At 48.9% G+C, this 121,896-nt stretch overlaps 3 protein-coding genes across 5 annotated transcripts; 1 reads left to right on the top strand and 2 right to left on the bottom strand.

The window, feature by feature from the left end:
- The first annotated feature begins 670 nt into the window (after positions 1–670).
- On the top strand, positions 671–77,959 carry LOC115640012 (hematopoietic lineage cell-specific protein-like). 3 transcript variants are annotated; one of them, XM_030542976.1, is made up of 16 exons: positions 671–774; positions 12,649–12,732; positions 15,459–15,532; positions 48,863–48,992; positions 52,902–53,012; positions 54,606–54,660; positions 56,209–56,319; positions 57,443–57,553; positions 58,835–58,890; positions 68,366–68,435; positions 68,756–68,913; positions 71,906–72,019; positions 72,176–72,241; positions 72,988–73,306; positions 75,415–75,483; positions 77,090–77,959. In XM_030542976.1, exons 2-16 carry the CDS (start codon positions 12,649–12,651, stop codon positions 77,224–77,226), a joined length of 1,665 nt encoding a protein of 554 aa, XP_030398836.1. In that variant the 5' UTR covers positions 671–774; the 3' UTR covers positions 77,227–77,959. The 3 variants fall into 3 exon arrangements, with proteins under 3 accessions (XP_030398836.1, XP_030398784.1, XP_030398873.1); XM_030542924.1 differs by having other exon boundaries at positions 75,412–75,483; XM_030543013.1 differs by lacking the exon at positions 72,176–72,241 and having other exon boundaries at positions 75,412–75,483.
- A 3,805-nt stretch (positions 77,960–81,764) lies between these two features.
- Positions 81,765–82,721, bottom strand: LOC115645412 (olfactory receptor 5V1-like). Its single transcript, XM_030550022.1, has one exon. The coding sequence runs from the start codon at positions 82,719–82,721 to the stop codon at positions 81,765–81,767; it is 957 nt and encodes a 318-aa protein (XP_030405882.1).
- A 35,289-nt stretch (positions 82,722–118,010) lies between these two features.
- Positions 118,011–118,985, bottom strand: LOC115647799 (olfactory receptor 5V1-like). Its single transcript, XM_030554612.1, has one exon. It carries the CDS (start codon positions 118,983–118,985, stop codon positions 118,029–118,031), a length of 957 nt encoding a protein of 318 aa, XP_030410472.1. The 3' UTR covers positions 118,011–118,028.
- Positions 118,986–121,896: the final 2,911 nt, after the last annotated feature.

Here is a 121,896-nt window from a genome sequence, read left to right as displayed (position 1 = left end):
GCTGTTATGTTCTTATTTTCTTAAGATGCTTGGGGCAGGGACTGTCTTTTTGTTCTGTATTTGTACAGCACTGAGAACAATGGGATCCTGGTCCATGACTAGCACACCTAGGGGCTACAATAATACAAATTATTATTTATTATTATTGTATTTATTATTAAGGATCAAAGTTCCTGGAGATCAACAGGTGGTTCCTTTCTATCCTCCTTGACCAACCTGTTCCACTATTGCACTCTGACTTGGCAAGAACTTTTTGGAAATGTCCCTTAAGGCACCTAAACTCCCAATTCTCCAACAGCTCCTGTAAGCAGAGGTCTGATATCTCAGCTGCTCACTTGACAGAGCCAGTTCTAGGGGCTTGAGTCATGTAACATTTCTAAATCGCCACAGAAGTATGTGGCACTTTCTGGAGCAAAATCAGATGTGGTCCCTGTCCTGAGGAGTTCACAGGCTATTACTGACTAACTTAAATGTGCCCCATCAACTCCTGTTGACTTAGGCAGAGTACCATCCCAGTCCCTGACAGTTCCTGAGAGAATAGATAGGGCTGATTCTGTGTCTCCTTGATACTTTTAGTACCATGTTTTCTTCCTGGGCTTTGTCTGCGTGACGCTGACTTATTCCACTCAGAAGCTGCACAGAGGGCTGAGCTGCAGGAAGTGCAGTTAGCTGAAGTTAAAACAGGAACTGTCACAGTGCACTGCAGTCTCATAGAAGCAGCCAGCGAACAGGTAGTTGGGCAGAAAGGAGCACGCGTGACGCACCTCTGCCAAGGTAAGTACCAGTGTAGAAGTGGCATTTGTCGAAGGACAGTTACCAAAAAATGTTGAGGCTCCATGGCCTTCAGGGATGGGAATGGGAAATTCTTCCCTGATCGGGCCAAATGCTACTCTGCACCTCTTGGCAGTTACTTCTCAAATGCAGGCTTTGCTCTCCGGGAGCTGTTGTAACTTTTCAGGGTCCAAATGACAGATGCCTCATCTAAATCAGGCTAACCAAGTCTCAAAACTGCATGCAAGCCCATGTTTATGCTTGTGGTTGGTCTGGGCTGTAGATACATTAGAGCTAATTAAAAATGGGACAAATTAAACTCACTGTGGCGTTGCCCAGTCTCAGTGTAGGGGCTATCCTAATCCTGTGTGGTAGTACAGGCCATGGTTTGTAAAGAGACCCACCCTAGAATGGTGTGTCTGGGCAGGTCAGTATAAAGGTGGTCCAGCTGTTATAACTGGTTAAAAAGATGGCTTGCTAAGCCAGTGACTCTCAACCTTTCCAGATGACTGTGCCCCTTTCAGGAGTCTGATTTGTCTTGCATATCCCTGGTTGAGAGCCACTGTGCTAAGCTGAGGCCTTGGCTAGGCCACAAAAACAGTCATGCCAAGGAACTCTGTGTTAGCCTAATCATTAGTGCTTTAGTGTCCAAATGCGAGCAGTCTTATGCAGGCCATACAGAGATGTTGTCACTGCATTGTCAGTCTCTGATCTTTCGCGCCTCAGACTTCTGTCTCTGATTGTCCCAAGAGCCTCATGTGACAGCTACAAGCTCAGAGTAACACACCAGGATGGACTGTGCTTTATTCATCTGTACATTCACCCTCCCACTCCTATTTTTAATTTAAATTATTTGCCTGGCAGAGGTTGCCAGTTGCCGGTTAGTGGCCTCTGCCTGACTTTTCAGACACCTGGTTCCACACTTGGAGGTGAGGAAGAGGAGCCAGAAGGCATGACCTTAGTAAAGAGATGGCTCAGAGCAGCAGCATGAGCTCCTAGTCCTTGGACCTCAGTCCTGGTGAGCAGTCCGCTCTGGCTGAAGGGGAAAAAAGATTGTGCAGGCTCAGGAAATAAGGAGGGGGAGGGGGAGACATATGCTTGGGATGATCAATCTATGTCAGAGAGTGGCACAAGATGTGGACAAGGTGAGTGAGCTGGCACCGCCACCAACAGTCCTACTGGAGCCACAGGAAATCAGCCTTTCATTCACTATTGCTTGGTTTATATAAATGCTGATTCTTTTTTCAAGCAGCAGCAAGAAACGCAGGGAAGGAGTTCTGAGGTGAGACGCTAGCTGTTAGTGGCTGATCGTAGGCATACGGGACCATGTTGTGGGGAGGTTTTGTGGTCTGAACAATTTTGTCTCTAAATAAAGAATGTGTCTCCTTTAAATATAAGTGCAGAATTTTTTAAGTTTTACACTGAAATAGCATTCAACTTCCTCTTCCCCATTTCCTGCACCCAGCACGTCCTCCAACTGGGCTTCCTGTCTTGGCAGCACATATAAACTGTACAGCCTCAGATTTCCCCATGCACAGGTTATAAAGCCTGTCTCAGGGTTGGGGTGCGTAGCCCCTGACTGCAATCACTAGTTACATCTTTCTTTTGGAAACTCAAACACAAATAAAACATATTTTGGTAAAAACGGAAACAATAGCCACCAATGGATACAAGCAATTGGCAAAAGGCACAAATAGAGAAGCCATGTTAGATGACCTGATCTCCCTGACAGATGAGACAATTATTCTACCTTTTACTGGAACTGTGTTGGCAAAGACCAACTTCAAACCTTAATGGCTTCTGATCACTTGGCCATTGCTTATTCTCAGAACAGTGCCTTCTGCTGTGGTCTGCTCAGCTGCTCGGGTGTAGCTGTCTCTTGAAGCCTGCCTTTGCTGCTACTCCTCTTAATTGTCCATGACTCAGTGGGCATGTGCTACTTCTGTCAGTGTGGGAGCACTGTATATAGCAGAGGTGTCAAACTCATTCTGTGGTGATGGCTAAATTACCCTTTCACTTAGGGTCCATGGGAAAGTGTGGAGCCTCTTTAGCTAATACAGTTAACTGAGTATGCGCAGAAGCTTTACCACAGGGGTATCCAACCTGTAGCCCTGGAGCCAAATGCTGCTCTTCAAAAGTTAATATGTGGCTCCTTGTAAAGGCACTGACTCCGGGGGGCTGGAGCTACAGGCGCCAACTTTCCAATGTGCCGGGGGTGCTCACTGCTCAACCCCTGGCTCTGCCACAGGCCCTTCCCCCACTCCATCCCTTTCTGCCCCCTCCCCTGAGCCGGCCATGCCCGCACTCCTCCCCCCTCACTCCCCGAGCTTCCTGCACGCCACGAAACAGCTGATCAGGAGGGGGAGGTGTTTATTGGCAGGGCTGCCAGTGGGCAGGAGGCACTGGGAGTGGGGAGCGGGGAGGAAGATGCTGACATATTACTGGGTGGCCATTTGGCAGTGTACATTAATAAATTCTGGCTCCTTCTCAGGCTCAGGTTGGCCACCCCTGCTCTACCATGAGGGTGAGCTGGGGGTGGGGGGGAAGACTGGGCATTGTTTCCTCATCCTGTCACATGACGAAGGGGAGTGTCACGGGGGCAAGACCCACCAGCCAGACAACTGGGAAAGAATTCTCTTTATTAACTCAGAGTGTCCCATCTCTGGCTGGCTGAAGATATTTGCTAATAGCAGTCGCAGCTGGGCCATATGCCATGGAGACAACCCTATCACACCATCCCCTCCATAAATTTATCTAAGTTCAGTCTTGAAACAAATTAGATTTTTAGCCCCCACTACTCCCCTTTGAAGGCTGTTCCAGAACTTAGTCCTCTGATGGTTAGAAACCTTTATCTATTCTCAAACTTAAACTTGTTGACAATTTATATCAATTTGTTCTGCTGCCAACAGTGGCTCTTAACTTAAAGTAACTTTGCTACAGAAACGCCAACAATAGAGACAACAGAGACTTTTACCCTGGAAAAAGAAGGGTCTTCAATTCAAAGATGCATGACGCTGGGTGGTAAAAGCCGTGAGGAAGCCACTAAGCCGATTACCCATCTTGCAACCAGGAGGATTACCATAGACACATGGAACGTGAGGACCATGTACGAGTCAGGAAAGACGGCGCAGGTTGCAGCAGAGATGAGGAGCAACAACCTGACCCTATTAGGCATTAGCGAGACAAGATGGATGTAAGTGGGACAGAGACGACTGTTGACAGGAGAGCTGTTGCTGTATTCAGGACATGAAGAGAGCGCCGCACACCACACACAGGGAGTAGGTTCATGTTGTCCAAGCAGGCACAGAGAGCACTGATTGGTTGGGAGGCACATGGTCCCAGGATCACCACAGCATCCTTCAGAACTAAAATGAAGAGGATTAAGATGAATGTTGTTCAGTGCTATGCTCCAATTAATGACAGCGAAGAGGAGGACAAAGATTATTTTTACAACAGACTCCAGAAAATATTAGAGATTCTCCCAGACAAAGACATCATCATCCTTATGGGAGACTTTAATGCCAAAATTGGACTGACAACACAGGATACGAACAAGTCATGGGGACCCACGCTCTGGGAGAGATGAGTGAGAATGGAGAGAGATTTGTGGATTTGTGTACACTTAACAACCTGGTCATAGGAGGTAGCATCTTTCCTCACAAGCGGATTCACAAGAGTACCTGGGTATCACCAGCAGGCACGACAGAAAATCAGATCGACCATGTCTGCATTAGCAAGAAGTTTAGAAGATCCTTGCAGGACATTAGAGTTAGAAGAGGAGCAGACGCGGCGTCCTACCATCACTTAGTGGTGGCCAGATTGAAGCTGAAGCTGAAAAAGAACTGGATAGACACGTCAGACAGAAGAGTGAAGTGCAACGTCAGCCTTCTGAAGGACCATAAGACCAAGGAAGATTTTGGATTGAGGCTGAAGAATAAGTTTTCAGTATTACAGGATCAGTCTGAGGAAGAGGAAGACAGTGTACTAAACAGATGGCAGAAAGTGAAAGACACACTTAGGTCAGTATGCCAGGAAGTGCTTGGAATTAAGAAACACCAGCAGAAAGAGTGGATCAGAGCAGAGACCTTAATCAAGATAGAAAACAGAAAGAAGAAGAAGGCAGCAGTCAACAACAGCAGGACTAGAGCAGCAAAGGCCAAAGCTCAAAAAGAGTATGCTGAAGCCCACAGAGCAGTGAAGAGGAATATCAGGAAGGACAAGAGAGAGTATGTGGATGAATTGGCAGCAGAAGCAGAGCAGGCAGCATACAGCGGTAATATGAAACAGCTGTATGATACTACCAAGCGACTGTCTGGAAAGTTCAGCAAGCCAGAACGTCCCATTAAAGACAAGCAGGGAAAGTCTATAACAGGAATAGAACAACAGATGAACAGATGGGCGGAGCACTTTGAGGAACTCCTGAACAGACCAGCACCACCAAATCCACCAGATATCAACCCAGCTAACGAGGACCTCCCAATTAATTGTGATAAACCAACCAGAGACGAGATTAGAAAAGCCATCACCATGATGAAGAATAGGAAGGCTGCTGGACCTGATGACATCCCAGCAGAGGCCCTGAAAGCAGACCTGGATGCTTCAGTGGAAATGCTGTAACCCCTCTTTGAGAAGATATGGGAAGAAGAAGTGATTCCGGTAGACTGGAAAGAGGGATATCTCATCAAAATCCCCAAGAAAGGAGACCTTAGCAATTGTGCCTATTATAGAGGAATCACACTCCTGTCGGTGCCAGGGACGGTCTTCAACCGAGTCCTCTTAGAGAGAATGAAGGATGCCGTCGATCCACAGCTATGAGATGAACAGGAAGGTTTCTGGCAGAATAGATCATGCACGGACCAGATAGCAATGCTTCGCATCATAGTCGAGCAGTCTATGGAGTGGAACTCCTCCTTGTACATCAATTTTGTTGACTATGAGAAAGCGTTCGATAGCGTGGATCGAGAGACCCTCTGGAAGCTCCTTCGGCACTACGGCATCCCAGCAAAGGTGGTCAACCTGATCAAGAACTCATATGACAGTATACACTGTAGAGTGATCCATGGAGGGCAGCTTACTAACAGCTTCCAGGTGCAAACTGGAGTTAGGCAAGGATGCTTGTTGTCACCACTTCTCTTTCTTCTCGTCATCGATTGGATTATGAAGACATCCACCTACGAGCGTAAGAACAGAATCCAGTGGACGTTGTGGACCCAGTTTGATGACCTGGACTTTGCTGACGACCTTGCACTCCTTTCACACAGTAAACAGCAGATGCAAGAGAAGATCAACGTAGTGGCAGCCACGTCATCACAGATTGGCCTTAACATTCACAAGGACAAGACCAAGATCCTTAGGATTAACTCCACTAGCAATGACCCAGTCACACTGAATGGAAGCCCCCTGGAAGAAGTGCAGTCCTTCACCTACCTAGGTAGCATCATCGACCAGCAGGGTGGCACAGACGCAGACATCAAAGTAAGGATTGGTAAGGCAAGAGCAGCCTTCTTACAGCTCAAGAACATCTGGAGCTCTAGAGAGCTGTCTTTGGCAATAAATATTCGACTGTTCAACTCCAATGTGAAATTAGTCCTACTGTATGGAGCTGAAACCTGGAGGACAACCAAAACAACCATCAGAAAGATCCAGACCTTCATAAATAGCTGCCTTAGAAGGATTCTCCAGATCCGCTGGCCAGACACCATCAGTAACATCCACTCTTGGAGAGGACCTGTCAACTTCCAGCAGAGGAAGAAATCAGAAGGAGAAGGTGGGGTTGGATAGGACATACACTACGCAAGCAGCCAACTAACATCACCAGACAGGCACTGCGGTGGAACCCCCAAGGCAAGCGGAAAAGAGGCCGTCCAAGAAACACCTGGCGACGTGACCTTCAGGCTGATAGCAAAAAAATGGGCTATACCTGGAAACAGTTAGAACGAATGGCCAGGATAGAGGACTCTGGAGATCTGTTGTTGGCGGCCCATACCCCGATTGGGGTGACGGGCATGAGTGAGTGAGTGTTAAATTAACTCCTCTCCCTCGCTGGTGTTTATCTCTCTGATGTATTTATAGAGAGCAATCATATTTCCCCTCACCCTTTGTTTTGTTAGGCTAAACAAGCCAAACTCCTTAAGTTTCCTTTCATAAAGTAGGTTCTCCATTCCTCTAATTGTCCTAGCAGCAATTCTGTGCACCTGTTCCAATTTTATTCATGTTTGTTTATTAATGTTCATCTTTCTTAAACATGGGTTGGTCCTGCTTTGAGCAGGGGGTTGGACTAGATGACCTCATGAGGTCTCTTCCAACCCTAATCTTCTATGATTCTATGGGAGACCAGAACTGCACACAGTATTCCCGATGATGTCTCACCACTGTCTTGTAAATGGTAATAACACTTCCCTAGCTCTACTGGAAATACCTCATCCAATGCACCCTAGGATTGAATTAACCTTTCTCATAACTGCATCACATTGGTGACACATAGCCATTCTGTGGCTGACCAATACACCGAGGTCTTTCTCCTTCTCTGTCATTTCCAGTTGATAAGGCCTGAGCTTATAGCAAAAATTCTTGGTTGTCTCTCAGCACATGACTTTCAACTATGAAATTTCACCTCATTTTTACTACTCCAGATTTCAAGGTTGTTCAGATCTTTTTGTATGATATTTCATTGGTCCTCCATATGGGCAATACCTCCTAATTTTGTGTCATCTGCAAATTTTATTAGCACACATTTTATTAGTGTTTATTAGATACCATCCCTGCCCATCCTGGCTAATAGCCACTGATGGTCCCATCCCCCATGAATGTATCTATTCTTTTTTTAACCCTGTTATCGTCTTGGCCTTCACAATATCCTCCGGCAAAGAATTCCACAGGTTAACTGTGCATTGGGTGAAGAAATACTTTGTTTTGTTTGTTTTAAACCTGCTGCCTATTAATTTCATTTGGTTACCCCTAATTCTTGTGTTACATGAAGGAGTAAATAACACTTCCGTATTTACTTTCTCCACACCAGTCATGATTGTATAGACCTCAATCATATGCCTTCCAGTCGTCTCTTTTCCAAGCTGAACAGTCCCAGTCTTATTAATCTCTTTTCATATGGAAGCCATTTCATACCCCTAATCATTTTTGTTACCCTTTGCTGATTCTTTACCAATTCCAATATATCCTTTTAGAGATGGGGTGACCACATCTGCACGCAGTATTCAAGATGTGGGCGTACCATGGATTTATATAGAGGCAATATGATCTTTTCTGTCTTATTATTTATCTCTTTCTTAATGATTCCCAACATTCTGTTTGCTTTTTTGACTGCCACTGCACACTGAGTGGATATTTTCAGAGAACTATCCACGATGACTCCAAGATCTGTTCTTGAGTAGTAACAGCTAATTTATACCCAATCATTTTATATGTATAGTTGTGATTATGTTTTCCAATATGCATTACTTTGCATTTATCAACATTAAATTTCAGCTGCCATTTTGTTGCCCAGTCACTCAGTTTTGTGAGGTTTCTATCCATATCAAATTAGATCTTGGGGGGGTGTAGCAGACCCCAAACACGATCTCAGTTTCTTCCCCAAAGTGATTTTGACCTAAACAAATTCCCTGGTATCCATTCCATCACTTCTAATTTCTTTATAGCCTGTCTCATCATTAATATACAAAGCTACTTCACCACTTTTGCGTTTGTTTCCAGCTTTCCTGAACAGCACATTACCTTCAATAGCTGTGCTCCCGTGATGATGATGGTTCCACCACGTTCCTGTTATCCCTATATATCTGGTTTCATTTCCTGCACCAGTAGTTCTAGTTTCTCCCTTTTGTTACCCAGGCTTCTTGCACTGGGGTACAGGCATCTTAGTTGTTTCTGCTTGTCCTTACCTAGATTCCTCATCAGATTAGGTACAGCCATTTTACTGCCAGTATGACTTACTTGACTGTTACTGTCAGTGGCATTGCCTCTGTCTTTCCTCTGGTTGTCCATTCTCTTCCCCTTTGTTCCTTTCTCTGTTGCTGTATCCTCCTTACTTTATTTTCCTCCTGCTCAGTGTTAGAATCAGGCATGGAGATTATATGAGCATCTCTCCCAGTTCCTAGTTTAAAGATCATGTAATCAGATGTGCCAGCGTCCACCCCAGAAGTCTATTATCCTCCCTACTCAGGTGGTGTCCATCCCATGAGAACAGTCCTCTATCCTTGAATGCCTCCCAGTGGTCAAACATTCATAGATTCAAGGCCTGGAAGAGACCTCGAGAGGTCATCGAGTCCAGTCCCCTGCCCTCATGGCAGGACCAAATACTGTTTAGACCATCCCTGATAGACATTTATCTAACCTACTCTTAAATATCTCCAGAGATGGAGATTCCACAACCTCCCTAGGCAATTTATTCCAGTGTTTAACTACCCTGACAGTTAGGAACTTTTTCCTAATGTCCAACCTAAATCTCCATTGCTGCAGTTTAAGCCCATTGCTTCTTGCTCTATCCTTAGAGGCTAAGGTGAACAAGTTTTCTCCCTCCTCCTTATGACACCCTTTTAGATACCTTCCAAACACTTCCTTAGAGCACCATTGCTTGAGCCTGCTATTGATCTTCATAATCTTGTCTTACCTTTGCACTCCTCCTGTAGGGACAGTTAGAATCCCACTGAAGGTTACTTGAGCTTCCATTTCTTTTAAGTGTCTTCCCCGCTTGGCATAATCTCCTTTGATGTGTCTCTGTGAGAATTTGGGAGTATTATTTATTCCCATGCGAAGGACAATCAGCGGATTCTTTCCCACTCCCATTAGGACCCTCTTCAGCCTCAAATCTGCATCCTATAGCTTACCACCTGTCAAACAGCACACCCTTCTGTTTTCTGAATCAGCTTTGGTGACAGGCCTGTCATTCTTTTTAGTAGGGAATCCCCAGTCACATAGACCTGCCTCTTTCTGATGTTGGTGTGATTCTATGGCCTTCCTCTTCTGTTCTTTCTAGTTGCAAGTCGCCTTGTCTTCTGTTCCCATTGCAGTATCCTGAAAGTCATCTTCTAACCTCTTGGGGCTCCAAACGCTGGCTATCTCCATTGTCTCTTCTTCTCTTCTTCTTTGCTCTTCCATCTTCTGTTACTGCCTGCCTCCAGGGGCGGCTCCAGACACCAGCACGCTAAGCACATGCCTGGGGCGGCAAGCCATGGGGGGCGCTCTGCCAGTCACCATGAGGGCGGCAGGCAGGTTGCCTTCGGCGGCTTGCCTGCAGAGGGTCCTCTGGTCCCACGGCTTCCGCAGACCTCCCACAGGCTGCCGCCAAATTCGCGGGACCGGGGACCTCCTGCAGGCAAGCCGCCGAAGGCAGCCTGACTGCCGTGCTTGGGGCGGCAAAATGCCTAGAGCGGCCCCTGCCTGCCTCTCCCCTTCATTTTCCAACTCAGTGAAACTGTTCCTCAGCTCTGTTTCTTCTTCACTAGTTGGTCTGTTCCTCTACCTTGTTCTCATAGTCACAGTCTTCCATGGGACACTTTCTTCATCCAGATGTCTGTCCTCAGAGCACTCTTGTCAAGCATGTATCTGTAAGTCTTTAGTTTTCTTTCTCCCTCTTCTCAACCTTCCCTCCATCATCTTCTTAAATCCCCTTCTAAACTGAACCATAGTTTCTAGCTGCATCTCCAAACCTCAGACATTCTCTTCCATCACAGAATATCAGGGTTGGAAGAGACCTCAGGAGGTATCTAGTCCAATCTCCTGCTCAAAGCAGGACCAATCCCCAACTAAATTATCCCAGCTAGGGCTTTGTCAAGCTGGGCCTTAAAAACCTCTAAGGATGGAGGTGCCACCACTTCCCTAGGCAACCCATTCCAGTGCTTCACCACCCTCCTAGTGAAAAAGGGTTTTCCTAATATCCAACCTAGACCTCCCCCACTGCAACTGGAGACCATTGCTCCTTGTTCCGTCATCTGCCACCACTGAAAATAGCCTAGCTCCATCCTCTTTGGAACCCCTCTTCAGGTAATTGAGGGCTGCTATCAAATCCCCCCCCTCACTCTTCTCTTCTGCAGACTAAACAAGCCCAGTTCCCTCCACCTCTCCTCTTAAGTCGTGTGTCCCAGCCCCTTGATAATTTTTGTTGCCCTTCGCTAGACTCCAATTTGTCCACATCCTTTCTGTAGTGGGGGCCCAACACTGGATGCAGTACTACAGATGAGGGCTCACCAGTGCCAGCTAGAAGGGAACAATCACTTCCCTAGATCTGCTGGCAATGCTCCTACTAATGCAGCCCAATATGCCATTAGCCTTCTTGGCAACAATGGCACACGGCTGACTCATATCCAGCTTCTCATCCTCTGTAATCCCCAGGTCCTTTTCTGTAGAACTGCTGCTTAGCCAGTTGGTCCCCAGCATGTAATTCTTCCTTCCTAAGTTAAGGACTCTGCACTTGTCCTTGTTGAACCTCATCAGATTTCTTTTGGCCCAATCCTCCAATTTGTCTAGGTCACTCAGGACCTCATCCCTCCCCTCCAGCTTATCTACCTTTCCCCTCAGTTTAATGTCATCTGCGAACTTGCTGAGGGTGCAATCCATCCCATCATACAGATCATTAATAAAGATGTTGAACAAAACCGGCCCCAGGACCAACCCCTGGGGCACGCTGCTTGATACCGGCTGCCAACTAAACATTGCACTGTTGATCACCACCCGTTGAGCCCAACAATCTCACCAGCTTTCTATCCACCTTATAGTCCATTCATCCAATCAGTGCTTTTTTAACTTGCTGGCAAGAATACTGTAGGAGACCATATCAAAAGCTTTGCTAAAGTCAAGATATATCACATCCACTGCTTTCCTCATATCCACAGAGCCAGTTATCTCATAATAGAAGGCAATTAGATCCAGCAGGTTGCACTTCATGCAAGTGAAGCACCTTCCAGGTACCTCTGCAGAATAATGTACATCCTGCTGCTTCCACATTCAGTCTTCTTCAGTTGCCTCTTCCATTCTTCGGATCCCTGTAGCTGCCATAGCCTTCCCTCCTAAACACTTGTCAAGACCCCTCCTCCTTGAAAAAAATCCCAAACACACACACACACCCCCCTCCCGCAACTTTCTCTTACAAACTTCTATGCAAACTCTCTTGTTTTCAGCTGTTTGCTGGCTTCTATGCTGCTGACTGGCCAGTGGGCTGGCTTTGTAGGCTGGCTGCCTAAGGAAGCCCCACCACCAATCAAGGTTCAGCTGTGAGCAAAATCTCTGCTTCTCTTCCAACATACTGCCCCCCTCAGACTCTGAAACTGAAAACAAACCAGGAAGCAAGCAAACACTCTTTCCAGGATTTACTCACCAGCCCTAAGGAACAGGTGCTTGAGTCCCTTATCCTCCAACAGATCTCCACTCAGCCCCCTACTGTTATCCGCTCTGTGTGCTGGCTTTCATGCTGCTGTGCTGCCTAGGGAAGTTGTCCCCCCGACCCCAGTCGGGGATTCAGCTGTAATTAATAGAGCGCTCTTCCAGCCAGCGTACAAAGGTGTAACACGATCCAATGGCTGGCAGCTGAAATTAGACAAATTCAAACTGGGAATAAGGCATGAATTTGTAACAGTGAGAGTGATCAACCATTGGAACAACTTACCAGGCTCATGGTGGAGTCTCTACCACTGGAAATTTGTAAATCAAAATTGGATGTTTTTCTAAAAGATCTGCTGTAGGAATTATGTTGGGGAAATATGAGCATAAATAAATGGTCAGGCTAAATGAACACAGTGGTCCCTTCTGACCTTAGACTCTCTGAACCTATGAGCCTTGTCATTGTGCACTTTACACTGTAGACGGGAGGAGGCTATAGGCTCGTCCCAACCCCACCTCTTGTCTCTAACACTGTGCTCTCACCCTGTGCAGATGTGGAAGGCAGCTGTAGGGCACAATGTGGCTGTGAAGGAGGAGTCCCAAGGAGATGACTGGGACACCGATCCTGATTTTGTGGTGAGTTTCACTCATGTTGCTGGACTGTGTCAGTCATGGGGACTCAGAGCTGAGAGTTGGGACTTGAGCCCTGAATAGGTCCCATGAGAGAGATGGGGATAGAGAGCTCATTCTGCTCCTTGGGGATGTTTGTTGCTGGATCTATCAGTCTGATCTAGTGGCTGGGGCACCTGGCTGAGAACTGGGTGACCTTGGGTGTTCTTCCCAGTTCTGCCATGACTTGCTGTGCATCCTTGGGTGAGTCACTTCCTCTCAGTGCCTCTGATTCCCTTCCTAGCATTTTTGTTTCATGTCTCTTTAGACTGTAAGCTTTTGGGTGCAGACTGTAAGCAGATCAGGGCCCCACAGCAGGGCCCCAATCTCAGCTAGGACCTCTAGGAGCTACCCTAATACATATAATAACAATTGGCAGTCTCTGCTCAGCAGAGGTGTAAGACTGACATAGCAGGGGTCTGCAGAACTGTTCTGAGGGCAGGACTGGAATAACAGAGTGCTGTGGGTTGGGGTTAAGGGGCATCAGCAGAGCTGTGGGGGAGACCAGAGTTTGACTAGGAGATGCTGTGGATGGTCAGGCTTGTGTAGCATTTAAGGTATTTCTAGGCAGTAGAGTGGTGCAGTGCTGGGGGTTAATATGTTTTCTAGTCGAAAAGAGCAGCCATATTCTTAGTCTGGGTGACTTTATTTTCGATTAAGGGAAACAACGAAAAACTCAACTCAAGTAACTTGAGAGAGTGGTGCGTCTCCTCTATAATATTCTGTGTCCCCAAATAGCAACTGCCCCTGCAGAGAGTGGGTTTCTGTACATGCAGAGGTGCATTCACACTCTCACTGGTCTCCATCAATGTGTTGTTTGAGTCTCTACAAAAAACAAAATCAGAGTGATCCATCTAACCTAGGACATTGGCATGCAGGAATCCTTGCATTAATTTCTTTGTATTTGTACATTAGCATGTGTCTGTCACTGGTGCAAAACATACTGGAAGAGTAAAAATGACAAGCAGCTGATTTTTCAATTGTGGCTGCAAGTAAACAGCAGTGTGGGGAGGGTGTTCCACTTTGCGAACTGCAGGTACCAGTCCTCTCCCCTCTTCCACTGTGGCACAAGAAGAGACGCTGCATCACCCTCAGCTTTCTGCTGCAGTTGCTCACAGTACATCCAGATGTAAGTAGGCTGCATATGGGTTGGTATCACAAATAACCGCGGTCAAGTAACATTGCTGGGCATCCTGTGACCCTGTTGGTTGCTCACCCTGTGGCACAGTGACTCTGATGGTGCAGGACCCCATTGCCGTTGCCTCTGCAAAGTTCTGGTTCAGTGGATGAAACCTGCCTGGCATCTCTGCCAAGGATCCCACCAACTTCATGGGCAGGCGTCATAGTACAGATTCTGGCCCAAACCACCTCTCTGGTGACAGATCCCTGGAGCTGGAGGCCATATGTGCTGCAGGCCTGGGCTAGGGCAGCATCAGAGCTAGAACTGGTCAGGAACCAGAATTTTCAGCTCATGAGAATATCAATGTTAAAAGAAAATGGTTGCCAATAAGAATGGAAAGCCAAAATTGTGAAATTTCCTGAGAAATGAAATTTTAGGGAAAAAGGAATTTGGTTTAGGGGGCTCAGTCAAAATATTTTGTTTCTATTTAGACATTATTATATTTTTATTTTATAGTAAAACAAAACAATCACACATTATATTTAATATGTATATTGTATATGATAATTTATAATATAAAATTCCTAAACAGAAAATTAAAATATTCCATTCCAATAAGGTCTAAATGGAACATTTTGACTTTATTGAAACATTTTGTTTTGATTTTTATGCAAAATGAAATTTAATTAGAATAGACACAGTCCAGCAGAATATATCAATTCAACTAATCAGTATTTCCTCATGGGAAAAAGTTCAGCAGGAAACTTTTCATCACATATAGTCCATGCACTCATCTGCCTGGGGAAGCCACGTGTCTCCTCAGGGGGGAATTTCTAAGGGGGGTTTCTGAATGCAGACAGGCCTGCAGTCATACTGAAATCTTCTGAAAAGCACAAGGTGCCACTGAGCTGAAAGAAATTTTCTTGGAGAGACAGCTGCTTCCTTTAGCTGGAGCCTGCCCAGCTGTGGGTAATCTCATGCCAGGATCTCAGTCCATTGACATGTATGGGTGTGGTAAGGTGATCCCATGTGCCAGGCTCAAAGCTTGTCAATAGGTGCGCATGCAGTAATGGTAACCCTATGCCGCGGGCAGGTCTTGCTCCATCCATGGGTGCATGCTCAGTAATGGTGACCCTGTGCCAGGGGCAAGGCTTGGTCCATCCATGGATGCATGCGCCATAATGGTGACTGTGCCACGGGCAGGTCTTGGTCCATCCACAGGTGCGTGCGCAGTAATGGTGACCCTGTGCCACGGGTGGGTCTTGGTCCATTCACAGGTGCGTGCATTGTAATGATGACTCCTGTGCCTGAGGGGTCTTGGTCCACTGATGTGTGTGTGAGGTAATGGGGATCTCTGTGCTGGGTTTTTTGGCCAGTTCTAGGGGCAGGCGAGCAGCGCAGTGGCCCAGGGCACCAGCTTCTGGGGCCACCGAAGTGCTGTGTCCTCCGCTGTTTTCAATCTTGGCTAGTAAAACAGCTGGTCCTATTCCAGTCTGCAGGCAGCAGAGGAGTGGTTCCCTGCACCCAGCACTGTTGTCCCCAGCAGCCCACAGGGCTTGGTTTTATTTTGCAGAATGACATCTCAGAGAAGGACCAGAGATGGGGAGCCAAAACCATTGAGGGCTCTGGACGGGCCGAGCACATCAAGTAAGTCTCCCCCTTTTAGCTGTTATCCAGGCTGTCTGCTAGCACCTAGATCAGCTCAGTCCAGGGACCCATTTGGTCCAGTCTCCAGAGCCAGGTGTGTCAAATGGGAGATTCCCAGGGCTGAGGAGCGGGATCCCAGGTCACAGCCACATGCCTGTGCACAAACACCGACCTTCAAACCCTCCCAGGTGGTCCATAGCTAATTCTGAGTTCTTGTTTTGGAGTGGCACTCATTCTTCCACCAGTCAGGCAGAGTAGGGAGAGAAAGGAAGGGGCAACGGGAAGGGGCTCTCTACCCGGTTTCTCTGAGTGCTTCTGATAGAACTTGCAGTATGGTTGGGGTGTGGATGTTCTCTAACAGGTCCAAAGACCATTTGTCCACTGTAGCCCTCCCAGTCCACCTGGTTTTGAAGCCTTTCCCTAACTCACTGAAAGGTGAGGATTTGGTGAACCAAGCATGCCGCCTGTCTGCAGACTGCTATGGGTGGTGGTGGCAGGTTTGAGGGGCTTGGGTGTAGGTTCCCACTGTAGAGTGGTAGTCTAGTTTAGTAGATAGGTGGCTGAATTTTAAGGTTCTGGGCAGAGCGCCACACCTTGTCTCCCATGGACAGATTAGGGGTAGCCTGACGATCTTGGTCCATGTGGTGTTTGTAGGTTGCTTTGAAGGACTGAAAGGATTCCTTGAGCTCCTGGTAAAATAGGTGGGAGGCTAAACCCACAGTGGCTGGTACTGGGGAACTCACAGGTAAGTCTGGGCAGAAGTGGAGGTGAGAGGCATAGTTCCCAAAGAATGGGCTATGTTGGATCGAGGCGTGGATTGCATTGTTATAGGAGAATTTGGTGTAGCACAACAGGCAGAGGCAGTCATACTGGTGGTAATTCAGAAAACAGTGAAGATACTGCTCCAAGATTTGACTGACTCTCTGCTTGCCCATTACACTGTGTGTGACGGGCGGATGAGGTAAGGGAGTCGATGCTAAGGAGTCTGCGGAAATTTCTGAGAGAAACAGGAGATGAACTCATAGACTCATAGACTCGTAGGTCAGAAGTGACCAATATGATCACCTAGTCTGACCTCCTGCACAAGGCAGGCCACAGAACCCTACCCGTCCACTTTTATAACAACCCCTAACCCAGGACTGAGTTATTGAAATCCTCAAAATTGGTTTGAAGACCTCAAGCTGCAGAGAATCCACCAGCAAGCGACCCATGCCCCACGCTGCAGGGGAAGGCGAAAAACCTCCAGGGCTCCTGCCAATCCGCCCTGGAGGAAAATTCCTTCCCGACCACAAATATGGCGATCAGCTAAACCCTGAGCATGTGGGCAAGACTCACCAGCCAGCACCCAAGAAGGAATTCTCCGCAGTAACTCAGTTCCCATCACATCCAACATCTCCCCACAGACCATTGAGCAGACATCTGGTGATAATCCAAGATCGATTGCCCAAATTAAACTATCCTATCATAACATCCCCTCCATATACTTATCAAGCTTAGTCTTAAAGCCAGATAAGTCTTTTGCCCCCACTACTTCCCTCGGAAGGCTGTTCCAGAACTTCACTCCCCTAATGGTTAGAAACCTTTGTCTAATTTCAAGTCTAAACTTCCTAATATCCAGTTTGTACCCATTCGTCCTCGTGCCTACATTAGTACTAAACTTAAATAATTCCTCTCCCTCCCTAACGTTAACCCCCCTGATATATTTATATAGAGCAAGCATATCCCCCCCGCAGCCTTCTTTTGGCCAGGCTAAACAAGCCAAGCTCTTTGAGTCTCCTTTCATAAGGCAGGTTTTCCATTCCAGGCCAGATGGGATTCCTCACTTTATCCCTACATGTTCTGACCTCACCAGGTAGCTTCCCTTGCTAATCCTGCCTTTCTTCAACTCCCTGTAAGCTTTCTGCTTTTTCTTTAATCCCCTCTCTGAGTTGCTTGCTCATCCATCTTGGCCTACAACTCCTACCCATGGTTTTTTTCCCCTTTCTTGGGATGCAGGCTTCCGACAATTTCCGCAGCTGCGACTTAAAGTAATTCCAGGCCTCCTCCGCATTTAAATCCACAAGTTCCCCCGTCCAATCCACTTCCCTAACTAATTTCCTTAACTCTTTAAAATTAGCCCTCGAGAAGTCGAAAACCCTAATCCCAGATCTACATTTGTTTATCCTTCCATCTAGTTTGAACTGAATCAGCTCATGATCACTCGAACCAAGGTTGTCCCCTACCACCATTTCTTCTACAAGGTCCTCACTGCTCACCAAAACCAAATCTAAAATGGCATCCCCTCTCGTAGGTACTTCAACTACTTGATGAAGAAATCCATCCGCTATCACATCCAGAAAAATCTGACCCCTATTATTCTTGCAAGCACTCGTCCTCCAGTCTATATCCGGGAAGTTGAAGTCTCCCATAATCACACATTTCCCCTTTGTGTTTACTCATTAAAGACATTAAAGAGGTCTCTATCCATATCCAAATCAGATCCCGGTGGTCTATAGCGTACCCCAAGCACTATCTCAGGGGAAGCTCTAGTTGCTTTTTTACCCAGTGTGATTTTTGCCCAGACAGACTCTGTCTTATCCATTCCATCGCTTCTTATTTCATTACAGTTAATCTCCTCATTGATGTACAAGGCTACTCCACCACCTTTGCCTTTCTTCCTGTCTTTTCTAAACAGCACATAGCCTTCAATACCTGTACTCCAGTCATGAGTACTATTCCACCAGGTTTCTGTTATCCCTATAATATCCGGTTTCACTTCCTGCACCAGTAGCTCTAGTTCCTCCATCTTGTTACCTAGGCTCCTCGCATTAGTGTACAGACATTTTAATTTTTGGCGTTTGGCGTCAGTGACATTCTTTCTCCTGTCGTGCACAGACCTTCTACCACCGTTAATCTGGTTTCTACTCCACTATTCCTCCTTGGATCAATTCTTTGGTCTGCAAGGGTATCCCCTCTCACTTTGTTGACTTCCCTCTCCAGGTTATATTCCGGCGTGGAGATCTCCTGAACATCTCCCAACCATCTCCCCCAACTTCCATAGTCTGATACAATGCCTGTTGGTAAACCATGGTAATGAAAGACATTTTCCAGGAAGCTGTCTCCCATGCGGTAGAACAGTAAGCATGGGATGAAGTGTGCCATCTCTGTGAGGAGACTGACATCACCCAAGATTACTGCGTGTCATGGGAGCATGGCAGCTCTACAATGCGGTGCATTGATATAGTGGACCAAGGCTGTGGGGGCATGCGTAGAGGCTGGAGGAAACCTAAAGGTTTTGATCATGGGTTCTTAGTATGGGTGCAGAGGTTGCAGGACCTTATATAATCTTTGATGTAGGCCTGGCCACTAGAAGCTCCTTGAGACCAGATTCCAGGTCTTGAATTAGCCAAAATGGCCTATAAGCAGGGGATCATGGCATAGCTTCATGAAGCCTAGGTTTTCCCTCTGGAACATAAACATAATTCTTGCAATAGAGGAGGCCATTTTGTAAATGGAACTCAGAGTTGGGTTGGGTAGTCGCATCATTCAGGGTCTGGTGGATCTGGGTTGCAAACGGGTCATTGAGAAGCAGAGAGCAGATGGAAGACAGCAGATTGCTGTCAATGATCTCATTGGCAAAGCTGGACACCTTGAACACAGTGACAACAGATTCTTTGCCAAACCAAGATATTCATCTTGCCTTCCTGTTTCTCATCCCTGGGCAATAGGTTACTACAAAATTGAAGTGAGCAAAGAAGAGGAACCAGTGGATCTGGCATTAGTTAAAGTGTCTAGCAGTCCATAGATATTCCAGTTGTGGTCCATCAGGACTTGGAGTGGGAATCAGCCCCTTCCAGGAGGCCGAGTCACTCCTTAAAAGCTGCATTGATAGCCAGTAACTCGTTGTGCCAAATATAGTATTTTTTTTCTACAAGTGTTAGTGTCTGAGAATAAAAAGCACAGGGGTGCAGTTGGTTGTGGGCCTGCATGTTGAGATAAACTTACACCTTTGGCAAAATGGTTTAGTGAGTGTTACATTCAAAGGTGCAATCTAGACCAGTGGGGTGTTGTCCCCCCTGCCGTATACCTTTGGGTGCCTCTCAGTGACTTGCTGCTGTAGCTCCCCTCAGACCACTCACAAACAGCCTTCCAGCATGCAGGTCACACCATGAGTGTCTGTGTATTACCACAGCCCTAGTCCAGCAATTCTGACCCCAGCAGCAACTCTGGCTTCCAGAAGACTTGTTTACTACTTGTAGGGTGAGCCCAACATAGTCCCAGTCCCAGATTTTCTCCTCCCAAAACATGTGTCCTATACTCTCCATCCCTCTCCTGGACAGTGCGGATAGATTAGGTCTGTTGCCCTTTTAAGGGGATTAATATACAACAGTCTGCTACCCCAAATGGAGTTACCCACACAGTTCACAACACTGGATTAATTTTGATTAAAGAATAAAACAAGTTTATTTAACTAAGAAATAGATTTTAAGTGAGTAAAAGTATAAGGCATTGAAGTCAGAAATGGTCACAAGAAAAATAAAGGTAAAATGCTTCCTGGTACTTAGACTTAACAAACTAAACTTGTTTCAAGATTAAATTCTTACCACAAGCTCCCAGCAACAGGACTGACCAAGTTTCAGGTGAGGATCTGCTCCTAAAGTCCAATGGCTGTTTCTGTGGTTTTCTTCAGTGAAAAAGTGAGAGAGATGGATAAGGAGAGAAATCTTTTATAGTTAAGTCATCTTTAGAAAATTTTCCTGAGGGTTACACCTAGATAAAATTTATCAAAGGCTGACTGAGCCTGCAAGGAGCAGGCCAACCAATTCCCCTTTTACGGGAATGCCATTATCAGTGCAACCAGACTAAAGAATCCTTTAATTAATTGCATGTAGAAATTGGCAAACCCCAGGAATCACTGCACCCAGTATATATGCCTGGGTGCAGCCCAGTTGGATACTGCTACTACCTTACATGGGTCCATGGTGAATTCCTTAGGTGAGATCATGTATTCCAAGAATTCCACTGTGTCCTTATTGAACTCCTATTGCTTGAACTTTGTGAGGAAGTGGTTATGGTAGACTCTCTCTAAGATAGTGCATATGGGATGATTGTGGAGGTCCTGAATTTTGGAGAAAATGTGTATGTCAGCCAGGAAAATGATGACAAATTGGTCCAGCATGTCCCTAAAGATGTCATTTATGAAATGTTGCACAAGGTGTTGCACAATCCAAATGACATGACCAACTACTTGAAGTAGCCATATCTGGTCCAGAAGGTGGTCTTCCATTCATTTCCTTCCTAGATATCCTCCAGGTTATAAGCTTCATGGAGGTCCAATTTTGTGAAGACCTTAGAAGATCAGAGTCTTTGGAACAGCTTATGAATAAACAATAAGAGGTACCTATTTTGAATTGTACTCTTATTCAGAGCTTGGTATTCCATACAAGGCCAAAAGGGATCCCTCTTTCTTTGCCATGAAGAAGATTGGGGCCCCTGTGGGGGATGTGGAGGGGCCAATGAACTCTTTCTACAGGTTCTTCTTGAGATACCTCCAGAATGCCTGTAGTTCTCGTTTGGAGAGGGAGTAAATGTGCCCAAAGGAAGCTTCTGTGCCCAACTGGAGGTCCAAAGGGCATTCACAGCTGTGATGGAGTGGAAGAGTGTTAGCTTTCTTTTTGTTGGCACAGTGTTGTTATTTAACAGGAATTCCTGGAGCTATTGGGGTGGGGTAATGTGGGGGTTTCTAGGATTACCTTTCAATCTTCTCTTCACATCTCTGAATTATTTGGAAGACCAAGTAAGTTGCGAAGATTTGCTGGTCCTGGGTCAGCTCTTGGGAAACAGGACTGTCAGCAAAATGAGGATTCAAAATGTACCATGCCTGACCACCAGAGGATGTTCTGGTCATGGGTAATGAGCTGGGAATGCCAAGAACAACTGATGAATTAGCCCAAACTGAATAATTTCTTGGTGGCCTTGAAGGGTAGTTACCTCTAAGGTAATTGTCTAGTAGATTTCTGGTCCTGATGAAAGGAGTAACCAGTTAATGGACTCCACTAAATCAAGGGGCTTCTTGTGCTGGGGGTGGGGGAACATGGTGTGGGTGGGTGAACTCTAGATCCATGAAATTGCCTGAGGGTTAGTATTAGGGTTAGGGTCAGTGCCTCTAGGTTGGTGTCAGGCATTGCAGGGTGCTGAGCTGGACAGGGAGTTGGAGATGTATTGGATGGTGATTGGCCATCACCAGGGTACAAGTGGACAAGCATTGGTGTAGATGTCTGGGAATGGCATCAACCCAACCAGGAGAACGGGTGTTTTTTTTCCCTTGGTGTCATTTTGTCAGGCAGACATTGATCTTTATGGACAGGTTGACAAAGATATCCAGGCCAGATGGGATTCCACCCATACCAGTTAATTTCTAATATCATTGTTTAGGCTGACCCCAGAAATTATATTACTGGTGTTAGGCTCTGATGGAGTCCTCTCTATGGGATAGGGGAGCAGGCAGATACTGGACACAGTGTTGGTATATAATATTCTAAATACTTTTACTGATTACAATATAAACCCCAGTCACTCCATATTCACACCCCTTTCATACCACATCAGAGTCCGAAGATTAGAACAAAGTCCCGATGGCCAGTCAAGGTCTGCTCCAATCATAAGGTGTTGGGAGCCCCACAATGCACACCTCATCTTTATCAGGGCTCTGGATCAATGTCTGACTCCAAATTTCAGATATGTCAGGCAACTATTTATAGACCAGTCCATTGCATCCTTAGCTCTTTGTCTCTTTGCTAAACCTTTCACCCATAACTTCAGGAAAACAGTTCCTGGGGAGGCCTTCATAATCCAAGACATTCCATTTCCTCCAATGAACATGACGAAGTTGTTTTGCACAGACAATCCTTGACCTCTCATAACCTTAAATAACTTATGTATTCATGTCAAACACATAGCATTTATGCTAGGCCCAAATGGCCGATGGTGTATGACAACATATACTACTATATATCCCAATACTGGGTGTCCTTGTTCCGCTCAGCATCTACTGCCAAGCATTGGAACTCCGCTGCATATTTAACAACTAGCCAGCAGCCCTGCAACACCAGACACGCAGCTTCGGCAGTACACTTGCAACTCGGGTAATCAAAGATCATCACCATAGCTTGAATGAATTCCTCAAATTGACCGAGGAGTGGGTTTGATTTTTCCAGGAGCAGAGAGGCCCAAGCCAGGGCCTCCCCAGGAAGCAGGTTCAGAATCAATCCCACCCAGACGTGGTTAGTGGGATACGACTGTGAGTGTAGCAGAAAGAGGAGCCAACACTGATTTAGGGACACATGAAATTTAGTCACAATTGCCATTGGACTTGTCAGGCAGGGGGAGCTTGGGCTCATGGGAGCAGGGGGTCAGAGCTGAAGGCAATGTGGCTTGAGCTTGTAGGGCTGCATTCTGCAGAGTGGCAAATTGGGCCTGCAAGGTCTGTGGGGTCCCACTATCTTCATCAGAGAGATATAGGCCTTTTTAGGATCCATGCTTGCTGTATGGGCTCTAGTTCCCTGACGGTTTGTGGTTTTAGGGCTGCCCAACCTGTCAGAATGTGAATGGCCATGCCTAGTGGTTGGAGCAGAAGTCGGCGACCAGATGCCAAAGCCAAGGGTCAGAGCCAAAGACAGAAGTCAGGAAATGGAGCAGAGGGTCAGAACTGGGATACCTGTAGCAAAGCAAGACAGGAGGAGGGCTGGAAACTGGCAGGTGCAGGACTTAATGCAATCGTGGGTGACTGCATTGAGCAGCTGCTAAACTAGTGCTACTGCTGGGTGGAAGAGCTAGTCTGCTGACTCTTCCTACCCATCAGGAGATGTAGCCCAACAGGCAGCCTACTACAGGTGCCTGCATTCATTAGGTTGCTCAGAGACTTGCTCTGCTGCAGGCCCTGATTCTGGACAGTCTCAGGCTTGGCCCATGTTAGTGGCTACTGTCCAACCTCAGGCTCATGGACTCATTCTGTGGCCCCGGACCCTGGTTCATGTCTATTGGCAGCTGGCCATGTCTGCTGAATGTCAGCAAGTAGGAGTTATGCTTTGTGGAGGTGTTCGCCATGCTGTTATACACACAGGTCAGCTCTGGCAGGTAGGAAGGTCAGTCTCTCTGCTGTGTCTCTGACTGGGTCCTCATCCCCATTAGTGGCATCTGCTTGGCTCAATCACAGAGGCCATTGCCTTGTGGGTAGTGGGCTGTCATCTTTATGCTTTATCAGGTCAGCCCAGGGGTCAATTTCCCCCAGTCTCCAGTGGCAAGTGGAACCCCAGTTATCTGAGCTGGAATCCCAGTGTATAAGGCAACACTGCTGAGCCCACTGCTTTGCAGGCTCCACTGGAGGCATAGGCTGCACTTGTTTGCAGTGGTTGCAGCGTCACTATCATAACGAAATAATTGATTGGCAGGTCACAATGACATAGTGAGTTGTATGTGTGCTGTGCAAACCCAGTCAGCTGGTCTATGGGGATGAGGCTGTGGCGAGTCTGAACTGGGATGCTAGCTAGTGGCCAGGGTTGAGGTCACTGGTACACAAGTCTTAGACAGGAAAAACAGATTCTTTGTGTTACAATGTCAGGGTTACTGCAGCTTTGAGCCCTGCTGTAGTCTGCTCTAGGAATGCCCATCAGATCTCAGGCCTCAGCTGTCACGTCTCTGGTCAGAGACCCGCATCCCTCTCCTTTCTGTCCGGGGCTTTAGACTACAGCCCCCTGCTCTTTACTTCCATTGTCCCCTGGTCTGACAAACATCCAGCCCCTGCTCTATGGCTTCTGTCCAAGGACAATGACAGGGCTTTTGTAAATGAGCAGACAGCTCTTCCTAAGCAAGCACGTTTATTAAAGGACAAAAGCATGCAGAAAAAGACAATATGGGCATATACACACACATGAAACATACCAGAAGTCACCCAGCCACCCTATTGGGCCCTGGAAGGCCAAAGTCCTTCCAACACAGCAGCAAGGGTTTGGGACCCTCTTGGACAAAAAGTCCTGTCCATTTTCTAGCCCAGAAAGAAGGCACTGAGTCTGGTTAAGCTCAGCCTCTATATCCCAGAAATCTTTTCCTCCCAGCATCTTGGAAACTGGTAAAACCCATACATTCCCCTGGCCCCAGGTGGCCAAGCTTCCAAAGCAGGGTATTGGCATGCCCAGCCTGGGGATTCTGTATTTATCAGCCCCTAGTGATTTCAGATTCCTCAGGAACACTTCACTCCCATGAGCCAGCAACACATAAATACACATCATCTATATTCAAGTATCAGAGGGTAGCCGTGTTAGTCTGGATCTGTAAAAGCAGCAAAGAATCCTGTGGCACCTTATAGACTAACAGACGTTTTGGAGCATGAGCTTTCGTGGGTGAATACCCACTTCCTCAGATGCATGTAATGGAAATATCCAGGGGCAGGTATATATATGTGTGCTAGCAAGCAAGCTAGAGGTAACAAGGTCAGTTCAATCAGGGAGGATGAGGCCCTGTTCTAGCAGTTGAGGTGTGAAAACCAAGAAAGGAGAAACTGGTTCTGTAATTGGCAAGCCATTCACAGTCTTTGTTCAATCCTGAGCTGATGGTGTCAAATTTGCAGATGAACTGAAGCTCAGCAGTTTCTCTTTGAAGTCTGGTCCTGAAGTTTTTTTGCTGCAGGATGGCCACCTTAAGGTCTGCTATAGTGTGGCCAGGGAGGTTGAAGTGCTCTCCTACAGGTTTTTGTATATTGCCATTCCTAATGTCTGATTTGTGTCCATTTATCCTTTTCCTTAGAGACTGTCCAGTTTGGCCGATGTACATAGCAGAGGGGCATTGCTGGCATATGATGGCGTATATTACATTGGTGGATGTGCAGGTGAATGAACCAGTGATGGTGTGGCTGATCTGGTTAGGTCCTGTGATGGTGTCGCTGGTGTAGATATGTGGGCAGAGTTGGCATCGAGGTTTGTTGCATGGATTGGTTCCTGAGCTAGAGTTATTATGGTGTGGTGTGCAGTTACTGGTGAGAATATGTTTCAGGTTGGCAGGTTGTCTGTGGGCAAGGATTGGCCTGCCACCCAAGGCCTGTGAAAGTGTGGGATCATTGTCCAGGATGGGTTGTAGATCCTTGATGATGCGTTGGAGGGGTTTTAGCTGGGGGCTGTATGTGATGGCCAGTGGAGTCCTGTTGGTTTCTCTCTTGGGTTTGTCTTGCAGTAGGAGGCTTCTGGGTACACGTCTGGCTCTGTTGATCTGTTTCCTTATTTCCTCATGCGGGTATTGTAGTTTTGAGAATGCTTGGTGGAGATTTTGTAGGTGTTGGTCTCTGTCTGAGGGGTTAGAGCAGATGCGGTTGCAACAAACCTCGATGCCAACTCTGCCCACATATCTACACCAGCGACACCATCACAGGACCTAACCAGATCAGCCACACCATCACTGGTTCATTCACCTGCACATCCACCAATGTAATATACGCCATCATATGCCAGCAATGCCCCTCTGCTATGTACATCGGCCAAACTGGACAGTCTCTAAGGAAAAGGATAAATGGACACAAATCAGACATTAGGAATGGCAATATACAAAAACCTGTAGGAGAGCACTTCAACCTCCCTGGCCACACTATAGCAGACCTTAAGGTGGCCATCCTGCAGCAAAAAAACTTCAGGACCAGACTTCAAAGAGAAACTGCTGAGCTTCAGTTCATCTGCAAATTTGACACCATCAGCTCAGGATTGAACAAAGACTGTGAATGGCTTGCCAATTACAGAACCAGTTTCTCCTCTCTTGGTTTTCACACCTCAACTGCTAGAACAGGGCCTCATCCTCCCTGATTGAACTGACCTCGTTACCTCTAGCTTGCTTGCTAGCACACATATATATACCTGCCCCTGGATATTTCCATTACATGCATCTGAGGAAGTGGGTATTCACCCACGAAAGCTCATGCTCCAAAACGTCTGTTAGTCTATAAGGTGCCACAGGATTCTTTGCTGCTTTTATCATCTATATTGGTTCAAAGGACTATGAATAGTCTATGGCTCAAACCATCTGGCCCACCTCAATAGAAAGTCTTTCTTTTTTGAATTTTTCATGCTTTCAACATAAGATATGCTCTGGTCCCCATGTCAGCCAATATCTGTCACACTTTATAAGCAGCATTATAGAAAGAAGTGATGGATGGGCAGACAAACACCAACCCTGGCAGCTTTGCGTGCCGATTCAAAGAAAGCCTGTTGCGGGGGCTCTAAGCAAGGCAATTGGTGCAGGGGAGAGAAGGTCACACAGAGAGGTGGTATTTCGCTACAGCTCTGTATAAGGGAATGGCGATACATGATCCCCACCCCCAGCTCCAGTGTCAGAGCGAGCTCAGGCACCAGACCGCCTCTAGTTGTTTCATTACCTCTAGGACAGGCTAGTGAGGGAGCTGGGAAGTGTCCTCCAGCCTATGGGACTGGGCACGACAAGCAGGGACTCCTCAGCCACTGTGAGCCCAGGAGATCAGCACCATTAGTTGTGAGTGACATCTCCCTGCATGGATGGAGTTTGTGCCATCACTCCCACTCCTAGGAGGTAGTCCAGCTGCAGCACTCTGTTTGGGAGGGGCAAGGGGGAACTACCCAAGACGCCTTGGCCTTATGAATAAAAGCAGCTTTAGGACTTCAGATGTGCAGAGTTCCTGGGGACAAGGCAGGTGTGACTCTGTAGTCCCTGGAGCTGCAGCTGCTCCCATCGCTGGCCTTTGGCATCTACCTAGAGTGAACAGAGATGTGGCAGGTTAAATGGCTGAAAAATTGAATAGGGGCTTATGCGTTAATGTCCTGATCCCGCAGACCAGGGCTCAGTCTCCTGCCCCACACAGCCTCCCAAGGTTCCTTGTACAGGGCTATGGGAGACCAGGGGAAGGTCACATATGCCTCAGCACCCACTGCCAACAAGCCTGTTAGGTTCCCACAGACCTCGCATTTCATCTACTCTCAGCCCTCTTCCATCTCCACCCACATGAGAGTCTGAGCCAGATGGGATAGCCCCTAAGGGAAGGGGAGGGAGCCCTTGAAACCTAGAGGTGGGGAACCCTTTAGAGGTGAAGGAGGTGGTGTGTCTTGGGGGTCGCAGCACATTTGGGAATGATTCTGGCCTTGGGAGCTTTGCACAAGGGGTACACTCCTGGCTGGGGATAGTGTGTGTGTGTGTGTTTGGGCGGGGGACAGGGAAATGGTGCATGGTTTGTGTGTGTGAGAGGGAGAGAGAGATTCTGGGGTACAAAAGGGGACTGATCCTGGCCTGAGGGTCACTACTAAGGCAAAACCATTTCCCTCAGACTGAGCTAACAGACACCAGTGCCTGCAGCTCTGATGGGATTTTTGGTTTCTGAGGAACAGTGAGGGGTAAGTAGGCTGTTGCCATGGTGATGTCTACTTACAGGAAGAGGAAGTGGTGACTGCATTCAGTGAACTGAAATCAGCCAAATAAGGGCTTCTGCAAATCAGCCGCAGTGAAACTGGGGGGGGGGGTTGGGGGCATGTTCTTTCATGCTCATTCCTGTCGCTTACTCTGCTTGGGCCTTGCCATGAAGGATTCTGGTGTTTCCTTTGGGCATGGCTCATGCTGTGACCTCTCGCTCCATGCTTAAGGAGCTGGGATTTGTGCACTGGCCCCAAGGCACCGTAGCTCTGTCCCAAATCCAGCAGCTCCTGAAATGCACTCTCTCATGGACCAGGAAAAACCTACTCAGTATCCACCTTTCTGCAATCCAGGGTTGGACTCTGATTCCCCAGTTGGTGGAAGCCCTAATCCTGTGGCCTGTGAGGCTGTGACTAGGCATGGAAATGGCATGCCAGCAGGGCCGGCTCCAGGCAGGTGCTTGGGGTGGCCAACGATGAGGGGTGGCACATCTGGGTCTTCGGTCTTTGGCAGTGGTTCCCTCACTCCCTCTTGGAGCGAAGGACTTGCCGCTGAATTGCCACCAAAGACTGAAGCAGCAGCGGTAGTGCTGCAGATCGTGATCACGTTTTTTTTTCTTTTTTCTTTTTCCCTGCTTGGAGCAGCAAAAACCCTGGAGCCGGCCCTGCATGCCAGCCAATTACGTGCCAGCTGCCATTTCCTGCCCAAAGCAGACCCATGGTCCTGCACAGGTGCCTGCAGGGAATGCACTGGCAGTGTCATGTTTTCTGTGATGTTTTAGTGGTGGAGATGGCACTGCAAAGAGTGAAGTCTGCAGCCAGCCTGAAACAGTAGCTCTATAAGGTGAGAACTGTCATGTTCCTGTATGAGATGTGGACTGGCAACAGAGCTTGCTTATACATCCCAGATGTCTTCATCATAGAATCATAGAACTGGAAAGGACCTTGAAAGGTCATCTAATCCAGTCCCCTGCACTCATGGCAGGAGTAATTATCTAGACCAGGGGGGGCCAACCTGAGCCTGAGAATGAGCCAAAATTTATCAATGTACATTGCCAAAGAGCCACAGTAATACGTCAGCAGCCCCACATCAGCTTTCCCCGCCCCACTCCCACCACCTCCTACCCACCAGCAGCCCCACTGATCAGGGCCTCCCCCCTTAGAGTGACCAGATGAGAGGAACAAAATATCAGGACACATGAGAGGAGGGTGCCAGCAGAGCAAAAAAAAAAGGGTGTCCACTGTCACAGAGTGTGGGGGAGTCCAGCCCTGCACCCCTCTTCCTGGGACCCACAGTGACTTTCGGCCAGCCAGTAAAACAGAAGGTTTATTGGACAACAGGAACACAGGTTACAGCAGAGTTTGCAGGCGCAGTCAGGACCCCTCCACCGAGTCCTTCTGGGCTTTCAGGGTGCTTGGATCCTAGCTAGGATACCCTGAATTCCGCCCATCCAGCCCCAAGCCCAAACTCAAACTGCTTCCCTCTTGCCACTCCCTTCCTTTGTCCCCTTCCCGGGCAAAGGTGTTGACCTTTCCCCTCCCTTACCTAGCTCAGGTTACAGGCCCTGGCATCGTCCATCCCCTAAAGTCCTCCCCTGCTCTCCCACTCCCCACACAGACAGTCCCTACTGCATCACATCTCTCCCCCCTTCGAGACTGAACTGAGCAGGGTCACTCTGCCCAGTGACCTGGGGAAGTTCAGGGTCCCCTCTCGGGGACAACGCATCCGCTGTCAGGTTGGCACTTCCCTTCACATGGACCACGTCCATGTCATAGTCCTGCAGGAGCAGGCTCCACCTCAGGAGCTTGGCGTTGGCTCCTTTCATCTGGTGCAGCCAGGTCAGGGGAGAGTGGTCGGTGTACACGGTGAAGTGTCGCCCAAAGAGATATGGCTCTAGCTTCTTAAGGGCCCACACCATGGCCAGGCATTCCTTCTCGATGGCCGCGTAGCTTTGTTCCCGGGGTAGCAGCTTCTTACTCAGGTACACGATGGGGTGTCTCTCCCCCTTTTCATCCTCCTGCATTAACACTGCCCCCAGACCCGTGTCTGAGGCATCGGTGAACACCATAAAGGGTTTGTCAAAATCTGGGTTTGCCAGAACTGGGCCACTAACCAGAGCCTCCTTCAGCGCCCGGAAAGCCTCCTGGTACTGCTCAGTCCAGATCACCTTGTCTGGCTTCCCCTTTTTGCACAGCTCAGTGATGGGGCCGGCTATGGCACTAAAGTGAGGCACGAACCTTCGATAGTACCCCGCCATCCCAATAGGGGCCTGGACCTGCTTTTTGGTTTGGGGAGCAGGCCAGTCTCTGATCACCTCCACCTTGGCTGGTTCCGGCTTCAGGCAGCCGCTCCCCACCCGATGGCCCAGGTAAGATACTTCAGCCATCCCCATCTTGCACTTCTCAGCCTTTACTGTTAACCCAGCCTTTCGGAGTCGGTCCAGGACTTGTTTAACCTGGGACATGTGGTCCTCCCAGGTCTGGCTGAAGACGCAGATGTCGTCAATATACGCCACGGCAAAACTCTCCATCCCCCTCAGTAGCTGATCCACCAGGCGCTGGAAGGTGGCTGGCGCTCCCTTGAGGCCGAAGGGCAGGGTCAGAAACTCATAGAGCCCCAGAGGGGTGATAAAGGCCGATTTCAGTCTGGCATCTGCGTCCAGCGGCACTTGCCAGTAGCCTTTGGTAAGATCCATAGTGGTGAGGTACCGAGCACCTCTCAGCTTGTCTAGGAGCTCGTCAGGCCTGGGCATAGGGTAGGCATCAGATACGGTGATGGCATTGAGCTTTCGATAGTCCACACAGAACCGGATTGACCCATCCTTCTTGGGGACCAGCACCACTGGCGAGGCCCAAGGGCTGGAAGACGGCTGGATCACCCCCAAAGCCAGCATGTCCCTGACCTCTCTTTCAAGATCCTGGGCAGTTTTACCAGTGACCCGAAAAGGGGAGCATCTTATAGGGGTATGTGACCCGGTCTCCACCCGGTGGACAGTCAAATTAGTGCGTCCAGGCTGGTTGGAAAACAGCTGTTGGTATAGACGCAGCACCCCTCTGATCTCAGCGTGCTGGCCCGGGGTCTCATAGACTCTAGGACTGGAAGGGACCTCGAGAGGTCATCGAGTCCAGTCCCCTGCCCTCATGGCAGGACCAAATACTGTCTAGACCATCCCTGATAGACATTTATCTAACCTACTCTTAAATATCTCCAGCGATGGAGATTCCACAACTTCCCTAGGCAATCTATTCCAGTGTTTAACTACCCTGACAGTTAGGAACTTTTTCCTAATGTCCAACCTAAATCTCCCTTGCTGCAGTTTAAGCCCATTGTTTCTTGTTCTATCATTAGAGGCTAAGGTGAACAAGTTTTCTCCCTCCTCCTGATGACACCCTTTTAGATACCTGAAAACTGCTATCAGGTCCCCTCTCAGTCTTCTCTTTTCCAAACTAAACAAACCCAATTCCTTCAGCCTTCCTTCATAGGTCATGTTCTCAAGACCTTTAATCATTCTTGTTGCTCTTCTCTGGACCCTCTCCAATTTCTCCACATCTTTCTTGAAATGCGGTGCCCAGAACTGGACACAATACTCCAGTTGAGGCCTAACCAGCGCAGAGTAAAGCGGAAGAATGACTTCTCGTGTCTTGTTTACAACACACCTGTTTATGCATCCCAGAATCACGTTTGCTTTTTTTGCAACAGTAATCACACTGTTGACTCATATTAAGCTTGTGGTCCACTATGACCCCTAGATCTCTTTCTGCCATACTTCTTCCTAGACAGTCTCTTCCCATTCTGTATGTGTGAAACTGATTGTTCCTTCCTAAGTGGAGCACTTTGCATTTATCTTTATTGAACTTCATCCTGTTTACCTCAGACCATTTCTCCAACTTGTCCAGATCATTTTGAATTTTGACCCTGTCCTCCAAAGCAGTTGCAATCCCTCCCAGTTTGGTATCATCCGCAAACTTAATAAGCGTACTTTCTATGCCAACATCTAAATCGTTGATGAAGATATTGAACAGAACCGGCCCCAAAACAGACCCCTGCGGAACCCCACTTGTTATACCTTTCCAGCAGGATTGGGAGCCATTAACAACTACTCTCTGAGTACGGTTATCCAGCCAGTTATGCACCCACCTTATAGTAGCCCCATCTAAGTTGTACTTTCCTAGCTTATCTATAAGAATATCATGCGAGACCGTATCAAATGCCTTACTAAAGTCTAGGTATATCACATCCACCGCTTCTCCCTTATCCACAAGGCTCGTTATCCTATCAAAGAATGCTATCAGATTGGTTTGACACGATTTGTTCTTTACAAATCCATGCTGGCTATTCCCTATTACCTTACCACCTTCCAAGTGTTTGCAGATGATGCCTTTGATTACCTGCTCCATTATCTTCCCTGGCACAGAAGTTACACTAACAGGTCTGTAATTTCCTGGGTTGTTTTTATTTCCCTTTTTATAGATGGGCACTATATTTGCCCCCTTCCAGTCTTCTGGAATCTCCCCCGTCTCCCATGATTTCCCAAAGATAATAGCTAGAGGCTCAGATACCTCTTCTATTAACTCCTTGAGTATTCTAGGATGCATTTCATCAGGCCCTGGTGACTTGCAGGCATCTAACTTTTCTAAGTGATTTTTTACTTGCTCTTTCGTTATTTTCTCTTCTAAACCTACCCTCTTCTCGTAAGCATTCACTATACTAGACATTCCTTCAGACTTCTCAGTGAAGACCGAAACAAAGAAGTCATTAAGCATCTCTGCCATTTCCAAGTCTCCCGTTACTGTTCCCCCCTCCTCATTGAGCAGTGGGCCTACCCTGTCCTTAGTCTTCCTCTTGCTTCTAATGTATTGATAAAAAGTCTTCTTGTTTCCCTTTATTCCCATAGCTAGTTTGAGCTCATTTTGTGCCTTTGCTTGTCTAATCTTGCCTCTGCATTCCTGTGTTATTTGCCTATATTCATCCTTCGTGATCTGACCTAGTTTCCATTTTTTATATGACGCCTTTTTATTTTGTAGGTCACGCAAGATCTCAAGGGTAAGCCAAGGTGGTCTTTTGCCACATTTTCTATCTTTCCTAACCATCGGAATAACTTGCTTTTGGGCCCTTAATAGCGTCCCTTTGAAAAACTGCCAACTTTCCTCAGTTGTTTTTCCCCTCAGTCTTAATTCCCATGGGACCTTGCCTATCAGCTCTCTGAGCTTACCAAAATCCGCCTTCCTGAAATCCATTGTCTCTATTCTGCTGTACTCCCTTCTACCTTTCCTTAGAATTGCAAATTCTATGAGTTCATGATCACTTTCACCCAAGCTTCCTTCTACTTTCAAATTCTCAACAAGTTCCTCCCTATTAGTTAAGATCAAGTCTAGAACAGCTTCCCCCCTAGTAGCTTTTTCAACTTTCTGAAATAAAAAGTTGTCTGCAATGCAGTCCAGGAACTTATTGGATAGTCTGTGCCCCGCGGTGTTATTTTCCCAACATATATCTGGGTAGTTGAAGTCCCCCATCACCACCAAATCTTGGGCTTTGGATGATTTTGTTAATTGTTTGAAAAAAGCCTCATCCACCTCTTCCGCCTGATTAGGTGGCCTGTAGTAGACTCCCAGCACGACATCACCTGTGTTTTTTACCCCTTTTAGCCTAACCCAGAGACTCTCCACCCTTCTGTCTCCTATGTCCATCTCCACCTCAGACCAAGTGTGTACATTTTTAATGTATAAGGCAACACCTCCTCCCTTTTTCCCCTGTCTATCCTTCCTGAGCAAACTATACCCATCCACACCAACATTCCAGTTGTGTGTATTATCCCAGCAAGTTTCAGTAATGCCAATAATTTATTTATTAGCACTTCCAGTTCTTCCTGCTTATTACCCATACTTCTTGCATTTGTATAAAGGCATCTAAGATACTGGTTTGATCTTGCCTCCCAGCTTTGCCCTGTCCCTCCTTCCTCTCTTCCATTATAGCCCGTGCTCCCTCCTGTTTCCAACCCATCTCCCAGGTCTTGTTCCCCACTTACCTGTGGGCTTTGCTCACCTGTCCCCGTCGAACCTAGTTTAAAGCCCTCCTTACTAGGTTAGCCAGTCTGTGCGCAAATAAGGCCTTTCCCCGCTTCGAAAGGTGAACGCCATCTGTTCCTAGCAGTCCTTCCTCAAATAGCATCCCGTGGTCGAGGAAGCCAAAGCCCTCCTGGCGACACCATCTTCGCAGCCAGGCATTCACCTCCACGATGCATCTGTTTCTGCCCGGACCCCTACCTTCAACAGGAAGAATCGAAGAGAATACCACCTGCGCTCCAAACTCCTTAACCCGTACTCCCAGAGCCCTGTAGTCACTCTTGATCTGCTCAGCATCGCACCTCGCAGTATCATTTGTGCCTACATGGATGAGTAGCATGGGATAGTAGTCAGATGATCAGAGAGGGGAATCGCCTCCGGGGGGAACCAGCTTTTGTCCCAGGGAATAGATCCACTAAGGGGTCATCTCTCTGCTCCTCCCAATGTCCACACACGGCCAACACTACATTCCCCCTGTCATAGTATGGTTTCATCATGTTCACATGGTACACCCGATGGTGATGTGCCCGGTTTGACTGCTCCACCACATAGTTTACCTCATTCAGTTGCTTGATAACCTTGAAGGGGCCTTCCCAAGCGGCCTGGAGTTTGTTTCTCCTCACGGGGATGAGAACCATCACCTGATCCCCGGTGGCGAAGGCACCGGCCCGTGCCGTGCGGTCATACCAGACCTTCTGCCTCCTCTGGGCTCGGGCCAGATTCTCCCTGGCCAGGCCCATGAGCTCAGCCAGTCTTTCCCGGAAGGTCAGGACGTACTCCACCACTGACTCTCCCTCGAGAGCGGCCTTCCCCTCCCATTCGTCCCTCATCAGGTCTAGGGGCCCCCTTACCCGCCTTCCATACAACAGTTCGAAAGGTGAAAACCCGGTAGATTCCTGGGGTACCTCCCTGTACGCGAACAGCAGGTGAGGTAAGTACTTGTCCCAATCCTGCGGGTGCTGGTTCATAAATGTTTTTAGCATCCTCTTCAGCGTCCCGTTGAACCTTTCTACCAGCCCGTTGGACTGGGGGTGATACGCTGAGGCCCAGTTGTGCTGGACCCCACATTTCTGCCATAAGGACCGGAGCAGGGCCGACATGAAGTTGGACCCCTGGTCCGTTAAGACCTCCTTGGGGAACCCCACCCGGCTGAAAATTGTCAGCAGCGCATCTGCCACTGTGTCTACTTCGATAGAGGACAAGGCCACCGCCTCGGGGTAGCGAGTGGCAAAATCCACCACCACCAGGATGTATTTCTTCCCTGACCGGGTCGTCTTGCTGAGGGGTCCCACTATGTCCATGGCCACCTTCTGGAAAGGTTCTTCTATGATGGGTAAAGGCCTCAAAGCCGCTTTCTCCTTGGCCCGGGCCTTCCCCACCCTCTGGCAGGGGTCACAGGATTGGCAGTACTGTCGGATATGGGTAAAGACCCCAGGCCAGTAAAAGTTCTGTAGCAGCCTCTGCCTGGTGCGTCGGATTCCCTGGTGCCCTGCGAGAGGGATGTCATGGGCCAGGTACAGCAGCTTGTGAGAAACTTCTGGGGAACCACCAGCTGCTTCCTGATCCCCCATGACTCTACTTCCCCTGGGGGAGCCCATTCTCAGTACAGGAACCCCTTCTCCCACAGGAACCTCTCCTTGCAACCTCTCCTCATGGACTGTACTGCACTAAGGTCAGCCCGGTCCCTGTGCTTCCGCAAGGAGGGATCTTTCTGCAACTCGGCCTGGAACTCAGCAGCTGGGACAGGGATGGGGACCGGCTCTCTCTTGCTGGCTGGGTCTGAGGCCGCAGCCTCTCTGAACCATGCCCCTGGGCGTTCCCCACTCCCTGGGTTAGGGTCCTGCACCTCGGGTCGAGTACCTTCCCCGTTGTCGGGGTGCAGTGCCCTTTGCTGACTCTGACTACGAGTCACGACCAGGTCACTCTAGGTGTTACTAGGCCATTAACACGTCAGTGGGCAAATATCGGTGTACCCCCACATCCTTGGGGCCCTCCTTGGCCCCCCATTTCAGGTGTACCCTTGCCACAGGCACCTTGAATTGGGTCCCGCCCATGCCCATCAGGGTCAGGTAGGTGTCGGGCACCATCCGATCTGAGGCCACCACCTCGGGCCGGGCCAGCGTCACCTCTGCGCCCGTGTCCCAGTACCCAATGACCTTCTTCCCATCTACCTCCAGGGAAACAATGCACTCTTTCCGGAGGGGCAGCCCCGCGCCCACCCAGTAAACCAAAAACCCGGAGCCTGGAGCATCCACAAGTGGTATGTTGCCAGCCCCCCTTTCCTGGGAATGTAGCCCCTCCTCCGATTGGGTTTTTACCCAATCTACCCTCTGTGGGTTGGGTCTGTTTGGTCTGTCCCTGAGCTTGGGGCACTGGGCCCGTATGTGACCTCGTTGGCCACAGCGATAGCAGCCCATGTCTCGTGGGTCCCCTTGAGTGGGTCGGAGGGACCTGCCGCTGGATGTTCCTCTTTTGGGGGGGTTCTCCATAGGCCCCCTTTGGGAGGTCCCATGATGACTCTCTCTCTGCGTTGAGGCAGGCTTGCTCCTTCGAGACTCCTCCCTGCCATCCCCTGCCCGACTGTCCACAAATTGGTCGGCCATCTGGCCTGCGTGCTGTGGGTTCTCCGGCTTCTGGTCCATCAACCACAGCCTCAAGTCGGATGGGCACTGCTCATACAGGTGTTCCAGTATGAATCAAGCAGGTCCTCTTTAGTTTGGGCCCCAGCTGTCCACTTGCGGGCATACCTCTGCTCCCGGTTGACCAGTTGTAGGTATGTGACCTCACGGGTTTTACGCTGGCTCCGGAACTTTTTCCGGTACATCTCAGGAGTCAGCCCAAACTCGTGGAGCAGGACCTGTTTGAACAGTTCGTAGTCCCCTGCCTCCGCCCCTTTCAGTTGGCCGTACACCTCCACGGCTGTGGAGTCCAGTAAGGGGGTGAGAACTGCGATCCTATCTGCAGGGTCAACCCTGTGCAGCTTGCAGGCATTCTCAAAGGCCGTCAGGAAGGTATCTATGTCCTCCCCCTCCTTACACCGGGGCAGCAAGTGCTTATCAAAGCTCTTTGTAGGCTTGGGTCCCCCCTCACTCACCACAGCCGGGGCCTCACTTCTCCTCAGCCGGGCCAAGTCCAGCTCATGTTTACGCTATTTCTCCTTCTCCTCCCGCTCATATTTACGCTGGTTCTCCTTCTCCTCCAGCTCTTGCCTCTTTAACTCGAGCTTCTCCCATTTCAGCTCCCTTTCATATTCCAGCCGCATCCGCTCCATGGATGCCGAGCGTTGCCAGGAGGATCCCCTGCTGGGGGGTGAGCTTCACCGGGCGGATCCCCTGCTGGCCAGGGGTGTCACGGTGCCCTCAGTATACACTGGGGTCCTCCCCGCCCTTCCCCTAGGCCTAGAAAGGGGGGGTCTCGGGAAGCCCTCGTCCGCCGGCTGACCACTCCCAGTGGGGACAGACTCTGGTGCCTGCGCTGCATCTGCCCAGCTGCTTCCCTCAGAGACAGGGCTCCGTTCATTCATGCAGTCTCCCTGCTCCAGCTGGGCAATCAGCTGGTCCTTGCTGAGCCTCCCCGGGCACAGCCCCCTCTGCTTGCACAGCTCCAGCAGGTCGCACTTGCGCCGCTTGGCATACATCTTCCTGCTGGCCACTCACAGGCCGGGGTGCTCGCCGCTCCCCACGGTTTCCAAGGGGACCCCTAGTGCACCAGCCCTTCGTGAGGTCACCACCTCTCTGCCAGGGTCGAGCTGTAGACTCCTCCGCCCCTGGGACCGCTCGCTTCAATCCCCCGGGGGACCCTGTTACTGCAAAGTCCTTCTCACTGGGCACACACTCCCAGGGGTTAATCACCCCTTCGTTTTACTGCTCCCCAGTCACTTACTGCAGGAAGCGCCGTCCACGGGGTGCAATATCTCCCGCCGCTGCCACCAGTTGTCACGGAGTGTGGGGGAGTCCAGCCCTGCACCCCTCTTCCTGGGACCCACAGTGACTCTCAGCCAGCCAGTAAAACAGAAGGTTTATTGGACAACAGGAACATCGGTTACAGCAGAGCTTGCAGGCACAGTCAGGACCCCTCCACCGAGTCCTTCTGGGCTTTCAGGGTGCTTGGATCCTAGCTAGGATATCCTGAATTCCGCCCATCCAGCCCCAAGCCCAGACTCAAACTGCTTCCCTCTTGCCACTCCCTTCCTTTGTCCCCTTCCCGGGCAAAGGTGTTGACCTTTCCCCTCCCTTACCTAGCTCAGGTTACAGGCCCTGGCATCGTCCATCCCCTAAAGTCCTCCCCTGCTCTCCCACTCCCCACACAGACAGTCCCTACTGCATCACATCCACACCCCCCCCCAGCACATTGGAAAGCTGGCGCTTGTAGCTCCAGTCCCGGAGTCAGTGCATATACAAGGAGCCGCATATTAACTTCTGAAGAGCCACATATGGCTTCGGAGTAGGGTGACCAGATGTCCCAATAAAATCGAGACTGTCCTGATATTCAACTGTTTGTCCTGCGTCCTGACGGATGTATTGTCGAGATGCCATTTGTCCCAATATTTGGCTTTGGTGGCACTCCAGCTTTTTTTTTTTTTTTTTTTTTTTTTTTTTTTTTTTTGCTTCGGCAGCACCCTGTCCCGCCATGTGTCCCAATATTTTGTTTTTGTGATCTGATCACCCTACTTTGGAGCCACAGGTTGTCCACCTCTGATCTAGACCATCCCTGACAGGTCTAACCTGCACTTAAAAATCTCCAATGATGGAGATTCCACAACCTCCCTAGGCAATTTATTCCAGTGTTTAACCACCCTGAGAGTTAGGAATTTTTTCGTACTATCCAACCTAAACCTCCCTTGCTGCAGTTTAAGCCCATTGCTTCTTGTTCTGTCCTTAGAGGCTAAGATGAACAAGTTTTCTCCCTCCTCCTTGTAATAACCTTTTATGTACTTGAAAACTGTTATCATGTCCCCTCTGTTTTCTCTTCTCCAGACTAAACAAACCCATTTTTTTTCCATTTTCCCTCATAGGTCATGTTTTCTAGACTTTTAATTATTTTTATTGCTTTTCTCTGGATTTTCTCCAATTTATCCACATCTTTCCTGAAATGTGGCACCCAGGACTGGACACAATACTCCAGTTGAGGCCTAATTAGAATGGAGCAGAGTGGAAGAAATACTTCTCGTGTCTTGCTTACAACATTTCTGCTAATACAGCCCAGAACGATGTTTGCGTTTTTTGCAACAGAGTTCGGGGGTGAAAGTAACATACAGGACTTACTGGTACTGCTGGAGTCCTGAAGGGGGCATGGCCTCAACCAGAAGAGGTGGGGCCTCTCAAGATTTAAAGGCCCTGGGGCACCAGCTGCAGATGGGAGCCCCTGGGCTTTAAATCAACCCGGGGCTCCCAGCTGCAAAGGTGGCTGGGAGCCCCTGGGGCTCACAGGCAAATTAAAAGGCCCCCTTTAAATCCCCACTGCAGCTCCAGCTTGGATTTAAAGGGCTCGGGGCTCCCGTGGCTGTGGAGAGCCCAGAGCCCTTTAAATCCCAGCCCCAGCCCGGCCACCAAAGCTGCAGGCAGGATTTAAAGGGCCCGGAGCTCCTGTGGCTGCAGGAAGCTCCGAGCCCTCTAAATCCTGGCCCCAGCCCGACCACGGGAGCTGCAGGCGGGATTTAAAGGGCTCAGAGCTCCCACCACTGCGAGGAGCCCAGAGCCCTTTTAATCCTGGCGGCGGAAGCCAGTGCAGTCTGGGACGGCGTACTGGCTCTTGCCACACCAGCTTACTTTCACCTCTAACAGAGTTACACTGTTGACTCATATTTAGCTTGTGGTCCACTATGACCCCCCAGATCCCTTTCCACAGTACTCCTTCCTAGGCAGTCATAAAATCTTTTAATGCTCTGCGGGCTATGGGTGAGGTTCGTTTATTATTATTTATTATTGTTTATGTAAGGTATTTTATACAAAGTGCCACCTAGTGGCCGAACAGTAAAATACAATTTAGCATTCCATGACATCTCCCTCTTTAAGTTCTACATTCCTACCATTTACATTATTACATGGTCTTTGAAGTTCAGTACAGATCAATAAGTCAAGTGTGTCTGAATCACACTATTTTTCTAATTACACGATCTGAAGGCATAACAGCTTGGTCATCCGGCTGTCCATTAGTAGCCACGACTGACTGGTCGGTTTGGAAGGCTTGAGTCATCGTCTTCTGCACCTGCTGTCTGTAGAGTTTCCCCTGTTGATTGCTGTTGCTGAAGAACAAACTGTAGATGTGGACAGTCTATCCTGCTCACATCTGATCTGGGTGTGGAATTCATTTTTTGTTCTTTTTAAACAACGATCTCTGGACTTGTCCATTCATTTTTTCCATCCAATTTGACTTGAACACAGTCAGCAGTTTCTAGGCCTGGCAGTTCTCTGAGTGACATCTGCTGTAAAAGTGTTCATAAGATTTTTTAGGTTTTTATCCAGTTCAGTCGCTCTCTTCATGTCTGGCCGTTTTGGAAATAGGTTCTTTTCAAAACTTGGTCCGAATTGTCTTCCCATCAGGAGTTGTGCTGGACTACATTGAGTAGCTGCTGTTGGTGTTGGTCTGTACCTCAGAAGGGCAAAGAATGGATCTTCCTGCTGTAGGATTTCTTGGCTGTCTGTACACTCTCTGTCTCTCCATTTACTTGGAGGTAACATGGGCTGCTAGTAATATGATCAAAATCATATTTTGTTTAGAATGACTTAAATTCTGCTTCAGTGAATTGTGGTCCATTGTCTGTCACTAGCTGTTCTGGAATGCCGAAGTGAGCAAATGGGCACCAGTTTCTCAATAAAACTATGACATGGTAAGTCTGTCAATCACATTATTTCTATACACCTGGAAAAATAGTTCATGATGACAAGGTCATGATGTCCTCTGAATATGCATAAATCTGCACCTAGTTCTTCCAAGGTCTATTTGGTAGGGGTGTTGTTACTAAAGGTTCTTTGTGTTGTGATGGTCCATTAGTTCTGCAAGGTTCACATGCAGGCACTTTATGTCCTTGCTGATGCCTGGCCACCACATTTACTGGTTGGCCCATTCATGGCATTTAGTTAATCAATGATTCCCTTCATAGGTGAGGTTTAGGATTTCTCTTCTCATTTAGTTTGTAATTACAATGTAATTGCCTTTAACAATGAGTGCATTTGACTTGCTTAGTTATTCACGCACTGCAAAGTAGTGTCTTGTCACTTCTTTAGTGTGGTTTAGGTTTAGATACTTGGGCCAGCCACCCCAATGTAACTTAGAACTTCCTGAAGTTGTGTGTCTGTTGTAATTGCTTTTTGGAGCTAGTCATCTCTTTTCTGACACTGGTCTGTATGTGTCCACAGCATCCACATACACCTTTACATCAGCTCTGAGCTCACGGGTTGCTGAGTGTGATGCTGGGCTCCATAATGGAATGTCTGCTAGTCCCAGATTGTTCCCAGGAACATATTTAGTAATTGGGTTAAATTAGGGTGACCAGACAGCAAATGTGAAAAATCAGAGGACAGGGGTAGGGGGGTAATAGAAGCCTATATAAGAAAAAGACTCCCAAATCAGAACTATCCCTATAAAATCTGGACATCTGGTCACCCTAGGTTAAATCACATTAACCTTAGCAATAGACTCTGGCATCTCAGATGTGCTTGATCCAGGTCTTCTTCATTGCTGAGAGTTACAAGTGGTTTGTGGTCTGTTTATCAGCAGAAATGAATCTAGTCCACACAGATATCTGTTAAAGTTCTAACATGCCCATACACTTGGCAGGCACCGCTTGCCAATCTGTGCATATCATTTTTCTACTTCTATGAGTGCGCAAGAGCAAAATGCATCTGGCTTCCACTCTGAGCGCTGTTGTTGCAACAATACACCACGTAAGCCGTAGCTCCTTGTATCCTCACTGACCATTATGGGTTTGTTCACATTGTAATACTTGAGAACTGGAGCAGCAGAGATCATTTGAAGGCAGTTTTTTTATTTGCCCCCCCCACCCATAACCAAAAGGTGTTGGATTTTAATAATACATTCAATGGTTTTGTCACTGTAGAAAGGTCCGGAAAGTATCAACCAAGGTCATATGCCATTCCCAGTGTGCATCTCAGTTATGGTACATGAATTGGTGCATTCAATTTGCGAATGGCTTTTACTTTCTCAGGGCTAGGACAGATCCCATCTTTGTTTATTGTCTATCCCCAAAACTCAATTTGGGGTAGGCAGGAAACACATTTTTCCTTGTTTTGCTTCTGTCCAGACTAACCAATTAGGCTTAGGATGAGTGTTTTGTTGTGTTCTTCCATTGAAGATCCATATATCAGAATATCAGCCATGAAATCACAACTCCATTTGTGTTCATTAACAGTTCTGCCATCAGTCTTTGGAAAATTAAAGGTGCGCTGGTAATCCCAAAGGGTAATCTTCGAAAGCAAAATCTCTTAAAAGATCTGATAAATGTAGTCATTTTAGCACTTTCTTTGGATAAAGGAATCTGCTGGAATCTCGAGACATCCAGCTTGCAGAATATTGTAGCTCCTTTCACTTTGGGAAGGAAGTCACCCAGTGCAGAGAGGATATATTGTTCTCTCACAGCTGCTTCATTGAGGCTTTTAAGATCCACACATATTTTTATTTTTCCATTTTGCTTTATAAATGGTACCATTGGGGCACACCATGCTGTTGGCTCAGAGATTTTCTTGATTATGCCAATCCACTCCATTCTGTTTAACTCAGTTTCCACTTTATGTAGTAAGGGGATAGGAATCCTGCGAGGTGTATGTACCCTATATGGTTCAGCATTGTCTCTTAAAGTGATTTGTATTGGATGTCCTTAAAGTCCAATATGACCCACTATTCCATCAATTTCTTCCACATTTCTCACTAGGCCCATCATGGCTGCCACGCTGCAGCTGGGAAGGCTGATGGTCAGTGATCCTTTAATCACATAAACCCTGAATGCAAAGCTGTTGTCTTTGAAAGTTGTTTCTGTGGTGAATTGGCCCAAGTTCAGAATACCTCCAGGGCTAATCAGAGTAACTTCAGCTCTGGGAGGGGTTGAAGGTGACTTGTCAGTCCCTTCTGAGATGACTGTGACATCAGTTCCTGAGTCAGTTTTAAAGTCAATAGTCTTGCCATGAATATTCAGTTTTACTGTCCAAACTGGTTCTGTGTCAGATCCAAGAAAGAATGGCGCTTGATTGTCTGTAGTATGAACCAGCTCCCTGACTTCCTTAATGCAGGATATAGCCTGCATTTATTACACCAGGTGCCTCTGGCTGGACATGGATCAGCTCTTGGGATATGATTTTTTCCACACCTTGTGCATGTAGGCTGGAATTTGTCCCTCTTAGCATGGGAATTCTCTCTCCTTGCCACAGAGGTTTTATGATAATGACTTTTAACCTTTGCTCTATGTATAGCTATCGCTAGGATTAAATCTCTCTTAGGTTATAGCTGCTGTGAAAGGTTTTATCTGTTATCCCCATAACCAACCTGTTTCTGATATTTTTACATTTTGCATTCCCCAAAATCATAGTTTTCAGCTAACGTATGCAGAGCTCTTATAAAACATTCTACATTTTCCCCTGGTTCTTGAATTCTCTGGTGAAAACTTGCTCTTTCATAAAACACATTTCTCTGAGGTATAAAGTATGCTTGAAACATAGCCATAACCCTTTAATAGTCATCCTCGTGACTGTCTTCAGTCAAGTCAGAGGATTTAAAGATATGCTCTACTTGTTTCCCCAGAGCATAAATTAAAGAAGATAACCTGTGTATCCCCAGTTTCCTTGTGAAGCTTAGTAGCAAAGCAAAATCTCACAAAATCTTGTTTCTAGTCTGTCCATTCTGAAGGTTTGTCAAAGCTGAAGTTCTCCAGATTATTGAAGCTGGGCATGTCACGGAGTCCCTGGGCGATGCTCTGGAACTGCTCCCCACCAAGCCAGTCAGGACTTTGGGGAACCTCCTCTCCCTTGGAGCAGACTTGTTCAGGGCAAGAAGCTCACACAGCTTCACCTCCTGGGTCTCTCCTTGGAGCATTCAGCATCCTCTGCCCCTCCGTGCGCTTCCCACAGCGAGTCCACCCCAGCGGGGTCCTGGGGAAGCCACCGGGTTCTGCACCCCCCACTTTGCAGTCAGACGTGACTCTCAGCCAGCCAGTAAAACAGAGGTTTATTCGATGACAGGAACAGGGTCTAAAACAGAGCTTGTAGATACAACGAACCGGACCCCTCGGCTGGGTCCATTCTGGGGGGCAGTGAGCCAGACCCTCAGGTCTGCCCTCCACCCTCGACCCCAGCCAGCTCCAGACTAACAACCGCTCCCAGCCCCTCCTCTCTCCTCAGCCCCTTTCCCGGGTCAGGAGGTCACCTGATCCCTTTGTCTCCAACACCTTCAGCTGGCACCTTTGCAGGGGAGGGGCCCAGGCCATCAGTTGCTAGGAGACAGAGTGTCAGGTATTTAGGTGCACTGGCCCTTTGCTCTGCCAGATACTTAAGAACTGCCATGGGGACACTGAAGCACCAACACAGTACTCAGAGAAAACATTAAGAACTTTCCCAGTTCGTCACATCTCTCCCCCCTTCGAGACCGAACTGAGCGAGGTCACTCCAGCCAGTGACCTGGGGAAGTTCGAACCCACCAACGTTCCTATGGATGCCCCAGCATCTCTCCCATTCCTCGGTGTGAGTCCTTTTGCTATCCCCAATACCCCTGGGGTTCAAACTGGGACGGGGTCTTCTCCCAGCACTCTGGGCTGCAATTCGGGCTCCCTTGGTTAAGAGCCCCCATCTTGGCCTTTGCCAGCTCTGGGCTTGGGCAGCCGCTTCCCACTTTGTGGTCCAGACACAACACCTCTGCTGTCCCCCCTTGCACTTTCCAGCTTTTACCGTCAGTCCCACCTCCTTGAGGCAGCCCAGCCCCCTCTTCACCTGGGACACCTGTTCCTCCCAGGTCAGGCTAAAGATGCACATGTTATCAGTGTCTGCCAGGGCCAAGTTCTCCATCGCCCTCTGCTTGTCTAGAATCTCCCCAGGCCTAGGCATGCGGTCGGCATCGGACACTGTGATGGCTATAAGCTTCTGATAGCCCCCATAAAACCAGATCATCCTGTCTCGCTTGGGGATCAGCCCCATGGGTGAGGCCCATGGGCTGTAAAACGGCTGGATCCCATCTAAAGCCAGGATGTTCCTGACCTCTCTCTCCAGGATCTGGGTTGCTTTCCCAATGACTCTGAATGGGGAACACCTGATGGGGAGATTGGCTCCCACCTCAGGGAAGAGATCCCCCCGGGGGTCTTCCCCCTTCTCCATCCAATCCTCCCTCTTCAGGTCCAGGGGTCCCCTCACTCTCCTCCCATCCAGCAGCTCAAATGGGAAGAGCCCTGTGCATTCCTGGAGCACCACCAGCTGCCTCCCGATTCCCCCCAGTTCTACTTCCCCTTGGGGAGCCCATTCCCGGTACAGGAATCCCTTCTCCAGTCCTGCAGCCTTCCCCAAGGAGGTTTGCAGCGCTGTGGCCAGCAAGTTCCCTCAGCTTCTCCAAGGAGGGATCCTTCTGCAGCTCGGTCTGGGATTCAGCAGCTGGAGCAGGGAGTGGGACCTGCTCCCTCTCGCTGGCTGGGCCTGGGGTCACAGCCCCCCTGAGCCCTGTCCCTAGTAGCTCCCTCCCTGCTGTGTAATCACTTCCCAGCAGCACGTCTGGACCAGGCAAACCTGTTTGGCAGCTGACCTGCCCTGCCCGGGTGTCCCCCCACTCAGCTGGGGTCTCAGCTCCCCCCGTGCTCAGCGCTGCCCTTGCTGTCCCAGTGGGGACAGGCAGCGAGCTCTCTGCTCTGGTCACAGCATCAGAGCCAGCGTGAGCCCCCTCTCCGGTGTGCAGGGAGGCGGGGAGCATCTCTCCCTCCCACTCAGCCCCAGGGGGCTGGTTACAGGTAGGCAGGTATCCTGAGCCCAGCAGCCCCTCCCCCCTGCCAGCCAGGTTATTTGCATTTTCACTGACCATTTCCATCCTAGCCAATTGGTTCCCTGGATTTGAATTCAAACCCTCGGCCGTTACAGGAGCAGGGCCTGGATCCTGTCCCATGGGGAGACAGTCACCCCCCAACAGGGCCTCCCAGCCGATATCCTGGAGAACCCCAACTACCAGCCAGCCCGACGCCTCCTGGGTCTGCACAGGGATCTGGGCCATAGGCAGGGCGAGGGGCTTCACCCCAGGGAACTTCACCCAGGTCCCACAGTCCCTCAGCATCTGGGGCTGCACCACCACAGTTCTCTCTGTCCCAGGGTCTCGCCCTCGCAGGCGTGTTTCCCCACTGACCCCTGGGCAGCCCCCTATGTCCCTCTGCTCCACCATCACGAGTCCACGCTGCTGCTGCTTCTCCTGCAGCTTTTCCTCAGGCTCTTGCTTTCTTTCATGGTCCTCTCGCTCTCTCGGGCTCTGCTCCCATCCCATCCGTCTCCAATCTCCTGATGGGGAACCCAATCGTGAAGACCCTCGTCTGATTGGGGACCAGACTCCCGGGGATGCCTGGCTGATGCTCCAGCTGCTCTCAGATCCTCTTGTAGCCCCATCTGGGCCAGGAATCTGCTCCTCAGAGCAGTGCTTCTCCTTCAACTGCACGATTAACTGTACCTTGGTGAATTTTCCCATGCGTAACCCTCTCTTTGTGCACAGGATCACAATGTCCTTCTCAAGGAGATGGTGATAGGCCATCACTTCATCGTTCCCAAGTGGCTCTGGACTCACAGGCCTGTGTGCTCTTGGCTCCCCCATGGTTTCCAGGAAGAATCCCTGGTGTGCCAACCCTTCTCGTGGTCACCACCTCTTTGCCAGGGTCGAGCTGCAGACTCCTCCGCCCCTGGGACTGCTCCTGCAATCCCCCGGGGAACCCTGCTACTGCAAAAATCCTTCTCTCTCCCAGGGTCGAGCGGCAAGCTCCTCCGCCCCTGAGACTGCTCGCTGCAGTCCTCAGGGGACCCTGTTACTCCAGCAGTCCTTCTCGCCGGTCACACACTCCCAGAGGTTAACTGCCCCCTGAAACCATTCCACCCTGAGCCTTCAGCATGCCTGGTCCTCATTATCCCTCCTTTGTTTTACTGCTCCCCAGTCACTTACTGCAAGCAGTGCCATTCACGGGGTGCAGTACATCCCACTTCTGACACCAGTTGTCACGGAGTCCCCGGGCGATGCTCTGGAACTGCTCCCCACCAAGCCAGTCAGGACTTTGGGGAACCTCCTCTCCCTTGGAGCAGACTTGTTCAGGGCAAGAAGCTCACACAGCTTCACCTCCTGGGTCTCTCCTTGGAGCATTCAGCATCCTCTGCCCCTCCGTGCGCTTCCCACAGCGAGTCCACCCCAGCGGGGTCCTGGGGAAGCCACCGGGTTCTGCACCCCCCACTTTGCAGTCAGACGTGACTCTCAGCCAGCCAGTAAAACAGAGGTTTATTCGATGACAGGAACAGGGTCTAAAACAGAGCTTGTAGATACAACGAACCGGACCCCTCGGCTGGGTCCATTCTGGGGGGCAGTGAGCCAGACCCTCAGGTCTGCCCTCCACCCTCGACCCCAGCCAGCTCCAGACTAACAACCGCTCCCAGCCCCTCTTCTCTCCTCAGCCCCTTTCCCGGGTCAGGAGGTCACCTGATCCCTTTGTCTCCAACACCTTCAGCTGGCACCTTTCCAGGGGAGGGGCCCAGGCCATCAGTTGCTAGGAGACAGAGTGTCAGGTATTTAGGTGCACTGGCCCTTTGCTCTGCCAGATACTTAAGAACTGCCATGGGGACACTGAGGCACCAACACAGTACTCAGAGAAAACATTAAGAACTTTCCCAGTTCGTCACAGGGCATATGGATGAGATCCTGAATTCTTTGTTGCTTTGGTCCTTCTGTTTTTGTTCGTAGTTTACTCCTGACACCATGTCATGTCCCTGTGCTAAATATGGACTGGCCACAGAGCTCATTTATACACCACAGCTCTGTTCAGCATAAGATCCTTTCATGATCTACCTGGTATGGTTGAGGGTCATTTAAATAAGGTGTTTTATGCATAGTGCCAGCTAGTGGCTGAATAGTATAATATAGTTTAGCATTCCATTACAAGAACTGCCCCAGTCTTACCAATGGGGTGTCAACTCTGAAACTACTTCCCTGCTGCTGATCCCGGCAACAGAGTGACCAGTGAATGTGCTTACCTCACTTCCCAAAACGTCTCCTGCTCCTCCCTGGTTCCAATCCCCATTTCCCTCATAACTGGCTTCCCCAACCACCAGCTTCCCCAATGTCTTCTTCAGCGCTGCCCTGCACTGTCAGTGCAAAAGTCTACCACATGTAGGAAACGGAATATGTAGGAAAAGTGTAAATAATGTCATAGTGCACAAGAGGAAGGGGGCATCATGCTGAATGGACTGTTCATTTTCACATCCAAATCTCCAGAGCTTCATTACACGAGGTTGCTACACTGAGGCTGCAGAGTTCATATCTGCCTCACTGAGGAGCACCTGAACCTTGGCCACATGATGCGGCCCCTGGCTGTGAAGTGCACTGATGGGTCTAAAGAGGCAATGCCATAGGCCTGGTCTGTGTTTCATTTGCAAACAGTGAGGCTGGAGGCAGATTATGTTGGACAATTAGATTTATTAATCCCTGTGGCTGAGTTGCTTCCAGCCTAACTCCTCACATTCCCTGTTCCACTGGTGTCCTGTTAATAACAATCCCTCCAGTGAAAATGGGCCGTCTGACTCAGATTCCACAGATAATGATACAATTTGCACTGCAGCATGCTCCAGTCTGTAATGGAGTGTAACGACTGTTGGGTTGAACCAAGTCTGAGGGGTTTTGTAGTGATTTGCCCTGACCCTCTATTTCTTCCCAGCATCCATCAGTTGAGGAGCAAGGTGTCTGAGGAACATGAAGTCATCAAGAAGAAGGAGCTGGAGATTGGGCCCAAGGCCTCTTATGGATACGGGGGCAAATTTGGAACAGAGAAGGATCGAATGGATAAGGTAAAAGCTGCTGTGTCTTGTCTGTTCTCTGCAGAGAGTTTCCTGTCCCAGCAGTGGAGGGGTGGGACTGTCTGAGTGACTGTTCCACAGCAGGGAAAGAGCAGGAACAGAGACTTAAAGAAGTTAGAAGTGGAATAGATCTGTGCAGCCCCACCCATCTCCCTCCCCATGGACCAGAGCAGGATTATTCCTAATGAACTGTTAGACCAGATAAAGCTCTACTAACTTTAAATGTCCCACATGATGGAGTACCCAACCTTTCTCCTGATGGGATGATTCCCAGCCAAATCCATCTTCCTGACAGGGAATATTTCCTGATTAATTGTCATAATCATCCCCTTTCTTAAATCTATCTGATTCCTCCTAGTTACATGCCCTTAAGAGTACCAGAATTGAACATGCTGATGCAGGTGGGCTCACGGCACAGCGGCATAGAGAGAGTTCATTCATAGATCCAGAGAGTTTAAGGATAGAAATGACCATTAGATCATCTAGTCTGATCTGTAGAGCACAGGCCATTCAATTTTACTGTTTCCTCTGTATTGAGCCCCATAACTTGTGTTTGGCTAAAGCACCTCTTCACGAAAAAAGAACAGGAGTACTTGTGGCACCTTAGAGCCTAACAAATTTATTTGAGCTTTTGTGGGCTACAGACCACTTCATCAGATGCATAGAATGGAACATATAGTGAGGAGGTGTGTATATATATGTGTATGTGTGTGTGTGTGTGTGTCTATATATATATAATATAGACACACACACACACAGAGAGAGAACATGAAAAGGTGAGAGTTGTCCTACCAACTCTTAGAGGCTAATTAATTAAGAGAAAAAACATTTGTAGTGATAATCAAGATAGCCCATTACAGACAGTTTGACAAGAGGTGTGAGAATTCTTAACATGGGGAAACAGATTCAATGTATGTAATGGCTCAGCCATTCCCAGTCTCTATTCAAGCCTAAGTTGATAGAGTCTAATTTGCATATTAATTCAAGTCCAGCGGTTTCTCATTGGAGTCTGTTTTTGAAGCTTTTCTTTTGCAAAATTGCCACCTTTAGGTCTGTTACTGAGTGCCCAGAGAGGTTGAAGTGTTCTCCTACTGGTTTTTGAATGTTATGATTTCTGATGTCAGATTTGTGTCCATTTATGCTTTTGCGTAGAGACTGTCCGGTTTGGCCAACGTACATGGCAGAGGGGCATAGCTGGCACATGATGGCATATATCGCATTGGGGTAGATGTGCAGGTGAATGAGCCCCTGATGGCATGGCTGATGTGATTAGGTCCTATGATGATGTCACTTGAATAGATAGGTGGACAGAGTTGGCATTGGGCTTTGATGAAAGGATAGGTTCCTGGGTTAGTGTTTTGTTGCGTGGTGTGTGGTTGCTGGTGAGTATTTGCTTCAGGTTGGGGGACTGTCTGTAAGAATGGATAGGTCTGTCTCCCAAGATCTGTGAGAGTGAGGGATCATCTTTCAGGGTAGTTTGTAGATCTTTGATGATGCGCTGGAGAGGTTTTAGTTGGCTGCTGAAGGTGACGGCTAGTGGTGTTCTGTTATTTTCTTTGTTGGGCCTGTCCTGTAGTAGGTGACTTCTGGGTACTCTTCTGGCTCTGTCAATCTGTTTTTTCACTTCAGCAGCTGGGTATTGTAGTTGTAGGAATGCTTGATAGAGACCTTATAGGTGTTTGTCCCTGTCTGAGGGATTGGAGCAAATATGGTTTTATCTTAGAGCTTGGCTGTAGACAATGGATCGTATGATGTGGTCTGGATGAAAGCTGGAGGCATGTCGGTAAGTATAGTGGTCAGTAGGTTTCTGGTATAGGATGGTGTTTATGTGACCATCGCTTATTAGCACAGTAGAGTCCAGGAAATGGACCACTTGTGTAGATTGGTCTAGGCTGAGGGTGATGGTGGGATGGAAATTATTGAAATTTTGGTGGAATTCCTCAAGGGCTTCTTTTCCATGGGTCCAGATGATGAAGATGTCATCAATGTAGCGTAAGTAGAGTTGGGGCATTAGGGAACGAGAGCTAAGGAAGCGTTGTTTTAAGTCAGCCATTAAGATGTTGGCATACTGTGGGGCCATGCAGGTACCTATAGGAGTGCCGCTGACTTGAAGGTATATATTGTACCCAAATGTGAAATCGTTATGGGTGAGGACAAAGTCACAAAGTTCAGCCACCAGGTTAGCTGTGATATTATCAGGGATACTGTTCCTGATAGCTTGTAGTCCATCTTTGTGTAGAATGTTGGTGTAGAGGGCTTCTACATCCATAGTGGCCAGGATGGTGTTTTCTGGAAGATCACCGATGGATTGTAGTTTCCTCAGGAAGTCAGTGGTGTCTCGAAGATAGCTGGGAGTGCTGGTAGGGTAGGGCCTGAGGAGAGAGTCTACATAGCCAGACAATCCTGCTGTTAGGGTGCCAATGCCTGAGATGATGGGGCATCCAGGATTTCCAGGTTTGTGGATCTTGGGTAGCAACTAGAATATCTCTGGTCGGGGTTCTAGGCATGTGTCTGTACAGATCTGTTCCTGTGCTTTGTCAGGGAGTTTTTTGGAGCAGATGGTGTAGTTCTCTTGTCAAACTCTGTAATGGGCTATCTTGATTATCACTACAAAAGTTTTTTCTCTTAATTAATTAGTTTCTTAGAGTTGCTAGGACAACTCCCACCTTTTCATGTTCTCTGTATGTGTATACATATATATATCTCCTCACTATATGTTCCATTCTATGCATCTGATGAAGTGGGCTGTAGCTTATACTCAAATAAATTTGTTAGGCTCTAAGGTGCCACAAGTACTCCTGTTCTTTTTGCAGATACAGACTAACACGGCTGCTACTCTGAAACTCTTCAAGAAAGGCGACCAGTTTTGATTTGAAAACATCAAGAGATGGAGAAATCCTTGGTAGTTTATTCCAGTGCTTAATCTTGCTCTCTGTTAATTTATGCTCTAGTTCTCATTTGCACTTGTCTGGCTTCAGCTTCCAGTCACTTGTTCTTGTTCTGCATTTCTCTGCTAGGTTAAAAAGCCCTTTAGTGCCTGGGGTTTTCTCCCTGTGAAGGTACTTATACACTGTTATCAAGTATTGATCTTTTGGATAAGCCAGAAAGATTGGGCTCTTTAATCATAGAATCATAGAATATCAGAGTTGGAAGGGACCTCAGGAGGTCATCTAGTCCAATCCCCAAATAAATCATCCCAGCCAGGGCTTTGTCAAGCCTGACCTTAAAAACCTCTAAGGAAGGAGATTCCACCACCTCCCTAGGGAACCCATTCCAGTGCTTCACCACCCTCCTAGTGAAAATTTTTTTCCTAATATCCAACCAAAACCTCCCCCACTGCAACTTGAGATCATTACTCCTTTTTCTGTCATCTGGTACCACTGAAAACAGTCTAGATCCATCCTCTTTGGAACCCCCTTCAGGTAGTTGAAAGCAGCTATCAAATCCCGTCCCCCAATCTTTAAGGTTCTGACTGTACCGCATTCTCCAATGCTTGAATAATTTTTGTAGCTCTTTTTCTGTCCCTCCAATCAGTTTCCTCCTCACCGCTGGAAAATTAGCTCTTTTGAAGCATCAAGTGTATGTACTGCTGGGTGGGACTGTCCTCTGTTTGCCCATATTGAATGTAATCAGGTCGTAAGCGCTATGTGGGAATGGCTCTGGGGATACTGCCCTAGAGCTCAGCCAAGTGTCTCTCAGAGCTGAGCCTGGGCTCAGGCAGGGAGCTTTAGTCAGTGAGACTAAATGACAGTGCAGTATATTCTGCTTGTGCCTCTGCCCATGTGTCTGTCCTGACCGCTAGAGCAGAATGAAGTTGTGATTGACTCTGTCCGTGTGTCTGTCCTCTCCGTTGGATAGGAACAGTGGTGGTGTCTGACACTGTTCTTTTTGGTTTCCTAGAGTGCACTGGGCCACGAGTACGTAGCTGATGTTGAGAAGCATTCATCTCAGACAGATGCAGCTAAAGGCTTTGGGGGGAAATATGGAGTCCAGAGGGACCGAGCCGACAAGGTAGGTGGCGACGGTGGTACAGGTTAGAGCCCTGCAGCAGGACAGGAATCCCACGGGTCCCACAGAACCTACTGCCATAATAGCAGGAGTGAGTAAAATGTATTTTGTTGCAGGTTGGATTGGGTGGGCAAAAAACCCAACTGCAGTAATTTGTGGGAAAACACTAAATCTCTCATCAGTTTGTCATAAATAGAATTTCAGCGATGGAAAGCAAGTTTTTCTTTAAATAAAGAAACAGTGCAGAAGCGAGTGGGACTGGGTATTGTGGGCAGAACGGGAGAGGGATTAAAAGAATAGTCCAGCACAGGGCTCTGGTACTGGGCACAGTGAGAACACGCAGCCGGGTGCCCAGCTCTTGCTGCAGCAGGAAATTAAAGGTCTTAGCCTTTATTTTCAAGGCATGCAATGATCTGAGACCAGGATTGCTGTGTGCTTTGTATACCTCAGAACCTCCACTGACAACTCACTCTGGCACAATGCAATTTCCTTCTCTTCTGAGGGGTGCAAGGAACCGAGCCCATCTCGCTGGGGAGCCCAGCTCACAAATCAGGTGTCAAACTGACACTTCTCACTAAATCCACACAGTGGTCTCCAAACTTACATTTCTGGCTATCTGCAATTTTTCTCAATTATGCAAACTAGCTAATTGGTTTGCATAAACTGTCACCCATGGAGCTACACAAAACTTGGCAGCTCTGCACCTGGCATGTGTCATGCTGCCTCTGTCTGGCTGGATACCTGACTTATTCAGCACGTGTAACTGACATCACAGCGTGGGGTAGCCCTGGTCTCTAAGCTCAGGCACTGACTTTTGGTGGGGGTTGGTGGTGCAGGGGCTGTGGTGTGGGAGCAGCTGATGAGAAAGGAACACTGTCATCTTGGCATCTCAGCAGAGGCCGAGCAAGGGGAAGGGCTCTGTGATGTGGAACCCCAGCCCTGGGGCAGAGCTGATGACATCCCAGTCAGTGCTGAGTGAGTGGCTTGTATTTCAGTCGTGGGCGTCTCTGCGCACAGGGAGCCCTGTGCTGCCCTGACCAGCGGGCAGCCCATCATGACCAGAAAGTATGAGCTAGAATCTCTGGTTATGTGTCAGTCAGCGCTGCTGCCCCTGCCGGGGCTTCTACTAGGGTCATGGCTGCTGAGCAGGGCAGTGCATGCAGAGACCTTAGAGCCTCAGAGCGGTGTGGCAGTGGGGGTGTGAGTGGGGGCAAAGGAGTCTTCTTGTGGAGTGCCTCAGGGCGAGGGTGCCATCCTGAGGCAGCCCATGGACAGACAGGTGGAGATAGCTGGGAGTGACGCAGATAAACGAGAGGTCAGGGCAGGGGCTGGTGGCACAATGAGGGACAAGAATGGATGGGGGGCAAAGAGTGGGCAGGGCTTGATGGAGAGGGCAGGGCAAACAGCCTAAGTTTGTTGAGATGGGAAAGCGAGGCCTGGGTTGGCTCGAAGCCTGTGACCCTGAGGTGGAAGGCTCTCTGGGCACAGACGCAGCTGCCCAGCTGGGAAAGCAGAGGGTGAAGGGGCCAGGCCCTGGCTCTGACTGGGAACTACGTCCCAAGGAAGCAGCTGATGCTATTCTCATTCCTCCTCCAGTCAGCGCTTGGATTTGAGTACAAGGGCGAGGTGGAGAAACACTCATCCCAGAAAGGCAAGTTCAGTGGTAGTGTTCACCTCGCATGACCCATCTGCTATTACTCCACTTGCCACATCCCGACTCATCCATCTTCTCATTTACTCCTTCCCTCCCCTCCCCTTTGCCTCTCCCTTCCCCATTCTTTCTCACCACCTCCCCTCTCACCCCACTCTCTGCCACAGTGATCCCCTGTCCTTGCCACCACCACCCCATTCCTTCCACCATCACATCCCCCTTCTCTTACCCTCCCCTATGCCTTTCCCTTCCTGAGGTTGGATATTAGGACAAACTTTTTCACTAGGAGGGTGGTGAAGCACTGGAATGGGTTCCCTAGGGGGGTGGTGGAATCTCCTTCCTTAGAGGTTTTTAAGGTCAGGCTTGACAAAGCCCTGGCTGGGATGATTTAGTTGGAGTTGGTCCTGCTTTGAGCAGGGAGTTGGACTAGATAACCTCCTGAGGTCCCTTCCAACCCTGATATTCTATGATTCTATAATTCTCCCTCACCACCTCCCCTCCCACCCCAGCCTCTGCCACAGTGCTCCCCTGACCTCTGCCATCCACCACTCCTTCCCGTCAGTACATCCCCTTCTCTCCTCTGCCCCCCCTCTTCCTCTCCCTTCCCGATTCTCCCTCACCACCTCCCCTACCACCCTATCCTCTGCCACGGTGCTCCCCTGTCCTCTGCTACCCCCCACTCCTTCCCCTCAGTACATCCCCTTCTCTTCTCCACCCCTCTGCCTCTCCCTTCCCCATTCTCCCTCACCACCTCCCCTACCACCCTATCCTCTGCCACAGTGCTCCCCTGTCCTCTGCCACCCCCACTCCTTCCCCTCAGTACATCCCCTTCTCTTCTCCACCCCTCTGCCTCTCCCTTCCCCATTCTCCCTCACCACCTCCCCTACCACCCTATCCTCTGCCACAGTGCTCCCCTGTCCTCTGCCACCCCCACTCCTTCCCCTCAGTACATCCCCTTCTCTCCTCTGCCCCTCTGCCTCTCCCTTCCCCATTCTCCCTCACCACCTCCCCTACCACCCTATCCTCTGCCACAGTGCTCCCCTGTCCTCTGCCACCCCCACTCCTTCCCCTCAGTACATCCCCTTCTCTTCTCCACCCCTCTGCCTCTCCCTTCCCCATTCTCCCTCACCACCTCCCTTACCACCCCACTCTCTGCCACAGTGCTCCCCTGTCCTCTGCCACCCCCTCACTCCTTCCCGTCAGTACATCCCCTTCTCTCCTCCACTCCTCTGCCTCTCCCTTCCCCATTCTCCCTCACCACCTCCCCTACCCACCCTATCCTCTGCCACAGTGCTCCCCTGTCCTCTGCCACCCCCACTCCTTCCCCCACCACAACCCCTTATCTCCTCTATCCCTCCCCTCCCCACCCCCTTCTGCCACTCCTGGACCTCACCTTCCCTCCTCTTCCGCTTCCTCCTAGCCTCATCCCTCCACCCCACCACTGCCCTCTCTCTCTTCTTGCATTTCTCTTGCCCCTTCCCGTGTCCGCCTACCCTCCCCAGTGGATTGGAGGGCAGCATTAATCTCTGCTTGCGTGCTATTCCCCAGATTATGCCAAGGGGTTCGGTGGCCGATATGGGGTGGAGAAGGACAAGCTGGACAAAGCAGCCGTGGGGTTCGACTACAAGAGTCAGAGAGAGAAGCATGAGTCGCAGAAAGGTCAGGCCTTCGGTGACCATTGTTTTTGGGTGCCCAGCATGTGTCTGGCCTTTCCCACACTGCAATAAAACATGGGCAGGAAGGGGCCAGGAGTACTTGAGAAGGCACTGCCCACAGCAGTGTAACTCAGAGAAGCCCAGCACATTTCTGGGGGTCCAACACTGAGCCAAGCCAGGACCCACCGTTTCCAGCAGGTTCCTTGGCAGAATGAGCCCTGTGGAGGGGTTTGGCTGCCTATTGGGCCAGGTTAGAGTGTTCCAGGCCCGGGCTGTGCAGCCACAGCCCAGGGGAACGGGTAAGCTGGAAGATGAGGATGGTGTCACTGGGGACTGGAGGGTTGAGAGGCAGCATTGAGTGAGGTGGAGGGAGCGCATTGCCTCTGTGTCAGTGAGGAAGGGGTGTAGCAGTGGTGGATAGCAGGCTGTGTCCCTAGGGTCCCTCTATGGGGCGCTCAGGACTGAATGAAGATGGAAACCAAATTCCCTCGTGCCCCAGGGACCCAACAGGGAGACAGTTCAATGAGGGAACAGCATGTGTAGGCGGCATGAATGCCTCTCTCATCCCACAAAAGGCCAGGGGGCAGGGGTGTCTCTCTGGAGCAGAGCTAGGCTTAGGGTGACCAGCGAGCAAGTGTGAAAAATTGGGACAGGGTTGTCGGTAATAGGCACCTATGTAAGACAAAGCCCCAAATATCGGGACTTTTCCTAAAAAATCAGGACACCTGGCCACCCTAGCTGGGCTGTTGCTGAAAGAACAGTGTCTGAAGGAACAGTCCAGCCTTCAATACACCAGCCAGCTCCCCACACATACCCCAGGTGAAGGGCGTGGTGAGCTGGAGACGGCTTTTATTTTTCCCACTTTTATAAGGCAATGAGGAAAAAAATCAGTTAGATTGGCCCCCCGAACCCTGCTCCACCCTCCCATCAGCCCCTGTGAGCTTCTCCATCCCCACCCCTACCAGCATCCCATTAGCCCTACCTCAACCCCCCACTAGTCACTGACCCAGGGACTGGAGTTGCCTTCATTAGAGTTATGTGAGCCTGAATTAATGGACCGTCTCTGTTTGTTTCTCTGTGTTGCTGTCCCCGCACCCCCCGTGCTCTGTCTTCCCCCATGACTGCAGACTATGCTGTGGGCTTTGGTGGGAAGTTTGGGGTGCAGAAGGACCGTCAGGACAAATGTGCCCTCGGCTGGGAGCACCAGGAAGAGTTGAAGCATCATGAGTCCCAGACAGGTGTGTGCTGCTTCTACTCATGTAATGTTCGTTGGGCCAAGCTATGGTGCATTTGGCCCAGCTAAATCTCGGGAGCTGACCAGACTGCACTGTGATACAGATGTGGGAACGCTGAGAATTGAAACACAAAAAGCAGGGTATTGTGGGGGTTCAGGCGCCTGGAGCAGTGAGGGTCAAGGAATAGGGCATTGGGTGGGGAGCAGCAGCCGAACAAGGGCTGGGGCACCTGGATCAATGTGTGTTGGAGGACAGAGCACGGGAAGTGCTCACCTACAGCAATAAGGAGTGGAGGTGGGGGGCACCCAGCTCAGTAGGGGGTGGGCTACTGGGTAGGCACCTGCATTAATGCCACATTGCACAGATGCAGAATTCATTCTTGAGGAATCTATTCTGAAGAACAACCCCCAAGCCCTGGGACTTGGACATCTCCTCGGTGGCCACCTGCTGCCTTCCCCAGGCTGACTGCTACTGCTGATGTGTCGCTGGTCAGGCAGTAGGTCTGTGGTGAGCACACATCATTGGTCCCCTTAGCAACAAAGATTCCATTGGAGCACCTACTGCCATTGTGACAAACAAATGCAGGCCCTGCACAAACACCGTTTAATTTTGTACTTGGCATTTGACATTCATGATATATTGAATGGGCATAAAGGGTCCATGGTCCTTTTTGGTTCCTGATTGGAGAAATGTGTTACAATCAGGATTCCAGAGTAGATATTTGGCTATGAATCTGAAATTGGCTGTGCAGAGCTATTCTGAGGTGTTGACTAAAATTCCTGGTGTCAGGCACATTCCTGTGGCACGCAGGGATCAGACACTGGGTGGGGCAAAATCAGGCAGTGATTCCAGGGACTATCTGTGGAGGCTTTTTCCAGTGTTTTCATAGCATCTCCCAGGCCTCTGGCTAAGATGAAATGACCAGGGTTCTGAAGCCCCTGCCTTAAGGTACCAGATTGGGAGTCAGGAGGATGTTTTCCCCTGCTGGAGTATCGGCCAGGGGGTGCTGGGTGCATGATGTGGGTTTGCCATGTAATGGGGATTTCACGCCTTCCCCAGAAGCATCCAGCATTAGTACCTGACTGAGTGGGCTAGTTCTGAAGTACAAATGGATTTGTTGGGCTGCTCTGGCAGTTCTTGTTTGTTCATAGGTTGCTGGAATGGGACAAAATCCTCCCTGATCTGGGCCCAATCCTTCCCCTACTACATGGGGAATCTCTCAGTGACGTCTATGGGTGTTTCTCCTGATAGCTGAGGGCAAACTGAACCCTTTGTGTGTTGCAGACTATGCCAAGGGCTTTGGAGGTCGGTACGGTGTGCAGGAGGACAGAGTGGATAAGGTAAGCCTGCTGCACTCAGCAAAGTTCACAGTTATGCCCCCAGAACCCCCGAACCTTGCTCCTCTGCAAAGGGGAGTGGCACCTGCTGTTCCTCTACTCGCACAGACTTTCCCCCGTGCAGTTATTTAGCTGTGGTGGCAGAAGGGCTGGGCCTGGTGTGATGAAGCGTGAGGGGAGAGAGAGAGACTGTGGGACCATGTGATATTTCCATTTTAAGTCCTTTCTGAATCGCTCCCCTCTTGCGCTGAATTCTCCCAGGCCTGGTCTCTGCCTGGGGGTAAATTTCACTGTGCGAGTTTCAGCAGATCCAGGTAATTGATTTCTGAGTGAGGAGCAGACACCCTTCCCATGACAACAAGATTTTTCTCAACTGCTCTGCAGCGAATGGGGCTACAGTAGGAATCTGGTGGGGAGGGGCCATTCCTCTCGTCAGTTCTTCATTCTGAAGGACCTCACTCACTGTGGTCCCAAAACTGCTTTGCACACAGATTTGGTGTTGTTTCCCTTCTGTCTTTCACACGCACTTTTTTATTGTTAATTATTTACATCAGAAATAAGGAATCACAAGCCTGGGGTTACAAAGCATCATTTCTATTAACAAGAAGGATTCCTGCACCATTTTCCATCTTCTTCATCAGTGTTTGTGTAGCCCTCATGCTGGTCATCTTGGCACAGTGCACCCCACATTTGGGCTGTGGCAGGGTCTGAGTTACAAGAATGGGCTTAGTGCAGTGGTTCCCAAACTGGGGTTCGCAAAATGTTACAGGGAGTTATCGGGAAAAAGTTCCCTAATGGTGAACAGAGCTGTCCCTAGGGACCCTGGGCAGCATGGGGCCAGCAGTACAGAGCCCCTGGACTTCCAAGAGCTAAGCAGATCAAAGCAAGCGTATCTATCACACTGAGGAGATTTAAACTTCAAGATTCCTTATAAGAAATGAAAAGGGAGGTGGATAGTTTTTGCTGTTTTAAAATTAAATAGGCAGCTAGTGTTGTTTTTAAAAATTATTTTGAAGAACAAGTTTAAGCTTTGTTGTAATGTGTGTTATTTGCCTGGACTGCTCAAGACCTGAATGCTTATGTAGGAGTAACCAGGGCCACCCAGAGGATTCAGGGGGCCTGGGGCAAAGCAATTTTAGCGGCCCCTTCCATAAAAAAAAAATTGCAATACTATACAATACTATATTCTCGTGGGGGCCCCTGCGGATCCCAGCACAAATTGTCTCACTTGCAAATTGCCCCACAGGCGGCCCTGGGAAAAACAAACCTTCTGCATCTCGGCACAAACCCAGTTTTGAGAAAACTTCTTTACAAGGTATCACTGGTTCTCAGTATCGGCTAGTGCTAAAAGGCACTAAAGCTCATTAAAAGGGATGGACAAATATTTTCCATCAACATTTTCTGGACTGAAAATTAGGGTTTTTTAAAAAGCAGAAAAAAATCATGGACAATTTCTGCTTTCCTTCAAAATTGTGGGCTTTTTTAATTGAAAAGCTGAAATTAGTCTGCCAAAACCTGAATATGGTTTGGGGTTTCAGAAGTGTGTGGCCAAATATTTGCTGCTTGCTGTGTTTGACTGTCTAAAGAAACAATAAAAAAATTCTGCTTAAAAAAAATCCAAAACTTTTGAACCACCTCAGCTTGTGACCAAACGCCTGAGCCCATCCAGTCAGAGATTTTTCCAGGTTTCTAATACTCTGCTGGCTTCCTTAACTCATATCTGTCTCCATAACTTTGGGTTCATTTAGGTTAGAACATAAGAATAGCCATACTAGGTCAAACCAAAGGTCCATCCACCCAGTATCCTATCTACCGACAATGGCCAATGCCAAGTGCCCCAGAGGGAGTTAAACCTAACAGGTAATGATCAAACGATCTCTCTCCTGCCATCCATATCCACCCTCTGACAAACAGAGGCTAGGGACACTATTCCTTACCTATCCTGGCTAATAGCCATTAATGGACTTAACCTCCATGCATTTATCTGTTTCCTGGAGACTGGCTCCAAGGGGTCCCTCACAAACTGGAGACGGTTACTGTGGGTTTGCCTTTAGTATAGCTTATGTACACACTCCACGAACTGAGCATTTGAGCTTGTTCCAGAATCTGGGATGAGCCTATGTTGTGAAAACTGAAATGCTCAAAATAGCACATGCTTGTGAATGGACACAGGTGGCTAAAATTAAATTAACCCAGGGGTTTTCAAACTGAGGGTCAGAACCCCTCAGGGGGTCACGAAGTTGTTACTGGGGGGTCGCGAGCTGTCAGCCTCCACCTCAAACTCCACTTTGCCTCCAGCATTTATAATAGTGTTAAATATATAAAAAATGTTTTAAATTTATAAGGGGGGCGGGATGTCACACTCAGAAGTTTGCTACGTGGAAGGGTCAGCAGTATAAAAATTTGAGAACCACTGAATTAACCTCTCTGAAGCCTCAGGAAATGTAGGGGAGGGGGGTCTCCCTTGGTAGGGTTGGGAAGGAGGTAGATGGTATAGGATGTTGCTCTTCTCATGTGATCCATCCTCCAGTGGCTAATTTTAAATGTAGCTACCCTCCCCTGACATGAATCGCCCTATGGCACTGAAATTAAATATAGACTATAATTTGGCATTGAGAAGTGAAAGGGATGGTAGCCCTAATGGAAAAGCTAACAGCTTGGCTCTTCTGCAAGCCTCAAACTGCTGAATGAGCTTCAGGGTAGGGAAGGCTGTGCCTCCCAAACAGCCTGCCCCTGCCCCCTATCTAACCCCCACCTGCTTCCTGCCCCCCGACTGCCAGTCCCCCCTCAGAATCCCCGACCCATCCTGCTCCTTGTCCCGTCACCGTCCCCCAGAGACCCCCCCCAACGACCACTCTGGGAACTCCCTGTCCCCTGACCGCCGCAAGCCCTATTCTCTCCCCCCCAACTGAGTCCTGACAGACCCCCAGAACGCCCACGATCCAACCCCCCTAATTCCCTGTCCCCTGACCATCCCCCCAACCTTTGCTCCCTCCCTATCCCCAGGACTCCTTGCCCCTTATCTAACCCCCCAGCCCCAGCCCCTTACCCCCAGCTCCTCCCATCACCCGGAGCCTCAGCGCATCCAGGAACTTCGCTCGACAGTGGCAGTGTGACTCTGGCAGGGCCCCTGAACTCCGCCCCGCTCAGAGCTGCGTGGTGAGGTGGCGGGGCTGCGAGTTCCACGTCAAGTGCAGGGAGCTGAGCTCAGCCTGGAGCTTGCAGCCCCGTCCCCCTGACCATGTGGCTCTGAGCGGGGCGGAGCTCAGGGGACTCACCGGAGCCACACTGCTCGGCTGTCCAGGGACGCTGCTGGATGCACAGAGGCTCCGGGAGAAGGGCTGAGACGGGGTCAGGTCGGGCTAGGGCTGGGGAGGGAGCCTTAGCCGTTCTCGTGGGGACCCCTGCAGAGCCCGGGGCCTGGGGAAAATTGCCCCACTTGCCCCCTCCCCCCCCGGGCAGCCCTGGGAGGAACTCTTTGAGTTGGCTTCTTAAATACCTTCATGCTGTTTCATCTGATACTCCTTGATGAAACATAGGAGCCTTGTCTATAACAGGCTTATTCAAAGTGATACAAACTATGAAAGTGAGATCTGGAAGAGTGTTGCCGGTTTACTAATGTAATAAAAATTCTGTAATTATAAATAATAATAAATAGTGTGTAATAAGCATGTCATAAAAACAAATTTTATATTTCCAAGATCACTGCTTTTATCTGTTATATTCAGGTAAATGAGAAAATCCCTGGAAATACTCATTTTTTAGGAGGGGGTTCACAAGACTAGAAATGTTAGTGAAAGGGGTTCACAGATTGTTAAAGTTTGGGACCCACTGACTTAGTGTGTTCCACTGCCCATTGGTTTGGGTCTGGCTGAGTTACAAGCCTTTTGGGATCCTGCACTGTGCAGTCACAGGTGGTTGGGTGTTTTCTTACTGAGTTCAGATGGTGCAATGAGAAGGGAGGCTGCACTGAACATGTATGTGCTGGGAAATGAGCTGCATAGTCAATAACAGTGGTGAGCATGTGCGAAGGCCATGGCTCTGCAGGAAATTACCTTTGTAGTTTCCTGCCTTATCTCCAGTACTGCACCTGTGGACAGATGTGCTGCTGGCACAAAAGAGAATGGAATGTTAGAGTTCTACAGGTGCAGCGTATGCAAGGGAAAGTGTTGGGCTCCTGGTATGATTTTACCCACAAGGATAAGCGATCTAGATTCCATTCTATACAGGTTCTCATATTGCACTCAAACTGCAGTATTTGAGCACCTTCCTGTCATTCATTGACAGCTGTGACTAAGAACTGTCACATGTGGTTTGTTCTTTCTCTCTCCCTCTCCTCAGAGGGAGAATTTTCTGTGCAGTGGAGTGTTTTGTTCTGGTATGGTTTTCATTGTTTGGGGGGTATTTTATGTGCATTTTGCTCTGTGCATGTTAGAGAAGGCAAGTTTCAGAAGTGTGCCTGGCACTTAGAGCAGAGCAATGGTGGTGAGATCTGGGGTGGTCCTTAGTTCCTTTGTTTGACAGTCTGGGACTGGCCACTGAGAAAGCACTGACTCTTACAGAAATGGCCTTAAACTTAGTGTAGCCAGCTCTGTTGCAGAGTAGGGGACTTGTTGACCATGGTTTACATCCTGGATCTTAGGCTCTTTTAGATATGGTGGGACTAGGCCTCTGAGCACCCTGAAGATAAGGATTGAGACCTTGAACTTGATGTGATATTCTATAGCCAGCCAGTGTCAGGAGCAGAGAGCAGATTGGATGCTCTCATGGTAGCCTATGTTGCTGAGGAGACACATGGCAGCATTCTGTGCCAGCTGGAGTTTCCTAAGGGCTGATGGCTTCATACCCAGGTGTATTGCACTACTGTAGCCCACAAAGGAGTTGACAAAGGCCACCAAGATGGGATGAAGTCTCCTAGCCAACTAGAAATGGTTTGTTTTGTGAGATCTCAGTGTCAGTGAGGAATCAAAGAGCCCCCTATGCATGTTGACATTAAAATTGGACTGGACCGAGAATTGATCCTTGTGTGACTCCACAGTTGAGGAGTCTAGTGGCAGAGGTGCGGTTTCCCATCACCACTCATTGGATGAGTCCCTCCGGGAAGTGACCATTTTAGCACATTCCCCTGGAACTGAGTCACTTCTCTTAGATGAGACTGCAGTATCAGACTAGAAATTAGGGTGACCAAATGAGAATTCCAAAATATCAGGATCACCGCAGGGGGAGCACCTTTTCAATTGTTACACTCACCCGTCCGAGTCTTCAGCAGCATTTCAGCAGCATTTTGGCAGTGGGTAATAAACCTTGCTGCCAAAGAAGAAATTACCTGCCACTGAAATGCCACCGAAGACCATCGGTGACTGAGGGACCCTCTGCCAAAGTGCCAGGTGAGTGTAACAATTGAAAAGGGCTGCCCCATGCTGGTCACCACCGCCTAAGCCACAAGGAAAAAAATTAAAAAGCTCCCGAAACAAGATATTGGGACAAATGGCATCCAGACTGAAGGGGCAAACTGCTCAATATCAGGACAGTCCCGATTTTATTGGGACTTCTGGTCACCCTACTGGAAATAAGGTGTACACTTTTAACAGTGAGGGCAATAAACCAGTGGAACAATTTACAAAGGTCATGGTAGAGTCTCCATCACTGACCACTTTTAAACCAAAACAGGATGTTTGTCTCAAACCCATGCTCTAGGGATTATTTCAGGAGGTCAGATTAGATGATCACAATGGTCCCATCTGGCTTTGGAATCTAGGAAATACGAATCCATGACTCTCGTGGTAGACAGTACTCAATGCTGCAGCAAGGTCCAGGAGGATGAGAATAGATGACTGATTGCCCTCCATCCATTGATGTCAGGACAGTGCCGTCCGTGCCACTAAAATGGTTTCAGTACCATGTCCGGGCCTTAAATCAAATGATGCCGGGTCTAGGATATTAACATCAATTAGATGATCTTGAATTAAGCATTTGCCTACCCGCTCTATGAACTTGCTCAGGAGTGGGAGCTTTGATGCTGGGTGATAGTTGGTTAGAACCAATGTGTCCAGAGTTGGCTTTTTCTGTGTCACTTGCCCTATTGTGAATTTGAAGGGAGAAGAGATGATTCCTTCCCTGAATGAGGTGCTAGCCATTTTGGTCAGGAGTGGCATCAGTTCATGACTCTCTCTTTCACAGGCCAGGAATAGGATTCTCTGGTCATGCCTCCTGTTGGGCGTCCAGGATATCTTGTAGAATGAATGTCCTGACCTCAGAGGATGCAGGCAATCACTGGTGTGAGGGTCTGTTTGAGAAGTCTTCCCAAATGTGTGGGAATGTATAGATCACTTTGTGTCAAAGACCTGTCTTCCTCATTAGCCACCACTCCACTACTGCTTGTCTCATCTGCAAACTTTACCAGCAATGGCTTTTTAAAAATTTTCCTCCAGATTAATTGACCCTTAACTAGTACTGATCATTGTGTAACGCAGACAGACCCCCGTCTGTCAGCAGACAGGATTGAACCTGGAAACCTTTGGAGTTTAGCATTTGAGTCTCTACTGCATGAGCTAAAAGCTATGTGGCTCTTAGCTAAGGCGGTAGCAGACTCAATCTCTATATGATCTAGGTGCCACTGGAGGGGGACTGAGTGCCATACCAGGCAGGCAGGAAATACCAGGGTTACAGTTGCAGGAAATAAGAACGGCCAGACTGGGTCAGACCAAAGGTCCATCTAGCGCAGTATCCTGTCTGCCAACAGTGGCCAATGCCAGGTGCCCCAAAGGGAATGAACAGAACAGGGAATCATCAAGTGATCCATCCCCCGTCACTATTTCCCAGCTTCTAGGAACACCATCCCTGCCCATCCTGGCTAATAGTCATTGACAGACCTGTCCTCCATGAATTTATCTAGTTCTTTTTTGAACCCTGTTATAATCTTGGCCTTCACAACATCCCCTGGCAAGGAGTTCCACAGGTTGACTGTGTGTTGTGTGAAAAAATACTTCCTTTTGTTTCTTTTAAATCTGCTGCCTATTGATTTAATTTGGTGACCCCTAGTTCTTGTGTTATGAGAAGGAGTAAATAACACATCCTTCTTTACTCTCCACACCTGTCATGATTTTATAGACTTCTATCATATCCCCCCTTAGTCGCCTCTTTTCTAAGCTGAAAAGTCCCAGTCTTATTAATCTCTCCTCATACAGCAAACATTCCATACCTCTAATCATTTTTGTTGCCCTTTGCTGAACCTTTTCCAATTCCAATATATCTTTTTGAGATGGGGCGACCACATCTGCACACAGTATTCAAGATGTGGGTGTACCATGGATTTATATAGAGGCAACATGATATTTTCTGTCTTATTATCAATCCCTTGCTTTAATGATTCCTAACATTTTGTTCACTTTATGACTGCTGCTGGACATTGAGTGGATGTTTTCAGAGAACTATCCACAATGACTCCAAGATCTCTTTCTTGAGTGGTAACAGCTAATTTAGACCCCATCATTTTATATGTATAGTTGGGATTATGTTTTACAATGTGCATTAATTTGCATTTATCAACATTGAATTTCTTCTGCCATTTTGTTGCCCAGTCACCCAGTTTTGAGAGATCCTTTTGTAGCTCTTCACAGTCTTCCTGGGACTTAACTATCTTGAGTAGTTTTGTATCATTTGCAAATTTTGCCACCTCACTGTTTATCCCTTTTCCAGGTCATTCATAAATATGTTGAATAGGACTGATCACAGTACAGACCCCTTCGGGGACACCACTCCATTCTGAAAACTCTCTCCATTCTGAAAACTGACCATTTATACCTACCCTTTGTTTCCTATCTTTTAACCAGTTACCAACCCATGGAGAACCTTTCCTCTTATCCCATAAGAAACAACCCTATTCATTGATGATTCCCCATTTACAATCGTTAGGTGTACTATCATAGAATCATAGAATATCAGGGTTGGAAGGGACCTCAGGCGGTATCCAGTCCAACCCCCTGCTCAAAGCAGGACCAATCAGTTAACCAATTTTTAATCCATTTGATAGATGTCATATTGATTTGTATACAATGCTATCTTTTAAGCAGAAGGCAGAGCAGAACTAAATTTAATGCCTCACAGGAGTCTATTACATCAGCACAGTTATCAAGCAGGCAAGTACTCTCCTGAAAGAATGTTTATTTCATAGCATGGCACTGGAGATTTAAGAAGGAAGAGAGCAGTACACCTGTGACTTGTCAGCTGACCCCCAACCGAGCTTAAAGGAAGGCATCTGGGCCATATAAATGGAGAGAGCAGCCTGAGAGTTTAATTCGGGTTAATTCGGTTTAACGCTGCTAAATTCGGTATAAATCCATAGTGTAGACCAGGCCTGTAAGGCAGAGGCTTAGGTGAAAGCTGCTGGAGTTCAGTCTGGCAAGGGCAGGTGAGAGCTGCCAGGGACCAGGGGACTGGAGGAGGCTCCCTGAAGGAAGCTGTAGCTGATGCCTGGGGGAAGGCTGAAGCAGGAGATCAGCTAGAGGGGTTTGCCAGCTGAACTTCCCAAGCCAGAGAGCCTAGGCCAGTGGGCTGGAGAGGGCTGAAGGCCACAGAGCAGCAGAGGGAGTTGATTTCTGACTTCTAAGCCAGCAAGCTGAAGCTAAGGGCTGGAGAGGGCTGAACGCAGGGGAGCTGCAGAAGGGCTGATGTCTCCATGCTGGAGAGCTGAAGGCAGGGGAACAGTGCATGGGCTGTAGTGGGGAGGGAATTTGCACTCCAGCTGGAAGGGCTGGGCAGTTGACCTGGCAGAAGGAAGGAGAGGACTGAAGAAGAGCCCAGGTTTGGTAGAAGATGCCACATGGGTATGTAAAGTGTTGAAAGATTAGATGTTAAGGACTGTATGCATAGAGAGTGATCAGTGGACTATGTTTTGGGGCTTTTGTTATGGTCTATTTTCCACTATGTTTTTGTAAAAAACTGGCCTCAAGGAGTAGGAGAATTGAGGCAAAAAAGCTTGCATGGCATTACTGGGGATTTTGAAAGAGGGAAACTGAGGCAAGCGTGCTGGTCTGCCATGGCCTGCTGCTGGAGGGTACTTCAGATGTGCCCTGTGACAACCAGGTTGGTTTGACAAGACCTATTTTCTACAAAACCATGCTGAATATCATTAATTATATTTCTACCCGTTATTTCCTTATTTTCTGCTGCCCATGTCAGCATTCCATTATTGTGGCCAGGTTAAGAAGTGCAAAGAATTAGCAACAGAAATTAACAATAGTAATAGTCAGTGGAAGAACTAAGACTCTCCTTCTGGCTTCTAAGCTCCCGAGGTGCTATAGAGTGGGGAAACTGAGGCATAGAGAGACGTGACTCACCCAGTGTCACACAGCAGACCAGTAGCAGAACTGGGAATAGAGTCCAGATGGGTGTCTGGCTGGGCCATTGCCCTGGGGACTCTGGCTCTGCTGCATCTCTTCCCTGGCATACTGGATGTGCCATTCACTTCCCTTTTCAGAGCGCCGCTGGCTTTAATGAGATGGAAGCTCCAACTTCCTCATATGAGAAGACCAAACCTGTGGAGGCAGGTAAGACACTCGGAAACAACCAGACATCTTCCCTGGCCCTGCAGCTGGGAAGAGACTGTATTCCATGGCTGTTCCTACAGCCTCTGCAGTCAGAAACTCCGCACCGGGCATGTGGCTGGGGGTTGTGCAGGTTTGGCCTGCAGGCTGGAGGGAGGAGATGGTGGAGTCAGGGGTTTGGCCTGGGGGGGATGGAGGCAGCCCATTAAGATGATGGGGAAGTCTGGGGAGGTTGTCCTGTGGAGACGGGAGGTCGGTTGGGTGGTGTGTCCCAGCAAGCTAACCCCAGGTGCCTGTTCCTGAGAAGCCATTTCTCTGTGCAGCCTCCAGTGGAGCCAGAAGCCTGAAGTCACGATTCGAGAGCATGGCCAAGTCAGCGGATGAAGAAAATAGGAAGCGGGTGGAGGAGGAAAGAGTGAGGCGCCAGGCCCGGGAGCAGCGGGAGTACCAGGCAGCCCAGCAGCAGCAGCAGAAGCAGCAGGTGAGGGCCCAATGCTCAGCCACGGCAAGTGCTGCCCTGTCCCCCCGGCGGGGCCAGGCTCTGGGGTGGCTGTGTGCTGAAGGGGGCACAGCCAGGCTATGGACACAGGAGCACAGCAGCATTGTCCCCCTCTCTCAGAGCGGGCAGGGACTTACCTGAATCCTCTCAACCAGTTAGTATTAGAGCCAGGCATCCTGATTTCCAGGCCAGTGCCTGATCTGCCTGCCTCAGGGTAGATACACACCAGGGTGACCACCCATCTCAAATTGTCTCTGAGGCAGCATTTGTCCTGGCCTCCCTGAAGTAGTGCTCCACAACTGCCCAAGGCTTGGGGAGGGCCCCAGCCTCTTCCCAGTGAGGGGGCTCAGGTGGGCCTTAGTCCCCCTTTGCCATGAGGCCCCGTCCCTCGCTGCTCCTCCTCTTCCCCACAAGGCTCCGGCCATGACCAGGCTGCCTGACCGTGATAGGAGCTGCGCAGGGATCCTCAGACTCTCTACCTGCCCTGGGGGTGGGCACACGGGCTGGGTGCTGCTCTCAAGCCCCCCCCCACCCAGGGCAAGTGGAGGATCTGGGGCTCCTCACAGCGGCCTGAGCTCCCTGGGTGGCTCTTACTATGGCCTCAATCTGACTTTTGGCCTGGCCATGGGCTGGGGCCTCAGGGGGAAGAGGAGGAGCAGGGAGAGGGGCCACAGAGAGGGTGGGGCTCCTGCATGTGTCCCATTTTTTTAATTTTGAAAAGCTGGTTACCATAGCAATTGGGAAAGGAGACATCAGCCCTCCAGCACTTGGAGCCCTATAGGAGAGTCTTTCTCTTCTTTCTGAGCCCTGGTCTACACTACAAAGTTATGTTGGTATAACTGCATCACTCAGAGGTGTGGCAAATCAACATAGTTATACCTCTAGAGTTTATCCACACCTATAGCACTGCAGCAGCGCCGCAGTAGTGTTTAGTGATGCAGGTACCTATGCTGATGGGAGAGCTTCTCCTGTTGGCATAGGTACTCCACCTCCCCGAGAGGCAGTAGCTTTGTCGATGGGAGAAGCTCACCCATCAACATAGCGCTGTCTACATGAACCAGACTCATCCCAGCACCAAGCAGGGCCCTCACCACTCCCTGACACATGGACCAGACTCACTCCAGCACCAGATATGGCCCTTCCTGCTCCCCATGACCCCAATGCGTGGACTGGATTCATCCCAGCACCAGGCAGGGCCCTCACCACTGCCCAGTGCAGGGACTGGATTCCTCTTGACCCAGATGCACAGACCAGAGTTCTGAGGTCACCTTATATGCCCCCAAGACTGACAAACTGGGGGGGATGTAGCTAGCAGGGTCCTGCAGGGGTCTGTGCTTATTCAACATTTCAATAATATATTTGAATATTCAAAATATTTCAATCTTTTCATTAATGATTTTGGTAATGAAGTGGAGAGTATAGATGCTTATAGCATCGTGGATGACACCAACCTGGGAGGGGTTGCTAGGACTTTGGATGACAGGGTTAGAATTCAAAATGACCATGTCAAATTGGAATACTGGTCTGAAATCAAGATGAAATTCAGCAAAGACAAGTGCAAAGTACCACACCTAGAAAGGAAAAATTAAATGCAAAACTATAAAGTGGGGAATAACTGGGTAGGCGGCAGTTCTGCTGAAAAGGATCTGGGGGTTCTAGTGCATCACAAATTGAATATGAGGATATGGCTACACTTGAAATTTCAAAGCGCTTCCGTGGCAGCGCTTTGAAGCGTGAGTGTGGTCGGAGCGCCAGCGCTGGGAGAGAGCTCTCCCAGTGCTGCATGTAAACCACATCCCTTACGGGTGTAGCTTGCAGTGCTGGGAGCCGCGCTCCCAGCACTGCGGCACTGATTACATGGAGGCTTTACAGCACTGTGTCTTGCAGTGCTCAGGGGGGTGTTTTTTCACACCCCTGAGCGTGAAAGTTGCAGCGCTGTAAAGTGCCAGTGTAGCCACGGCCTGAGTCAATAATGTGATGCAGTTGCATAAAAGGCTAATGTCATTGTGAGTTCCACACTTTAGGAAAGATGTGGACAAATTGCAAAGAATCCAATGAAGAGCAACAAAAATTATAAAAGTTTTTTGAAAACTTGACCTATGAAGAAAAGTTTTAAAAACCAGACACGTTTAATCTTGAGAAAAGAAGAGTGAGGGAGGGACGTGATAAGTCTTCCAATATGTTAAAGGCTCTTACAAAGAGCACTGTGATCAATTGCTTTCCACAGCCACAGAATGCAGGACAAGAAGTAATAGGTTTATTTGCAGCAAACGAGATTTAGGTTAGATATTAGGTAAAACTTACAGGTAGTTAAGTTCTGATACAGGCTTCCAAGAGAGGTTGTGGAATCCCTGTAGTTAAAAACAGGTTGGACAAATACTTGTCAGGGATAGTCTAGGGTTTACTTGGTCCTGACTCAGCACAGGACCCTTGAGGTCCCTTCCAGTTCTCCATTTCTATGATAAGAACCTCCACTATGTGACCAGATACCCCCTTTCCCTCCTCAGAGCACTGGTGACTGGTCTCAGCCTTTCCCCACACTGTGGCCCTTTCTGGCACATGGATGGGGGGTGGAGGCTTCCTGAATGAGAAGCATTCCTGCTCAGAGGTGCTGGAACAATTTGTATAGTGGGGGTGCTGAGAGCCATTGAACCAAGCTGTAAATCCTGTGTATACTGGAAACCACTTCAAGCCAGGGGGTGAGGCAGCACCCCCAGCACCCTTAGTTCCTGCACCTATGTTCCTGCTGAGTGGACCCTTCCTGAGGCTGATTCCTGCCGGTCTCACATGAGCATTGGATCCATCGCCATTAGGTCCCTTAATCTCCTGAGTGAGGTTTACGGGAAATGGGACAGGCTCCAGAGGGAGGAGATTGAGGCTTGTGTGTAAACTATCCCATCAGGAGTAGGAGAGGGAGTCACTCTGGATCCTGTGCAAAAAGACTGAATGGTGCTGATGATCTCTTTCCTGAAAGGAAACCCAGGAGACTGAGGAGGCGAACCGTAACAAGCCAGGTCCCACACCAGCTCTGGAACCCAGGAGGGTTTGCAAAGAACCAGCAATGCTGCCTAGTCCACAGAGACAGCAGGTATGGGAGCAGCACTGGGTGAGGGCCACAGCTGCCGGGGAAGGACAGCATGTAGGTCAGAATCGGTGTGGGGGGGAGGGCTGTTACTATGAAGGGAGGGCAGTGTGGGGAGGGGGTCATGGCTACTGGGCACTTTACGCTTCCACCCTTCTGCAGGCCAGATCTGGAACTGGACTCGGGAGGGGTCAGCAGCAGCTGAGTGGGCAAATGCCTGAAGCACAGGTGAGGGGCAGAAGAGATTTCACAGGGCAGCACGAGAGACCTGCAACACGGGAGAATGGTTCCATTTCTAAGTGGCTCTGGAGAGTGCCAGATGTTGATAATGCTGGGCTGTGCCCACGTCTCTGTAACGGGGCAGGGAGCTGCTGCAGCAGTGTTATATAAAGTGCACACTCAGGCCTTGGTTACACTGGCACTTTACAGCACTGCAACTTTCGCACTCAGGGGTGTGAAAAAACACCCCCCTGAGCACTGCAAGATACAGCGCTGTAAAGCGCCAGTGTAATCAGTGCCGCAGTGCTGGGAGCGCGGCTCCCAGCGCTGCACGCTACACCCGTAAGGGATGTGGTTTACGTGCAGCGCTGGGAGAGCTCTCTCCCAGCGCTGGCGCTCCGACCACACTCACGCTTCAAAGCGCTGCCGCGGCAGCGCTTTGAAATTTCAAGTGTAGCCATACCCTAAGGCTTTCTGCACCTCAGCTTAACGCTCTGCAAAGCACAGGCCAGAGCCAGCTTTTCAGGACTTTTCAGGAAGCATGCACAGAGTCAATTCAACCTTAGGACTAGCGTGTGTAAAATCCTGGCAAGTAGGTGTTAATAGCTTCCATCTGTATGCAGGTAGCACGTAGCTCCCCCCTCAGGGATCAGACCCCTTAATACTGGTGATGCACAGACACATGCAGGTCGAGTCCCTGCCCCACAGTTTATACCTGACATGAGTTAGTTTCCCATTCTTCCCTCACTGCACAGCAAGAGGCAGACGTACAGGATGAGGAACAGCCCCCTGCACTGCCACCGCGGCCCTCAGACCTGGGTGAAGGTTCCAGCAAGCTGCATGAGGAGGAGGCCATCTATGCCGACAGCGTGGATCTGCAAGGGGACTATGAGGAGCTGCCAGAGCCCTCAGACGATAACGATGGTGCTGACGTGAGCAGAGACTACGAGGAGCTGCCGGAGCCCTCGAGGGAGTCGGAGGCCATCTACGATGAGGGTGTCGATACGAGCGAGGACTATGAGGAGATCCCCCCAGAGAGTGCATCCAGCAGCATCAGGAACATTCCCTGCCCTGGTGAGTGACAGGGAATGAGTTCCTGGGGCATGTCTCTAGGGACACAGGTGTCTGTCTGCACTTCAGAGCCAGGCCAGGCAGGCACTGTGGTGCCATAAAAACGCCAGAGAGAAACCCAGCATCATGTTGCTCTGCAGCGATTGTCCTCACCAGATACCGTAGGGAGCCTTGCTGGGTGGGGGCAGCCTGCTTTGCTCCTCCAGTTGGGAGAAATGGTGACGGGGTGGGAGGTACACAAAGCACTGCCCTGCTCTAAGTTCTGAGATCAGCTCAGCTAGGCCTGGGCCGGCAATAGACTCACCTGCTCAAGAGGAGCCAGGGTGGGCTCACCAAGGATGGGACAATGCAGTGTGTTCTGGTGCAATTCAGCGCTAAGTGCTGTGTTTGGCAGGGAGTGATTTCCAGCCATGCCCCAAAGTCTGTGCTGATTTGGTTCATTTCCAGCTGCAGTTCAAAGAACTGACGTTGACCTACAAATGCCTTCATGCATCTGAGGAAGTGGGTATTCACCCACGAAAGCTCAGCTCCAAAACGTCTGTTAGTCTGTAAGGTGCCACAGGATTCTTTGCTGCTTTTACAGATCCAGACTAACACGGCTACCCTCTGATACAAATGCCTAAGTGATTTAGAGCCTGCACCTTCCTGGTGTGAGGCCTTCAGAGTTGATACCTGCTGGTTTCAAAGGGAGTGGCTGCCAGCAGGCCATTCTGAGCGAGAGGAGCTGAGTGGCACGTGCTCCCTTGTAGCTCACAGCAGGGGCTGACTCCAGGCACCAGCGAAGAAAGCTGGTGCTTGGAAAGGCCAATGGAAAGGGGCGGCATGTCCAGATCTTCGGTGGCAATTCGGCGGCGGGTTCCTCAGTCCTTCTCAGAGTGAAGGATCCGCCACCAAATTGCTGTCGAAAAATGAAAGCAGCGCGGTGGAGCTGCCGCCAAAGTGCCGCCAATCGCGGGTTTATCTCCCCTCCCACAGCCACACTTTGCCACTTGGGGTGGCAAAAAAGCTGGAGCCGGCCCTGGTCACAGGGCACACTGTCTGGTCTGTGGCTGAGGTTTTCATGCCTGCTAGGAGTGTGCAGCCAAATCCCCCTGTCAGCTTTTACCCCAGAGTCCCAGGGGCTCAGAAGGGATGATGGGGCAAGGGGTGCTTCTGTTTAGTTGTAGATGGCAAAGGATCAGTTTGATACAGTGGAAGAGGCTAATTTTAACAAACCAAAATAACTAGCACCTTCCTGCCCACCTTGTCGGTACCCAGTACCTGCAGGAGACAGTGCCCAGTGCTGGCCCTGCACCCGCGCAGAAAGAAACAACTGAGAAGAGCCCTGCATCCTGCCAGCCCATGGAGCAGGTTCTGGGCACTGGGAGAGTCACCAGAGTGGAGCACATGGGCACTTGTTGTGGGAGGTGGCTAACAAAGCTGGATCACAGAGCTGAACAGTGAACACTCTGCCTGGGCCTGGGAGCCCAAGTGAAAGCGAGTTTGGCTACAGCTCTTTGGCCCAACCAGGCTGTGTCCTGGCCTGCTTTTGGCGAAGCACCTGGACCCTCTCTGTTTGGCAGCATCTAGGACCCTTCCCTGAGTGAGTACCAGATAGTGCATGGCCCAGGGCAAGGCCGCTACCAGTGGCTAGCTTAGCTGGCTTCCCGCCTAATGTGCTGGCTTTTGTGCATTGCATTGTAAGGCACTTCTCTTCCCCATTCAGTGGGAGCTGGGTGCCCGACTGCCTTGTGGTAAGTGTCAGCCAGTGCATCCATCTTAGGGTGACCAGACAGCAAGTGTGAAAACTTGGGACAGGGGTGGGGGGTAATAGAAGCCTATATAAGAAAAAGATCCCAAAATCGGGACTGTCCCTATAAAATCGGGACATTTGGTCACCCTAATCCATCTTGTGCCCTGGCTAAGGACCGAGAGGTGCAGGAAGTGCTCTGTCTGGTCTGGCCCTTTTCCGCGAGACAACAGCCTCTCTGAGAAGGGATGAGCCCTTTCCCCGATGATGGGGCCTGAGGCTCAGAAGGGGAGGCAGAGATCACCCCTGTAAATCTGGCAGGGTCTGTGCATGGTTCGGGGCTGCCTCTCCTGAGCTACCCTCTAGTGTTTTCCTGCAGAAGTATGTGAGAATGTGTACGAGGCGGACGATGCTGGGATTTCTGCTGTGGCTCTGTATGATTACCAAGGAGGTGAGTCTGTCTGCTTGACCTGGGGAGTAGGGGGAAGGAGGTGATCTGCCTGTATGGGAAGATGTGGGAGGGGTCAGCCTGGATGGCATGTAGGGGAAGGGGAGGGGCCCTGAGGTTCTCCCTGAATAACAATGCAATATTAACCTCATGCTTCAAGGCCTAAGCCAGTCTCTAGCTATGAGGGTACATCACATTTAGGGTTGCCAACTATCTAATCACACAAACCCAAACACTCTTGCCCTGCCCCGAGGCCCCACCCTTGCCCCTTCTCTGAGGTCCCGCCCCACTCACTCCATCCCTCCTCCCTCCGTTGCTCACTCTCCCCCACCCTCACTCACCTTCACTGGGCTGGGGCAGGGGGTTGGGGTGCAGGAGGGGGCTCTGGGCTGGGGTAGGGGGTGAGGGGTGCGGAAGGATATGAGGGGTGCGGGCTTTGGCCAGGCGGCACTTACCTTGGGCAGCTCCCAATTGGCAGCGCAGTGGGGCTAAGGCAGGCTCCCTGCCTGCCTTGGCCCTTTGCCACTTCCAGAAGCCGCCGGCACATTCCTAGAGCCCCGGGGAGGGGCTCAGGGGGCTCCACGTGCTGCCCATTCCCTAAGCGCCGGCTCCACAGCTCCCATTGGCTAGAAACTGCAGCCAATAGGAGCTGCAAGCACTGAGCCTGCATTAGCCCCGCTGCACTGCAGACTGGGAGCTGCCCGAAGTAAGCGGGACCAGGGTGCTCTGCGCACTGCCCCTTCCGTGCGCCGCTCCCGGAAGTGGCCAGTACACCCCTACACTGCCTCTGCCTGTAAACACCACCCCTGCTTGCAGGCACTGCCCCCACAGCACCCACTGGCTGAAGTTCCCGGTCAATAGGAGCTGCAGAGGACTTTTAGCGGCCTAAAATCTCCTGGTTTGGCTTCAGTAGCCTCCGGGAGATAGAGCCCCATTCTTCCAGCAACTCCCAGAGAAACCAGGAGGGTTGGCAATCCTAGTCATACTGCAATCCAAGACCCACGGCACCGTGTCTCAGAGCATGGGTCAGTTGACTCAGGTTAGTAGGGCTCAGGCAGTGGGCCTAAATATTGCAGAGTAGATATTCGGGCCGGGGCTGAAGCCTGAGCTCTGAAACCCGCCCCCCTTGCTCAAGGCCAAACAGATAAACTGCAATTTTTAGCCCCCCAGCCCGAGCCTGAGTCAGCTGACTTGGGCCAGCTCTTGCTGTGCTGCGGGTCTTTGACTGCAGTGTAGACATACCCTTAGAGACCAGAATGAGACCTAATGTGGGGTAGGGGTACTCTGCTTCTGCCCTGTTCTTGTGCACTCCTCTGAGGCATCTGGTACCTGCCACTGACAGAGCCTGATACCAAACTAGATGGGCCAGGGGTCTGATCCAGTCTGTCATTTCCTATGGTCCTATGCTGAGATGGGACACTGAGGAAGGGGAGGCGGGGGAACCACTAGTGTGGGATGTAAGTAGAGAGGAGGGGAGGTCTGCCAGGATGTGGCGGTGGCTTCTGCTGTACTCCCCGTGGGATAATTTTTGCTCCCCACCCTCCCCAAGGTGTCTTTGCCCCTAAGAACAAATTGCACTGTGCCTCATTTTATGCTTTCATTTTTGCAGAAGGTGACGATGAAATTTCCTTTGACCCCAATGACACCATCACTCACATCGAGATAGTGGACGAGGGCTGGTGGCGGGGGCACTGCCATGGCAGAGTTGGCCTCTTTCCAGCTAATTATGTGAAGCTACTTCAGTGAGACCTGCCATTGCCTGAACCCCTCTGTGCTGCTACCTCTTACTGCTTCAGCGCTTTATGTGTAGCTAGGGCCATGTTACAGTGAGCAGCTCAGCTCAGCCCAGCACACCTGCATGAGAGAGAAACTAACAAGAAATGACAAATAGGATACTGGGGGGCAGGCTGGCCCATGTGGGAGTGGGGGGTGGGTAGGTAAATAATGGGGCATGGGGCCTTTCCCCTCTTGGAGGTGCCAGTTCCAATCCAGCCCCAGGGTGGGGGCACTGGCTGCCCCAGGGGAATGGGATACAGGGCCTTTCCCTCTAGGTTCTCCTTTAAAATGAACCCTTGGCTAGCAATCAGCAAAGTCTTCCGCATGTACTGTGTGGCTTAGCCCAATTCCAGGGGCACCTGTATCTGTGTAACAGAAACCATCCCATGCATGGCAGCCATCCCAGAGACCAAGAGCAGAATATGCCATGAGGAACAAAGTCCTTGTAACGCTCCGAGGGGTTCAGCTCAGGCCAGGGTAAGGCACAACGGCAAGTAGGAGAGGGAGGCTTGAGATTTTGCTGCCTGAGGGTAAAGAGGACTTCAGCCTCCAGGATGGGGAACTGGGAACCTTTCACCTGCACTAATCTCATCAAGTTCTCCTGTGTTGAAAGTGTGATTTTGGCCGTAACATGCTGTTCCATTAAATGGGAGATACCTGTGCAGAGGCAGACAATAAAGGATAATCTTGCTAAGGCCTTAGACTTCCTGCCTTTTGTTCCTCTGTCCGGTGAAACCGTTGCTGGATACTGCTTCCATTTCTGAGGTCAAGCCTTTGAAAAGGATATTGGAAACATTAGAAAGGGTTCAGAGAAGCACGAGACGAGTTCTAGGAACAGGCCTTAGAGTTTCAGAGTAGCAGCTGTGTTAGTCTGTATTCGCAAAAAGAACAGGAGTACTTGTGGCACCTTAGAGACTAAGACATTTATTTGGGCATAAGCTTTTGTGGGCTACAGCCCACTTCATTGGATGCAAAAAAAGATTGAGAGGTGACTTGAGCATGAGCTAGAAAGTCTGATAGCAGAGAGCCGTTTAACGGAGCAGACACTGGCAGAACAAGAGCTAATGCACAGGGGTAATAGAACATTTCTACTTGGAAAATAAACTCTTGTTTTGTTTAGAGTGAGTGTAATTAACCAGTGGGACATAGGCCCAGGGATGTAGTACATTGTCCATCAGTTGGAGTCTTTGAATCAAGCTTAGAGTCCTCTCTGAGTCAGTCTAGTTCAACCACAAGTTTTTGGGCTGGAGACAGGAATCACTGGGTGAAATTCTCTGGTCTGCATTAGGCAGGAGATCAGACCAGATAATTGGCCTTAAATCTGTGGATCTAGGGCCAGGTTACCTGCAGCCAGAGGTGGGAGGTGGAGTGGGGTACCAATGGGATGTGAACCCCATGGGCTGTTATTAGCAAGCTGCACTGTAACAGCCCCCACAGCTGAACTGTGTGTGTATCCCCAGCCTGGAGCTGGGGCAGCTCAGGGAGGACTGGTGCCTAAAACACAAGCACTACCCCCACCCAGCTCTCCAGCTTATAGGAATGGGGGCAAAGGGGAGCAAGCTGCAGTGTCCCTTGAGTGGGGGCCGCCTGGTACCTCAGTGCACCTAGTCATCCCGAGGGCTGAGGTGTGGGCGGGGAAAGGGCTGTGGAGGGTGACCAGAGAGCAAGTGTGAAAAATCAGGATGGGAGTGTGTGTATGTGTGACAATAGGGTCCTATATAAGACAAAGCACCGAATATCTGGACGGTGCTGATATTATCGGGACATCTGGTCACCCTAGGGCCAGGGCCCAACCTACCCCTTCCCCAACTCCCCGGCATGATTAGCATGTTTCACTGACCCTTTTATGTACACAGTGGGAGGGGAAGGCGCCTTGTGTCTCATTGGCAAGAGCCAGGGCTAATCTGGCGCTTGGCACCAAGCCCTGAGCGCCTTACTCGCCTTGGAAGCAATGTAAATCTGAGTCAGGGCCTCCCAGAGCCCTTCCATCCCTGTGTCTCATCCTTCCATCCCCTTTGGAGCCCACCCACCAACCCCAGTGACCACAGCACATGCACCAGTTCAGGGAGCCTTTATTGGGATTTGTTACAGTGCGTCTGCAGGGTGCCCACCCTGGGGTTGGCCTGTTACACAAGAGAGATCTGGGTAACTCTCACCGCTTGCCCCAAGCCTAATCACAACAGGGTGCAGGAAACAGACTGAACTGGAGCAGGATGGGGTAATGTGTGTGCCATTTCTTTTTATCGTATGCAAGAGAAATCCAATACAAGCCCTTCTGTTAAAGAGCAAACAGACTCATGTACCTCACACCAACCACCATCCTGGCAGCTGCTGGGCCAGACCCACAATCCCCAGGCTAAGATTTGCTAACTACTACTTTAGAGCCATTTAAATACCATCAGAGTAGTAATAACCCAGCCCGGGGCTGTTTAATAACAGCAGAGCAACTACTGTGAGACCCAATCACAGCACAGGAATGACACTTCAGCAACAAGCAGCAGAGCCCTGGGCTGTCAGCGCTGACTCCACTTGTCTCCAGGAGCTTCATAGACATGGACGACTCAAGTACCTGGGAAGCAGCGTAAGGTCCCTGTTTGGTGTTGGGCACCAAGCCAACTACCACAGAACCACCTTGCTACCAGCACTCTACAGCCACAGGAAGGCAATGGTGTGATTTATTTCGGAGCTGTTTCCCTGCAGTAATTTGTCCTGTCCCCTCTCCTCAGGAACGTCTGGACTCTTGGAAACATTTGCTATTTATTTCTTGTGTTGTCTGCCTGGTGTCCCGGCCTGTCATGTTCCTGTAACAGGCAGGGACGGGCTGCAGAGCTTGCGTCTGCACCAGAGGCGCTCCAGATCTGCTCCTCACGAGCTGTCAATGCAATGACAGGTCAGCTTGGAAAAGGTTTGATACAGGGTGTCACATAGTGGCTGAACAGTCTCATACAGGTTAACGTTCCACTGTCCTGTCTCTAGAGGCTCTGGCAGACAGGGCCCAGTGACGCGGGGCACGTCTGTTCTTCCGGGACAGGGGTGTGTGAATACATCCAATCAGATGGGATCCATGAAAATGGCTGTAGATGAGGGGGAAGCATCTGTAATCCAGCTGGTGCCAAGGGGCAAACCCCACCCCCAGGTTACATAAACATTCTTTCCAGAAATGGCTACGGGGTGCCCCCTCTTGGCAGCTAGCCAGAAGGTGTCCCAGGGAGGAAGTGATGTCAGGGCAGTGCTAGGAGTTGGGAGGTATCTCATGGAAGAAGCTGCCCAGACTCACCTCCCCCAACCCCTTCTCTCCATTCCTCTTCCAGCCTTGGGTGCCCTGTAGAGGGAAGCAACCTTCCAGCACCCATCTGCCGGGGAGAGGAGGGGAGCGATCGGTGACTCTGCCTCACCATGTAGAAAGTGTGAAACAATCCTGCCTGTCCTGCAATAGTCCAGCCCCTGCTGCCCAGAATACCAGCTTTTTAAATAATTATGTTTCTAGCTTTTATGGCTGTATGGAAACCAAGTGAATGTGTTTATCCCCATCCCAAACTGCCTTCCCTGTGGCTTAGACATCCAACTCCCTTAATGTAGTTCTGCATTTTCAATACAAAAGGCTGCAGTACCTTGAAATCTGAAAATTATGGAGCAGCTAAAATAACCTGAATATGATGAAAATCAATGGGGGGGGAGGAGAGGGGATTTTTGCTGGTTGAATTATTTCATATGACGGCTTTTATTAATCTGATGCTACTGTAGTGGTTCCTGTCTACTACATCAGTTTTGCAGAATCTTGGAGCTTTGTGAAGGACTTAGGTTGAGCATGATGCAGAACAGACAGGCCTTGATTATCTGCAGGTCACACACTGCTTCTGTGGTTTGTGACTGCCTGAAACCATCTTCTGCTCTCTCAGCCAGGCAGAGAAGCCTAGCGTTATATTTCCAAACAGCTGCAGCAGATTTGCACATTGAAAATATGCAGTTGTGACTTAGCCCATCTGCAGTTCATGAGTTACTGTCTGTCTGTCAAGGGCTTTGAAGATTAGAAGTGCTAAAAATGGTTGTAATTATTTGTTCTGAAATGCAGCCAGCAGCTAAAACTGATACCATGAGTGCTGGCCATTTGTCTGTCTCCAGTATCACGTGCCCTGCAGCTGTGTAATGTTTGCCCATCTCAGGATATTTTCATCTGCAGTGTAAGTGATTCTCTTGAGTTCCAGTGAGATGCACCTCTCAGAGTGGCAGGCCCAGCAGAGCAGTCTGGTGAGCTCAGTCTGTGCTCGGCTTGAGGAGCAGAGACACAAGCCTAGCATTCTAGATTAGCTTGTATCCTATTCCCTCCTTACTTTGCCATTTAGCTTCAGAGACATGGCAGAGAGTCTTGCTAGCAATGGTAGCTGTGAAAGGAGTCCCTCTGTCCCATCCCCTGGCTCCTTACACAGCTGCCAAGTCTAACAAGCCATTTCCCTGCCCAGTCAGAGCAGAGCAGGAGTCACCCCCCAGCTCTCACATCAGCCTGGACCTCACTGCCTGCCTGGGGAAGCATATTCCCTCCTCTGGCTCCCCAGAGCCTTCCTCAGGGCCCCCTTCACTTCCTGGTTGCGGAGGCTGTAGATGAGGGGGTTCAGCATGGGGGTGACAATGCAGTACAGTGTGGAGACCAGGGTGTCCACCCCCATGGAGTAGCCTGCGCTGGGGCGATTGTAGTTGAGGTTGGCCATCCCGAAGTATATGGTGACCACGATCAGGTGTGAGGCGCAGGTGGAGAAGGCCTTGTGCCTTCCTGTGTTGGAGCGGATCTTGAGGATGGCTGCCAGGATGTAGAGGTAGGAGATGACGATGAGCAGAAATGGGCCCAAGCCCACAAAGATACTAGCAGCATGAAGCCCCATTTCATTGACATAGGTGTCACTGCAGGCGATCTTCAGCAGGGGAGGGACATCACAGAAGATGTGGTGAAGCTGGTTGGCACCACAGAAGGATAAGCTGGAGGCCATGAAGGTGTGTATGGCTGAGTCCAGGAGACCCCAGAGCCAGGACCCCATGGCGAGTGGGATGCACACCCTCCGACTCATGATGTCAGTGTAGCGCAGGGGGTTGCAAATGGCTGCATACCGGTCATAGGCCATGACGGCAAGGAGTGCACACTCGGCTCCCGCGCATGACATCAGGAAGAACATCTGGGCCATGCACTCCCAGTAGGAGATGGTCTCCTGCTCACGCAGGAAGTTCACCAGGATCTTGGGGACTGTGACTGATGAGAAGCAAATATCCAAGAAGGATAAGTGGCTGAGTAAAAAGTACATGGGGCTGTGAAGATGGGAATCCAGCTGGATGATGGTGAATATCATGGAATTCCCCACCAGGGTGACAAGGTAGATTGCCAGGAACACCAGGAAGAGGAAGGCCTGGCCATGGAGAAGGCTGGAGAAGCCCAGGAAGATGAACTCTGTCACCTGTGTCTGATTCTCCTGTTCCATGGAGCTGGTAAAGTTTGTCTGAGGGGGGGTGGGACAGGAAGAGAGAAGAGATGGGGAGTGAGTCAGGAACCTTCAGCAGCACGCCTGCAATTTCACATGCAGAAGGGCTGGACACTTAGGGTATGTCTACACTGCGGTTAGACACCTGGGGCTGGCCGTTGCCAGCTCACTTACGCTCACAGGGCTTGGGCTGTGGGACTGTTTCACTGCAGGGTGGACATTCAGGCTCAGGCTACAGCCCAGGCTCTAGGACCTTGTGAGGTAGGAGGGTCCCAGAGCTCAGGCTGCAGCCTGTGCAGGAAGGTCTATGCAGCAATGAACCAGCCCCGCAAGCCTGAATCTGCTGGTACGGGGCCAGCCAGGGGCGTCTAATTGCAATGTAATCAAACCTTGAGTCTGTCAGGAGCTTCCACCCCCACAATCCTCCTTTAGTTTTGTCTTTCCTGAGCCCTGTATCTTACAGAACGATCAGGTTCCTAGTCAGGATCGGGACCACATTGTGCAGGACACGTATGCAGGTAGGAGTGCATGGTAGGCTAGTGCCCTGCCTGAGCTAACAGCCTGTTAATTTATCTAGCTTCAGCTATTCCAGCCATTGGCTCTTGATATGCCTTGGCCTGCTAGATTAAAGAGTCATCTATAGTCAAATATTTGTCCCCCATGTGGGTGCTACATTCTTTGTTCCTAAGTACATAACCTTATATTTGGCCATATTAAGCTTTCCCATTTACCAATCAGCAAGATTGCTCTAGATCAGTGAAAAGGCTCAACAATCATTTGAGGGCTGGGGCTAAACTGGCTTGCACTGAGGGACTCAGGAGTTTGATTTGTTTAGCATACCAAAAAGAACATAAGAACGGCCGTACCGGGTCAGACCAAAGGTCCATCTAGCCCAGTATCTGTCTACCGACAGTGGCTAATGCCAGGTGCCCCAGAGGGAGTGAACCTAACAGGCAATGATCAAGTGATCTCTCTCCTGCCATCCATCTCCATCCTCTGACAAACAGTCTAGGGACACCATTCCTTACCCATCCTGGCTAATAGCTATTTATGGACTTAACTACCATGAATTTATCCAGTTCTCTTTTAAACGCTGTTATAGTCCAGCCTTCACAACCTCCTCAGGCAAGGAGTTCCACAAGTTGACTGTGCACTGCGTGAAAAAGAACTTCCTTTTATTTGTTTTAAACCTGCTGCCCATTAATTTCATTTGGTGACCCCTCATTCTTGTATTATGGGAATAAGTAAATAACTTTTCCTTATCCACTTTCTGTACGTCACTCATGATTTTATAATCAAGGTTAAGAGCTCCCTTGATTGCCAAGTGTGAGTACCTTCGTGGGGGGAAATACTGCTAGTAAAGGGCAGCTGGCGGAGAAAGGTGTGACAAGAACAAATGCCTGGTAATTAAAGCCAGATAAATTCAAATTAAAAATAAGGCTCCAATTTTTAACAATGAGAGCGATTGACCATTGGAACAAACTACCAAGAGAAGTGGTGGATTTGCCATATTGTGTCTTCAAATCCAGGCTGGAGACCTTTCTGGAAGATGTGCTTTAGCTCAACACAAGTTGTTACATTCAATTCAGGAGCAACTATGCCCAGGGCCGGCTTTAGGCACCGCGAGGCCCAATTCAAAGGAGTTGCTGCTGAAGTCCTGCTGCTGTCTTCAGCGGCAGCTCAATCGCTGCCACGGAGGAAGGTCCCTTGGCCAAAATGCCGCCGAAGACAGCGGAACAATTGAGCTGCCGCCGCCAACAGTGCTGGGACTTTGGTGGCAGCTCAATCGGCTGCCGGTGCCTTCAGCAGCATTTTGGCAGAGGGACCTTCCCGAAGACAGCGGTGGGACTATGGCGGCAGCTCCTTCTGGACATTGCGATGCCCTCTTAGGGGTGCAGAATCGGCTGAATTGCTCTAAAGCTGGCCCTGCTATAATCCTTTGGTCTAATTGGTGGTTAGGTTTAATGCGTAGGAGCTGGGTGTGTGTTTGATGTACAGGAAGTCAGACAAGATGATTTAATGATCCCTTCTGCTGTTAAAGTCTACAAAGCAAAGAAAATATTAGCATGCATAAGGAATGGGATACAAACTAATATTGAATGGACACAAATCAGACGTCAAGAATTATAACATTCAAAAACCAGTTGGAGAATACTTCAGTCTCCCTGGCCACTCGATTACAGCCCTAAAAGTCACAATATTATGACAAAAAAACTTCAAAAACAGACTTCAACGAGAGACTGCTGAATTGGAATTAATTTGCAAATTGGACACCATTAAATTAGGCTTAAATAAAGACTGGGAGTGGATGGGCCATTACACAAAGTAAAACTATTTCCCCATGTTTATTCTTCCCCCTCCACCCCCCTGCCCCCATTCCTCACATCTCCTTGTCAAGTGCTGGAAATGGGCCATTTTCATTACCACAACAAACAGTTCTTTTTCTCTCCTGCTGATAACAGCTCACCTTAACTGATCACTCTTCTTATAGTGCAGGGGTAGGCAACCTACTGCACGCATGCCAAAGGCGGCCTGCGAGCTGATTTTCAGCGGCACTCACAATGCCTGGGACCTGGCCACTGGTCGGGGGGGCTCTGCATTTTAATTTAATTTTAAATGAAGCTTCTTAAACATTTTAAAAACCTTATTTACTTTAAATACAACACGAGTTTTCTGTTATAGACTTATAGAAAGAGACCTTCTAAAAACATAAAATGTATGACTGGCACGTGAAAGCTTAAATCAGAGTGAGTAAATGAAGACTAGGCACAGCACTTCTGAAAGGCTGCCGACCCCTGTTGTAGTGTGTATGGTAACACCCATTGTTTCATGTTCTCTGTGTGTATATATATATATATCTATATATCTTCCTGCTATATTTTCCACTGCCTGCATCCAACGAAGTGGGCTGTAGCTTATGCTGAAATAAATTTTGTTCGTCTCTAAGGTGCCACCAGTACTCCTGTTAATACTGAAACTGTGATTGTGCTGTTCTGTAACTCAGTGGACGAACTCACCTGATATAGTGGGTTCTGTTCTGGTCACCCTGCCTTAGACAGGATATAGCAGAAACAGAGGCACTTCTTAAATGTATGATAGAAACCCAGAAAATATTCATTTGAAGGGAGAGTTAAAAGACTGAGACCTTTTAGTTTAGAGAGGAGACAAATTAGAGGGGATAGATGGTGGGCTACAGAATAATGAAAGGGAGAGAGAAAGTAGAGTGATTGCTTCTGTTCACCATCTCTCGCAAGAGCCGTTTCTCTGTTATGTTCACAGCATACACACGGACAGGCTTAGATAAAATTATAAATACTCTTGCTGGAAGGCTGCAGCATAGCACTGCTTTGTCTTAGAATTCAGAGCAATTACACATGGAGCCAAAAATCGGAGAGAAAGGAAATAAACTGCTCCCTAAGACAGAGAGAGAGACAACATCCCATTTCTGTCTAGACTGCTGCTCCCAGAAATTTCACCACAGAGCCCCTAGCCTGCAAGCAGAACCAGAAAACTCACCCACTCAAGGTCACAGCTTGCAATCCAGCACGGTCCTTAATGCACCACGCTAGCGTACACACAAGGAAACCGAATGCAATAGACTGAGAGCTCAGTAGGAATCAGAGAAGGATCCCACATGTATATCGGTAATGGGAGCATTCAGAGCCACATGAAATAGAACAACACAATTAGAAGAGCTGTCAAGCCTCCCACTCAGGGCAAGAGCCAGTCTCTGACTGATGGGGTTCAGAACTTCCTGCTGTGGGGTGGTTGTTTCATTTTGGGTTTCTTGCCTTTCCTCTGAAGGGCTTCAAGATAGAGATCTGTAGGGATGAGAAGAAAGTGACCAGCTTCCCTCTCATAACCTAGAGCAGTGGTCTCCGAAGTGGGGTGCACGCAAGAGGATCCTTCGGGGTGCGCGGCAGGAGGAGCGCCACTGGAGCAGCGCCACTTTTTTTTTTTCCCTTCGGCAGTTCGGCCAGGAGTCTGAGTGGCTTTTCCTTTTGTTTTGTGTTTTTTTGCTTCAACAGTTTGGCCGGGAGCAGGGGGTGCATGCGCAACATTTTTTTACTGATGGGGTGTGCGATCAAAACAGTTTGGAGACCACTGACCTAGAGACACTGGGAGGAACAGACTATGACCACGTCTACACTGGCAAGCTTATAGCAGCAGAGCTGCACCAAAGCGTCTGATCGCTCCCGTAGCCGCTTTTGGCCGACGAGAGTGACCTCTCTGGTCGACAGAATTAAACCACCCCCAACAAGCAGCAGTAGCGATGTCGGTGGGAGAGCATCTCCTGTCAACACCAGCTCTTCTGTCAGTGAAACTTACATCGCTGAGGGGGGTGTTTTTTCACATGTCCAAGCGACATAAGTTACACCGACAAAAGGGCTAGCGTAGACACAGCCTCAGTGGGAGCCTGAACTAGTGCAGTGTGTGTGAGGGTCCAGTCAGAAACCAGGGTTGTTATTACAACAGCAGCCCAGAAACAGGAGAGAAATGCAGAGTCCAGTTCTGTGACTGAATGAATGTTGCTGTGGAAACCACTGTCTTACTATACTGTCTTAATTTTCTGTTCACAAGTCTGGCCAGGAGCCTGGATTAAGGTTCGTTTTCCTTTTGATTTCCCTATTTTTAAAGAACATGCTGGAGTTACAGGGCAGGAAGGGGCACTGGAGGAGATTCTGGCAGTGAATAGCAAGGTCTCTCTCCTTATTACTTGTCCCACCCCTGGCCCAGCTGTGGTGCTATCTGCACTGTCAGAGGCTTTGCATAGCTGTCTGGTCACTTTCCTAAAGCTTCAGAGTTTCACCAAGGTGCTGGGAATGCAGCCTAGGCCTAGGGCTGAACTTCTGCACAGGGGTGAATTCACCATCTGTATTGGGAGAGAGCAACTCCCCTTCCCTGAGAAACTGTGGCCCCTGCTGCTAGGGACTGTGCAGCTGCTTTGCTCCCATGCGGCTTGGACAGCAAATCACTTTGCTCTGCAATGTTCCCCTGGCACAGACATTTCCCTTCCACACTTGCCAATGTGACTCTTCTTTGGTGCAGGCCCACTGCATGCCCAGGATTTGGGGGGATGCTCTGCTGGACTCCAGCTCCTGCATCCCACCAATCATAGAAATGTCAGGTTGGAAGGGACTTCAAGAGGTCATCTAGTCCAGCCCCCATGCTGGGACAGGGCCGAGTAAACCTAGACAACCCCTGACAAGTGTTTGTCCAACCTGGTCTTAAAATCTTCCAGTGACAGGAATTCTACAACCTCCTTTAAAAGACTTTTTCCAGAGCTTAACCACCCTTAGAGTTAGAAAGCTTTTTCTAATATCTAACCTAAATCTCCCTTGCTGCAGATTAAGTCTGGCTACAACAACATTGCATACCCACCTTAGAGTAATTTAATCTAGAATGCATTTGCTTTTGAGAGTGTCCTTTGGGACTATGTCAAAAACCTTACTAAAACCAAGATTCATCATGTCTGCTCTTTCTCCACTCCTCTAGTCCTGTAACCCTATCGAAGAAGAAAATTAGGTTGCTTTGGCATGCTGTGTTTTGGACACAGCAGTGCTGGCTTGACCTTGTACCACTATTATTTTCAAGGTGCTTTGTTCCAGTATCTTTCCACATAGTGAAGATAAGCTGACTGGTCTATAATTCCCTGCGGCCTCTTTGTTCCCCTTTTTAAAGATAGGTGCTATGTTTGCCCATCTTCAAGGATCTCACCTGTACTCCATGAGTTCTCAAAGATAATTGCTAATGGTCATGACATTGTTTCAGCTACTTCCTTAAATACTGTAGGCTGAATTTCATCAGGCTCTGTGGACTTGACCTCATCTAACTTAGCTAAATAATCAGTGACTCTGACCCTTTCTTTCCATGCAGTGGAAAAAAATAAAATAAAATAAAATAATTGGAGATATACCTATCTTGTAAAGCTGGAAGGGACCTTGAAAGGTCATTGAGTCTAGCCCCCTGCCTTCACTAGCAGGACCAAGTACTGATTTTTGCCCCAAACCCCTAAGTGGCCCCCTTGAGGGCTGAACTCACAATGGTGGGTTTAGCAGGCCAATGCTCAAATCACTGAGCTATCCTGCCCCCACCCAAAGGATCCCTGACTGACAGCCCCATGGGGAAGGGGCTGGAACTGTTTGAGCTCTTTCATCCCTGGGTTTCAGTGAGTGATAGAGCCCAGAGCAGAGGCTGCAGAGCGACTTACCCAGCAGTGTGTCCTGTCGCTGGGTCCATCAGTCTGGCTGGAGCCACGGCGGAGAGGAGGGGTGGCAATAGTTCTATCTGTGCCCTTGCTGCACCTCTGCCCTTGGGAGTCGGAGGGATGGCAGCTCACACTTGCACCAAATGCTCCGTGAACAGGAAAGATCATGGAAATGCCTGGGTCTCACCTGCTGGCCTGAGGAGGAGCCCAGCTGCTCCCTGGCACTGAGGCTGGGGCTGCATGGAGAGGGCGGTATTTAACCGTGGGAGAGGGAGCCCAGGGGACAGACTCTCAAAGGTGGCTCATTGTTAATGGCAGGAACAAAGCCCAGAAAAAACACACACCCCTTTCCACTCTAGCCCCATGGGGCTTCTCAGGTGTTGGTGCTGGAGCTAAGCTGGCTGGTTGAAACCCAGTACATGGACTTAGTTGGCCTCTCCCAGCCCTGGATCTCCCAACCCCAAGCCCCCACTGTTTAACTCCAGCCAAAGGGCTTTGCTGCACATCTCAACCCTCACATTTCACTCACGCCACTCTTCTGCACCCTCTGTAACTTAGACCCAGGATCCTGCCTTATCTATCACAGCCAAACACTCGTCCTTACATCCAGCTCCTGACCCTATTGCCCTTTGGATCCTGCTGCACCTCCCCCTGCATCATCCTCACACCCAGCTCCTGACCCTACTGTCCTTTGGATCCTGCTGTACCTCCTCCTGCACCATCCTTTTTGCTACTGACAACAGCTCGCAGCAGGGTTACATAAAAATGAGAGAGTAGCAATCCTCCAGGCCTACACTGGGTGAACTGCAGCCCCAGGGGAAGGGGGCAACATGGGCGTAGCCAAGACCAAGCCGTGCAGGTCAGTGGGTTCAGTGGGGCAGGGTTGCCCTCCTTGCATACTGGGCAGTGCTTTGCTATGGGAGCACATAGGAGCCCACTGAGATCCCATCAGACTAAACCTGGGATGTGCTGAAGCTGACACTGTTGATGTAGAAAGCCCTCAGTGATGCAACTCCCTGGCCCTGATCCCCCTCCTTGAAACTTGTCCTAAGAGACATTTGAGCAGCATCGTTCCAGGATGTGAACTTGGTCCTTGTGACAACTGGCTCAGCCCCTCCCAACCCATTTTGAAATGACTTCTTTGCCTGAAGTCTAGCACCTGACATGTATTGAGCAGCAGAGCTGCATTTCCCCATCCTAGGTTTTTGAGATTTAAAAAAAACCTCCTGTCCTGAATCAAGACAAAATGTCCATTGTGAGAATTTTTTGCAAAGCAAAATTCCAAGACAAGGTTTGAGTCAATCAAAATGGTTTCTTTCAATCTTGATCATTTTTTATCTTTAACAATGTTTTTACTCTTAGAATGTCAGGGACCTCAGGAGGTTAGCTAGTCTAGCCCCCTGCTTGAAGCAGGACCAATCCCCAAACAAATTTGTGCCCCAGATCCCTAAATGGCCCCCTCAAGGATTGAACTCATAAGCGTGGGTTTAGCAGGGTAATGCTCAAACCACTGAGCTATCCCTCCACTCTTTTATTTAAATTTTAAAATGTATAGTGATTTATAACCAGAAAACCAGGGTTTTTTGTGTTCCAAAAATATCAAAATGGGACATTTAAACAATTTAGAAACACTTTTTCCCAAAATTTTTTTTAGTCAAGACATTTGTTGAAAACTGAGTCTTCCCTACTAAAAGTTTCACTTTTCACAGAGCTATCCTGGGGCTAAGCAAACCTGAGTACAGATTGAGCCACATCTGACAGGAATCAGGTGCTTTCCATATAAAAGGAGCAGGAGGGGACAGCTTAGGTGACTGCAGTTCTGTCTGGAGATGCTGCATGGAGTAGTAAGAAGGTTCCTGTGTCTGTAGGTGGCAGGCACCAGCTAAGACAGCCTTTGAAGGAGGTGCTGGAAAGCAAACAGATTGATCCCCATTTCAGATGGCCTGGGGATCAAAGATTGTGAGGGTCTGTATTATGTTTTCAGATCTGTTGTTATTTTTGCATTACTGGGGGAGAGAGTGAGACTGAACTAGGGGCCTGCAGGGCCAATGTGTACCTAGGGAAGTGATTTTTGACCTGTGGTCTTAAAGCTCCTGGAGATCCACAGACTGTCTGAGAGCAGTGGTGCTGGAACTGGGGTGCTCTGGACCCCTGGCTTGAAGCAGTCATAACAAACACTGAATCCTTGGCTTCCATCAGTGGCACCCCCACAACAAAAATTGCTCCAGCACCTGTCTAAGACTCCAAAGGGGTCTGTGCCTCCTTTTGAACATTTTTAGGGGTCTCTGAAGGAAAAAGGTTGAAAACAGCTGATCTACAGCAGGGTTCCCAATTTCTTCCCTCAGGCCTACCTGTGCAGCTGCAAGAAGCCCTGTGGTCCAGCCCCGCTGCCTCCCAGGGCTCCAGACCCATCAACCAGGTCCTGCTGCCTGCTTCTCCCCACCAATTGCCCCAAGCTCCCTTCTGTAGCCTCATGCCCCAGGACCGCCCTGCTCCTTGCCTAGGGTTGCCAACTTTCTACTGGCACAAAACTGAACACCCTTGCCCTGCCTCTCCTGTGAGGCCCTGCCCCTGCTCACTCCATCCCTCCTCCTCTGGCACTCACTCTCCCCCATCCCTCACTCACTCATTTTCACGGGGCTGGCTCAGGAGTTGGGGTGCAGGAGGGGGTGAGGGATCTTGGGTGGGGCCAGAAATGAGGAATTCTGGATGTGTGAGGGGGCTCTGGGCTGAGGCAGTGGGTTGGGGTGCAGGAAGGGGGTGAGGGCTCTAGGGTGGGGCTGAAGATAGGGATTTGGGGTGCAGGAGGGAACTGGGGCTGAGTGGTTTGGAGGATGGGAGAGGGATCAGGGCTGGCTTGGGTGGGTGAGGGGTACAGGTTCCAGGCAGCACTTACCTCAGGTGGCCCCCGGAAGCAATAGCATATCCCCTCTCTGGCTCTTATGCAGAGACATGGCTCTGTGTACTGCCCCGTGTGCAGGCACTGCCCTGTATGCCAGCGCCACCCCTGCAGCTCCCATAAGCCTGCCTTAGCCCCACTGTGCCACTGACTGGATTTTTAATGGCCCAGTCAGCGGTGCTGCCTGGGGCTGCCAGGGTGCCTTTTTGACTGGGCATTCTGGTCAAAAACCAGATGCCTGGCAACCATCTCCTTGCCTCTTGACATTGGCAGCTGCTGACCAGGCAGCACAGAAGTAAGGGTGGCATGCTGGGCACTCAGCCAGCAGCTGCTGCTCTCTGGCTAGCTGGGCTGGGCAGCACAGGGAGGAATTTCTGAGCTAGAAGGCTCCCTTGGCCATACACCTGTAAGCAGAGTCTAGTGATGAGCTGTGGAAGAGTTCAGGAGCTGATCTCATTTGCATGGGCACATCCACCCTGCCTAAGTGCTCAGCATGGTGGGACTGCTTGCCCACATGATCACTTTTGGCTGGTGTTGGATTCTCAGTCTCCTTGTTATTGTGGCAGGAGTAAATAAAGTGTTGTTATCCTTGTGTGAGTCCAGGACAGCAGAACTATACTTGGCCTTTCCTGATTGAGGGACTCACCCTCAACTAAATGGCAGTTGTTAGGCAGGGGACATAGGTTTCAAGCCAAGTGAGTGGAGATGGGGGTTGTTGCTAGGTTGTTGCTATTAACTGACCACTGTGTGATAAGAGCTAATTTAGAGCTAATTGAGAGTTTTGTTATATGCTGTGGAACTGAAATTGCTGGTACCTAGGCCTGGTGTGCACCAGTAGTGAAGCTGCCCCACTACTTGCTGAGGTCACTGAAAGCTGTGTTAAGTGGGACTCTGAAGATACCTTGGTGGGATTGGTAGAGAATATTATACTAGAGCCCTGCAGAGAGGGGTGGGAGATGAACTCTGCAGATGCACTATCCAAGGACAGCAACAGTGCAGAGAAGGGATGGGCATGTTAAAGGGACTTCTGGGTTGCTAGACTTAAAAACCTGAGGGGGAAAGGATACAGACCAACTTACTTGATGGTGGGTCTTTTGCTCTTGGTTTATGTTTATAAACCCTGTTTGTGGTGTTTCCCCAAATTAATGTTGCATTATTTCCCTCCTTTTATTAAAAGTGTTCTGTCACACTCAGACTCTGTGCTTGCAAGAGGGGAAGTTTTGCTTCTGAGGCACCCAGGCGGTGGCATATAATTGTCCCAGGTCACTGGGTGGGGGCTCAAGCTGGTTTTGTGTTGTATTGTTGAAAAAGAACCTTAGATACTGAGCCCGGCCCTTGTTGCTGCCAGCTGTGATGGGCAGAAGGATTACACACCCTCTGACCACCATGCCTGTGAGAAGGGGGGTCCTAGGGCTGGGCTGCTGGCTCCGCAGAGTTGAGCCTGGCTGTCTGCATCTCCCGGTCAGGCTGGCAGCCTTGGGCACTGTCATCTGCTCCTCACCTAGCTGGCAAGGCCCTCCAGCCCTAGGCTTACCAGCACTCAGCCACCCTGCCAACAGCCACAGATCCCTGGGTGTGGCAGCTCAGAGCAGGAACCGCTGCAAACACTCCAGCCTCCTCCAGCTTCCCTGGGAGCTGCCACCTCTCGGGGTCAGCCCTTTCTACTCACCCAGCAACTGCCCGTCACCTCTGCTGCCCACCCAGGCTGCTGATCTCCTCCAGCCCTGGGCAGGGGCCATTGCTGGCTGCCTCTGGGACTGTGTCATGGCCCACAGTTTGGGAACCCCTGCTCTCAGGGATTGTGTCCCTGTGAAGATCTTAGGGGACCCTAAAGAGGAAGAACAGCGGGCAGGGTGCTGCAGAATGACATCTGGCCATGAGGAGGTGCTCAGGAGGTAGCTGACCCTGTTACACAGATGAAAAAATGTTTCATTGAAAAATTCCACCCAGTTGTAGTTAGTACGACCATGAGAGCCCTGGGTTTATTCCCCCCTCCCAATATTCCTGTCACAGAATGTGCTTTGACCTACTTATGTCTTTGTTATATTGATGTCCAGCATCCTGAGGCCTTCTGTGGGGGGAGGGGCATTTATTACCACACCATTGTTATTGCTCACAGATGTAAACATGGAAAAAGGCAAACTAACAGATCTGCCTGAGCTTCCCCTGCTGTGAATGCAGGTGTTGGTGCAACTGCCATTTAGGACTTGCTGGCTCCTGGGGCTCTGGTCTGAGCCTCTAGGGGCCCTACCTAAAGGGCTACAACTAAGATGGCTTCCAAGGTTTCGGAGCCCAGTGCTAGCATACCTGGAATAAGGGGGCCGAGAGAGGCTTCTGCCTGGAGACCACTGGGCCAGTGACAAGTCAGGGCAAAAACCCCTTCAAGTTAACTGGGGAAAGAGTAGCCTGACTTTCAAAGAGAGTTTGGAAGAGACAGTGCAGCTCAGGAAGGCCCTGCCCCTGAAGGGGGATTGCGGGGGTCTGAAAGTGACCGTATGAATCAGGTGGCTGCAGTGACCTGCATCCAGAGAGAGACAGTGAGATCCAAGAGCCAGTCGGGACCCCAGGAGAATTCCAGACTAGGGAACCAGTGATTCTGGCTGGAGTCAGGAGAAGCTCCTGCCCCACTTCTGTGTTAGCCAGTCACCCCCACAATGCTGCAATGCTCCGTTTTAGGGCATGTAACCTTGGCTATGTCATCTGCCTTGGGTGGGGTTTGAAGGAGTTTGAGAGGATCAGGAGGCTGATAATTAGCTTATTTATAAATTGGATAACTCCTTCCTTCACCAGATCCTGTTCCCAACAAAGCCACCCCCACTCTTATGGTGCAGTTTGTGGAGTGCTATGTCTTTGTATTTGTTTGATTTTACCTTATCGTCCTCTGTGTGGTGGGCTTCACGCTCCTTGCTGGTTAAGAATACTACCAGGGAGCTGCAAACTTTGTAGCTTTAGTCAGCCACACTTACAGTATTGTCCATTTCCCCCACCTCCCATGTCTCTGGGTGCCATCCTCCCATCTCCTCTATTGCAGGGACTCCCAGTCTCCTGCCTGCCAAAGTTTTGGTTTGCTCCACATTTTCCCACCATGCCAGCAGCTTATAGTCAATTACTTGACCATACTTATGGCTGTTTTAGCAAGCTGCATAAGCGACAATATAAAATTGATACTACTTGTAGAACAATTAGCCTTAAAGATTACCTCCGTTCCCATATTTGAAATAAGTACCATGCACTCTTGATTATCTGGGGGACGCTGATTTTATCTGGATAATCAAGAGGGCAAGAGTAGGATGCCTCCCCTACAGCTGGGGGCTCATAGGTGCCCCCTTTGCAGTCCTGGATTGGGGGGCGTGGGGAGGAGTGTCTCTGCTCTGCCCTGCTTACTCCTGTGACAGCAGCACTGCGGATGGCTGCCTGGCTGCTGCAAGGCCAGTGACACCCAAAGGCTGCAGTCCCAGCAGGGCAGAGACCCCTGGCCAGAATGCTGCTCTGCCTTGCCGGGACTGCAGCCTTCCCTGTGCCTTACACCTTCAAGGATTGGGTGTCCCTGGCCCTGATTCAGCACAGGCTCCCTGTACTGCCACAGGAATCACTCAGCAGCAGGGTGGCCTTTCCCACAGCCTGGGGTCCATCCTCCTCCTCACAGTCCTGGCCAGGGGTCTCTGGTTTAGTATCCGATCCTCTGCATTAGCCAATTCTTTCTTCGTCCCCCAGCATGAGATACATGCTCTCTGCAGCACACATCTCGTGCTGAGCTGAGGGCCAAGGCAGGGATTTGGGTAATGCAGAGCTGGATAATAAAGTTTGGGATAAATGGGAGTATACTCTATTTCCAAGTCACCTTCACGTATTAAAGCTTTGGATGAGTTCGGCTTTATGCACATCATTGCTAATATGAAATGTCTTTTCAATCTAATATTTTTTTAAAAATTCAGTGGTAGGGAATCAATATGTGCATTTAAAAACTGACATTTTTCAATTTCATCCTAGTGATGGGGCTCACTTTGGGTAATGGATTCATTCTGGAAAAAGTGGAATAGGCATAATTATAGTTTGACCCACAATACTATGTACATGAGGCATAAAACACAAATCGGGAGTAGTGGCGTTACTAGTGAGGTTGCCATGCATAATTTTTTTTGGTAAATAGTTACTACGCAATACCGTTCATCCATATGATAGATTATCTTACTGCTGGCCATTAGCACTTGGTACCACATTACAGGTTAGACAGTAGCTGCTCGCTCACTTGTCTTGTTGATTCATGTCAGCCTGGTATGGCCACAAAGAAGAGTTGTGATGTTAGACATCACGCCTGCACTCGTATCAATACCCTTTCACAGAACCACAAGCTGTATGGAGCTCTCTAGGTTTGTGTTGCTGAGTGAAATAGCTGTGGTAGATCAGGTTCTCCTTGTAGATATTGTCTTATAAATGGCTGCTGTCCACTCAGTAGGCTAATCTATTAAATGTTGCAGTGTCAGAAGCCAATATTGTTAAAGATACTGTAAAGAGAATACAGACACTCCCCGACTTACACAAGCGTTCCATTCCAGAACCCCTTGTGTAATTCGAATTTTGGGTAAGTCGGAAACGTGTCTCCGACCATTACGCAACACAAAAAACAAAACAAATGAAAAAACACCCTTCCTATTTCTAGTTTACGGAACTTTTTCCATAAGCTCAGATTCGCGTACGTCGGGTTTATGTAACTCAGGGAGCATCTGTATACACTGAGTCTGACAGTGAGCAAGATTGTTTGGAATAGTGCCTTGATCAGAGTGTGGTCACTGACCACAAATCACAAATGGTGCAAAAGGGAATCTGTTTACGTGACTGGATACATTGCCAGTTTACCAGATTAGTGTGTATCAAAGGCTTTTGTAATTGTTTTGTTATTATTAGGCAATTTTCCCTTTTCAACATTCCTTAAAAAACTGGTTATGGTAGTTAACAACTTCTGGAAGCTGTGCAAATATCTTTATCTACTAGCTTCTAAACTGTTTCAGCTGCCTGTGACTTGAAATAATCAATGTGCTTTTTTATATTTTCCTTATCCACCCTGTTCCAGTAGACATCCCCAATCCAGATAGATAATCCTGAGATGGAACCAACAATTCCTTCTAAACTTTGGAGTCACATAGTTTGAAAAATATGACTCTGGAAGTGTCTCTTGCCCAGCCACTGGATTTTGCGCCCATTCCTGGTATGATTATATCTATTAATGAAGTATACACCAAGGTTCCATTTGCTTTTACACAGCCATATTCCAGTGGGAAAGATTTAAAATGGCAGGTGTATGCTTAAACTGTACATTATGGAGCAAAGTCCCAGGCATGGCTGTAGCAGTTATAGCACTGGATGGGCCCAGTTTTACCTTAAGTCATTGTTACATAATTGTCCATACACGACATGTTGAAAGGCAGTTGACCAGTCTATCTGTGGGTTTCTCTCTTTCCCTTCTGGTGGCTGGGGGGTGTGTCTTCACTGTGCATTGATACAGTCCAATGTCCTCATTCTGTGGGATGCATCCCTAAACAACAAAGCTGATTTGCAAGGCAAATTATATCTGCATTTTTCTGGTTTTCAGTAACCTGAATTGTATACACAGATTAACTTAATTTATCCACAATATAATAGACACCAAGCCATTTAGGACACAAGGTACATTGCAGCACAGCATATGACAGATGCATGACTTGGTTTTCTACTCTTTGTTAAACTATGTTTGTTTTTTTGTTTTGAATTTCCTTCCTCCCCCCATACAAATGTCCTTAGTTAGATGCTTTTAAAATCTTTTTTCCATTCCAATGCCTGGGCTTTCATTAATATCTATTACCTTTCCTACATCACTTCCCTCACTTCTTTCTTCCCTTTGTTCTAAAGGGGAAATTAAGAGGCATCAGCCAAAAGAGATTAATCAAAAAGGTTTGAGTTCTGTGAGGGCATTACAGACCCATGCAGAATTGGAAAGCAAAGCGAAGATCTAGAAATTGGACAAAATAGACAAAATAGAGGATCGGGCCAAAAGAAATCTGATGAGGTTCAAGGACAAGTGCAGAGTCCTGCACTTAGGATGGAAGAATCCCATGCACCGCTACAGACTAGGGACCGAATGGCTAGGAAGCAGTTCTGCAGAAAAGGACCCAGGGGTTACAGTGGACGAGAAGCTGAATATGAATTAACAGTGAGCCCTTGTTGTCAAGAAGGCTAATGGCATATTTTCTTAGAAAAGATTTGACCACTCCCTTATGATTTTCAGCATCATTATTGCCAATTGGGCTCCGGCATGTTGTTGCCTTAGTCTTTTGCTATAACAAATGTTTATGTACCCTCAAAATAGGCATTTGACTGAACTGTTTTGCTATCTTTAATTTTTATGTATTATCACCATATGGCATTTTGCTATTCCAGTACTGTGATATATAGATTTATTTTATTAACAGGTTTCAGAGTAGCAGCCGTGTTAGTCTGTATCCACAAAAAGAACAGGAGTACTTGTGGTACCTTAAAGACTAACAAATTTATTTGAGCATAAGCTTTCGTGGGCTACAGCCCAATTCTTCGAATGCTGTAGTCCACGAAAGCTTATGCTCAAATAAATTTGTTAGTCTCTAAGGTGCCACAAGTACTCCTGTTCTTTTTATTAACAGGTTATTTAAGGCATTTCACCAAAATAGCAATACTGTAATCTCTTTCCCTTCTAGGCTTCCCCTGCCAAACTGTTTATTAGGACTTTCATGTTTACAGATCCTATCTCTGTGCAATTACTACCAGAACCCAGTTAACCATATTGTGATTGTCTGTCTGCTATTTGGGCTGAACAGTGCTGGGCAGCGGTCGCAAGGCTGACTCGGTGTACTGTTAACTAGGTATAGGCAATCATTTGACGACTTCTACAGTTTGCTATTAGAAATATTTGAGAAACCCTAAGCTTGGCTATTTGGGATGTCTACACTGGCAGAGTGACAGCACTGGTGGTTCTAGTGCTGCTCAGAGAGCGCTGAAGGGAAACCACTGTTGTGTGTTCAGTCAGCTGCCTGCACAATAGTGTGTTCACACTTGCGGCGCTTGCAGCGGTATTCAGAGCAGTGTACTCTGGGCAGCTATTCCACAGAACGTCTCTTCCTCTTTTGCCGCTAAGAGTTGTGGGAAGGCAGAGGGGGTAATGGAGCATCCTGGGTCCTGTCGCAATGCCGCGTGATGCATTGCGTCGCATCCCAGCAATCCCTGTGCTTCCGTCCACCTTCTGCGCCATCTTTCAATGGTTTGTGTACTGCACGCTCTGCCTTTTCAGTCTGCAGGAGTGAATCCTGAACCACTGACAAGTATGCTGCTCACTCTGACTAACACGTCATGAGTGGCAGTGGAGTTATTCCTTAAACTACAAAGGCAAGAGGAGTGCGACATTGATCTCGCTACCTGCATTAGCTACGACACGAGATTGCTTGTGGCATTCACGGGGGTGCTGACCACACTGGAATGCCACATTTGGGCTTGGTGGGATCACATGGTCACGCACGTCTGGGATGATGAGTAGTGGCTGCAGAACTTTTGGATGAAGAAAGCCACATTCATGAGACTGTGTGATGAGCTCATCTCAGCCCTGCTGCACAAGGACACGAGAATGAGAGCTTGTCATAAACAGATAGCTAAGGGTTAATGTCTCTTTCACCTGAAACACCTGACCAGAGAACCAATCAGGAAACCGGATTTTTTCAACTTTGGGTGGAGGGAATTGTGTGTCTGAGGTCTTTGTTTTCTGGCTGCCTGCTTTCTCTGAGCTTTGGAGAAGTAGTTTCTACTTTCTAGTCTTCTGTTTCTAAGTGTAAGGACAAAGAGATCAGATAGTAAGTTATATGGTTTCTTTTCTTTGGTATTTGCATGAATATAAGTGCTGGAATGCTTTGATTTGTATTCTTTTTGAATAAGGCTGTTTATTCAATATTCTTTTAAGAAATTGCCCTGTATTGTGTCACCTTAATACAGAGAGACCATTTGTATTTTTTCTTTCTTTTTTATATAAAGCTTTCTTTTAAGACCTGTTGGAGTTTTTCTTTACTTCAGGGAAATTGAGTCTGTACTCACCAGGGAATTGGTGGGAGGAAGAAATCAGGGGAGATCTGTGTGTGTTAAAGTGGCTAGCCTGATTTTGCATTCCCTCTGGGGGAATAGGAAAGTCCTTTTGTTCCAGGACCGGGAAGGGAGAGGGGCAGTCACTCTGTTTGGATTCACAGAGCTTGTGTCTGTATCTCTCCAGGAGCACCTGGAGGGGGGGGGGGAGGGAAAAAGGATTATTTCCCTCTGTTGTGAGACTCAAGGGATTTGGGTCTTGGGGTCCCCAGGGAAGGTTTTTCAGTGGGACCAGAGTGCCCCAAAACACTCTAATTTTTTGGGTGGTGGCAGCAAGTACCAGGTCCAAGCTGGTAGCTAAGCTTGGAGGTTTTCATGCTAACCCCCATATTTTGGACGCTAAGGTCCAGATCTGGGAATAAGGTTATGATATGGTGTAGCAGCGGTTGGATATAGACAGAATCCAGAAGCCAGTAGGAATATTATATTTTTCTTTTCTCTGCTAAGGGCTTTTTAGCAGAGAGAAACAGTTGGTTTTAAAAGGGAACCAGAGAGAATTTTTTTTTTCTGCTCTCTCTGGCAGTTTGTTTCTTGCATGTTAAGCAAGAAGCCATTACCAGACTATTAACAGTCTTTTGTCACACAATAGCACTCCCATTGAGAGTCATACCAGCACTATATGAATGCAAATACAGTGGTTTTTCAGGTTTACTTAACATTGAAGATTAGCTAAAGGCACTGTTGCTAGGCAGACTTCAGGAGGCAACAGAGAACCTGCAGTTCAGAAGAGAAACACCGGAGGGCACCCCAACACAAGAAAACAGGAACCATGTCTACCAAGACAAAAATGGAGGCCGAAGACCAATTCAAAGAAGCTGAACACAGGCGACAACTGGAAATAAAACAAAAAGAGATGGAGATGAAAGAAAGAGAAGAACAAATCAAACAGGCAGCACACAAAAGAAAACTAGAAGAAGAAGAGGTGGCCTACCGAAGGAAACAAGCAGAAGATGAGTTGGCCCACAGAAGGAAGCAAGAAGAAGAAGAGGCGGCCCACCGCCGAGAAATGGAAAAACAACAAAAAGAAGATGAAGAGAAGGAAAAACAGACAAAACATGAACTGGACTTGGCAAAAGCTGGGCTGCATGTGCCAGCCAACCCTAACAACCCGGCGCCAATTATTGCTCCACAGCACAGAAAATTTCCCACCTACAAGGCAGGTGATGACACCGAGGCCTTCTTGGAAAATTTTGAAAGAGCCTGTCTTGGGTACAGCATCCCCGAAGACCAGTACATGGTAGAATTAAGGCCACAACTCAGTGGACCTTTAGCAGAGGTGGCAGCTGAAATGCCTAAGCAGCAAATGAATGACTATAAACTTTTTCAAACCAAGGCCAGATACAGGATGGGGATAACCCCAGATCATGCCCGTCGGCGCTTTAGAACCCAAAAGTGGAAACCAGAGGTGTCATTTCCCAAACACGCCTACTACATTGCAAAAAACTATGAGGCCTGGATAACAGGAAACAACATTCAAACCTTGGAAGAACTGAACCTCCTCATACAAATGGAGCAGTTCTTGGATGGTGTTCCTGAAGACATCACACGGTACATACAAGATGGAAATCCCAAAGATATCGCTGAGGCGGGGGAGATTGGAGCCAAATGGATGGAACTGGCAGAAAGCAAGAAAGCTACTGTCAAGGGGAACGATTACCCCAGGGGTCACACAGACCATAAACCCTACAACTGAGGACAGCCAAAGACCCCACATACCACCCAAGTAAAGCCACAGATACCCTACCCTTCAACCTCACCAGTCTCCAGTAACTCACCTCGGCCCAGTGACCCATCAGATGGAAGATGCTTTAAGTGTAATGAACCGGGACATATCAAGGCCAACTGTCCAAAGAACGCCATGCGAGTGCAATTCATTACACCACCATCACACCAAAGATCCCCAGGCCCGGATGCCTCTCAAATACCCTTGGAGCGAAGGGAAAATTTGAGAGTGGGCGGAAAGAAGGTTACTGCGTGGAGAGACACGGGGGCACAAGTGTCAGCTATCCACCAATCCTTCGTTGACCCCAAATTCATCAACCCAAAGGCCAAAGTTACAATTTACCCCTTCATGTCACAAGCTGTAGACTTGCCTACAGCTCAACTGCCTGTCCAGTACAAGGGCTGGTCAGGAATGTGGACTTTTGCAGTCTATGACAATTATCCTATCCCCATGCTACTGGGGGAAGACTTGGCCAACCAGGTGAGGCGGGCCAAGAGAGTGGGAATGGTTACCCGTAGCCAAACCAGGCAAGCTTCCAGACCCATTCCTGTTCCTGAGCCGTCCACAGAGGCCCCGTCTGTGTTACCAGAGACCCAGACAGAGGTAGTGGACCCGGATTCCATGCCTACCACTGAAACAGCCACAGCATCTCCAGTCCCAGGCCCGGAACTGGAACAGCAACCAGCACCAGCAAGTGCAACCACATCTTCAAACTCAACGCCAGAGGGCGCCAGTGAGCCAGAGCTGGCAGAAACAACAGACAGCCATAACCAAAAGGCTCAGCCAGAGCCTGAAATACCCTCAGGTGCACCAGCGGGGAGCGGTTCACCAGCAACGGAAACAAACCCATCACCTACATCGCTTCCAGAGGGACCAAGCCCAAGTCCACAGTCTGAGGAAGAACTGGTGACCCCAGCCTCAAGGGAACAGTTCCAGGCTGAACAGGAAGCAGATGACAGCCTTCAGAAAGCGTGGGCGGCGGCACGGAGCACCCCACCGCCTCTCAGCTCTTCTAATCGATCCCGGTTTGTTATAGACCAAGGACTTTTATACAAGGAAATTCTTTCTGGTGGACCCCGGGAAGAATGGCAGCCGCAAAAACAGTTGGTGGTTCCAACTAAGTACCGGGGGAAGCTCTTAAGCTTAGCCCATGATCATCCCAGTGGCCATGCTGGGGTGAACAGACCAAGGACTGGTTGGGGAAGTCCTTCCACTGGGAGGGGATGGGCAAGGATGTTGCCAAGTATGTCCGGTCTTGTGAGGTATGCCAAAGAGTGGGTAAGCCTCAAGACCAGGTCAAGGCCCCTCTCCAGCCACTTCCCATAATTGAGGTCCCATTTCAGCGAGTAGCTGTGGATATTCTGGGCCCTTTCCCAAAAAAGACGCCCAGAGGAAAGCAGTACGTAATGACTTTAGTAGACTTTGCTACCCGATGGCCAGAAGCAGTCGCTCTAGGCAACACCAGGGCTAACACTGTGTGCCTGGCCCTAACAGACATCTTTGCCAGGGTAGGTTGGCCCTCCGACATCCTTACAGATTCAGGGTCTAATTTCCTGGCAGGGACCATGGAAAAACTGTGGGAAACTCATGGGGTGAATCACTTGGTTGCCACCCCGTACCACCATCAAACCAATGGCCTGGTGGAAAGGTTCAATGGAACTCTGGGGGCCATGATACGAAAATTCATCAACGAATTCTCCAATTATTGGGACCTAGTGTTGCAGCAGTTGCTGTTTGCCTACAGGGCTGTACCACATCCCAGTTTAGGGTTTTCACCATTTGAACTTGTGTATGGTCACGAGGTTAAGGGGCCATTACAGTTGGTGAAGCAGCAATGGGAGGGGTTTACGCCTTCTCCAGGAACTAACATTCTGGACTTTGTAAGCAACCTACAAAGCACCCTCCAACACTCTTTAGCCCTTGCTAGAGAGAACCTAAAGGATGCTCAGGAAGAGCAAAAGGCCTGGTATGACAGACATGCCAAAGAACGTTCTTTCAGGATAGGAGACCAGGTTATGGTCTTGAAGGCGCAACAGGCCCATAAGATGGAAGCATCATGGGAAGGGCCATTCACGGTCCAAGAGCGCCTGGGAGCTGTAAACTACCTCATAGCATTTCCCAATTCCTCACTAAAGCCTAAAGTGTACCATGTTAATTCTCTCAAGCCTTTCTATTCCAGAGACTTACAGGTTTGTCAGTTTACAGTCCAGGGAGATGATGCTGAGTGGCCTGACGGTGTCTACTACGATGGGAAAAAAGACGGTGGCGTGGAAGAGGTGAACTTCTCAACCACCCTGGAACGTCTGCAGCGGCAACAAATCAAGGAGCTGTGCACTAGCTTCGCCCCATTGTTCTCAGCCACCCCAGGACGGACTGAACGGGCATACCACTCCATTGATACAAGTAATGCTCACCCAATCAGAACCCCACCCTACCGGGTGTCTCCTCATGCCCAAGCTGCTATAGAACGGGAGATCCAGAACATGCTACAGATGGGTATAATCCGCTCATCTACCAGTGCATGGGCATCTCCAGTGGTTCTGGTACCCAAACCAGATGGGGAAATACGCTTTTGCGTGGACTACCGTAAGCTAAATGCGGTAACTCGTCCGGACAACTATCCAATGCCATGCACTGATGAGCTATTGGAAAAGTTGGGACGTGCCCAGTTCATCTCTACAATAGACTTAACCAAGGGGTACTGGCAAGTACCGCTAGATGAACCTGCCAAGGAGAGGTCAGCATTCGTCACCCATGCGGGGGTGTATGAATTCAATGTCCTTCCTTTCGGCCTTCGAAATGCACCCGCCACCTTCCAGAGGCTGGTAGACGGTCTACTAGCTGGACTTGGAGAATTTGCAGTTGCCTACCTCGATGATGTGGCCATTTTTTCAGACTCCTGGCCCGAACACTTACTACACCTGGAAAAGGTCTTTGAGCGCATCAGGCAGGCAGGACTAACTGTTAAGGCCAAAAAGTGTCAAATAGGCCAAAACAGAGTGACTTACCTGGGGCACCAGGTGGGTCGAGGAACCATAAACCCCCTACAGGCCAAGGTGGATGCTATCCAAAAGTGGCCTGTCCCACGGTCCAAGAAGCAGGTCCAATCCTTCTTAGGCTTGGCTGGATACTACAGGCGATTTGTACCACACTACAGCCAAATCGCTGCCCTATTGACCGACCTGACCAAAAAGACCCAGCCAAATGCAGTTAAGTGGACTGATGAGTGTCAAAAAGCCTTTACCCAGCTTAAGGCAACGCTCATGTCTGACCCTGTGCTCAGGGCCCCGGACTTTGACAAGCCATTCCTAGTAACCACAGATGCATCTGAGCGTGGTATAGGAGCAGTGCTCATGCAGGAAGCAACAGATCACAACTTCCATCCTGTCATGTTTCTCAGCAAAAAACTGTCTGAGAGGGAAAGTCACTGGTCAAAGCAGCAAAGAATCCTGTGGCACCTTATAGACTAACAGACGTTCTGGAGCATGAGCTCTCGTGAGTGTATACCCACTTCCTCAGATGCATGTCCTCACATGCATCTGAGGAAGTGGGTATTCACCCACGAAAGCTCATGCTCCAAAACGTCTGTTAGTCTATAAGGTGCCACAGGATTCTTTGCTGCTTTTACAGATCCAGACTAACACGGCTACCCTCTGATACTAGTCACTGGTCAGTCAGTGAAAAGGAATGCTATGCCATTGTGTACGCCCTGGAAAAGCTACGCCCATATGTTTGGGGACGGCGGTTCAAACTACAAACTGACCATGCTGCACTAAAGTGGCTTCATACTGCCAAGGGGAACAACAAGAAACTTCTTCGTTGGAGTTTAGCTCTCCAAGATTTTGATTTCGAAATCCAACACATCACAGGAGCTTCTAACAAAGTTGCTGATGCACTCTCCCGTGAGAGTTTCCCAGAATCCAGTAGTTAAAAAGTGTTCTTAAAATGTAAAAGTCTGTTAGTTATATATTTAGTAGTATATGTAAAGGTGCATGTGTTGTATTAATCTGTTTATTTTCAAGTTCTAGAAGGAAATTGCCGCCAGTGAGCTTCCCCACTGTCTGCAATTTGGGGGGCATCATAAACAGATAGCTAAGGGTTACTGTCTCTTTCACCTGAAACACCTGACCAGAGAACCAATCAGGAAACTGGATTTTTTCAACTTTGGGTGGAGGGAATTGTGTGTCTGAGGTCTTTGTTTTCTGGCTGCCTGCTTTCTCTGAGCTTTGGAGAAGTAGTTTCTACTTTCTAGTCTTCTGTTTCTAAGTGTAAGGACAAAGAGATCAGATAGTAAGTTATATGGTTTCTTTTCTTTGGTATTTGCATGAATATAAGTGCTGGAGTGCTTTGATTTGTATTCTTTTTGAATAAGGCTGTTTATTCAATATTCTTTTAAGAAATTGCCCTGTATTGTGTCACCTTAATACAGAGAGACCATTTGTATTTTTTCTTTCTTTTTTATATAAAGCTTTCTTTTAAGACCTGTTGGAGTTTTTCTTTACTTCAGGGAAATTGAGTCTATACTCACCAGGGAATTGGTGGGAGGAAGAAATCAGGGGAGATCTGTGTGTGTTGAAGTGGCTAGCCTGATTTTGCATTCCCTCTGGGGGAATAGGAAAGTCCTTTTGTTCCAGGACCGGGAAGGGAGAGGGGGAGTCACTCTGTTTGGATTCACAGAGCTTGTGTCTGTGTATCTCTCCAGGAGCACCTGGAGGGGGGAAGGGAAAAAGGATTATTTCCCTCTGTTGTGAGACTCAAGGGATTTGGGTCTTGGGGTCCCCAGGGAAGGTTTTTCAGTGGGACCAGAGTGCCCCAAAACACTCTAATTTTTTGGGTGGTGGCAGCAAGTACCAGGTCCAAGCTGGTAGCTAAGCTTGGAGGTTTTCATGCTAACCCCCATATTTTGGACGCTAAGGTCCAGATCTGGGAATAAGGTTATGATAGAGCTGCTCTGTTGTTGGAGAATCACAGAACTGGAAGGGACCTCAAGAGGTCATCTAGTCCAGTTCCCTGCACTCAAGGCAGGACTAAGTATTATCTAGACCATCCCTGACAGGTGTTTGTCCAACTTGCTCTTAAAAATCCTCAATGATGAGGATTCCACAACCTCCCCCGGCAATTTATTCCAGTGCTTAACCACTCTGACAGTTAGGAAGTTTTGCAGTCTAAACCGCCTTTGTTGCAATTTTAGCCCATTGCTTCTTGTTCTATCCTCAGAGAACAACTTTTCTCTCTCCTCCTTGTAACAACCTTTTATGTACTTGAAAACTGTTCTCATGTCTTCTGTCTTCTCTTCTCCAGACTAAACAAACCTAATTTTTTCAATCTTCTCTCATAGGTCATGTTTTCTAGACCGTAAATCATTTTTCTTGCTCTTCTCTGGACTTTCTCCAATTTGAACAGATCCTTCCTGAAATGTGGCACCCAGAACTGAACCCAGTACTCCAGTTGAGGCCTAATCAGTGCTGAGTAAAGCACAATAATTACTTCTCGTGCCTTGCTTACAGTACTCCTGCTAATAAAGCCATTCTGGACTGGCTGCTTTTTTTTTTTTTTTGCAATAGCGCTACACTGTTAACTCATATTTAGCTTGTGATCCACTCTGACTCCAAGGTCCCTTTCCGCAGTGCTGCTTCCTAGGCAGCCATTGCCCATTTCGTATGTGGGCAACTGAGTGGAGCACTTTGCATTTGTCCTTACTGAATTTCTTCCTACTTACTTCAGACCATTTCTCCAGTTTATCCAGATCATTTTGAATTTTTATCCTATCCTCCAAAGCACTTGCAATCCCTCCCAGCTTGGTATTTTCCAGAAACTTTATAAATATACACTCTGCCATTATCTAAATCATTGATGACGATATTGAAGAGAACTGGACTCAGAATCAATCTTTGCCGGACCCCGCTCACTATGCCCTCTCAGCATGGCTGTGAACCACTGATAACGACTGTCTGGGAAAGATTTTCCAGCCAGTTATGCAACCATCGTATAGTAGCTCTATCTAGGTTGTATTTCACTAGTTTATGAGAAGGTCATGTGAGACAATATCAAAATCAAGATAGATATACCACCTCTACCACTTCCCCCCCACACCACCACCATCCACAAGGCTTGTTACCCTGCCAAAGAAAGCTATCAGGTTGGTTTGACATGGTTTATTCTCGACAAATCCATGCTGACTGTTATTTATCATTTTATTATCTTCAAGGTGTTTGCAAATTGATTGCTTAATTATTTGCTCCATTATCTTTCCAGGTACTGAAGTAAAGCTGACTGGTCTGTAATTCCCCAACTTGTCTTTATTACCCTTTTTATAGATTGGCACTAGATTTGCCCTTTTCCAGTCCTCTGGAATCTCTCCCATCTTCCATGACTTTTCGAAAATAAATTTTAATGGCTCGGATATCTTGTCAGTCAGCTCCTTGAACATTCTAGGATGCATTTCATCAGGCCCTGGTGATCTGAAGACATCTAACTTCTCTAAGTAATTTTTAACTTGTTCTTTTACTGTTTTAGACTCTGATCCTACCTCATTTTCATTGGCATTCACTGTTTTAGATGTCCAATCGCTACTAAACTTTTTGGTGGAAACCAGAACAAAGAAGTAATTAAGCACCTTTGCCATTTCCACATTTTCTGTTATTGTCTTCCCCCCCTCATTGAGTAATGGGACTACTCTGTTATTGGTCTTCCTCCTGCTTCTAATGTATTTGTTGAATGTTTTCTTGTTTCCTTTTATGTTCCTAGCTAGTTTGATCTTGTTTTGCACCTTGGCGTTTCTAATTTTGTCCCTACGTACTTGTGTTATTTGTTTATATTCATCCTTTGTCATTTGACGAAGTTTCCACTTTTTGTAGGACTCTTTTTTGAGTTTTAGATCATTGAAGATCTCCTGGTTAAGCCGGTGTGGTCTCTTGCCATACTTTCTATCTTCCCTATGCAGTGGGATAGTTTATTCTCGTACCCTTAAGAATGTCTCCAAAAAACTGCCACCTGTCATCAATTGTTTTTCCTCTTGGATTTGCTTCCCAAGGGATTTTACCTACCAATTCCCTGAGTTTGCTAAAGTCTGTCATCTTGAAATTTATTGTCTTTATTGCCCTGTTCTCCCTCCTACCATTCCTTAGAATCTTGAACTCTACCATTTCATGATCACTTTCACCCAAGTTGCCTTCCACTGTCAAATTCTCAACCAATTCCTCCCTATTTGTCAAAATCAAATCTAGAATAGCCTCTCCCCTAGTAGCTTTCTCCACCTTCTGAAATAAAAAATGGTCTCCAATACATACCAAGAACTTGTTGGATAATCTGTGCCCTGCTTTATTTTCCCAACAAATGTCTGGGTAGTTGAACTGCCCATCACCACCAAGTCCTGTGCTTTGGATGATTTTTGTTAGTTTAAAAAAAGCCTCATCCACCTCTTCCTCCTGTTTTGGTGGTCTGTAGTAGACCCCTACCATGACATTGCCCTTGTTTTTTACCCCTTTTGTCCTTACTCAGACTTTCAACAAGCCTGTCTCTTATTTCTATCTCACCCTCAGTCCAAGAGTATATGTTTTTAATATATAAGGCAACACTTCCTCCCTTTTTTCCCTGCCTGTCCTTCCTGAGCAAGCTGTATCCTTCTATACCAATATTCCAGTCATGCATGTAAGCAGAGTCAGGATAAGCTCTACCCTGACATCTGGTGGAAAGAATTTCAGAGTATATTTGCATAGGCACGCCTACCCCATCCCAGGCTGCCGAGCTGTGGGACTGCTTTGTGACAGAAATGACTCAACCTCAGTTGGGTGGTACTTACTAGACGAGGGACATGGGTTCCAAAACCCAGTGAGGTTGAGAGAGGCTGGGAACAGGTATCTGTGCCTGGTGGTGCAGTCTCCTTGTGGAGCCAGAAGCACCAGTTCTACCCACTCCTCTCTCAACTGTGGAATGTCAGAGTTGATTCCCTTAATCTAGATACAGGTTACTGAGCTGACCTCACCTTGGGCTAATGGTGCACTAGCACTGGGGCTCCCCTACTATGAACTGGGATCACTAGGAGTTGAAATTACTGCGCTGAGAGCACTGAGTACTGTGCTAACTAGTTGGGAAGCCTGAAGCTATACTGCGGAACAGAGCAGCTGGCGGAGTGGAGCAGCTTGTGGGGACAGCTGGTGGAGCAGAGCAGCTGGCAGAGCAGAGTAGCTGTGGGATGGGTGGAGCGGCCCACAGAGCGAGCGGAGCCGAGCAGTTTGCAGGGACAACTAGAGCATCTCACGGGACAGCTGGTGGAGCAGAGCAGTTGGTGGAGCAGAGCAGTTTGTGAGGATGGCTGGAGGAGCAGAGTGGAGTGGCTGGTAAAGCAGAGCAGTTTGTGGAGAAGGCAGAAGCAGAACCCCACGGAGAGGCAGGGCAGTTGGCCCCGGACCACTTAAGATGCCCCTTTCTACCCAGTCTCGGGGGAGGGACCTCTGCAGATAGACTCTCGAACTTCGGGGCTGCACTGACCCAGGACAGAGACTTTTGAATTGTGGGACTTTGGGGACTGTGGGTGATTTGGGGGTTGCTGGACTCAAGAGCCCAGGGAAAAGGACACAGCCCAATTCTCTGGGGTGAGTCTTTGCTCATGGTTTGGTCTAGGAACTCTAGTGGAGGTGTTTTCCCAATTTAGTGCTTGTTGTTTGTCTCTTGTTTAACCTTTTCTGCTACACTGAGACTCTGTGCTTGTGAGGGGAAGCATTGCCTCTTTGAGGCACCTAGGGGTGTTTGTAAGATTTTTCCCAGGTCACTGGGTGGGGACTCGAGCAGGTTATGCATTGTGTTATTGAAATAGAACCCCTGGATACTGAACCCGGCCCTTGTTGCTGCCAACTCAGAGGGGCAGAAGGGTTACATGCATATTATGCCACCAAGTCTCTGTGATGCCAGCTATGTCGTAGTTGTTTTTATTTACTAGCCTTTTGAGTTCTTCCTGCTTATTCCCCACTGTGGAAGCTGGCTACTCCAGACAGCTACCGATAGGTTGCTAACCAGTTCGGAGAGGAAAGTCAACCATTGAACTCATGTTGACGGAAGTGTGCAGGGCCATTAATCTCATCCTGCTTTGAAAGACCGTGACTCTGGGCTATGTGCTTGACATTCTGGATGGCTTTGCACAAATGGGCTTCCCTAACTGTGGACAGGCAATAGATGGCACGCATATTCCAATTCTGGCACCTGACCACCTAGCCACCAAGTACATTAATCAGAAGGGATATTTCTTCTCTAGGTGCTTGTGGATCACTGTGGGCATTTCATGCACATTAACAAGGTTGATCTGGAAAAGTGCATGACGCACACATCTTTTGGAACACTGGCCTCATTCAGGAAGCTGCAAGCAGGGACTTTCTTCCCAGAGCAGAAGATCACCACAGGGGAAGTCTGAATGCCCATTGTGATTCTGGGAGACCCTGCCTATCTCTTAATGCCATGGCTTATGAAGCCATTCATGGGGCACCTTGACAGAAGCAAGGAATGGTTCAAAAACAGGCTGAGGAAGTGCAGAATGAGTGTGGAGTGTGCTTTGGGTCATTTTAAGGCCCACTGGCGCTGCCTCTTCGGGTGGCTGGACCAGGCCAATGACAATATTCCTATGCTTATAGCCACATGTTGCATGCGCCATAATATTTGTGAAAGGAAGATTGAAAGCTTCACTCAGGGCTGGACCACTGAGGCTCCACACCTAGAGGCTGAATTAGAGAGGCACAGCACAGGGCCATATGGATCAGGGGTTCCTTAAGGCAGCAATTTGAAGCTGAAAGCCACTAATATTTGTTGCTGTGCTTGGGAGTGCAGTGCTTGTAATGTTAGGAGGTGATTGTGATTGGTGCAGACGATGCTATGAAGGTGTAAGAAAATTTCCTGTTGCTTTGCAGGGCTCTGTTTGCTTTCAATTAATGGAATAAAGATTGCTTTCAAACCAAAACAACTCTTTTATTAAAAAACAACAACCAGAGGGGGGAGAGATCAAAAAAAAACACATCAGCACTGCGAGGGATGGGGAAAGGAGGGTCTCAGGACGGTTAGAGATTTGTGTATGTCCAGGGATCATATCCAACCTTCTCCTTTGGAGTACAGTGCAGCAGGTACTGTACTTCAGCCGGGCTACACTGCAGAGGGACGGGAGTTGAGTGCAGTGGGTACTGGGAGTCTGAAGGGCAGGATGGTTACAGGGCAGGAGTGCAATGCAGCAGGTACAAACTGGGGCCAGGAGGCTGATAAGAGCGTATTGGTGGTGTCTCAGGGGAGCATGGAGAAGAGTTTTGTGACAATGGCTGCAGGGGAGGGCAGGTGCGGAGCTGCTCAGTTTGCAGTGCTAGTAGGGCCTGGAACTGTTTCCGCTTGGCACTCCATAACGTTTAAGAGCTGCTTCATCCTGGTGCACCACATTCTCCTTTCAGTCCCTCCTCTTGCTGTCCCTCCACTCCTTCAGTTCTTTTTTTTTCGGCCGCGGAGTGCATCATGACATCACGCAGAAAGTCCTCCTTAGTTCTTCTTGGCTGCTTTCTAATTCTGCGCAGCCATTTAGCTGGCAATAACAAAGAGGGGGGCTGGGTTCCCAAGATCATATCTGTGAAGCCAAAATGCAACATTTTACAGCAGCAGTATTATTTGCAACACACAGACCATTGATTCAGTGACTTAAAAACAGCCCTATGCACATACCTGTCACTAACTGGCTGACCCCAGGCGAGCACCCATGAGCCACAAGACCCCCAAAATGGTAAGTAGCTGCAGGGGCAGGAGAAATCCATGTTCCAGCACCATACTGTCCACTGGGCACGTGGCTCTTGGGGAGAGCCAGCACTGTGGGGGGGGGGGGGCTTATAATCATTATTGTCCCCACATTTTCCCCAGGCTATGTTAATTATGGAAGATCTTGCTGCTGAGGGAGAGCAGGGAATCAAGGGAGGGTTTTCTCCAAGACTGAGGCTTCTGCCCTGGCCCATATGTGGCTCGCCTGTGTGCAGCAATGGTGTCCTCCCAACCCCCGACCAGTGATGACAGAGTGGTGTGGGAAGATTACCCTTAATGGGGCAAGAAACAAAGCAGCTCTGCCAAAGAATCTGCAGCAGTGGATTGCCCCGTATCTCCTCGAGAGTTTCCTGGAGATCTGAGGCAGATTCCTGTGAAGAGAAGGAGTCAATCAACACCCCGTTCCACTGCTCCAAGATTCCCTCCTCCTGGCTCGGTCTATTCTTGGCTGGCACGCGAGCCTCCGAAGTATCCACAGTGGCCTTCGCAGTGGAGGTGGAGTCACCACCGAGTATTGCGCCGAGCTCTTTGTAGAACCTACAGCTCATGGCACAGCACCGGAGTGGTGGTTTGCCTCCTGTGCCTTGCGGTAGGTGTTCCGCAGCTCCTTCACTTTGACCCTGCACTGCAGTGTGTCCCGGTCATGGCCCCTTTCCGTCATGCATTGTGAAATCTGTCGTAGGTATCATAATTCTTACGGCTGGAGCGCAGCTGGGACTGGACAGTCTCCTCTCTCCAAATTCTGATGAGGTCCATCAGCTCGGCACTGCCCCAAGTCAGGGATCACCTGGTGCATGGAACAGGCCTGGTCACCTGAAAAGGTGCACGGAGACCACTGCACGCATCACCGAGCAAACAGGAAGGAGACTTTCAAAATTCCCAAGGAATTTAAGGGGTGGGGATTGTTACCTGGGGTTCTTTCAACACAAAGCTCTTGGTAATTTTACTCTGTGTGAGGAGGTGTCAGGAAATAAATCAGGGGAGACACGGCCGTCCACCGATAGATGGCTGGCACAAACAGGACAACACAAGAGTGCTGTCACTTAAAGCTAAACTTTACTTAGTCTCAAGCACTTACAAACATCCGCAACAAGTTAGTAAAACACCCCCGACCCCTGATAACTACCAAAGCTGAGTGTGGCTCTCGAGTGACACAGCAGCAGGCTTCCGGAGGCCAAATCTTCCGTCTGCCGTTGGGGACTGCAAGATGTATCCAGAGGGAGAGTCCAAAAGAATCCCTAAACGAGTCCAACTAGCTCAAACTTTTTCCCCTTATTTTTACAGTAGTGATAGAATGACATATCCCTTAAGGAAACCTTGTCAAGTAAGCAGTTTCAAGCAAGAGGTTCCTTCTGACTATTGATTAACCAGATGTGAGTTTTCCAGAGTCTGCAGCTCTGAGACCCCAATAAACATTCCTGCTCTTTTTAAAAATGCCTGTATCAACAACTTCAAGAGGAGTCTTATCAGGAAGGACATGGGGTCAAGCTGCCCTTTCCGTGGCACCCAACCCCCTCCCGCCCTCCTGCCTTGGTCAAGCTGAGTTTGCTGAATGATCAATTTACAGCTTGCTGACTAGGTTGCTTTTTAAGAATAAGCCATAGTGGTTTTAGGCACTTTACTGGTTTGCCAAAGTCTCTCCGTACAGGGATGACGGTTGGTCAGCTGAGGGCAGGGCAGTAGAGTTCAAACTAATGACCAGAGAGGCGAAAACAGGCATTGTGGAACACCTCCTGGAGGCCAGTCACACCGATGTAATCGACCAGGGTGTCTACACTGGCACCAGGGAGCTGTAGGCCCAGCGCAGAAAGCTGTATGCCTCGTTGGGGTGGTTTTACAGCACTGTTTCTGCATACTAAGTGGCTTGGCAGTGTGTACACCTCAGGAGTTACACTGCAGAAAGCTGCTTTACTGCGCAGAAACTTGCCAGTGTAGACAAGGCCTTAGTTAGGGCTTGTCTACACTAGCACTTTACAGCGCTGCAACTTTCTCGCTCGGGGTGCCAGTTTAGACAGTGCACCAGCGCTGAGAGCTGTGCCCCTCGTGGAGGTGGGTGTTTTAGAGCTCTGGGAGAGCTCTGTCCCTTGGCTCTGACATGTCTACACAAGCCATGTTAAAGCGCTGCCGTGGCAGCACCTTAACGTTGCCAGTGTAAACTAGCGCTTAGTTTTAGGCAAAGACAAAGCTGGACACCAGGAAAAAGAAGTGTATCACTTCCTGGGAAAAAGTCTCACTGTGTTCACCTTACGTAAAGGGTCTGCTTCCAAAACACTGATAAATTTATAAATGTATACTAGGCCTGTAGGTATACTTTATTTCTAATAGACCTTTGCAAAAGCTAGTAAACAACTTATGTTACCCAAGACTCAACCCATTAGTTTATATTCATTCCTTTATTCTGTTTTTCTGTAGCTTCCTTATCTTTGTTTTGGATACCACATTCCAGGTGTCAATGAGCCATGGAGCCCCTCTTAACTATACCAGGACATACTATTCTTCTCTTGTTTCTGATGGGTTTTGTATCCTGTGACAAGGACAGATATCAGCTGTGCAAAGTGTCATGGGCTACACCTTAGTGTGAATGATCAGCTTTCTGGGAAAAGCATATTCCTTGTAATACAACTTGGCATAATTACCCAATATTCATCTAGGATATAAAATATACAATATTAATGTTACGCTTCTAATGCCTGTTAGTGTGGTGTGCCATACACATCACCAGTATAAGTTGACTAATATGTGGGTGCCCCCCATTGCTGGCACTCTGTGTGCTCCTCATTCTCCCCTCTGCCCACACTATAGTCCCCCAATTTCCACCCCCACCAGGGGTTCTGTGTGCCCCATTCCTCCTCTTGCTCTGCCCCCCCCACCCTTCCATGGCAGGGACTGCATGCATGACCTCATTCCCCTCCACTTACCATTCTTTTTCTGCCTGGGAGTTGTCACTGAGGGTGTCAGTACATTAAGCTCTGTTGAGAGGATAGGCAGAGATGAGATCGGCATGTTGCTGTTCTGCGTGTCATTAATGGGTTCCAGCAACCAGGTGTTTGATCTACAGACAATTTCAGAAGTGCTTGAAGAGCTGGCAAGGCTCCAAGTCCCCCCATTTTCCCCTTTCAGTTTCCCCCCAGCGCAATAGGGTTCTTTCCCTTGACGCCTAGCGTATTTCTTGACATGGCTTGATTGAGTGGATGCAGCATTCAAAGACTATTCTGTTACAGACAGACAGAAATGACATTGAGTGTAAGGCCTTCACAAGCTCACTCAAGTGCTGGTTTTCTCCTGGAACAGCACCGCTGTATAGCTGGTGTAGTGAGGAGTCGCTTTGGGTGGAGGCATAAAGAAAAAGAAAGTAGGACCCAACTGAAGTGAGGAGAAAGAAGCAACTCCAAATACTGGTGATACTAATCATCTGGGTGAGAAGGAAGGAGGTTTAAGCCACACCTCAGGGAGGGGCTATTTAGGCAAAACCTCAACACAGATTCTACTCCTGCTGCATCTTGCAGTGATGTTATCAGGCTTGATTGTCATGGAAACTAACATGGGGTGAGAAATTCTTGTGTAGGCATCTTAGAATCATCCATCGTAGTAAGGAAATGCACTGCTAGACCACATGTATTAGCAGGAGTGTTGTAAGCAAGAAAGAAGAAGTAATTCTTCCACTCTACTCTGTTCTGGTCAAGCCTCAGCTGGAGTGTTGTGTCCAGCTCTGTGTGCCACATTTCAGGAAAGATGTGGGCAAACTGGAGAAAGTCCAGAGGAGAGCAACAAAAATGATTAAAGGTCTATAAATGTGACCTACAATGAAAGATTTAAAAAATTGGGTTTGTTTAGTCTGGAGAAAAAAAGACTGAGGTGGGACATAAATCTTCAAGTACATAAAAGGCTGCTGTAAAGAGGAGGGTGATAAATTGTTCTCCTTAATCACTGAAGACAGGACAAGAAGCAATGGGCTTACGTTGTGATAAAGAAGATTTAGGTTAAACATTGGGAAAAACTTCCTGTCAGGGCAGCTAAGCCCTGGAGCTAATTGCCCAGGGACGTTGTGGATTCTCCATCCCTGGTGGTTTCTAAGAACAGGTTAGACAAACACCTGACAGGGATGGTCTATAATTCTTAGTCCTGCATCAATGCAGGGGACTGGGCTAGATGACCTATTGAGGTCCCTTCCAGTCCTACATTTCTATGATTCTACATAATTTTGTGCTGTCTGATGGCATCGCTGAGTGCTGGAGTACACCCAACCTTCTCAGCTACTCAGCACCTGGTGTACCTGCAGTTGTCTGTCTAGGCGGTATTCCTCCCATTGCTATAGTATCTGACTGCCTTGCTAAATCCATTAATGTATGCCTCACATGCCCCTCAGAAGTAGGTGAGTATTATCCCTATGTTACTGTTGGGGGACTGAGGCATTGAGAGAGAAAGTGACTTGGCCTAGGCCACATAGTGAGTCTGTGGCAGAGGTGGGAATTGCACTCAGGTCTCCTGAGTCACATACCAGGGCTTGAGCCCACACCACAAGACCAGCCTGCCTCTTGGGAGGCCTTATAGACTGGAGCACCTGGTGGATCCCAGTAAGCACTCACACACATGGCTGAAATTAAAAGATCCTTTAGTGGGGCTGGAAGAGAGGCATGGCTGCGAATACCTTTAGTCAGTTTCAATCTAGAATGAACACACCCATTCCTAGCTCAGCCCTAGGGCAGCCCAGTTGAGGGTAACAGGGCTAACCAGCCCCCCAGGCTCCTCAGGACACATGTCTAGATGCCCCTTCTAGCCTTTCATCTGCTGGACGCAACTAGGCATTGGCCTGTAGGGCCTACTGGCCAGGGCTCCGGCCTCTAGTCTGTCTTGTGAGCAACTCCTCCGCTTTCTTCTCCTCTCATCCGGCTGTATGTAAGAATTTCCAGGCTAGGTCAGTGAGACTGAATGTAGGCCAGCTGTGTGAGCCTCACACATCTCTGGTGTCTACCGTAGCCCAGCTGTGTGAGCCTCACACATCTCTGGTGTCTGCCGTAGCCCAGCTGTGTGAGCCTCACACATCTCTGGTGTCTGCTGGGGCCCTGGAGGGCAGCAGGGAACCTCAAAGAACAGAAGGATCCCAAAGGGAGACAACTTCAGCAAAACTGTTAAATTCTGCCAATGCAGCTGTGCAAAATTCTGCATAGCTCCCACTCCTTGGTTGGAGAGCAGAGTGAAGGCTAGACTCAGCTGGTGAAGCTGAATTTCAGTGGAGATTGGATCCATGAGCTGGTGCTGTGTAACCCACAAACCCAGGCCTCAGCAAACGGCAGAAAGAAGAGTCAAACAGCAGAGAAGATGATTATTTATTATTGCAGCAGTGTGTATGGGCCCCACCAGGGAATGAAGACCACTGTGCCAGGCAGATGAGAGACATAGATCCTGTACCCCCAGACTGCATCATCAAGGAGCAGCTAACTTATTCTAAAGAAAAGAGGTTTTCTTTGACATAAATATAAAACAAAACATTTCCCTTGGAAGTGTGAGGAGCCATTACAGTCAGAGCAGAGCAGGAGTCACCCCCCAGCTCTCACTTCAGCCTGGACCTCACTGCCTGCCTGGGGAAGCATATTCCCTCCTCTGGCTCCCCAGAGCCTTCCTCAGGGCCCCCTTCACTTCCTGGTTGCGGAGGCTGTAGATGAGGGGGTTCAGCATGGGGGTGACAATGCAGTACAGTGTGGAGACCAGGGTGTCCACCCCCATGGAGTAGCCTGCGCTGGGGCGATTGTAGTTGAGGTTGGCCATCCCGAAGTATATGGTGACCACGATCAGGTGTGAGGCGCAGGTGGAGAAGGCCTTGTGCCTTCCTGTGTTGGAGCGGATCTTGAGGATGGCTGCCAGGATGTAGAGGTAGGAGATGACGATGAGCAGAAATGGGCCCAAGCCCACAAAGATACTAGCAGCATGAAGCTCCATTTCATTGACATAGGTGTCACTGCAGGCGATCTTCAGCAGGGGAGGGACATCACAGAAGATGTGGTGAAGCTGGTTGGCACCACAGAAGGATAAGCTGGAGGCCATGAAGGTGTGTATGGCTGAGTTCAGGAGACCCCAGAGCCAGGACCCCATGGCGAGTGGGATGCACACCCTCCGACTCATGATGTCAGTGTAGCGCAGGTGGTTGCAAATGGCTGCATACCGGTCATAGGCCATGACGGCAAGGAGTGCACACTCGGCTCCCGCGCATGACATCAGGAAGAACATCTGGGCCATGCACTCCCAGTAGGAGATGGTCTCCTGCTCACGCAGGAAGTTCACCAGGATCTTGGGGACTGTGACTGATGAGAAGCAAATATCCAAGCAGGATAAGTGGCTGAGTAAAAAGTACATGGGGCTGTGAAGATGGGAATCCAGCTGGATGAGGGTGAATATTATGGAGTTCCCCACCAGGGTGACGAGGTAGATCACCAGGAACACCAGGAAGAGGAAGGCCTGGCCATGGAGAAGGCTGGAGAAGCCCAGGAAAATGAACTCTGTCACCTGTGTCTGATTCTCCTGTTCCATGGAGCTGGTAAAGTTTGTCTGAGGTGGGGTGGGACAGGAAGAGAGAAGAGATGGGGAGTGAGTCAGGAACCTTCAGCAGCACGCCTGCAATTTCACATGCAGAAGGGCTGGACACTTAGGGTATGTCTACACTGCGGTTAGACACCTGGGGCTGGCCGTTGCCAGCTCACTTACGCTCACAGGGCTTGGGCTGTGCGACTGTTTCACTGCAGCGTGGACATCCAGGCTCAAGCTACAGCCCAGGCTCAAGGACCCTGTGATGTAGGAGGGTCCCAGAGCTCAGGCTGCAGCCTGTGTAGGAAGGTCTACGCAGCAATGAACCAGCCCCGCAAGCCTGAGTCTGCTGGTACGGGGCCAGCCAGGGGCGTCTAATTGCAATGTAATCAAACCTTGAGTCTGTCAGGAGCTTCCACCCCCACAATCCTCCTTTAGTTTTGTCTTTCCTGAGCCCTGTATCTTACAGAACGATCAGGTTCCTAGTCAGGATCGGGACCACATTGTGCAGGACACGTATGCAGGTAGGAGTGCATGGTAGGCTAGTGCCCTGCCTGAGCTAACAGCCTGTTAATTTATCTAGCTTCAGCTATTCCAGCCATTGGCTCTTGATATGCCTTGGCCTGCTAGATTAAAGAGTCATCTATAGTCAAATATTTGTCCCCCATGCGGGTGCTACATTCTTTGTTCCTAAGTGCATAACCCTATATTTGGCCATATTAAGCTTTCCCATTTACCAACCAGCAAGATTGCTCTAGATCAGTGAAAAGGCTCAACAATCGTTTGAGGGCTGGGGCTAAACTGGCTTGCACTGAAGGACTCAGGAGTTTGATTTGTTTAGCATACCAAAAAGAACATAAGAACGGCCGTACCGGGTCAGACCAAAGGTCCATCTAGTCCAGTATCTGTCTACCGACAGTGGCCAATGCCAGGTGCCCCAGAGGAAGTGAATCTAACAGGCAATGAACAAGTGATCTCTCTCCTGCCATCCATCTCCATCCTCTGACAAACAGTCTAGGGACACCATTCCTTACCCATCCTGGCTAATAGCTATTTATGGACTTAACTACCATGAATTTATCCAGTTCTCTTTTAAACGCTGTTATAGTCCAGCCTTCACAACCTCCTCAGGCAAGGAGTTCCACAAGTTGACTGTGCACTGCGTGAAAAAGAACTTCCTTTTATTTATTTTAAACCTGCTGCCCATTAATTTCATTTGGTGACCCCTCATTCTTGTATTATGGGAATAAGTAAATAACTTTTCCTTATCCACTTTCTGTACGTCACTCATGATTTTATAATCAAGGTTAAGAGCTCCCTTGATTGCCAAGTGTGAGTACCTTCGTGGGGGGAAATACTGCTAGTAAAGGGCAGCTGGCGGAGAAAGATGTAACAAGAACGAATGCCTGGAAATTAAAGCCAGATAAATTCAAATTAAAAATAAGGCTCCAATTTTTAACAATGAGAGCGATTGACCATTGGAACAAACTACCAAGAGAAGTGGTGGATTTGCCATATTGTGTCTTCAAATCCAGGCTGGAGACCTTTCTGGAAGATGTGCTTTAGCCCAACACAAGTTGTTACATTCAATTCAGGAGCAACTATGCCCAGGGCCGGCTTTAGGCACCACGAGGCCCAATTCAAAGGAGTTGCTGCTGAAGTCCCGCTGCTGTCTTCAGCGGCAGCTCAATCGCTGCCACGGAGGAAGGTCCCTTGGCCAAAATGCCGCCGAAGACAGCGGAACAATTGAGCTGCCGCCGCCAACAGTGCTGGGACTTTGGTGGCAGCTCAATCGGCTGCCGGTGCCTTCAGCAGCATTTTGGCAGAGGGACCTTCCCGAAGACAGTGGTGGGATTATGGCGGCAGCTCCTTCTGGACATTGCGATGCCCTCTTAGGGGTGCAGAATCGGCTGAATTGCTCTAAAGCTGGCCCTGCTATAATCCTTTGGTCTAATTGGTGGTTAGGTTTAATGCGTAGGAGCTGGGTGTGTGTTTGATGTACAGGAAGTCAGACAAGATGATTTAATGATCCCTTCTGCTGTTAAAGTCTACAAAGCAAAGAAAATATTAGCATGCATAAGGAATGGGATACAAACTAATATTGAATGGACACAAATCAGACGTCAAGAATTATAACATTCAAAAACCAGTTGGAGAACACTTCAGTCTCCCTGGCCACTCGATTACAGCCCTAAAAGTCACAATATTATGACAAAAAAACTTCAAAAACAGACTTCAACGAGAGACTGCTGAATTGGAATTAATTTGCAAATTGGACACCATTAAATTAGGCTTAAATAAAGACTGGGAGTGGATGGGCCATTACACAAAGTAAAACTATTTCCCCATGTTTATTCTTCCCCCTCCACCCCCCTGCCCCCATTCCTCACATCTCCTTGTCAAGTGCTGGAAATGGGCCATTTTCATTACCACAACAAACAGTTCTTTTTCTCTCCTGCTGATAACAGCTCACCTTAACTGATCACTCTTCTTATAGTGCAGGGGTAGGCAACCTACTGCACGCATGCCAAAGGCGGCCCGCGAGCTGATTTTCAGTGGCACTCACAATGCCTGGGACCTGGCCACTGGTCGGGGGAGCTCTGCATTTTAATTTAATTTTAAATGAAGCTTCTTAAACATTTTAAAAACCTTATTTACTTTAAATACAACACGAGTTTTCTGTTATAGACTTATAGAAAGAGACCTTCTAAAAACATAAAATGTATGACTGGCACGTGAAAGCTTAAATCAGAGTGAGTAAATGAAGACTAGGCACAGCACTTCTGAAAGGCTGCCGACCCCTGTTGTAGTGTGTATGGTAACACCCATTGTTTCATGTTCTCTGTGTGTATATATATATATATATATATATATATATATATATATATATATATATATATATATATATATATATATA

This window comes from Gopherus evgoodei, chromosome 1 (assembly GCF_007399415.2).
Source record: "Gopherus evgoodei ecotype Sinaloan lineage chromosome 1, rGopEvg1_v1.p, whole genome shotgun sequence".
NCBI lineage: Eukaryota > Metazoa > Chordata > Testudines > Testudinidae > Gopherus > Gopherus evgoodei.
Note: the sequence above shows the minus strand (reverse complement) of the source record. Positions and strands in the feature narration are given on the sequence as shown.

Bases quoted from the DNA above. Each gene is read 5' to 3' on its own strand.
- LOC115640012 (XM_030542924.1), top strand. From the start codon at position 12,649: ATGTGGAAGGCAGCTGTAGGGCACAATGTGGCTGTGAAGGAGGAGTCC. The intron at 53,013-54,605 runs GTAGGTGGCGAC...TTCCTCCTCCAG, and splicing joins AGAGGGACCGAGCCGACAAG to TCAGCGCTTGGATTTGAGTA. The intron at 68,914-71,905 runs GTGAGGGCCCAA...CTTTCCTGAAAG, and splicing joins AGCAGCAGCAGAAGCAGCAG to GAAACCCAGGAGACTGAGGA.
- LOC115647799 (XM_030554612.1), bottom strand. From the start codon at position 118,985: ATGGAACAGGAGAATCAGACACAGGTGACAGAGTTCATTTTCCTGGGC.
- LOC115645412 (XM_030550022.1), bottom strand. From the start codon at position 82,721: ATGGAACAGGAGAATCAGACACAGGTGACAGAGTTCATCTTCCTGGGC.